The sequence below is a fragment of the Chiloscyllium punctatum genome, chromosome 2 (genome assembly GCF_047496795.1).
Source record: "Chiloscyllium punctatum isolate Juve2018m chromosome 2, sChiPun1.3, whole genome shotgun sequence".
Taxonomy (NCBI): Eukaryota; Metazoa; Chordata; class Chondrichthyes; order Orectolobiformes; family Hemiscylliidae; genus Chiloscyllium; species Chiloscyllium punctatum.
The window spans coordinates 96,805,468-96,949,646 of NC_092740.1; the positions used below are offsets into that span (position 1 = coordinate 96,805,468).

Consider the following 144,179-nt stretch of genomic DNA (forward strand, 5'->3'; position numbering starts at 1 on the left):
GTCAAATGGTTCCTTACAGTTTAAGTAGTCAACACACTGTAGAATGTTCTGAATTAAATGAAACTTTTGCTGTGCAATGTTTTTGAACAATTTTCTAAACTCTGTGTACACTGCTATTTGGACTGGATTAGAGTGGTGCTGGAAAAGCACAGCAGGTGAGGCTGCATCCAAGGAGTAGGAAAATCGACATTTCGGGCAAAAGCCTTTGCTCGAAACATTGATTTTACTGCTCCTCAGGTGCTGCCTGACCTGCTGTGCTTTTCCAGCACCACTCTAATCTTGACTCTAATCTCCAGCATTCTGCAGTACCCACTTCCGCTTGCTATTTGGACTGTTCATTCCAGAGTTAGATTATCTTTCTATTGAAAATAAGTTCAGTGCCTGACCCTTCTAAGACACCAAATTTATTGTTGCTTCCATTGCAACATGGTTTAGTAAGTTGACACAATCTATAAACTCTTCTTGGAATTAATAAAAGCAATTGAAGCATGATCTCACCAGTGTCTTATTTGTTCTTGAAGTAAAGTATTGATCAAAAACTGTTAAAAGGTTGTCAGACATAATTTGTTTCTCATGATCTCTTGTTGTCTGTGTGACTCATGATCTGATGTTCTTTCTATATAGCAGAAAAGCATACTGACTTTCGTATTTAATCCCAAAGTTATTTGAAATCTTGGGAATTGTGCTTTTCACACCTGCCAATTCATTGAGCTGTCAAATTGACTTGAAAGCTTAAATGTTTTGCAGTGGATAGATTGGTATTGGTAAATTTTGTTGCGTGGTTTGATTGTTGATAGGAAATTCAAGTAGATGAGTATTTTCTTGATTTGGAAGATCATTGTTTGGATTTTGATCTCCATGTACTGCCCTCATTTTATTAACTTGTGACATTCTTGTTGGTTAAAGCTTATAGTACTAAAACTGAAAGCTGTTAAAATTTCTGCTGTTCTAGATGCAATGTAGAGTATGGTTGTCCTTAATCGATATGGTATCTTCACCGCAATGAATGAAACTAATTCCTTTTTGAAGATGGCTGAAAGATTTCCAAAAGACTTTCTCAAAATATCTTCCCAGAATACAATTCAATGATATTTTGACTGTATCTAACTGGTATCATTATGTCATTTGCGCCAATTCTCTTTTCTGCGTGAGATTGTACATCTAATTTGAGGTGTACCAAGTTATGTGAGACATAGATAGGGTAGGAAAGGAGAAACTTTTCCTCTTAGCAGAGGGGTCAAAAATCAGGAGTCACAGTTTCAAGGTAAGGCGTCGGATGTTTGAGCAGATTTAAGGAAATATTTTTTCACCCAGACAGCAGTGGGTATTTGGAACTCACTGTCTAAAAGGGTGATAGAGGCAGGAACCCTCAAGATATTACAAAGTATTTAGATGAGCACTGGAAATGCTATATGTCTATGGGCCAAATGGTGAAAAGTGGGGTTAGGATAGATGCTTGATGTCCAGTGCAGATATGATAAATCAAAGAGTCATTTTCAATGCTGTGTAAACTCTGTGGCTCAATTTTAATGACCCTTGGGAATGCCATTGTATTCCTCCATTTTGAGAAAAACAAAAATGATGATTATTTCCTTTTTTTGAATTGACAGTGCCTCAGTTTTATTTCAGTTATTTCATGTGCCTCAGTTTTATTAACTATCTGTTTATGTAGCGCATTATCAAAGACATTATTTAAATCATGAAGAGAACTCAAAGTTAACATTTTGGGGCCGGTGAACCTTCCTCAATTCTTAGGAAGGATCACTGGCTCTGAATCGTTAACTCTGATTTTTCTTTACAGATGCTGTCAGACCTGCTGAGCTTTTCCAGCAACTTCTGTTTTTGTTTCTGATCTACAGCTCCACAGTTCTTTCGGTTTTTACATTATTTAAATCCATGTGGGTAACATCCATTGCATTCCCTTCAACAACCTCCTTTCTAAGTCACCAAAACATTCGATTAGATATGTCTAAACTGATCTGTTTTTTACAATTCAGTCTTGATTAGCACAAACTTCTTCAAGTGTCTGTTGCAATTTCATTGATAATTTCTAAAACTTTATCCACCATTGATGTTTAGCAGACCAACATGCAGTTGCTAGGACTTTTCTTATACCCTTGAATAAAGCTGTCACATTTGCCAGTGTCCAATTGTTTTGATATATTAGGGAAGATTGAAGCTAATGGCAAGTCCCTCCATTCTCACTTTGTTTAGCAACCTGGAATAAATCAAACCTGACCTGGTGACTTATCTACTTTTTGCACAGTCAGCTTTTCCAGTACATCCTGTAATAATTTTCATCCCATCCATAAGCTTTATGTCCACTTCTATGATGTTGGGTTGAAGTTTCCTCAGCTGTGCTACTGCTGGCATCTATAGTTACCTGCTGAGCCTGTGTGATTCAATGGCGGGACCCTGGGTAGGATAATGACAGCACTGGTCAATTAAGAGGCCGATACTACACTGCTACCCAATTATGGACAGTGGTCATCTCTCAGGGCTGTTGGCCTTATTAGAGGGCAGGTACACCTTTAGTCTCAGGGTCAATCAGGCAGGGTGCAGGAATCTAAGGGTAAACCCTCAGCTGGAAGCATCGCAGCTAAACAGGAAGTCATTGCTGTAATATCCCCTCGAGGGCAATGGAGTGACCCTGAAGGAAAGCTTCTCTTTCTCTGCCAGAAGCCCACTGGGAGACAGCCAGTTTAACTGGCAAGAATCTGTCTTAAGGCTGGTAAAATAGCTTAAGAATGGGGTGTGGTCATTAATGAGCTACAGATTGAGTTGGCTATTCTCCTTCAGTTGATGGTGGGCCTTGCCACTGTCATTCTCATGGTTGGGAATATCCCAAGTTCAAGTTTTGTGTAAAGATTTGTAGTTCGGTTGCAGTTGTTGTGCGTATGTTCGCTGAGGTGGGAATTTGGATATGGTGACAGCCTCAGTGTTGTGGAGCCTTTTGTGAAGCACTGCTGTACTGTGCTGGTTGAAAACCAGATTCCCAGTTCGGCAAACATATCCACAGCATATTCCATGGTGGCAGAAGACAACGCCATGTAACAAGGTTTTCCACATCCCAACCCATCCCCAAAGAACTTTGATATGACTCTGTACAAAAAGGTATGCAGAGAAAAATTACAGAGATGCCAACCGTAGAGTGGTTACAAATAGGGATGTCAACTACTCAAAAATAGACTGGAAAGGTAGTGGCATAAAGGGCAGATAGCACAAATGTTCCAAGACCAGGGTCAGGAAAATTTTCTACACCAGTATGTGTCCAGTCCAACTCTTCGATCTGATTCTTGGGAATGAGGTGCAGCAAGTAAAGTTGTGAATATTCAGGATATAGTGATTGTTGTACAATAAAAGTTTTGGATATTGATTAAAAAGGACAATAGCAACCAGAACAAGAATAATTAACTGCAGAAAAGCTGATTTCAAAAAGGCAATGGCAGAGCTGACCCACTGAGCCTGGAACAAAAGGTTGATGGGAAAAACAAAGGGCTACCTTCAATGAGATAGTTCATGTATCGTCAGGGTAAAGGTAAGGCTGCCATAATCCCAGAGGACCATAGAGCTGGTCTCTCACTAGGAAGAGATGACTGGTGGTGGTTTAACCTGAGGGTCACCATGCCTCAGGTAAGGGGCAAGGTTGAGAAATAGAGTCCTTCATGGTGACCTCAGTCCGTACAGGAATTGAAACTGTGCTGTTGGTGTCACTCTGCATTACAAATCAGCCATCCAGCCAACTGAGCTAACCTGGAAGCTTAACAATTTGGGCTATTCCATTCTAAATCATAACAAACTGACAACCCTTAAGCAAAATCTGGGTGCAACAACTCTCTGCATCCTGTTAACCAGCCAATCTTCTATCCATGACCATCTGTTGCCTCCATCACCATGACTATTTTTTCCTACAATAGTCTTGGTGTGGTAGCTTATCAAATGTCTTCTGGAATACCTTCATTAACATCTAGTGGTGAGTTTCTGAGAAATGCATAGATCTATCCCGATTATTTTTGTTATACTAATGTGCAGTAAGGTGTTCAATTACAGTCTGTTATCCATATTTAGTACATTAATCCCAAACACTGGAAATAAGTCGCACATGTATCGTAGATTATATCACTGTTCTAACAATATAAAATCTCCCTGTTTGTTCAAAAGTTAGGGAATCTTGCAGCTTTATTCTCTTTGTAATTCTCCTGAATCTCACTCTTCATCTGCATTGAAAGAAATAATACTGGTCCCTAGCCAGATTGTAACAAATTTGGGTGGCCTTCTGAGTCGATAATAGTATCTTCTTGAGCCATAACAATGGCATGATGACATTAAATTTCATCATTATATGCAATGGAATAGAAAATAATATTATGATGTTCAATGAAAAAGTTTTTTTGGTATTATAATACCTGAAGTCTGTTAATTGTGTTGAATTTGAAGTATTTTTCTAATGGGTTTTATACTTTAAACCTTCAATGTATTAATTTTATGTGGTTCAGGTAATAGTGTTGTTGTTGAGGCACAGGTTGTGTGTTCAAGTCCCACTGCAGAAACTGAATACAGAAATAAAGCCTGACATACCAGTGACAAACCTGAAGGACTGCCAGACTGCTGTACTATCGGACTGCTAACCTTCAGATTAAATAGTAAACTGAAACTCTGTCTGATCTGTCAGGTGGATGTGAAAAATTTCATGATATTCTTACAAAGAAAACCACGGAAGTTATCCCTAGCATTGCAGCTACCATTTAGAGTCATAGAAATGTACAGCATGGAAACAGACCCTTCGGTCCAATCCGTCCATGCTGACCAGATATCTCAACCCAATCTAGTCCCACCTGTCAGTACCTGGCCCATATCCCTCCAAACCCTTCCTATTCATTTACTCATCCAAATGCCTCTCAAATGTTGCAATTGTACCAGCCTCCACCACTTCCTCTGGCAGCTTATTCCATACCTGTATCACCCTCTGTGTGAAAAAGTTGCCCCTTAGGTCTCTTTTATATCTTTCCCCTCTCACCCTAAACCTATGCCCTCTAGTTCTGGACTCCCCAACCCCAGGGAAAAGATTATTTACCCTACCATCCCCCTCATAATTTTGTAAACCTCTATAAGATCACCCGTCAGCCTCCGCTGCTCCAGGGAAAACAGCCCCAAGTGTGTTCAACTTCTCCCTATAGCTCAAACTCTCCAACCCTGGTAACATCCTTGTAAACCTTTTCTGAACCCTTTCATGTTTCACAACATCTTTCCAATACGAAGGAGATCAGAATTGCATGCAATATTCCAACAGTGACCTAACCAATGTCCTTACAGCTGCAACATGATGTCTAACAATAAATGTTCTGCTTGGTAATTATCACATTACTGTCTGTGGAAGCTTACTATGTGAAAACTGATGTCCTACATGCCCTATACAACAGTATACTATCTTCACTACTCCATCTGCTGTGAAATGCTTTGGGACATCAGGTAGGAATCAATGGATCTCTTTCTTTTATGGTCTTGTTGCCACCCTTCAGTGGAAGTGATACAGTCCTTGACATTACACTGTTTCTGCTATAAAGTGGAATGTTTAATGTGAAAAGTTTAAACATGAAATACAACTGCTAAACTGCTGACCCCATCTTGAATGCCTTCCACTTTATAACAACTCGCATTTATAAAAGCAGCAGCTTCATGGGAAGTCTTTCAATGGTGACCTCAATCATTTCTGGAAGTGAATCCACACTATTGGCATCACTCTACATCTTAAATCAGACATCCAGCCAACTGAGATAACTGACCCTTTTGTAATGGTAATTGAAATGTCACTGGACGAATAATCCAGGAACTCAGGTTAATGTTCTGAGGTCATGGGTTTGAATCCCAACAAAGCAGATGGTAAAGTTTGAATTCAATGAAATCTGTAATTTTAAACTCTAGCTTAATGGTGACTATGTAACTACTGCCAGTTATTGTAAAAATCCATCTGGCTCACTAGTTATTTAGGGAATAAAATCTACATTCCCTATCTCATCTGGCCCATATGGGACTCTAGACCCGCATCAGTTTGGGTGACTCATAACTGTCCTTCAGACAATTAGGGATGGACAATAATGCTGGCCTTGTCATAGTCAGTGATGCTCATGCCCCATGTATGAATGAATAAACTGCAATAAAATATCCCAATTTGTTTTTTATGAGCATTGTGGAACAAAATTTGATACCAAGTCAAAAGAGATATTAAGCCAAATGACCAAAAGCTTGGCTACAAATATGCTTTAAGACATGTTTTAAAGGAAGAAAGGAAGCAAAGTAGGAGAAATATATGAAGGGAATTCCAAACCTCGGGGACAAGGCAGATTATACTAGAGTTGCCAATGGACGAGAGATTAAAATCAGGGATGCTTAATAGGCCAGAATTTGAGGAAGGAAAGAGATTAATGTAGAATTGATGGCTGAAGAAGATGGAAGATATGGATGAATGAGGTTGCAGAGAAATTTTAAAAGAAGGATGAAAATAGTTGTTTTGCAGCACAGAACCTGTAGCAAGAGACATGCAGTGGAAGCTGTTCATCTTGCACATCTTGTACACCATGCCAAACTTCAAAGGGAGCACCCATTTACACTGCAGGAAAAAATGGTGTTGATTGGTTAGCAAGCATGGCTTTTGCCATGGAGAAAAGACCTACAAATGTTTGTTTAATTTTTAATTTTTAAAAATGTGAGATCTATGACTTGTTCATTTTCTGCAGACACCGGTCCTCGTGATGCTGTTAAACTAGACTATCAGCCCTTTGACTGGTCGATAGCTCTCACAGGCAGGGCTTGAAGTCTTGTCCAGTACCAACTAACAACCCCATAGCTGTTAACTCACTGCATAGTAACCTAGCCAAGTAGAAACAAACTCACCAGAAACTTTTCAGCTGTATGGTCAAGGCCACTGCTTCTACATGAATTTCAAGCTGTGGATACATGAACAGCAGAATTTTGGACGATCTCTACCTTAATGGAAAACTAGCCAATGTGTGTTGAAATTGTCAGGACCAAGAAATCACAAAGGCATGAAAGATGGTTTCAGAAGCAAATCAGTTAAAGCAAAGCCAGATGATATTACAGAGGTGGAATTAAGAGTTCTTGATATGGGGTGGATATGTGATGGGAAGCTTGTTTTGGGAACAAATATGTCACCAAGGCTGTGAACAGTCTGGTGTTCATTTTTAAATGTTCATCTTTGTATCTAAATCCATCCAATGGTCTCAACCTATCACTGTAATTACCTTCCTCTTCAATAGTTTTCTAAGATACTTGCATTCATTTAGTTATGGTCTCATCAGCATCCCTAATTTTAATCATTCTACCACAGTTGTTGTGCTCTTGAATTTCCTCCTAGATCTGCTCTTGTCCTCTCACTTGTTTTCACAGAAACAAAGAAACATAGAAATTAGGATCAGAAATAGGTCATTCTGCCCTTCAAGCCTGTTCTGACATTATAGCTGATCATTCTAGTCAGTACTCTGCTCCCACATTTCCCCCATATCCTTTGACTGCTTGAGCTGGAAGTTCTATATCCAATCCCTTTGCTCAACTTAACCGATTAAATAAGTCCTGCCATCCCAGGGATCAGTCCAGTAAACCTTCATGGCACAAACCAATTGTCTCCTTATCACCAGCTGCACCGAATGCTCACCTTCAGTGACTGTTGTAGAAGGATATCCATCTCTCAATTTATAATCAGATAATTATCTGCCTTACTGCTTTTGCTACCAAAGTGAATAACCTCACATCTATCCACATTATATTTCATTTGCCGTGCATTTGGTCACTTATCTAGCTTGTCCAAATCATACTGAAGTGTCCGTGAATTCTCCTCACAGCTCACTCTCACACTCAGGTTATGTCATCTACAAATGTGGAGATATTCAATTTAGTTCTCTCAGCTAAGTCGTTAAAATATATTGTAAATAGCTGGAGTCCTAGCACTGCTCCCTGTAGTACGCCATTAGTCACTATCTGCCATTCTTCAAAAATCCTGTTTGTTCTTATACTCTTTCTTTGTTTCCTGTCTTATAACCAGTTTTTTAATTGATTTCAATACACTACCCCGATCCATGTGCTTTTATTTTACATAATAAACTCTTATGTGGGAATTTGTCAAAAGTTTTCTTAAAGTCCAAATAAACTACATCCACTAGCTACCCTTCATCAACTCTTCTAGTTATAATCCTCAAAGAATTTCAGTACATTTGTCTAGCATGATTACCTTTTTGTAAATCCATGCTGACTGACCTATCCTGCCTGTTTTCCAAATGCTCAGCTGTTAAATGTTTTATAATGGACTTCAGAAATTTCCATATTGCCTACGCCAGACTGACTGGTACATAATTACTGGTTTTACTCTGCCTCCCTTTTTAAATATAGTGGTTACATTAGATACCCTCCAATCTATTCAAACTGCTCCAGAGTCCACATAGAACCTTGGAAGATGACCACAAATGCATCCACTATTTCTAGGACCACTTCCTTTCGTACCTTGGGATATAGATTATCAGGCCCTGGGGATTTATCTGCCTTCAATCCCAATCTCTCCCAATACCATTCTCCTACTAATATTGTTTGCCTCCAGTTCATCCCTCTCACTAACTCCTGTGTTGCCCAACATTCCCGCCTCAGGCGACTGACTGTGTGGAGTTTGCACGTTCTCCCCGTGTCTGCGTGGGTTTCCTCCGGGTGCTCCGGTTTCCTCCCACAGTCCAAAAGATGTGCAGGTCAGGTAAATTGGCCATGCTAAATTGCCCGTAGTGTTAGGTAAGGGGTAGATGTAGGGGTATGGGTGGGTACGCTTCGGCGGGGCGGTGTGGACTTGTTGGGCTGAAGGGCCTGTTTCCACACTGTAAGTAATCTAATCTAATTTCTGACATGTTATTTTCTTTGTTCCCCCCATTATAAATTCTGCAGTTTCTGACTATAACAGGCCTACAATTCTCTTCACATACTTATTGAAGTTTTTGCACTCAGTTTCTATGTTCCATGCAAGCTTACTTTTATACCCTATTTACCCTTAATCAATTCCTTTGTCTTCCTTTGCTAAATTCTAAACTGTCCCCACTCTTCACTTTTTTCCTGGACAATTTGTATGAGTATTCTCTGGATCTAATACTAGCTCTAATTTCCCTTGGAAGCCATGGTTTGGTCACCTTTCCTATTTCACTTTTGTGCCAGACAAGAATGAAAAATTGTTGCATTTTACCCTTGTGCTCTTTAGAACATTTGGCAAGCCACTATCATCCGTTTGAGTAACGCTTCTCAAATTATCTGAGCGAACTCATGCCTAATACTATCATAGTTTCTGCCATTTATATTCAGGACCTTAGTCTCAAAATCAACTACATCACTCTCCATCTTGATGGGGAATTCTACCGTAAAATAGTCACTTATCCCAAGGGCATATAGCTGAAATACCAATAATTCCTTTCTCATTATACTATACACAGTAGGGGATGGCATGTTTGCGAGTTGGTTCCTCAAAGTATTGATCTAGAAAGCCATCCTGTACACACTTCAGGAATTGCTCCTCCATGATATTATGGCTGATCTGCTTTGCCCTTTTAAAATTCTACCAGCTGTCATGGTGGGATTGGAACCCATGTCACTAGAGTATGAACTTGGACAGGATTCACATGTGAACATAGGAAGTATGGTTAGTAAGTCTGCAGACAACACCAAAACTAGTGATGTATTGGACAGCAAAGAATGTTTCCTCAGAGTACAATGGAACCTTGGTCAGGTGGGCAGAGAGGAGTGGCAGGCGGAGTTCAATTTTGATAAACGTGAGGTGCTGCATTTTGGTAGGGCAAATCACAGCAGGACTTATATACTTAATGTTAAGGTCCCGGAGAATGTTGTCAAACAAAGAGACTTTGGAGTACAGGTTCATAGTTTGTTGAAAGTGGAGTCACTATAAGATAGTGAAGAAGGTGTTCTTTTTGATTGCCTTGGTCGAGCACATGAATAGGAAAGACTTAGGGAAATATGGGCCAAATGGGACTAGATTGATTCAGGATATCTGGTCGGCATGGATGAGTTAGACTGAAGAGTCTATTTTGTGCCACACATCTTCATGACTCTATTTGGATTACTAGTCCAGTGACATCAAAACTTCACCATCACCTTCCCTAAGATCTTAAAACATCTTGAACAACACTTTTCGTCATCTGAGTTATTATTTCAATTTCTGTTTTGGTGTTGTATTTTGACTTATAATGCTCCTATGATGCATTTTTTGTCTGTTTTATTACATTAACACTCAATATAAGCTGTTGTTGATTTAGCATGAGACAATTCCCAAAGAAAGATAGAGTCATTTGTAGCTAATGTGGAAAGTTTTTGGCAGGTTATAATGTTTCAGTAACAAATAAAGAACAATAGAACCTCCAACCTTTAAATTCTGAAGTCAGATCAGACTCAAAATATTCATTCTGATTTCTTACCACAGATGCTGCCAGACTTTGGGTGCCACAATGGTTAGCACTGCTGCCTCAGAGCACCAGAGACCCAGGTTCAATTCCCACCTCAGGCGACTGACTGTGGACTTTGCACATTCTCCCCCTGTCTGTGTGGGTTTCCTGCGGGTGCTTGGGTTTCCTCCCACAGTCCAAAAATGTGTGGGTTAGGTGAATTGGCCGTGTTAAATTGCCCGTGGTGTTACGGGAATGGGTCTGGGTGGGTTGCACTTCGGTGGGTTGGTGTGAACTTGTTGGGCTGAAGGGCCTGTTTCCACATAGTAAGTTACCTAATCACTTGCTGGGTTTTTCTAGAATTTTGTATTTGTTTCAGATTTTCTGCATCCATAGCATTTTGCTTTTGTTCTGAAAGTTTCAGTCTTCCCATATTTAACTGGAAGGAATTTCTCAACATTAAAAGATGCAAAAGTGAATATAATATCATAGGGGTAGGAGAAGTGTTTCAAAACCAGTCAGACTTTGATGGCAGGTTAGGCAAAAAGGACCAGTTCTCCTGCTCCTAATTGATAATGTTAGTACCCAGTACTGGGTATTGCGCAGTGGGCAGTGTAAAGCGGCAAGGTTGAGCTGGGTTTCTTAAGTGTACATAAAGAAGGGGGGGGGGGGGGGGAGCTGTTGTGGTGCAGTGGTATCGTCCCTACCTTTGGACCAGAAGGCCTATTCTCAAGTCCCACTTACTTCAAGGCATGTCGTAAATGACATCGTTGCCATGGGCTGATTAAAAGAAAAAACTCAGAAAAGAAGCTTGTTGAGAGAATAACTCATCTTTCAGACTGCTCCTACCTCCCGCCTCGGAAACGTCACGAGACAGTTAACCGCACCTCCTCGGAGGCAGCCGTTACTGGGACAGGCAGCGCCCGTCACATGATCATGTCATTGTCGAAACCACTTCCGGGTGGAAGGTGACTGGGAGGCGGTTGGAGCTGTTGGTAGGTGTGTGTGTGTGTGTGTGTGTGTGGGAGACGGGGATGGGGTTAATGTGGCTGTGATACCGATAACCGCTGGTGAGTGAAGTGCCCTCCGTTCCCTTCTGGGGGTGTTGTCAGTGATCGGATAGAAAATCGATGGGGCAAAGCCTTAACACTGTCTTATTCATTGGTCCTTATGTCCTGTTAGTTTACACCCCCCCCCCCCAGGGGTAGTCAGTAATCTAAACCACTGTGTGCAAGATTGCGTTCAATAAATTAGTGAAGGAGGGGGGAAAGAGTTGTTGGAGTGCGTTCAGTGATCTTGGCCCGTTCTGTAACTCAAGCTTTGACAGTAAGATAAAGAGGAGTTGAAGTAATGATTTAATTTCCCAGATACGGTGTTCACAGGATTCGGGATGCAGTGTAAAAGAAGGATAAAATAACTAAGGAGGTGTGGAGATGCACTGGGGAAAGAATAAGGGCGAAGATTGGAAGTTAAGGAGGGAAAGGAATAATGAGAGGCTGGTTAGAACGTGTGAAAGATTTGCTTTTCACAACCACAGGATGTTTTAAAAAGTGCTTGAAAGCTGATGAAAGAAGCAAAGCTGTGCATAACAAACACCCATAAACAGTACAGATTTGAATTTGATTTATTGCTGTCATGTACTGAGATATAGGGTAGCAGAACAGAGTGCAGAATATATGGCTGCAGAGAAGGTGCAGAGAGAGAGATCAAAATTAACATTTGAGGGGTTTGGTCTAAAGTCTGATAACTGGGTAAGAAGCTGTTCTTGAATCTATTCATACGTATATTCCAACTTTTATATATTCAGCCTGATGGAAGAGAGTATAACTTCGGTGGGGTAGAGTCTTTGATTATGTTGGTTGCTTTCCCAAGGTAGCGGGAAGTAGAGATGCAGTCAGTGGATGGAAGGCTGATTTGTGTGATGGATTGGAAGGTGTACACAACACTATGTAGTTTCTTGTGGTTTTAGGAAGAGCAGTTGCCATACAATGCTATGGTACATCTATAAAAGTTGGTAAAAGTCTTTATGCACTTTCTGTTTCCTGAAGAAGGGCTTATGCCCGAAACGTTGATTCTCCTGCTCCTTTGATGCTGCCTGACCTGCGCTTTTCCAGCAACACATTTTTAAGCTCTGATCTCCAGCATCTGCAGTCCTCACTTTTTCCAAGAGTCTTTATGTATTTGCTGAATTTCCTTAGCCTCCTGAGGAAGTAGGGGTGTTTTTGTGCTTTCTTAACTGTCTCGTTTATGTGGGTGAATGAAGACAGATTGCTGATCATCACTCCCAGAAACTTGACGCTCTCTACCATCTCCACTTTAGCACAAGGAGTGTGGCCTTCATTCCACTTACTGACGTCAGTGACCAGTTTCACTGTTTTGCTGACCTTGATGCAGAGATTGTTGTTGTCGTTACACTGTGCCACTAAGCACTCAGATTGTTTCTTATATTCTGTCACATTGTTGTTTGAGATCTGACCTACAAAGTTGGGATGGCAGTTGGCCATATAGGTGTGAATATAAAAGGAATATAGCAGGGGGCTGAGTGTGCAGCCTTGCATGGCACTGGTGTTGAAGATTATAGTGGAGGGGGTGTTGCCTATTCATACTGACTGTGGTATATGGCTTGGGAAGGCGAGGAACAGGTTAGAGTGGCGGGACCGAGATCTAGATTTGTTAATGTTAACTTGTGTCTGATTAACTTGATTTAATTATTTAACAAAAAGAGTTGATCAGTGTAGTGCAATAGTTGTTAACATATTTGAACTCCTATGGCAGTTTGTCAAATATTTGTTGAAGGTGGCTGATTAAGAAGATGGAAGTCTATACATTTAAGGATAGTATGGCCATGTGGATACCAAATTGATCAGAGACAGAAAGCAAGGTGGTAATGAATGGATTATTGTGATCTAGTTTACAGTGGTGTTCCCAAATTGTCAGTTTTGAGTCCGTTTATTCTTAGATCTAATTTGAATTGCCTATACTTGGTTGTGAGGAGCATTCAGTGAATTTGCAGATTATGCGACAGTTGGCAAAGTAGTAGATCATGATGAGGATAGGGAATAGAATGACATGGACAGAATGGTGTTATGGCCAGAAGGAGTTCATTGCACAGAAATTTGAAATGTACTTTGGGAGCACAGTCTTGTTATCTATACAGTATGCATAAATGCCTAATAGTGGCAGAGTAAAATAATACATTAGTCAAAAAGGTATATAGCTTTCCTGAGTGGTCAGCAACTAGAGGTCACAGATCCTAAATTATTGGGATAAGAATCTAAAGGAGAGAGGAATGGGAATATTTTCACTTGGGTTCTTCTCAAGATTTAGAATGTGCCACCTTAGAAAGATGGGAGCAATTTTATTAATCATTTTGAAAAGAAGTTGAACTTGAGAAACTTAGAGGCAGAAAGTGTGGAGATACAGTACTAAACATGACTGCTGTTTCTGAAGTGTTAGTACAGCTACGATTAGCAGAATGATCTTCAAGCGCTTTAGGTTTCTATGATTTTATGATTCTAAAAGGATCTTAAAGTCTGATGTTTTGAGTTGTTTTGGTCTTAATATTGAATGTTTGTTTATAAAACATGATGCTGGTTGTTGGCTCTCTTTCTATATTTCCATGTATATTTAGATGAATAGTTGAAACCCCATTGCATACAAAGCTATAATCTAAGTACTGGAAAATGGGATTAGAGTGGGTTTAATCTAGCTCAGCAGGGGGATGGGAACCTGAGGTGTAGCTCCAGTGGGCAGGAGGATGAGAGTTAGAAGGGCATGGACAGGATTTCACGGTCACAGGAATGTGCTGGCAAACAGCAAGCTGATTTGAAGTGTGTCTATTTCTAGTATCTGAAATAAGGTAGGTGAGCTTGCAGCATGGATAGGTACCTGGGACTTCGATGTTGTGGCCATTTTAGAGACATGGATAGAGTAGGGTCAACAATGGATGTTGCAGGTAAAAACAATGACTGCAGATGCTGGAAACCAGATTCTGGATTAGTGGTGCTGGAAGAGCACAGCAGTTCAGGCAGCATCCAAGTAGCTTCCATTTTCAACTGCTCTACGTAGCCAACAAAGAGACAGGCATAGCTGGGGCCCATACGTGTGCCCATGGCTACCCCTTTGGTCTGGAGGAAGTGGGAGGATTCAAAGGAGAAATTGTTCAGGGTGAGGACCAGTTCGGCCAAACGAATGAGAGTGTCGGTGGAATGGTACTGTTGGGGACATCTGGAGAGGAAAAAACGGAGGGATTGGAGGCCCTGGGCATGGCGGATGGAGGTGGGATATCCATGGTGAAGATGAGGCATTGGGGGCCTGGGAAACGGAAGTCTTGGAGGAGGTGGAGGGCGTGGGTGGTGTCTCGAACATATGTGGGGAGGTCCTGGACTAGGGGGGATAGGACAGTGTCAAGGTAGGTAGAGATGAGTTCAGTGGGGCAGGAGCATGCTGAGACAATGGGTCGGCCAGGGTGGTCAGGCTTGTGGATCTTGGGAAGGAGGTAGAACCGGGCAGTGCGGGGTTCCCGCACTATGAGGTTGAAAGCTGTGGGTGGGAGATCTCCTGAGGTGATGAGGTTCTGTATGGTCTGGGAGATGATGGTTTGGTGATGGGGGGGTGGGGTCATGGTCGAGGGGACATTAGGAAGAGGTGTCCTCGAGTTGACGTTTGGCTTCAGCGGTGTAGAGGTCAGTGCGCCAGACTACCACTGCGCCCCCTTTATCCGCTGGCTTGATGGTGAGGTTGGGATTGGAGCAGAGGGATTGGAGGGCTGCGCGTTGTGAGGGTGAGAGGTTGGAGTGGGGGAGGGAGGTAGACAGGTTGAGGCGGTTAATGTCCCGGCGGCAGTTGAAAATGAAGAGGTCGAGGGCAGGTAATAGGCCAGCGCGGGGTGTCCAGGTGGATGCAGTGTGTTGGAGGTGGGCAATGGGGTCCTCGGAAGGTGGGCGGGAGTCCTGATTGTGAAAGTAAGCTCAGAGGCGGAGGCAACGGAAGAATTGTTCGACATCACGGCGTGTATTAAATTCATTGATGCGTGGACGGAGGGGGATGAAGGTGAGTCCTTTGCTGAGGACTGATCGTTCATCCTCAGTGAGGGGGAGGTCTGGGAGGGATGGTGAAAACTCGGCAGGGCTGGGAGCTGGGATCTGGTGTGGGTGTGGAGCTGGGAGTGGGGGTGGAACCTGTAACTGGAGTGGGTGTGATGGTGGGGGGGAATGGGGGTGGAGGCATGAGCAGGGGTAGTGTTCCCCTTGGGGTTCTGGGGGGTGGGGATAGTGACAGTGGATTCTGTGGGGGGCATGTCAGCAGAATGCAGGTGAGTGGCGCTGGTGGGGGTGGAAGTGGTGGTGACCACAGCAGTAGGGGTGGCGGAAGTCACTGAGCATGTGGCATCAGCGATGATGTGAAGGGCAGAAGTGATGCCAGGTGTGATGCATGAGGAATTGTGAGGGGTGGAAGTGGTTGTGGGAGTGGACATGATGGGGGCAGAAGTGACATCATCAATCAGCGTGGGGGTGGTAGCTGCATCAGCCGCATGGCTAATGGTGGAATAGGTTCCAAGGCCAGGGGAATCTTCTGGAATGTTTGAGGAGCGCTGGTTATGGAGGTGGGTGGATAAAAGTTTGTTGTACTTACAGTTTTTGATGTTTGAGGTGGAATTGAAATACTGTTTGTTGAGAGTATGAATTCTCCTGAGGATGTAGTACAGAGTGGGTCCTTTGCAATTCTGAGAGAGTGTGGCCCTCAGCTGAGGCAGGGCTGACTGGACAGAGGTTAGGTGCTGGCGCATTGCTGCAAGCGTGGAGCGGAGGATCTTTAAGGAGAACTGTTGCTGGTGTTTTTGAATCTGTAGTCTGTACTGTTTGTCCTGTTCGGGTCCAAACTCTGCTGGTTTAAAGGTGGTCCGGAGTCCGTGTGGGATGAGTTGGTTACGGAGGCAGGCACTGAGGAAGCAAATGTGGCTGTGGTAGCGAGTTTGTTTCACGACATGGTTGAAGAGCTACTTGGATGCCGCCTGAACTGCTGTGCTCTTCCAGCACCACTAATCCAGAATCTGGTTCCCAGCATCTGCAGTCATTGTTTTTACCTCGTTGATTTTAACCCTACTGCAAATCTTCTTGCAAGGATGCCTGCCTTGAAGAAGTTTTCCTCCTCTCTCTACAAGAATCTCAGGGAGTCCCTCTCCCACTGCAACTCCCAGGTCATTTCCTCTGCTCTGAAGCTCTTCAACCATGTTGTGAAACAAACCTGCCCTCGACCTCTTCATTTCCAACTGCTGCCGGGACATTAACCTCCTCAACCTGTCTACCTCCCTCCCCCACTCCAACCACTCACCCTCACAACGCGCAGCCCTCCAATCCCTCTGCTCCAATCCCAACCTCACCATCAAGCCAGCGGATAAAGGGGGCGCAGTGGTAGTCTGGCGCACTGACCTCTACACCGCTGAAGCCAAATGTCAACTCGAGGACACCTCTTCCTAATGTCCCCTCGACCATGACCCCACCCCCCCCCCCCATCACCAAACCATCATCTCCCAGACCATACAGAACCTCATCCCCTCAGGAGATCTCCCACCCACAGCTTCCAACCTCATAGTCCGGGAACCCCGCACTGCCCAGTTCTACCTCCTTCCCAAGATCCACAAGCCTGACCACCCTGGCCGACCCATTGTCTCAGCATGCTCCTGCCCCACTGAACTCATCTCTACCTATCTCGACACTGTCCTATCCCCCCCCCAGTCCAGGAACTCCCCACATACATTCGAGACACCACCCATGCCCTCCACCTCCTCCAAGACTTCCATTTCCCAGGCCCCCAATGCCTCATCTTCACCGTGGATATCCAATCCCTCTACACCTCCATCCGCCATGACTAGGGCCTCCAATCCCTCCGTTTTTTCCTCTCCAGACATTCCCAACAGTACCATTCCACCGACACTCTCATTCGTTTGGCCAAACTGGTCCTCACCCTTAACAATTTCTCCTTTGAATCCTCCCACTCCCTCCAGACCAAAGGGGTAGCCATGGGCACACGTATGGGTCCCAGCTATGCCTGTCTCTTTGTTGGCTACGTAGAGTAGTTGAAAAATGGATGTTGCAAGTTCCAGGGTTTAGATCTTTCATTAAGAACAGGGAAAGCGGTAAAAGAAGGGGAGGTGTGGCCTTGTTAGTCAAGGATAATTGTGGCTGAAAGAACCTTTGACAAGGACCTTTCTACTAAAATAGTATGGACTCAGAGTAGAGACAGGAGAGGAGAGGTCACACTGCTGGGAGTTTTTGATAGGTCTCCGCAGAGTTCCAGGGATGTGGAGGAGAGGATCGGCAAAACAATTCCAGATAAGAATGTCAAAAATAGGGTGGTCATTATGGGGGTTTTTAAGTTCCCCAACATTGACTGGAAATGCTATAACTCTAGTACATTGGACAAAAATTGATCCATCCAATATGTGACACAGTATGCCGAAGGGCCGACAAGGGGGGAGGCCACACTGGATGTGGTACTTGGTAATGAACAGGCCAGGGTGTTTGATTTAGTGGTAGGTGAGTATTTTGGAGAGAGTGACCATAATTCAGTTACGTTTAGTTTAGCGATGGAAAGGGATAGGTACATGCAAGGTAAAAACAATGACTGCAGATGCTGGAAACCAGATTCTGGATTAGTGATGCTGGAAGAGCACAGCAGTTCAGGCAGATCCTGATTTCGAAGCTCATAGATACATGCAAGGCAAGAGTTATCAATGGGGCAAGGGCAATTATAATGCGATTAGACAAGGCTTAAGATGCATAGAATGGGGTAGCAAAATGCAGGGGATAGGGATAGTCAAAATGTGGAGCTGGTTTAAGGAACGGATATTGCGTGTCCTTAATAGGTATGTCCCTGTCAGGCAGGGAGGAAGCGATAAGGTAAGGGAACCGTGGTTTACTATAAAAATTGCATCTCTTGTTAAGCAGAAGCAGGTGTCTTATGTGATGGTGAGGTGAGATGGTTCAGATGAGTCGATGGAGAATTACAGATTAGCTAGGAAGGATTTAAAGAGAGAGTTAAGAAGAGCAAGGAGAGGACATGAGCAGTCTTTAGCAGGGAGAATTAAGGAGAATCCTAAAGCTTTCTATAGGTATGTGAGGAATAGGGCCAGTCAAGGACAGAAGTGGGAAGTTGAGTGGGGACCCTGTGGAGATCGCTGAGGTGCTAAACGAATATTTCTCATCTGTTTTCACTTGGAAAAAAGAGAATATTGTAGAGGAGAAAAATGAGAAACGAGTTAGACTAGAAAGGATTGAGGTTAATAAGGAACAAGTGTTATCAATTCTAGAAAGAGTGAAGGTAGACACTTCCCCTGCACTAGATGGAATTTATCCGAGGATTCTCTGGGATGCTGGGGAGGAGGTGTTGGAGCCTTTGGCTTTGATCTTTGAGTCGTCAATGTCTATAGGTTTCATACCAGAGGATGGAGGATTGCAAATGTTGTGCCCTTGGTCAAGAAGGGCCGTAGAGATGACCCAGGTAATTATAGCACAGTGAGCCTTATGTCTATTGTAAGAAACGTTTTGGAAAGAATTATAAGAGATAGGATTTATAATCATCTAGCAAGCAACAATTTGATGCAGATAGTCAACATGGTTTCGTCAAGGGCAGGTCATGTTTCACAAACCTCATTGAATTTTTTGAGAAGGTGACTAAGCATGTGGATGAGGGTAGGGCAGTTGATGTGGTGTACATGGATTTCAGTAAAACCTTTGATAAGATTCCACATGGTAGGCTGATGGAGAAAATGCAGAGGCATGGCACTGAGAGTGATTTAGAGGTTTGGATTGGAAACTGGCTTTCTGCAAGAAGGCAGCGAGTGGTGGTTTATGGAAAATATTCAGTCTTGAGTCCAGTTACTAGTGGTGTGCCACAAGCATCTGTTTAGGGACCACTGCTGTTTGTCATTTTTATAAATGACTTGGACGCAGGCAGAGATGGGTGGGTCAGTAAGTTTGCAGATGACACTGAAGTGTGGAAGAATGTTGCAGGGGGATTTGGAGAAACTGCAGAATAGGGCAGGGAGGTGGCAGATGGAGTTCAATGCAGATATGTATGGTGATTCGCTTTATTAAGAATAACTGGAAGGCAGAGTACTGGGTCAGTGGAAAGATTCTTGGTAGTGTGGATGTGCAGAGGGATCTTGGAGTCCATGTACATAGATCCCTAAAATTTGCCACCCAAGTTGATAGCGCTGTTAAAAAGGCATACACTGTGTTTGTTTGGTTTTACTGGTAGAGGGATTAAGTTCCGGAGTCGTAGTGTCCTGCTGCAACTATACAAAACGCTAGTGTGGCTGCACTTGAAATTTGCGTACAGTTCTGGTTGCTCCATTATAGGAAGGATGTGGAAGCACTGGAAAAGATGCAGAGCAGCTTTACCAGGATGTTGCCTGGTCTGGAGGGAAGGTCTTATGAAGAAAGGCTGAGAGACTTGTGTCTGTTCTCATCGGAGAGAAGAAGGCGAAGAGGAGATTTGATAGAGACATACAAGATGATCAGAGGATTAGATAGGGTAGAGAGTGAAAGTCTTTTTCCTAGGAGGATGACGTCAGATTGTACGATGGGGCATAGCTACAAATTGAGGGGTGATAGATTTAAGACAGATGTCAGAGGCAGGCTCTTTACTCAGAGTGGTAAGGACGTGGAATGCCCTACCTGCCAATGTAGTTAACTCAGCCACATTAGGGAGATTTAAACAATCCTTGGATACGCATGTGGATGATGATGGGATAGTGTAGGGGATGGGCTTAGACTAGTTCACAGATCAGCGCAACATCAAGGGCTGAAGGGCCAGTTCTGTGCTGTTACGTTCTATGAATAAGTAGATGCTCGATGTTCAGCCTTGACGTGATTGGCTGAAAGGCCTCTTTTCATGCTGTAAAAACTTTGACTCAATGTTCTGATTCAACTTTGAACAAATAAGATTTGTTTTTAGGTTTCGAATGCATCAAGAGGTATAGGGAGGAAGTGGGAATATAGTATTGAGATAAAGGATTAGCCGTGATATTTTGAATGGCATAAGAAGCACACAGGCCCTTCTACTCCTCGTTTATATGCAAAGAGACCTGAGGAACCAGTGTTCTGTGTGCTGCTGTAGTAGTATACATAAATGACCATTCCCATTCCAAACCTCCTAATTGTGCAGATGATAGCTGATAAAGAAGGGCTGCACACAAAAACAAAATGGAATTCTTAAAATTATAAAGCTTCCATACAGTGGGGGTTGGACAGGCCATGAATTTGAGGGAACTGGTGTCATGGGTTAGTGAGATCATTGGCAGAGTGTGTGGTAACAGCAGAGAGAAAAGGATTTTATTCGACATAAGTCAAATTTTATGAAATTCAAGGTTTTGGCTATTTTTATTTTTCTCAGATTTGAAACACATTGAAAGATCCTTTCACAAATGGAGCTAAGTGCCTCAACTTCTGAATCAAATATTGGTACAGGAGCAGGTATGCATGACAACCCTTAAATAGTTGAAAAACAATTTTGTTTGCAATTTGCTTCTGATTGCGCTGGCTACAATTTCTGACATTTTGCTCTCATTTGCTTATGTTGTGGATTACTTTGTTTTCAGAAAACTGGTTCGTTGGTGATCGGGTTTTTGCCCCTTTTTCTGGAGATGATAAGCTACATGAGGCTACGATAAAATCAATATCCACAAATGAAGATGGCAAAACTATGGCAGTTGTAAGATTTTCCAACTTTAATGAAGCTACTGATACTGTGGCACTGAACACACTAAAAAGGAAAAGCAACCGTGAATGTTGGAAAGGTTTTATATTTGATGATGATGACCTGGAGAAGCCCTTCTTTCGTGACAAAAAGGCACCAGGCCCCAAGATCTCTTTGAAATTGTCTGAAGACAGTATATGTGTGCCATATACTATAAATAGATACTTGCGAGATTATCAAAGAGATGGAGTAAAGTTCATTTTTAGGCATTATTCATGTGGCAGAGGATGTATCCTTGGTGATGACATGGGGCTTGGAAAAACTGTTCAGGTAATCTTATGAATATGACTTGCCAGCTTTGTGCTTAGTCTTCAGCTCATCACAGTATAGCTCAAAGTCAAATTGTTTTATTATCTTGTTTGCATTGTTAAAGCTTTTCTGGAACAAAAGCAAACTGTGACAGCATTACCTTTTCTGAGAATTTCAGTTTTGTCAACACTAGAAGACAACTCCTTTGATTATTTCTGCATGAAAAATTTATTTCATGGTGGGAAAAATTGGACAGAACAAGGAAAAGTGAGCAGACTCTGATAACAAAGGAGTAAAATCAGTGTTGAGACATTGTTAAATCAAAAAATAACTAATGAAATATTATGGAGTATGTAACTTTTGAAATTATGAAACAGGTAATAGGGAAGGCAAATAGAATATTGGTCTTATTTTGAAGGGAATGGAATGTAAATATAAGGAGGCCTTGCTAAAAATATACAGGGCACTTGTTAGTCCATAGCTGGACTACTGTGAACAGTTTTGGTCCCCTTATCTAAACAAAGATGTACCAGCATTGGAGGCAATCCAGGGTTTGAAGGGACTGTTTTATGTTGAAAGGTTGAGTAGGTTGGCCTATACTTGCCATAGTTGAGAAGAATGAAGGTTAACCTTATTGAAACAATAATGATTCTTAGGGGTAGATGCGGAGAGGCTGTTTCCTCTTTTAGGAGTGGAAAACTAGAGGGAACATCTCAGTATAAGAAGTCACTCTCAAAGGTTGATGAATCTGTGGAATTCTTTACTGCAAAGGGCTGTCAAAGCTGTGTCATTAAGAATACTCAAAGAGAGAGACAGATTTTTATTCCATAAGTGAATCAATGGTTATGGCGAAAAAGCAGGAAAGTCTTAACTGAGGATTATCAGATGAGCCATGACTTTATTGAATGACGGAGCAGACACAATGGGACAAACAAATTACTTCTTCTCCTATGTCTTTTGGTCTTGTGTAACATTAAATTGATTGTGGATAGTTTGCCTTAGGCTAGTTACGTGGAGCATAAGGGTGTAGCACAAGTGCAGCAAAGAAAGTAAGTTCTGGGCCTTCAGGATGCATTTTACTATTTGATATTCTCAACAGCACAATTGCTTTGCTAGAGCAAACATTTGACACTTCCTTGAGGATTCTACAATTGAAATAGTTTGACTTCCCTGAAATGTTGTGCAGGATATATTTAATCAGTCATTGAGCTGTATAGCATGAAAACAGACCCTTCTGTCCAACTCGTCCATGCAGAACAGAGCCTAAATAAATCTAGTCCCATTTGCCAGCATTTGGCTCATACCCCTTTAAACCCTTCCTATTCGTATATCCATCCAGATGCCTTTTAAATGTTATACTTGTGCCAGCCTCCTCCACTTCTGACAGCTCATTCTGTATAAGCAACTACCTAACCCCCCCCCCCCCCCCCCCCAACATGAAAAAGTGGCCCTTTTGTCTCTTTTAAACCTTTCCCCTCTCACATTAAACCAATGTCCTCTAGTTTTGGCCTCTCCCAGCCTGGGGGAAAATCCTTGTCTTTTCACACTATCCATATCCCTCATGATTTTATAAACCTCTATAACATCACCCCTCAGCCACTGATGCTCCAGAAAAAATAGCTCAGTCTGTTCAGCCTCTCCCTATAGCTCAACCCATCCAATCCTCATTCAGGAGGGTGAGGCAGATGAGAGCTGTTGAGTGGAAATGATGCATGCAATCATGAGCGTTCTCGTATATGAGTCTTATTGCAATGTGTGCCCAGGTTTGTTTGGACTAATAATGTAGTCTCCTGTATCAGTCAGCTGGAAAAAGGACTGGCCTTTTCACCATCTGCCTTGTCCACAATGCAGGGTGTAGGTTTTCTTTTGTTTTTGTTCTGAATCTAAGATAGGCAAACAGGAGGCTGGAAGAGCACAGCAAGCCAGGCATCATCAGGAAGTGGAGAAGTCAACATTTTGGGTGTAACCCTTCTTCAGGGCTGAATGTAGACACTTAAAACAACTGTGTGAGAGGTTGTTCCTGGCTTGCAGTGGTGTGTAGAATGGCTTTACATATGGTGTTAACGGTATGGCTTTACATATGGTGTTTCCAGCAACTGAAAGCACTTAGACTATAAGACCATTATACAGAGTGATGCAGAAATTATGCAGAAGCTGTCAACTTTCAAGTTAGTACAAAGTGATTTAGTGCAAAGAAAGTGAGTTCAGAGCCATAAGATGTATGAGGTGCTCATTTGTCTTGTGAATAAAGTGTCTTGGCCATTATTTGAGCTGGATTTAATTGAGAAACACAAAAATGAAACTTTGCAGAGATGAGCTTAATGAATACCGAAGAGGAAATGTGAGGAAGCTATGAAACAAACTAATCTGTTAATGATGCTTTTCACAGGTTATTTCCTTTCTAGCAGCTGTACTTCATAAAACAGGAACCAGCGAGGATATTGAGAATAACATGCCTAAGTTTGTCCTGAAGACCATGAGAAAGGAATTGAAAAGACATGATGACAAAGTAATCCTTTTTGGCCTGTATCTTTTTGCAAATCTTCCTTTACCAGAAATGTGATGTTTTGTTTTAATGCTGGAAAATTGTTCATTGAACCTTAAAATAACTTACCATTAACAATATTTATTCACTATTAATATTAGCTAGCAGGTCTTGTGATGCAGTGGTGACAGCTCTATCTCGGGGCCAGAAGCTCCAGGTTCATAGCAAGATCAGTTTTTTTTAAATAATTAATGATTGGCTTTCAAATATTGTACATTCTTTTAAGGGAGCGATACCTGACAGGAAAGGTAAGGAAGCCATGGTTAATAAGAGAAAACAAAAATAGTATTAGATTAAAGAAAAAGGCTTTATAAAGTTGTCAGAAGAGTTGCAAGCCTTCGAATTCTGCAAAGGAGTACCATGAAGTTGATAGAGAAATATAATTTGAATGTAAAATGGAAAGAAAAAATTGGATTGCAAAAGCTTCTTAACTTATCTTTTTAATTTTAATAAAGGTAAAGACAAATGTAGCTCCATTGTGGGCAGAGATATGAGAATTTATGATAAGAAATGGAAAAATGGCAGAGAAGCCAAATAAGAAATTTTTGTGTCATCACACTAGAAGGCAAAGACCGCCTGAGATAGAGAAGATGCAAGAGTCTCATGACAGTGTGGCATGGAAAGAAATTAGTTTAAAAAGTAGTATTCAAGAAATTAACAGGACTGAAAGTTGACAGATCCCATGGACTCAATGATCTTCATCCTATAGAGAGGGAGCTTCAGGATGCATTAGTGATCAGCTTTCAAAATTCTGTATTAATTTTGCAGCTATGCCAGCAGTTGAAAGGATGTCAATGTAACCCCACTATTTAAGAAATAAAAAAGGGAGAAACCAGATAACGTCAAACATGTTAGCCTGACATAATACTAGAATCTGTTATGCAGGATCTGGCTAATGAATCTTTAGATAAGAATTCTCAAGAAAAAGTCAAGGGGAAGTCAAGGATTTGTCAAGGGGAAGTGTCTTTTACAAACCTGTTAAGAGTTTGAGGTTGTTACCAGTAGAGTCAGTTAAGGGGAATTGGCGTATGTGGTATATTTGGATTTTCATAAAGCTTTTGATAAAGTCCGACACAGGAGTTTAGTAAACAAAGCTAAATTATAAGAAATTAGGTGTAATATGAGCATGGATTGAGAATAGGTTAACTGGCAGAAACAGCATAGGAATAATTGGCTCATTGTCGTGACTAATAGGGTACCATAATGATCTGTGCTTGGACCTTATCTGTTCAAAGTCCATTTCCTGGGAAGTGGAAGTGTGCTTTCCTCCAGACCACTAGGTTTCTCAACATTGCTCTGTACTTGTGGGATCAGACCTACCTGACCCTACAATCTGTTCTATGCACTGCATTTGACTAAACCAAGCCTGTCAAGCTAACTAAGTTCAAGATTGAGAATCCATTTGTTAAGACTAAATGTTGTACAGAGAAATTCGGTCTCTAGATTTACCATCTGAAACTTCCCTGTCTCATCCCCTCAACGCTGTCCACCTAACCGTTCGCACCCCTGGCAGTACAGCCAAAATTTACGTAATCTCTCAACATACCTTGTATCTTTTCTTATGCAAGTCATCTTTTCTTTGTTATCCTAGCCAGTCATCACTGGACTTTCTCCAAAACCAGTATATCCTTCCAAAGATTGATTCAAAAGATGTCCTATCTGAACACTAAATTCCAAATTCCATCTAGTTAAAAATTTGATTGCTGTTCTTTTATATGGCATGATAACTGGCGGTATCAGCAATCTATTAGTTCTGATGAAGAGTCACTGAACTCCACGTTAATGCTGCTTTCTTCTCACATTTGCTGCCAGATGTGCTGAGTTTCGCCAGCAATTTCTGTTTTGCTTTCAGATCTTCGGCATCCACAATTCGTCGTTATATATCTACCTGTAATTTAATTTATCAATATTTTCTCTTCATAATTTACCAAAACTAGTAACGTAACATAATCTGAAAACCTGTGTTCCCCTCATTTTGCCAAGTCCAGCTCATTTTAATGTAGAATGAAAAGAAGAGGCTCCAGCACTGATCTCTGAAGATGTCAGTTGTCGCTGTCAAGCTACAAAGGTCACTTTTATCCAAAGTTGTTCTGTTTACTAACCAGGGTGCTACCCATGCTGTAATATTGTCTCTGAATTTGCATGCATTATCCTATACTTTGTAAGTAGTCAGTATATATGTTATATACTTTGAATATCCTCTGTTCATCAAGTTGGTGAGTCTGTTGAAAAAAACTCTTAACGTCAGATTAGTTAGATAAAACTTACTTTCCATGATATACAATGACTCTCCTTAATCAGCCTATTGTTTACTAAGTGTCAACTTGTCAACATTGGACCTAAAAGCAGTCTTCTTGCTTCTTTTGAAGATTTTTCTCATCATTGCTCCTCTGTCTGTGCTGTACAACTGGAAGGATGAATTGGAAACCTGGGGTTATTTTAGAGTTTATATTTTGCATGGTAACCAAAAAGACCATACACTCAGTTGTATTCGACGCAAGAAGTGCGAGATTGCTCTCACAACCTATGAAACAGTCCGCCTGTGTTTGGATGATATCAATTGGTAATTAGATTGCATTATAATGTATTAAGGTTGAATTGCATTGAAAGATGTTACTTATGGTATTTAGTTGTTAGTTTTGGACATATTAAATGTAGAGTGCTTTGAAAGATCCCATCTACTTCCAGAACTTGATGCAGAGGCTGATCCACACAAGGTCCAATTCATGCATGTACAGACCACCTTTTCCTTAGTAGTCCAGTGGAATTAAAACTTTAATAACTGCAAGTTATTGTTTTGTTAAGAAAATACTTTAACTCCAATGTAAAAGCAGTGTTGTAGAATGCAGTGCCGTCTGAGTGATATGAGGATGCATTGTAATTCCTAGTCCCTACCTGATGATGAATACTGCAATAGGTATTGCCTGTACTTGTATTTGCCAGCTCTTTGTAATCAATTCTATCATGAAATATTAAAATGAATTTAGATCAGCATTGTAAAATGTGAGATTAAAAATAGAAAATGCTAGAAGTATTCAGCCAGTCAGCCAACACCTATGGAGAGGAAATTGATTAATATTCATGTCAAAGACCTTTGAGAAAAAAATAGGAATTTGATAGTTTGTAAGCAAATTAGAGAAGGGGTAGGAGAATGATGAATAGCTGGTAGTCCATGTTTTAAACAATTCGTTGACAAATTTGAGTTACTGCAAGTGTCCTGGAGTATTATCACTTACTTACTAAAAGACTGAAAAATGCCTTTCCAGTTAAGGTAATCTAGCTTTAAATCTTGGTGTCATTGCACACTTTTTTGAGGAACTAATTATCCTGAGTAGATGCCATCTTCAAATTAAGACAAAGCTGATGATTCATGGCAATCTATATATAAACATTTGGTAATTTATTGAAATGAACAATAACAGAAGAAGTGATTTTAAAATCTCTTGGCCACAGGTATAGTGAGAAAAGAAGTGGAGGAAGACAGAAACTGTGTCCCACAGAGCAATTTGTTATTGTTAAGCAAACACAATGTGCATATATATGTGTTTTATTTGGGAAAAGTTGGCCCCTTAGCATGTCTTAGTGTCCTGAAAGAAAGCAAAATATTGAACATTTCATTAGATCTGACTTCAGTAGCAGAAGTATTTACTGCAGCAACAATGCACAACTATATTGTTATTGTTCTGAAATTTCTTACTTACAGGTTATCAATACTGCTGTCAAAGAGACCAAGTAAACCTTGAGAATTACAATATAATGTGTGCTTAATTTTTCATTTCTTAAACAGCATTGAGTGGTCTGCTGTGTTTGTGGATGAAGCTCATAAGATAAAGAATCCTAAAGCTCAGATTACACAGGCTTTAAAGGCATTGAAGTGCAAGATTAGAATTGGCCTAACTGGAACCATTTTACAGAACAACATGTATGAACTTTGGTGTGTCATGGACTGGTAAGCTGTAATTATACTTCTTTCAGAGGTAGCTAATTATTTCAGATGATGAAATATCTAAGCATAAGTAGATGCAAGGAATATGTCAGTTTGTCATTAACAATGTGGTTGACTAGTCTGCTTGCATTACTTTTCATCCTAGTGTCAATAGGTCAGACCAAAAGACAACTGTTAGGAGGATAAACGACTCCAGAGTTTGACCTTGGTCGTTGCCTGGTGCAGAGAAACATGTGAGAAAGTTTGTGTTGGCATTTTCAGCGTTAAAACTGTGAGCCACCTGTTCCCATTTTGTTTGCCAGTAGTTGTAAGTAATTTCCCATGGCCTACAGACTGCCCGAATAACCCTGCGTTAACAAGCAATAGTGGAACTTCTTACAAGAGACAGAATTCCAAGAGATTTTGTCACTTGAATTTGTGCCTGCACTTTTGAACTAATGTCGAATATTATGCTGCACCTGCAGTAGCTCCAGATTAACTGGCTGCTGATCTCATTACGATGCTGGTCAGCACCTATCTCTCAGGCAAATGGTCATCCTGTTATATGCTGGTGCTCTCTTAAGTATGGTATAAAGGAATAATTGAGTAGTGTGAGAAAAAGGCATGGAGGTGGATGATCAGCCATGATCAGATTGAATGACAGAGCAAGCTTGATGAGCTGATTGGCCTACTCCTACTGCTGTGTTCTATGGGTTTCTTCTTGCCCATCAAAGATAAAAACATCTGTCCTCCACCAAGACTTCGGGTGTAGAGTTAGAAAATTTTGAAACATATACACCCACAGCTTTTGCGGTTGGTCAAAATCTTGCTGAGGTGTACAGCACGGAAACAGACCCTTTGGTCCAACTTGTCAATTCCTATCAATATCCTAAATTAATCTAGTCCCGTTTGCCAGCATTTGGCCCATATTCCTCTAAATCCTTCCTATTCCTGTACCCATCCAGATTGAAAGAAATGTTGAAATGATCTTCACTTCTTTGTACTTATAGGGCAATACCAGGTTGCCTTGGCAGCAGAGATCATTTTAAGGAAGAGTTCTGCAATCCAATTGAATTTGGTCAGAGACACACAGCAACCAAAAGAGAACTGGCTGTTGGGCGAAAGGCTATGAGACAGTTGGCAAAACGGTTGTCATTTTGGTTTCTGAGGCGTACTAAGGCTCTCATCAGCGATCAGCTACCAAAGAAAAACGATCGGGTAATAAAATGCTGTCTGGCAGTGTTTCTGTATTCCTGGCTGAAAATACAAGACCAACAAACCTTTCATACTCAGAATTGTAGCAAATTAAGTTATATCAGTTCCACAAACGTTCATTGTGAACTAGACTTAGCTCAAGATCCTAAACTCTACTTTGTGATGATTCCCTGCTGACCATTCATAGTGTGCTTCTGGCTCTGGTATAGAAATATTCCAACAAAATACCAGTTGTGCCATGTGAATTCAGCTGTCATATTGCTAAAAGAAACTGGACAGGCGGCTACTTTAACTCTCCCTTCATTCAGTGACATATTTCAACTGTTATATGGGTTTGGTAGAAACCTAATCAAGTACACCCCCTTTCCTAATACAGGAATTTTAATTGAAATTTGCTATCACTGTAATTGATCTTGGCTTTTCATATCCCATGTTTCAGTTGATTCTGAGAGGCAATAACATAGGCTGTCCTCTTATAATTTACTGACTTCATTGTTTGTTTACTAAAGCTGGCTATTGGTAGCTTGACTGGTCATCAGTAAATGGAAAGAAAGCTTTGAATTCCTTACTTTAAAATATATTGTTATTTTCAGGTGATATACTGTTCTTTGACTGAGTTTCAGAAGGCAATATATAAGGCAGTACTGGAGACAGAGGATTTAAAACTGGTACTGCGTGGCTGGGATGCTTGCGATTGCAACAGTGGCCGAAAAAGAAAAAGCTGCTGTTACAAGGTAAGTTGCATCACAGCACATGTAGAGGCTCTTCTTGGGGAAAAATTCAAAGGCTAGAACGTTGTGTTCAGTAAACATGAGTTACATCTTATTAAGATGGCAGCAGAGAAAAATTCTCCAGCCAGAGCTCCTCTGCTCGCCAGCTCCTTTTTTCCTTTATTTTTCCCTCCTACCTGGAGGGAATGGAGAGCAGAGCCAGAGACCTGCCCAGCACTAGAGATGACTTGCAGCAGAGGGTGTGTGGCTTGAGTTCCAGTAGCGAGTCGCAGCTGGAGCAGAATGAACGCAGGCCGAGTCCCAGAAACACATTGTGGCTGGAGCCTGGAGTGGCAGCCAAATGAGCACGAGATGAGTCCTGGAAGTGATTTGTGGCTGGAGCGGCAGTGGAGTGAGCGGGGGCTGAGCTGGGACACAAGTCTTGGACAGATGCCAGCGCATGGAGGCAGCATGTCCTTGTGTTCTGAAGCTCATGGGCATGAACCTAATGGAAAAGGGCTATAACTTGAGTACTTTAAAGATGCTCTTTATTCTCATTCTGGACTTTTTAAACTCTATTACCGATATTTTTAAACTCTGCTAGTTTTTTTTTAACTATTTCAATTCTGCAACAACTTAAAAGTATCTGTACCTAGGTACCCTGTACCTAAGATGGCGCCAAGAGGTGACATTATAAACTTTTCATTGCACTCATTTGAGCGCATGTGACAATAAAGACTATCCTATTCAGTAAAATGAGTCAGAAATTTTTTTAAAATTAAATTTACATTTTCCATTTTATTTCTGTGTTTAATCTGTATGTTCACATGGCATTTATTTTGAAAAGGGAAACTTATGGCTGATTTTAATCTGTTCGAAATCTAGCCACAGTGTTAAAACCAGACCTTTTTTGTCTGAAACTAGCTTGCTCTGTAAACACAATGTTAAGACAAGTGCTCTCACTTATTGTATACTTCACTTGAGAGGTGATGAGTGCTACAGTTGTAACAATGAATAAAAGTAATTAGGAACAGTAGCACATATTCTGTTCAGAGTTCAGTGTACTGTGTTGAATTGTGAACTGTTCATTTGTTTCTTTAGGACATTAAAAGTAGTGAATGTATCAGAAGGTGACCGCTTCGTGGCAATTGCTTAAAATTCTGACCTTGCTGCTTTTTGTTTAAGTAGATAAATACTGCTGGTTTTGATATGTATATTTTTGGCTGAGCTTTTCTACTTATCAAGGCAAGGGGTGTCAATGCTACTGAATGGAACACTTTTTAACTTTTGACAGCCAGTGAGAGAATTAACTCTGGTTTGTGAATAGCACATACTTATTTCAGAGTAAAACGTCATCCTGTTAAACTCCGATGCAGTTTAACCCTATACTAGTGCCTTATGAACTTTCATTTCTTACCTATTTTGTGATTTCTGCAATTTTAGTACATAGTTGTGAGCTGTTTGGTGTTGTGACCAGGGCCTGACAGAGATATGATTGAGATTGTCCAGACCCATTTTATGTGGGAGCCTTAAAACTGACAGAGAAAATACTTCAATCTGGCTGGATTCAGACTCCATATAGGTGAAAGGGCAGCATATTAACTCAATGAATTCTACATGAAAAATATCAGTAAAGATCAGTTTTAATTGCAGTCATTTTGAGTTTGAGGCATTTACTTCACACTCAACCCAGGAACTGAGCATGTTGCTAGTCAGACACTCCTATACTGATGGAATGCTCTTTGAAAGTAGCATATTTTTGATGAGGTAATGAGCTGTTTGCCTGTCTTTGCAAAGGTGGACAATTAATAATCTCATGACTTTATTCAAGTTCTGGTGACCTAGCCAAAGTTCTTCCCTCAAATAATGCCATCAAAAGAGATTTGTTGACTCTTGAGTTATGGGACTGTTCACTGCCAAAATCCACTGCTCCGTTATATTATATCACCACGTTTCCAAGTAGTTTCCTTTCGTGCAAAATGTCCAGAAATGTGATCGACATGATTAAGTCTTTTTCTTAATTGTGGGAGCGTGTCAGTTTTGAAAGATGTTGCATTATGTTAATTGGAAGAGCAGAGATGGGCAAATGTAAAATGAAAGTGCAGAAAGGAATACAATTTTCATCTCTTTTAGAGAACAGCAGCCACGTATGTGCAAAATTGTTTTTAAAAATAAATTCAAAATATGTATTTGCAGGAGTGGAAGTCTCCAAGATAAAGTTTAAGTTTGAAAATGCGATTACAATATTGAGGTCCCAAATTATGTTAAATCTAGAACTGGAATCATTCAGTCTACTTACTTTTAGATGTATTGAATTTTTAAAAATGCTTTTACTTTTCAGCAAAATCAGGACGGGACTACTGTACGGCAAATTTATTTTAGTTATTTGGCCATCCTCCGTAAAGTATCCAATCATGTTGCACTCCTACAGCCTGATGAAAGCACAAGCAAGATGCAGGTAATTCTATGAACTTATTGTATTGAGAAATTAATGTTATTTTAGATTCATTCACTAGCACACTTGCTTCTTCAGTCAGAACTTTGTCGGCTAAATCCCCACATCAGAAATTTGAACACAATTGATGTTGACATTTCTGTGCAATGCCAATGGAGTTGCAGTCTTTCAATGAGGTGTTAAACCAAAGTTGCATCTGTCATCTTGAATAAATGTAAAATGTCCATAGCATAATCAAAGGAATGTTAGGGTATCTTGAACAATATTTGTTCTACAATCAAGGCTTTATTTATTATTCTTTCTTGGATTTTCCTGTACATATATAGGTTGGTTTTCTTTTTTTTTCCTCCTACATTACAAGGGTGACTACACTTTCAATGTACTTATTTGATTGGAAACCTCCTTGGGTCATATATCATGAAAGGTGCTATGTAAATGCAAGTTCTTGTAAGGCTTCCCTGATAGCAAGCTTATAGCTCTCTCAGTTGGACCCTTATCCACAATGGCATTCATCTTTTCACATACTGTTAAAGTATTACTTGCAAGAAGGGCGGCACGGTGGCACAGTGGTTAGCACTGCTGCCTCACAGCGCCGGAGACCCGGGTTCAATTCCCGCCTCAAGTGACTGACTGTGTGGAGTTTGCACGTTCTCCCCGTGTCTGCATGGGTTTCCTCCGGGTGCTCCGGTTTCCTCCCACAGTCCAAAGATGTGCAGATCAGGTGAATTGGCCATGCTAAATTGCCCGTAGTGTTAGGGTAAGGGGTAGATGTAGATGTAGGGGTATGGGTGAGTTACGCTTCGGCGGGGCAGTGTGGACTTGTTGGGCCGAAGGGCCTGTTTCCACACTAAGTAATCTAATCTAAGGTTTGCATAACCATTCAGTTATTTAAGCCAATTATGGTATTCTTCTGTTATAAGGGATTTCACTTAATCTCGTGTTGTCTCTCCTTGAACTAAAGGCTGGTCTTATGGTTCGCTTTGAATCCAGAAAGCTAGTGATCTAAAACATTAATTCAAATATTCTCTGTCTCCTGTTTAGAAAATATATAAATTGAATTAAAGGCAAGATGTCCATTTATAAAGGTGTTAGCAGTCACTTGCCATGAGGTATGGGTCTGAAAAAGATTGCTCTTAAAGCATACACAAGGGAGGACATTCAAAAGATCAGAAAGCAGCAGTTTGACTGAGAACTTTCAAATAGCAAGCCATCGGGTACACATCCAAATGCAGAAAAGTTTCATAAAGAAAAACAAATGAACTGATTAGGAATAGTGTGAGGAGACTAGCAGTGTTTTTAACCTTGCAGAAATTTTGAATGACTGTAGTATGTCTCAAATACCCAATTAATTATTTTCATTGCTCCATGTATAAAGGTAGAATCGTGGTAGAATCGTGCTCCAGTCCGGGCTCATTTGAGTTCTGACTTATTCTAGCTACATCACTTTCCCTTTCTTCCTCATTTTCCTCCTTTTTAAGGTCCCCTTCAAACTGATCTCCTTGATCAGCATTTTAGACCTAATATCTCCTTATGTGCTCCTTTAACATATTCCTTTTTATAGATCTAAAACTGGTTTGGAACATGATTGAATTGTATGAGAATAAAAATAAGTACTTTTTCCATGCCGTGACAACTACTCTACTCTTGAGCTGTGTAAGCTGTGTTTAAAAACTCATTATTTTGAATTGTTGTACTGCCCATAGTTAAATATGATAAAATGGCAATAAGGGGTTTTCATTTTACCTGACACAATTGAAGGAAATTGTAGTTGATGTAGTATTTCATACAGCTCAAATCATGGCCTTCACAGACTGACAACAAAATGCCTATAGTTCTTAGTAAGATGGGGCTAGAATGCAAACAGTAATACTCTGCTACTCAGATGAAAGTTATCTGATTTGAGATTTCCTGTTTTTATATGAAATAGTAAGGGAAAACTTGACCTACTCGGGATCAGGCTTTTTAAATAATTATAATTACATACGAGAGTAGACACATTACCTAACATCTAATAAATTTAAACAATTAAGTTTCTGAAGGCACTTATCACGCAGAGGCACCCTGAAAGAAACTTTTTCCGCTATCAGCAAGAAGATTAGAACAACAAAAAGGTAAAAATTAGATAACCTTGCATGAGTACTTAGAGACAAATATCATAAGGGGGTCAGAAACAGTTTTGAGACAGGGTCATTTATGACCTTGAGAAAATAACTGCCATTTTGCTAGTTTGATAAGAGGGAAACTATTCCCAAAATTGTTAGCTTTGTCACAGAATCATAGTGTTAGGTTTAACTATATATAACTTTATATTAGAGCTTCAAATATTATAACAGTAGGTAGAAATTAGCATCCTTATTAATTTTCAGTACTAAGGTCAGCAAGGGATATGTTTTGCATAGCTGAATTTGATCTATGTGGACTTCAGTAAGGCATTCGACAAGATTCGTCATGGTAGACTGGTTAGCAAGGTTAGATCACAGAATACAGGGAGAACTAGCCATTTGAATACAGAACTGGCTCAAAGGTAGAAGAAAATCACAGCACCAGGTTATAGTCCAACAAGTTTATTTGGAAGTACTAGCTTTCAGAGCGATGCTGTTCATCAGTTGAGCTACCTGATGAAGGAGCAGTGTTCTGAAAGCTAGTACATCCAAATAAACCTGTTGGTCTTTAACCTTGTGTTGTGATTTTTAACGTTGTCCAGCCCAGTCCAAAACCAGCATCTCCACATCAAAGGTAGAAGACCGATGGTGGTGGAGGGTAGCTTTTCAGGTGGGAGACCTATGGGTGATGCTTGGTCCATTGCTTTCCATCATTTATATATGATTTGGATGTGAACACGGGTATGATTGTAAGTTTGCAGATGACACCCAAAATTGATGGTATAGTTGTTGTGGTTCTGTTCGCCGAGCTGGGAATTTGTGTTGCAAATGTTTCGTCCCCTGTCTAGGTGACATCCTCAGTGCTTGGGAGCCTCCTGTGAAGCGCTTCTGTGATGTTTCCTCCGGCATTTATAGTGGCTTGTCTCTGCCGCTTCTGGTTGTCAGTTCCAGCTGTCCGCTGCAGTGGCCGGTATATTGGGTCCAGGTCGATGTGTTTGTTGATAGAATCTGTGTATGAGTGCCATGCCTCTAGGAATTCCCTGGCTGTTCTCTGTTTGGCTTGCCCTATAATAGTAGTGTTGTCTCAGTCAAATTCATGTTGCTTGTCATCTGCGTGTGGCTACTAAGGATTGCTGGTCGTGTCGTTTCGTGGCTAGTTGGTGTTCATGGATGCGGATCGTTAGCTGTCTTCCTGTTTGTCCTATGTAGTGTTTTATGCAGTCCTTACATGGGATTTTGGTACACTACATTGGTTTTGCTCATGCTGGGTATCAGGTCCTTCGTTCTGGTGAGTTGTCGGAGAGTGGCTGTTGGTTTGTGTGCTGTTATGAGTCCTAGTGGTCATATTAGTCTGGCTGTCAGTTTGGAAATGCTCTTGATGTATGGTAGTGTGGCTTGTTCTTTGGGTTGCGGCATTTCCTCGTTCCGTTGTCTTTCCCATAGGCATCTGTTGATGAAATTGCGCAGGTATCCGTTTTTGGCGAATACATTGTATAGGTGTTCTTTCTCTTTTTCTGCAGTTCTGGTGTGCTGCAGTGTGTTGTGGCCCCTTTTGAATAGTGTCTTGATGCAACTTTGTTTGTGTGTGTTGGGGTGGTTGCTTTCATAGTTCAGGACTTGGTCTGTGTGTGTGGCTTTCCTGTATACAAAATCATGAGGGGCATGGATAGGGTAAATAGAAAAGGTATTTTCCCTTGGGTGGGGGAGTCCAAAATTAGAGGGCACCGGTTTAAGATGAGAGGGGCAAGATTTAAAAGGGACCTAAGGGGCAACATTTTCATGCAGAAGGTGGTGCGTGTTTGGAATGAGCTGCCAGAGAAAGTGGTGGAAGCTGGTACAGTTACAACATTTAAAAGGAATCAGGATCGTTGTATGAATAGGAAGGGTTGAGAGGGATATGGGCTGAATGCTGGCAAATGGGACTAGGTTTGAGGATATCTGGATGAATTGGACTGAAGGGTCTATTCCCATGCTGTGCAGCTCTATGACTCTATTTGAAAAGCCATTAATAATAGCACGCACATGATGCAGCTGGAAAATATCTAGGAAGGATACAACAATCGGTGTTGAAATGTAGACGACAATCATAAGAGCCAAGGGCAGGTGATAAGTGGTCTAGCAAATGTCATGCAATGATGAGAGGACATAAAGTGGACTATGAAGTTGTCCATCATCGGTGCATTTACAGCATTGGCTGTATAGATTAGAGGGAATATGGCAAACACTGATGTCAATGTTGCATATAATCATTGTAATGCGGTATGTATAAATATTCTGCAATTTAAGGGGAAATGTCGAGTGTCACTGACCTCCAATCTGAGCTGTAATTAAGAGGGCAACTGGGCCCCAGCTGAAAGCCAGATCCGGAGTGGTTTCTTGCCCCTTCTTACAAATGTGGTAAAGGTGTTCCAAAAAAAAGAAGAATCGATTGGTGCTACTGAATGTGGCACTGAGACTCCTCTTTAAAATCCCTTTCCACCATGAATATTTTTTGTTAAAAATTTACATTCATGTCTGGGAATTTCATTTGCATGTTCTCTGAAGTCCGGAATGAGTTTACATATTCTACCTTGGGAGACTTTTCTGTGACCTATAACCATCTCCGGGAGCTTAAAATAGGAGTCAGCTTTATGGAACATGTTCCTTCTCATATTCTATACTTGAATTAATGCTGTGTGATGTTTAATAGTATTTTAATCTCAGTTTAATTAAAGTTTTTGATAATTGTCTTTGAGGCATCCACTGTCAGAAGAATCTGTGAGCGTGTATTTTGCAAGTTTCCAGAGTTTTTACAACAGAGCAAAGAGGAAGCTTTTATCACCATTTCTGATCCTAAATACAGTGGGAAAATGAAGGTAAGACTTGGGGTAAATATTCCTTGAGTAGATCCAATGATGTAATATTTGTTGAGCTGAAATATAAACATTCCTAATAATCTTCAGTTGTAACACCAAATTAGACTTGTGACACCTTTTAAATATGGGTGCTTCATAGAGACAATACAGTCAGAAATTAGGACATTGATCGTTACTTTAAAACCCTCTTCCTCCAAAGACATAGCTCTTTTAGGTGGCTTTTGAAGGACAGCGATAGCAAAGTAGAGAGTCTTAAGGCAGATATAGAATTGAAAACCTTGGAGGCTGTGGAACAAAAAGTGGATTGAGGAGACGGGAATAGAAGTTGAATAGAAGGCAAAGTGTAAAGAAACATTAGAGCTGAATCGGGCTACAGGAAAGTTGGACTAAGGAGTAATCAAAAATATCTTGAAACTGTGACATGAGAATAGGGAACCAGCAAAGATTGATCAAAGAGATAGTAAGAGAATGTGGTTTAACGTGAGTGTGATTGGACATATTTTGGGTAAATTAGTCTCTCCTTTACAATGTCAATGAGACTGGCCCAAGTGCTAATGACTCCCATGACTTGGTTCTCTCCTTTACAGTGGCAATCTTTGTGCTATTTCTGCATCTAGTGCAAACAAATACTGTCCAATAGGTTAAATTCCCTCTCCGGCAACTGTCTATGTAGAGTTTGCACATTTGTAGGGTTTCCTCTGGGTGCTCTGGTTTCCTCCCATAGAACAAAAATGTGCAGGTTAGGTGAATTGGCCATGCTAAATTGCCCGTAGTGGTAGAGGAATGGGTCTGGGTGGTTTGCTCTTCGGAGGGTCGGTGTGGACTTGTTGGGCCAAAGGGCCTGTTTCCACACTGTAAGAAATCTAATCTAATCTAAATTACTTTGTTATAGTCAAGCCTCTTTCCTCAATGCTCATTCGCATTTCCATTATACTCACTAATTGTATTTTACATGATTCCTCTGTTCCCAGAAGCATGGGAGGAAATAGAGAGAGACAGTGTGCAAACTATTAGGTGAGAGGAAAGTAAATAACAGAAAAAAGATGCTTCTGTTATTCAAAAACCCAGGGAGGAGCTGTCTTGGAGGAACTGGAATAAAGATTCTTTCTCTGTCTTCAATTACAGGTGCATTGTTGCTTTACCCTGTGTCTTCCTTTATGTAGCATTCTGGCATTGCACTTTGGATAACTTGACTGCACGAATCATAGGGTTAATTCTTCCGTGCATTTCACTCTGCATGTAAGAAGTGGGGAATAACTTCTTTTGCACAAAATTGCCAATGGGCTTGAATCAGACCATTAATGGCTTATTACCTTTTTGCAAGGCCCAAAGGCACACTCCGGTCTCTAAATTACATGGATATTCCCAGTGGCCATAGTGCCAAGCACACAAAGGTAAATAATAGAGTGGGGTTTGCTGGGTGGGGTGCATGCAAGAGGTAACAAGGTGGGAGGGACAAATTGCAAGACTCAAATGGGGAGCTTGACTGTTTTTTCTACCTCTGTGTCGTTATTCTTTGGCAATTGCACCTGAGGCTACTGTATGTCTTAAAACAATTCTGAGTAGAGAAGGCTTGACTTTTTCTTTATACATTGCAATATTCTAAACTGGTCCTAAACCCGTCCTTAAACCCCTTCATGGCCAACACACCTAACCTACGCATCCCTGAACACTATGGATCTTTTAGCATGGCCAATCCACCTAACTTGCACATCTTTGGATTGTGGGAGGAAACCGGAGCACCCAGTAGAAGCCCACACAGACACTGGGAGAACGTGTAAACTGCACAGTCCCCTGAGGGTGGGATTGAACCTGGGTCCCTGGCATTGTGAGGCAGCAGTGCTAACTACTGAGTCATTGTGCACACAGTCCCCATGGCAAGACCTGTAGGTTGCAAGGCCTTGCAGAATTATTTCACAATCACTGCTGACCTGCTGCTAAGCTTCCCCTTGATCTTCTATTGTAGTCCAGACTGGACTACTTGTACTGAGGCAACAAACTAATACAGCTTTAGAGTCCAATTTGGATTTTGTTTGAGTTGTATCGCTCAGGATCACGTCAAATGTTGCATTTTCTAATTGAGCCACTACTGGAGACCCTGAGTTGACTATCACTAGACAAAATGGTTTCTGCAACCTTTTACCTGCCAGTCTCCAAATGAACATCTGTGGATGACTGAAGGATGGGCTGAAGATATATCACTAAACAAATATTTTCAAGTGCTTTATATCAAATACATAATCTGTGTTTCTATTATAGTAGACTCTAATTTATTTGGATGTTAAGTTAGTGACAGCGTGTATTTTATTGCTTGTTCTGCTTGTTTAAATGCACACAGCTTTTAAAGCAGTAAATTTGAATGTGCAGCTAAGTTGATTGTCCGCTGATTTTGAAAAGCTTTCTAAATATTGAAATGCATATCAGTAGTTGTAATATTTTATTACTGAATGAATGAAAGCAGTGGACACGGTGCAAAAAATTCCTCATTTCCCTTTGGTGCATTTCATCTTCTGTATAGTCCATTCAGTCTGTCACTGCCAGACATAGACATGCTTCCCTTGAAAATAACAGTCTGGCCATTGTACACAAGGCATTAGTTATTTGCTTCCCCAAACCACGGAACATCTTGCGAGTCAGATTATCAGCAGGTCCACATCTGTACACACTCTGGGTTAGGCCTGGCCTGTAAACAGAGCAACATAGGAGCACCCCTGGGCATCTGACTGATTATTTAGAGAAGAGAGTTCCAACAAGATATTGAGTAAAGTCTATGGTTTAGAAATATTCAGATAGACGATCTCAATGCAGACCAATTCCAACAAGCATTTATTGATTTTTTTATTTCAATGAATGATTTTATTGAATTCCCTAAGTCCAGATAGAAATATGTTGTGTGAGCTCACAGTTAAGTTTTTATTAATACATTAGGTTGTCCATCTTTCAAGAATGTGCTTCTATGCATTTGTTAAATGCATAAAGTTTGAGTAAACCAAGATGGTTGTTCCCTGCTTTTGTTTTTTTTAATGAATTCAATTTTCCTACAGGTTAAAAGGAGATAGGTAAATATGTAGATTCAATCCTGAAAATGAATTGTGTACACAAAATGGTCAATTATTGTATAAGAATTGCAAATTTTAATCAAATATCAATGTATTACAAGCATTTAGAGTTAAAAGACTCATTATAAAAATAGATGTGCTACTGCTCTGCATAAACCTAGGTGGTAAATTGGGACAAATATATTTCAAATTACAAAATACTGAGGGGGAGAAGTGGGCAGGATAGCTGGACTTGGCCTTTACTTCTCAAATACATTAATGTCTTGCACATTTACTTTCAAAGTTGATAAATAAATACAAACTCCAAGGTAAGCCCTACAGGTTCGTACAGCCCTGAATACCATCATTCTCTTCTCAAAAGCTGGGTTTTAAGAAAAATAAAAAGGATCAGGATATCTTGTTCAGCATGGTTCTTTAATGCTATCTCATGCTACACTAAATTTGAGGTATAAATCTGTTTTTCTATCCAGTGAGGTTTTTATAAAACAAAACTGTTGCACCACTTCACAAATCCTAAGATGTTGCAGCAGTATGAGCCTATTCTATTGTTCACCAAGATTATGTCCATCATCTTATGCTTTTAATTTCACTTGCCTGCCAAACCCTCCTGTCTACAACCCATAATTCCCTTCCTTCTATTTTAGATTAGATTAGATTACATGATTAGATTAGATTACATGACAGTGTGGAAACAGGCCCTTCGGCCCAACAAGTCCACACCGACCCACCGAAGCGCAACCCACCATACCCCTTACCGAACACTACGGGCAATTTAGCATGGCCAATTCACCTGACTTGCACATCTTTGGACTGTGGGAGGAAACCGGAGCACCCGGAGGAAACCCACGCAGACACGAGGAGAACGTGCAAACTCCACACAGTCAGTCGCCTGAGGCGGGAATTGAACCTGGGTCTCCGGTGCTGTGAGGCAGCAGTGCTAACCACTGTGCCACCGTGCCGCCCAATTTAAAAAAATTGTTTAAATCAGTCTTGAGTGCATTAATGGCTCAGCCTGTGCTGCTCAAAGAAGAGAATTCCAAAGATTAACAAGCTTATCAGAAAGGAAATTTTACCTATGTTTCTGTTTTAAATCTGTTATTCTTAAACTGCACTGTCCAGATCTAGATCACCTTTTGAAGGAATGTACACTCTCAGCATCTTCACTATCTAGCTCCTTCAGAATCTTGTATGTTTCATTAAGATCATCTCTCATTCTTCTAAATTTCAATGAGCTATGCCCAACCAACTTAGCCTTTCATATCTTTATTCAAAGAATCAGCTCCTGAGCCTTGACCCGCTTCTAATACAAATGTGTCCCTTAAATAGGACACTAAAACTCATCCCTATATGTAGTGTCACCAATGTCCTATTTAGTTGTAGCAGGAATTACTGTCCTTTACACTCTATCCTCTTCATTAAATGCCAATATTCTGTTTACCTCTTTTTACCTTGATGTCTAACTTCTCGTCATTCAGGATTGACTGATATGAAAACATATAACTAAGTTTGGAAGTTAGGATGTTGTATCTCAGGTGGGAATACATTGGACTAATCAAACTTAAAGATAACAAAGGAATGAACGAGAGTTTCAGCAAGAGTTGAGCTGAGATAGTGAGAGGTTGGGTGATATTAAAAGTGAAAATTGATGACTTTAGTGATGTGATAAATTCGAGATTGGAAGCTAATCTTGTAGTAACACTATGGGTTGATTTTTCCCTTTTGTAAAGTGTGGGGCTGAGTGTATATAGCTGGTAACTAACATGCCACCCCACAGGTGAGAGAACCCACTCAATCACCTACAAATCTCTGTCACTGTCACTGGACTAGTATCCAGACTCCTAGATTAATGTCTTCATGACATGTGTTTGAATGCCATCATGACAGGTAGTGAAATTTGAATTCAGTAAAAAGTCTGGGGCAGAAAGATGGTCTAATGGAAATAATTTAACCACTGTTGATTGTTATAAAAACTCTTCCGGTTGGTTGATGATCTTTTAGGTGAGGAAATTGGCCATCCTTACTTAGTGTGGCCTATGTGTGGTTGATTCTTAATTGTCCTCTGAGTAGTTAGGGATGATGTGCAGGTGCCAGTGTTGGACTGGGTTGCACAAAGTTTAAAAATCACACAACATCAGGTAATAGTCAAACAGGTTTATTTGAAAGCACTAGCTTTCAGAGTACTGCTCCTTCATCAGTTGGCTGTGAAACAGAATCATAAAACACAGAATTTATAGTAAAAGGTTACAGTGTTGTGCAACTGAAATGATATATTAAGCAAACCGAGATTACTGTTAAGTCTTTAATCTTTTAGAATGGGTTGCAGGTTTCAGTTCATTAATATGTAAATCCTAGAACTATTTTTAAGTCACGTTCTTGAGATAACTTAAGGTTTTATAAAATAAAAAGTGACATCTCCGCTCAGACAATGCATTAAAAGTGTGAGGTTAGAGTCTATCTGTATCCGAATCTTGAGTCAGACTGGTTCTATTTCCAAGGTAGGAGTTTATAAAATATTACACGCATTGATAGCCTGCAGGTTGTTTTTTTTTGAGCAAACCACAATGTATCTGCAAATATAATAATGCAAATTCACCCCATAGACTTATGTTTGTGTGTGTGTGTGTGTGTGTGTGTGTGTGTGTGTGCACATGCTTGGTAAAGTGTTTGTGTGTGTGATGGCGTATAAACCTGTGAGAGTGTGTGTGTGTGTGTGTATGACAGAGGGTCTGCGTGTGGTGTGTGTGTGTATGAAAGAGTGTATAGTGTGGAGTCATGTGAAGTGTGACATGAACCCAAGGTCCCGGTTGAGGCCATCCTCATGGGTACCAAGTTTGACTATCAGCCTTTGTTCGGCCACACTGTGTTATTGTGTATCCCAAAGTCCACTTGTAGGATGGTCACCCAATGACCTGAGGCCGAATGTCCCTGACTGCTGAAGTGTTCCCCGACAGGGAGGGAACACACCTGTCTGGTGATTGTTGCGCGGTGTCGATTCATCGTTGTCATAGTACCTGCTTGGTCTCGCCAGTGCCTTAGGGCATCCTTGCCTGCAGCATATATGAGATAGATAATGTTGGCTGAGTCACATGAGTATCTGCCGCGTACATAGTGGGTGGTGTCTCCACATGTAATGGTGGTATCCATGTCAACACTCTGACACGTCCTGCAGTGGTTGCCGTGACAGGGTTGTATGGTGTTGTGGTCCATATCCTGAAATCTGGGCAGTTTTCTGCAAGCAACGGTCTGTTTAAGACTTAGTGGTTGTTTAAAGGTGAAAAGTGGAGGCATAGGGAAGGTCTTGGCGAGATGCTCATCTTCATCAGTACTGAACTTCCTACATCTCTTCCACTTGAAATCTAAAATTGATTTGAGCTAAGAGATTCCAATTTTGAATCTGCCTCTGTTTTTTTTCTTTGAAGTTCCTGTTTCCCATTTGTAGGTAATTGCAATGATTTTGCAATGCAAACCTGTCTTGGCAATCTGTCATATTAAAGTAAGCAAGGATTAACTTGTCAAAAGGAAAGTAAACACTGAAGAACTATCTGCTTAATTTCCTAGGACGTTTGGACAAAAAACGTTCTAATCTCATGTATCAGTAGAACCATTTTGTTAAAGCAACAATGTATTCTAAATCAGAACTAAAAGCTATATCACCTTAAGCCAAGGACTGACCAGGGACAGGTTGTGGAGCTGGAATTCATAGACACAGATACACACATACAGACATACACATTCCGTTTAAAAAGCTTTTGGAAATGCCTTACTGGGGCTGGTCTCAGTGTTTGGGGTAGGTCAGGGTGCATAGAACAGTGGGTGTGGCAGAGGAGAAATGTGAAGGGCCAAAGGCCTTGCAAAAGTGGGGGGGAATGCAGTATATGCTCGGGGAGCCTGTTAAAAGGCCAGTACCCTTTGCCTGCCTCTATCCCATGTAGTGAAAGCTGTTGAGTTAAATACTTTGTTAAATCCCAGCATAAATTGGATGAAGTCCTCAGATGGCCATTAGTTGGTCACACAAAAACTTCACTTTGAGGGACTGCCCACCACCTCCATCATTGCTGGTAAAATTGTGGCAAGGTGGGTGCAGGTGAGTAGGTAGCAGATTATGCCCATGGTGCTCAGTGTTACCAAGGCGTTGTTTGCCAACATATCGGAAGGGAGTGTAAAATCGACCCTGTGATGTGAGACAAATTTTGTTACATTTTTATGATGACACTTCTAACTTAAACTCCCTATCTAACTACTTACAATTGAAATTTCTCATTAAAACATTTTCCTGTGATTGTGACTGCAGGTATCTCAACATTGGTGCTTCAGCACATGCTCATTTGCATCTTCCCACACTGACCCACTCCAATCCTTTGTTCACTCAGTGGTTAGTAGGATATATGTCTTTTCACCAGAAATGATTTCTTACAATCCTTAGAATTTCCTCCTTGATGCAGTAAAGAGGTTCATTCATCTGTCATAATCCATTGGCACGATAGGGCAGGAATTGGAACAAAAGCTCTTCCATCAGATTTTGTGCCATGTTTGTTGTGGAGTCGCCTTAAGCAATTTAAACATGCTCCATGATGATGGTGATGCACAAAGTCTGGTATTAAATCTCTCCTGTACATTTATCAGTTGTTTGTACAGCTAATTTCAAGATGTTAAGATTTTTGTCCAGTGTAATTGACTTTACAATATCAGGTTGTAATCCAACAGGTTTAATTAGAAGCACTAGCTTTCAAACCGCTGCTCCTTCAAGTGGTTGTCCTGATGACTACCTGATGAAGGAGCAGCGCTCTGAAAGCTAGTGCTTCCAATTAAACCTGTTGGATTATAACCTGGTGTTGTGTGATTTTTAACTTTGTACACCCCAGTCCATCACAGGCATCTCCAAATCATGAATTTACAATCGGATAGTTTCTGAAGTATTAAGCTAGGGATCAGATGAAAATGATGCATTGTTAAGACACCAAGTTTTGAAGGTAACATTTAGGGGAGTACAAGTAACATGAATTCTTGATACGTGATTTAGAATAAAGTACTAAGTTGAAGTGAAAGAAATAGATTAAAAGGTGATATAAACAAAATTAAATAATACCTTATTAAGTTAGAATTTCACACTATTGAAACCATTTTGACAATGATATAGTTGCTCCATAAATAATACTTTTTCAAACAAATGAATGGCAGAGAACATTTCAGCAGCACTTCTCAAGGAACCATTGTTTTTAGGATCTTTCCACCAAAGTATGACAAACTTACTTAATAGGATTGGCTATGATGTTCAGAGATACTTCAATAGGTGGGCAATAATAGTTCTACTAAAGATGCATGCAATTTGACTATATGGTTGCATCTTTTAGTGTCTTAAGTGAAGATATCTATTTCCTGAAACTTTATGCCAAGTTTTGAAGTTCCAGTATCCTAAATTAATATAGATATGTTAGAAATCTTATTTTATATAGCTTTGGGAGCACAGTTTTAATATCAAGCACCTTAAAGTCCAATTTGCTGGTGGAGAGCAATTTTGGAATGTCACCTTAAATCTGAATTAGGAGCTAGATGTTCTTATGTACCCCAACAGTTTGGTCAGGATTTCTGCAGTCCGAGCCAGGTAAGGTTTTATTTTGCTTCTTTTATATCAAGTGACCATATCAGCCATGTCCAGTCCTTATTCCTTTGAGGCTTGTCCATATGTTCTGGGAAAGATTGAAACTTGTTTAAGATGTTGGGTTGGAGATAGTTTGTTTATTTGGGAGGATATTTTCTTTCCAAGATTTTCTCCCGATTTTGAGTTTTGTAGAGTTGGAGATGTTTGATTCATTCCCAGAAAGCGTTTCATAGACCGTAACACCATACTAAGAAATAAGATTAAACGATTAGGTGCACGGAGCCTGCTCTACCACACAATAGGAATGTGGCTGATCTGACATTGCTCAATTCCCTTTTCCCCAAAACCCTTCATTCACCTCTTGGTCAAGAATGTCTTTCTCAACTTAAATATACGCAAGAACTCTGCCTCCACAGCTCTCTGCGACAAGTCGTTTGAGACTCCCAAGACTCTGAGAGAAGAAATTCCTTTTTATCTCAAACTTAAATTGGCAGCCTATTATTCTGAGATTATGCTGTCTGGTCATAGATGCTCCCATGAGGGGAAGCATCCTCTTAACATTTACCCTGTCAAGCCCTTGAGAGGAATCCTTTTTTGTTTCAATGAGATCACTCCTCATTCTTCTAAAGTCTAGACAATCTATCCATACCAGGGATCATCCTAGTGAATCTCTCTGTGCTGCTTCCAATGAAACAATAGCTTTCCTTAAATAAGAGGACCAAACCTGCTGTCACTACTCCAGACATGGTGACAGCATTCCAGATGTGGTCTCAGCAACACCTTGTATAGTTGCAGTAAGACTTCCCTACTCTTTTACTCCAACTCTCTTGATATAAGGACCACCATTCCGTTAGCCTTCCTGATTACCTGCTGCATATGTGTTTTGTGCACTAGATGCTCAAGTCCCTTTGAGTTGCAGCCTTCTGCAATTTTTCTCAATTTAAATAGTGTTCTTTTGATCTCTGTTCCAGAATGAACAACTTCGCTTCTTCCTACATTATAATGCACTTGTTAACTTTTTGCCAACTTACTCAATCCATCAATATCATTCTATGATTTGTTTGTATCCTCTTTAGAACCTGCCTTTTCACCTATTTTTGTGCTGTCTGCACATCTGGCTACAGTATATACACTTCCTTCATTCAAGGCATTAAAATATATGGTAAACGTGAACTGCAGTGGTAAAAAGAAGCAGCTTACTGTCACCTACTCAAGGGTGACTAGGGATAGGCAATAAATTCTGGCCAGCCATGACACCCGTGTCCTAGAAGTGAATAAAAAAAAGTCATTCCAGCACTGATCTCTATGGAACTCCACTCATTCCAGGTTGCCAACCTGAAAAAGAGCCCTTTATCTCCACTTGATGTTTCCTGCCCATTAGCCAGTTCTCTATCCACACCAGTGTATTTCCTCCAACATCATGGGCTTTTAGATTAGATTAATTACGCTTCAGCCCAACAAGTCCACACCGACCCGCCGAAGCGTAACCCACCCAGACCCATTTGCCTACATTTACCCGTTCACCTAACACTACGGGCAACTTAGTATGGCTAATTCACCTAACCTGCACATTTTTGGATTGTGGGAGGAAACCGGAGCACCCGGAGGAAACCCACACAGACACTGGGAGAATGTGCAAACTCCTCACAGAGTCACCTGAGGCGGGAATTGAACCCTGGTCTCAGGCGCTGTGAAGCAGCAGTGCTAACCACTGTGCCACCGTGTCTTATGACTTAATCTTTGGTGAGGTACCTTTTTGAACACCTTTTAGCAGCTCAAATTCAACACACCTACTAGTTCCTCTCTATCCAGTCTGGTTGGGACTTCCTTGCTAAAACCCTAATAAATTAGTCAGACATGATTTCCCCTTTTATGAAACCATGCTGACTCTGCCTGATTAGAGTATGATTTTCCAAGTGGAGAGAAGAGGAGTTTTGAAATCTTTGTGAATGATGTTTTAAAAATGGTTACTGATGAGAGTTATTTCTCTGTATGTTGCACCTTTAAATGGAAAAGAGTGATATTTGAGAAGATGACTACCCCCTAAACTGGAGTTGATCTAAAGAGTTACAGAAATTATCCTAATGAGATTAGTGTGATGACTGAAGGTCTATTTGGCTGCATACTACTCGCTCATCAAGAAGACTAGAGCTGTGACAGAAATACAAATGATGGCGGTTTTTTGCAGCCCAGCTTGTTCCAGCAAGCATGCAACAGATAGGAATATCAGCATGGTGTCTTCTCTGTAGTTTGACATAAATGGCTGAGCAAGCCACTCAGGTCAGAGGATGATCTTAACAACGTGCAAGGTTATAAGAACTGGTCAGAGGCTAGGAGTTCTACAGTGAGTAACTCCTTCCTGACTCCCCAAAACCTGTCCATGATTGATAAGGTGCAAATCAGGAGTGTAATGGACATCTATGCACTTGAGTGGATGTCTGCAGCTCCAACAACACTGAATAAGCTTGATACTGTCTAGGATGAAACAGCCTTCCTGATTCGCATCCCATTCGGCATCTTTAACATTCACGTTCTTCACCACTAACTTGCAGTGGCAACTGTAAATACCATCTACAAAGTGCACTGCTGTAAGTTACCCAGCCTCCTCTGACAGAAATCTTTCAAAACTGCAGATTCTACCACGTAGAGGATCAAGAGCAGCAGACGTGTGAGAACACCACCATCCGGAAGTTCCCCTCCAAGCAACACATCATCCTGACGTTGGTAAATGCCTATTCAGTAATGCCCAAGTCCCATGAACAAGTCAACCACATTGTGTTGGGTTTGTAGTCACCTGGAAGGCATAGAGAGTAAAGACAGGAAATTCTTTCTGAACATTATTGAACTGGATGGGCATTTAGAAGAATGTAGTAATTTCACAGTCACCTGTAGAATCTTAGAATCCTTACACAGTGTGGAAGATGGTTATTTGGCCTATTAAGTCCATATAGATCCTCCGAAGAGCATCCCGCTGAGATACAGCACCTTTACTGTATCCCATAACTCCATGTCTACCCTGGCTAATCCACCTAGTCTGCACATCCATGACCACTACGGACAATTTCAGCATGGCCAATCCATCTAACCTGCATATCTTTGGACTGTGGGAGGAAACTGGATCTGACCCTGGGAGAATATGCAAATTCCATACAAACTGAGGCTGGAATTGAACCTGGGTACCTGGCTCTGTGAGGCAACATTGCTAACCACCAAAACTTTGTTTTCTTTCAGGCTTACCATTTTATTGAATTTAAATTCGACTAGCTGCTGTGGTGTGATTTGAACATTTGGCTCCAGAGCATTGGTCCCAGACTCTGGGTTACTGGCCTAATATGTTACCTCTGTGCTGTTGTCCCATTTGACTTGGAGCAATACTACATTTCCATCACTTTAGCTAGGCAAAAACCTGGAACTCCTTTGAATGTGGGTGCAATCTACATCACATAGACTGCAGCAGTTAAGAAGGAAGCTTAACACCATTTTCTCTAGGGCAGTTAGGGATGTGTCTTTGCCAGTAATGGCCACATCCATGAAAGAATTTTTTATAAGTGCCTGTTGTGACTTGTGCATCCAGTAACCAGATGTTGAAATATCAATATCTCAATCTCTGCTTTCAGGTTCTTCAGCAGCTTTTGAACCACTGCAGAAAGAGCCAGGAAAAGGTTCTGCTGTTCTCCCTCTCAACCAAGGTGGGTAACCATATTCAAATATGATGTGTAAGTCAGATAATTTTTCACAACTGTGCAGAATAAAATTTGAGACACTAATTGGAATTCATGCAGAAGTGTTCCATTTTTTAAAAAAAAGCAGAGTACTCCAGTTACTGGAAATCTGAAATAAAAATAGAAAATGATAGAAATACTCAGGGCAAGTAAAATATGTAGAGCGAGAACAAGAGTTCATGTTTCAGTTTGATGATGTTTCATGAAACCATTCTGATGAAAGGTCAACCCTTTCAAATATTAATCCCTGAGGTATCCAAAGTTTGTCCATAACGCCATCTTCAACAGTCTCTTCCTTCACTGCTGATGCACCGTGGCAGCAGGCATGCCATCCACAAGATACACGACAGTCCCTTATTAAGGTATTTTCAATAGCAGCTTCCGAACCTGCAATCTCTGCTGCTCAGATGGCAGGGGAAGCAGAAACTCCATCACCTGCAAGTTCTCCCTCAAGACTCACATCAGCCTAACTTGGAAATAAATCATTGTTTTTAACTACCACTACTTCCGGAATTGCTCTCCTAACCTACAGGGGACTGCAAAGGTTCAAGAAGCTCACCACCTCAAGGATGAACAATAAATGCTGGCATAGCCAGAAACACCTGCATCCTGTGAATAAATGTTTAAAAACATGCGTACACAATTCTGGTGCAAAACCAGATGCCATTTTCATGAAGTGGTTAAAGCACATGTGCATTGGAAAATCACTGGACATGGTGGAGGAAGATCATGATTACAATATTGTTTTAATGTCAGGTATGTGGTTTTGGAGTTCTGCTTTCTAATCAATACTTTACTCCAAAACAATGAATATTGGTTAAGCAGCATGAAGGATATTTAAAAGGATCATCTGCTACTAATAGATTTACCGTATATACTTGAGCAATAGTCAAACATTTTTGACCACTTCTTAATGTTAAATTTGTGGGATCGACTATTACATGGATACTACTTTTGAGGGGCTGAATTTCATGCCCATTAAAATTCATACCATATCATTAGCAGAAGCCCAGATGATCTCTAACCGCATAAAGGAAATATAACGAATTACAGTAATTCTGAAAACCTGGAGTGGAACACCACAGCCAGCGGACTATAAGACCAGGAATGGCATGCAGCAACTGGCAGACTGGAAAGTTGGAGTGGGATGCGACGGCTGGCACACTGACTCATAAATATTGATCTGTTACCTGTGAAGAACTAGGGTCAACTTTTGCACAAGATATATTTAGCCAAAAATGGGGAGTCGACTTTTATATGAGATCAACTGTTACTTGAGTATATATGGTGGTTATTGATTTTTTTTTTCTTCTGGCGTTTTATTGCAATTCTACATGCTTTCAATGCTTTCCACACTTGAAACAAGTTTTAAATGTCTATTGTGTAAACATGACAGTATGGCCTAGTTATTTTGTTTCAAAGATTTCAAAGCTTCACTCCCAGATAAAGGTGAACGAGAATACACTTTCCTTGAAATTGACAAATGACTGTAAATATGAACAGAGGACAAACTGCAAGAAGAGGAAGCAGAAGGAATTTGATTAGGCAGCTATATCTGTTCATGATGAACTCTTCTACCAGGAAGGAAAAATATGAGGCATCTGTGCTTCACTAAGGAGGATCATCACTGAATCTGCCCTTTGCTGCAGTCATAACCCTCAGCAGGACAAGAACAGCATTGCCAGTCATTGTAAAAGTGAAAATGGATGTGAACTTTTATACATCTTCTTCCTTCAGTCTGATACTGGAGAGATTTTTAACATCTTGCAAAAGGGCAGGCACACTGAGTCTCTAATACAAAATGCACTTTCCACAGACTTCAATGTTCCGTGGCATTTTGCAGCGAATATTGTGTTTTCAATATGTTGCAATTGCAGATCAGATGCAGCACACTCTCAAAACAATACCTCCCACCCTTGATCTGTCCAGCCCTCCCGGGGACTCAGTGGTTAGCACTGCTGCTTCACAGCATCAGGGACCCAGGTTCGATTCCAGCCTCTGACAGCTGTCTGTGTGGAGTTTGCACATTCTCGCCATGTCTGTGTAGGTTTCCTCCCACAGTCCAGAGATGTGCAGGTAAGGTGAAATGACTATGCCCATAGTGTTCAGGGATGTATAGGTTATATGCATTAGTCAGGAGTAAATATAGGATTGGGCGGAATGGATCTGGATGGGTTATTCTTGGGAGGGTTGATGTGAACTATTTGGGCCAAAGGTGTGGACTATTTGTTTCCAAATTGTAGGGATTCTTTGATTCTTTAACATGCTTCCACAGGTCCACGTTGTGCTGAAATACTTTCACTCCCAAAACCGTGACCTTGCTTGTTGATCTATCTGATATGTTGACAGCATAGTAACTTTATTTAATTGAGCCTCAGACATCAAAATGGTTTGGTGTTCTTACTGATAACACGGTGTGAACATTAGAATTGCTGTGTCCAAAACTGAGGCTTAGATTTCTTTAAAAGCAAGTTTTGGAATCCAGTTTGCATCAATTAACATATATTTCTTATGAAAATGAGTGATGCCCTACATAATTGATTGTGAATAATGGTTGTCAGCATTAAAGTGCTTTTACCCACATTTCTCTTGTGCACTGTGTCCCAGCCTGATCATACTTTATCAGGACTGCTATGTTATTTTTGTTTTCAATTTTCTGTTGGTGTCAGAGCTCCGCATATAGATAACCACTAGTAATAAGCATGCATCATGTATCCAGTCTTAGATCTAACCTGTTCATTCTGTTGCACTAGCTGTTAGCTGCATCGGGGTTATCAACCATGATTGGACCCTGGCCTACTGCAATCAGTCTCACAACTCAAAAGGTCCTTCAAATGTGAACATTCAATGGTCATTAAAATATCATTCTCCTGCCTTTGGTTGCACTTTGGAAAGTAGGTGTCTTCATTCACTTGTTCAGATCGTGAAAAATCTTGCTTTGTGTGCTGTGTAGGCAAATCATACCATACGTGATTACATCAGGGTAATAGAACAGAATGGCAGAATATAGTGTTACAGCCGCAGAGAAAGACCAACTTTAATATGAGAGGTTCGTCCAAAAGACTGAAAACAGCGAAGAAAAAGCTGTTCTTGAATCTCTTGTTGGCTATTTTCAAACTCTTGTATCTTCTGCCCGATGGCAATAAACTTGAGCATGAGGAAAAGGTTATTTACCTTCCAAAACAATCCTGAGTCTTGGACCACTTTCCTTGAGCCAAAATGCTATGGAGCACGGAGGCTAGTATCATTCGCGACCCTAATATTTAAAGCAAGATTTGTAGCTCGGGTGCTCATTTGTGGTTCTGTTCGCCAGGCTGGGAATTTGTGTTGCAGACGTTTCGTCCCCTGTCTAGGTGACATCCTCAGTGCTTGGGAGCCTCCTGTAAAGCACTTCTGTGATCTTTCCTCCAGCAGGTTTGACCTACAAAGAATGAAACCTGAAAGCAACAACACCCCCAGATTCTATGGACTTCCTAAAGTGCACAAACCAGACATCCCACTCAGACCCATAGTATCACTACCATGGACACCATCTCACAAACTGGCTGAAGAACTACAGCAGAAACTGAAACACCTGATCAGTGGATCCAGACACTTTATACAATCAACACAGGAATTCTTAGACATCATCAGAAATATACACATGGACAAGGAAGAAACCATAGTCTCATTCGATGTAACGGCACTGTTCACCTCTATCGACAAAACCCGAGCCAGAGAAACAATAGCCAACCTGTTGGACATACAGAACAGATAACAGGACGGTGAACCTATCAACAAAGATGGCATACTCAAACTACTAGACCTGTGCCTCCCAACACATTTCACATTCAACAACCAAATATATGAACAAATCAACGGCACACCCATGGGCTCACCCATCTTTGGACTCCTAGCAGAAGTGGTAACGCAAAGGTTAGAACAAACAGACTTACCACAAATTCAACCCAAACTCTGGGTCAGATATGTGGATGACACCTTTGTAATCATTAAAAACACAGAAATAGAGAACACACACCAGATCATCAACGCCACACTCACAGGAATCCGATTCACTAGAGAGGAAGAAAAGGACAACCAACTCCCATTCCTAGATGTGATGGTACAGGGAACACCGAATGGAGAATTCACCACAAAGATATACAGGAAAGCCACACACACAGACCAAGTCCTGAACTACAAAAGCAACCACCCTAACACACACAAAAGAAGTTGCATCAAGACACTATTCAAAAGAGCCACAACACACTGCAGTACACCAGAACTGCAAAAAGAGGAAGAAGAACACCAATACAATGTATTCGCCAAAAACGGATACCCGCGCAATTTCATCAACAGATGCCTAAGGGAAAGACAATGGAACGAGGACATGCCACAACCCAAAGGACTAGCCACACTACCATACATCAAGAGAATTTCCGAACTGACAGCCAACTGACAGACCACTAGAACTCATAACAGCACACAAACAGCCACTCTCAGACCACAACAGCTCACCAGAACGAAGGATCCGATACCCAGCATGAGCAAAACCAATGTAGTGTACAAAATCCCATGCAAGGACGGTACAAAACACTACATAGGACAAACAGGAAGACAGCTAACGATCCGCATCCATGAACACCAGCTAGTCACGAAACGACACGACCAGCTATCCTTAGCCACACACACAGATGACAAGCAACATGAATTCAACTGGGACAACACTACTATTATAGGACAAATCAAACAGCGAACAGACAGGGAATTCCTAGAGGCATGGCACTCATCCACAGATTCAATCAATAAGCACATCGATCTGGACCCAATATACCGGCCACTGCAGCGGACAGCCGGAACTGACAACCGGAAGCGGCAAATTCAAACCACTACAAATGCCGGAGGAAAGATCACCGAAGCGCTTCACAGGAGGCTCCCAAGCACTGAGGATGTCACCTAGACAGGGGTTGAAACGTCTGCAACACAAATTCCCAGGTCAGCATTTAAAGCAAGACCACTGCATCTGGCAACTATGTACACGTACGGTGAATTTACAATAACTTTTTCCAATTTTTCGCCCCATGAAATACATAAAAGTGTGTGCTAACAAGGTGAGTTATTTAAAAGTATTACCATTTAGGTAGGGTATATTGCCAAGATGCTGGATTTATATTATTTATTCATAGGATATAGGCATCACTGGATGGGCCAGCATTTACTGCCCATGCCTACTTGCCCTTGAGAAAATATTGGTGAGCAGTTGTCTTGATCCACTGCGGTCTATTTGCTGCCATTACACACACACTGCCATTAGGGAGGGAGTCTGAGGTTTTGACCCAGCAACATGAAAGAAACATCAATATATTTCTTAAGTCAGGATGGCAAATGACTTGGGGGGGAATCTTGCAGATGATTGAATTTCCATGTATCAGCTTCACGATGGTAGTGATTATCACTTTGGAAAGTGCTGCCTATGGACCCTTGGTGATATATACTGGTATGTAGCAAATTTGGTTAATCAAAATTGCCTTTGCTTTCCAGTATTGTGAGATCATGGTTTTGCTTCTAAAGTTAAATGGCTAAGGAGCCATTGGGGGATGGTTGGTGAGAACTCTTGTTCAGAAGGGAGACTGTTGATGGGGAGAAATGAAAATGATCCACATTAACTGACTGCTGCTCTCATTAATGTCAAGTTATTTTAAGCATGTGGTCATCCATTCACTTCAGATACTTTTAAAAACCGTCTTAGTTACACTTCTCAAATGAAATACTGTGTTTTTTAAAGAGATGTCTTATGTATTTATCAGCAACGTATGTCAGCAGACAGACCTTCATAGTCAAGCAGCAATTGGTCTGCAGATTATAGTTCCAATTTATGTAAGAGTTTATATGCATCTAATGCATACCGTCTATAAGCATAGTAGCAGGCCATTTGGTCCAGTTGGTCTATGGTAGTGCTTGTCATCCCCATAAGTCCTTCTTTGTCCCCCACTTTAATTACTCGTACCAGTCTTACCTCATTCCTTTATTCCATTCCACATCAAACGTGCATCATCAAACTTAATGTTTTGAAGTCATCCATATGCTTACTATTCATTTTGTAAAGAAATTTCTCCTAAGACCTTTATTTGAACAACTTGCATTTATGGTCCATTCTTCTAGACTGACCCACAAGTGGAAGTAATTTCTTAAAATAAAACCTGTTCCCTGTCATTAAATTTCAGCTTTTGTATCTTCAGTTACACTTGACACTGGTCCTTGCGAAGTGATACTGGTTTCAAAGGAAGCACGGTCTCCATTGACCATTTCCCAAATCAGTCTTTATGTGCTAACGTGAATTAAGCTAAATGTCTGCTTTGCCAAAATAATTTGCTCGTTTATGGCAAGCTTTAGGTACATAAGAATTTCAGAATTTTACAGCAGGCTTTTTGCTTATTCCTTTAATTTTGTGGTTGCAATTTATTTTAAGATTTTACATACTCTCTGACTCAATTTCTTTAGTCAAAAGTGTTTGGTATAGCAATGCAATCTGTACCACTATGCTTTTTTGTTTGCCATAGCCATATGATCTGTACCACAAGGCACTAACTGGGGCTGTCATCATGTAGTCAATTTCAGTAAAGTCACAGTACAAGTCTTGACTTTTGTCTTCGGTGCTTGAAACATGGTATTAAAGGTGAAGCAGAGATCAGCTGTTGAAGAGCTATGAAAAAAGCACAATCACTGACAAAGAGTTAGAAGTATTAAGAGCTGTGAAAGCTGCTACAAGAACTGAAAGAAACCAAGGGAAAAAAGCACAATGAAATACCAGCCCAGACAGTGGTTGCAATTTTTCATCACTGCTCCAGTCAAAAAGAAGGATAATATGAAACAAAATTAGCAGTTTTTATATGTGCAATGGCAAAATTAAGAAACTGCAGCAGAGCTGCTTAAGGCAGAATGTTGGGAAAATAATGTATTCCTCCTTTTAAATCTTTTGAATAACGGAAAGAATACAGATGGCAGAAATGTTTAAAAACACAACAGCATGCTTGGGTATTCAAAGTTGAGTAGTTTAGTTTGGGATTCAGGTCAGCATGGACTGTTGAACTGAAGGGTCTGTTTCTATGCTGCATGACTCTACCAGGGAGATGAAATACAGAGTGGAAGTACAATATGGGTAATTGCACAGGTAAGTGTAGCAGAAGTGCCAAGACAGTCTGGCAGGCAGGGCAGATGTAGTCAATTGAAGGCACAAGAGAGGGTGGCACAATCAGATGGCATTTATTTTAACAGAGCTTTTAAAGGAGTTTTGCGAGAAAGGCAAATGAGTTGAAGTTATTGATTTACACATGGGAATGATATCATTGAGGGACAGGCAGGACTGGAGGATTGGCAGCTCAATGTTGTCGGGTATAGAATCTTCAGGCAAGATGGAGGAGGGGTTTGAGTTTTTGGAAGAGGAGGTAGGGTTGCAGTATTGGTCACAGAATCAATTATTAAAATAAGGAGGGATGACATTTTAAAACATTCCCCTGATTAGGCAATATTGGTAGAACATAAAAACAAAGGAGCATCACATTGCTGAGAGTGTATTATCAAACTCCAAATACCATTGAAAAGTAAAGGGTGGATATTTAGGCAAAATTCTTGGAAATATAGAATATCAATGTAATAATAAGGGATTTCAACTTCCTTCATATGAACTGAGGTAGACAAAGTGTGAAAGGAGGTGGAATTCTTAAACATTTTTTTAAGCCAGCACACTGTTCCTCTCTTGAAGAATTTTCAATGGTGGATCTAATTTTAAGGACTAAAGCAAGCAAATGGTAAAAGTGTCATTGGAGGAATATTTTGTTGATAGGCACCATACTTCAGTAATGATTTGGAGATGCCGGTGTTAGACTGGGGTATACAAAGTTACAAGTCACACAACACCAGGTTATAATCCAACAGCTTTTTAATTGAAAGCACTAGCTTTCAGAGCGCCGCTCCTTCATCAGGTGGTTGTGGAGTGCACAATTGTAACACACACCATTTATAGAAAATTTATAGCAATTTTGCTATAAATTCTATGTTACAATTGTGCACTCCACAACCGCCTGACGATGGAACGGCACTCCGAAAGCTTGTGCTTCCAATTAAACCTGTTGGACTATAGCCTGGTGTTGTGTGATTTGTAACTTTATACTTCAGTAAGACTTGGTAGTTATTGAAGTGGACACGGATGATCTGAAAGTAAAGGTTCTAAATTCAGATAAGACCAAAGATAAGGCAGGATCTGGCCAAAGTTGGCTAGAAGCAGCAACTTGTAGGAAACTCAAAATCAGAAAATAGTGAGTCATTCAAAAAGGAAATAGAGTGTAGAGCCATCGTGTTCCTGTAAAGATGAAAGGGTAGCTTGAACAAACAAGTCCAAAGAACCTCTGGTGTCAAAGGATGTACAGGATTGGATAAATATACAGCAGATACTGAGACTCAAATAATGGATATCCTGGAGGAATATAGAAAATGCAGAGGATTTATTAGAACACTTCATTTAAAAAAAGTTAGAGTGAAGAAAGGGCATGAGAAAACATTAGTGAGTAAAATAAAGGAAAACCTAATAAGTATATTTGAGACAAGTGGATAAACAGGAAAAGAGTAAGCGCCCATTGGGATCTAAAGTGACAAGCTGCCTGGAGAGCTGGAAGGCATAGCTGAGGTTTTAACTGTGTACTGTTGAAGGATGACGTAGGTAAAGGGATTATGAAGGAATCTGCAACAAATTAGCATTAAGAGCTAAGAGATCTTAGTGTTTTTAGTGGGCTTAAAAGGGGATAAATCCTCAGGCCCCAATGAAATGTATCCTAAACTGCTGTCGGAGGCAGGGGATGAAATTGCCAGGATTTTAACATTAAATTTTAAATCTTCTCTGGCCACAGGAAGGGTGCTAGAGGACTGGGGGGGCAGCTAATGTGGTATCACTATTCAAGACTACAGGCCAATAAGCCTAATATGAGTAGAAGGGAAAGTATTAGAAAAAAAATTGAGGAGCAGAATTAGGTTTGAGTTGGAGAAGCAAGGATAAATGAAGAATAGTCAGCTTGGCTTTGTCAGGGGATAGGTCATGTTGAACAAATTTGAGTTTCTTGAGGTGACTAGGTGTTAAGAAGAGGGTGGTGCAATTGGTGTTGTCTACATGGATTTCAGTGCAACATTTAACAAATTATTAAGTGGGAGAGTAGATGCCAAGATGCCAAGAGCTCATGCAATCCAGAACCAATTCGGATCAAATTGGATCCAAAATTGGTCTAGTGGTAGGAAATGGTTAGCATTAATTCATTATTTTTTGTGACTGGAAGCAACCGTCCCCTGTTGTGCCAAATGGTTTGGTGCTGGGTCCCTTGCTGATTGTTATGTGCATTCATGATTTAGTTTTGAATATAGGAAGCATGATCTGTAAGTTCACAGATGACATGAATATTGTGTTGTAGTAATAGCCAGGAGGAAAGCCTTAGACTACAGGAAGATGTAGACGTGCTAACAGGTGGGCAGAACAGTGACAAATAAAGCTTAATCCTGAAAAGTTTGAGGTGATGGGTTTTTGAAGTATTTGGAAGGTAAAGAAATGCCCAATGAATGGTAGAGCCCTAAGAGTACAGTGAATCAGGTGGCCTTGGTGCACTTACCAATAGATCCTTGAAGGCAGTTGGGTGGGTAAAAAAGTGGCACGGTGGCTCGGTACTTAGCATGCTGCCTCACAGCGCCAGGGATCTGGGTTCGATTCCAGCCTCTGGCGACTGTCTGTGTGGAGTTTGCACATTCTCCCCATGTCTGCGAGGGTTTCCTTCGGGTGCTCCGGTTTCTTCCCACAGTCTATAAAGATGTGCAGATTAGGTGAATTGGCCATGCTAAATTGCCCATAGTGTTCTGGAATGTGTAGGTTAGGTGCATTAGTCAGGGAAAATGTAAAGTAATAGGATAGGAGAATGGGTCTGGGTAGGATACTTTTTGGAGGGTTGTTTCCACACTGTTGGGATTCTTTGAGCATCCATAGGATAGTTAAGAAGCCATATGGGATACTTGCCTTTATTAGTCAAGTTATTGAATATAAGAGTAAGGAGATTATGATGGAGCTATATGAAATGTTCGCTAGGCCACAGGTGGAGTACCGTATGCGTTCTGTTCGCCACTCTATACGAAGGATGCAGCTGTACTAGAGAGAGTTCAGAAGAGGTTCACTGGGCTGTTGCTTGGACTGGAGCAATTCAGGTTTGAAGAGAGGCTAGAATGGTGTCTCCCATAGAGCATAGATGGCTGAGGGGTCCCCAGATTAAGGTGTACAAAATTAACAGTGACAAAGATAGGATTTGGGGAAATCTTCCCCCTTAATAGAGGGGTCATTAGCTATGGGACATAGATTAAGGGTAAGGGACAGGAAGATAAAAGGGGATTGAGGAAATTTTTTTCATCCAGAAGGTGGAACCCTCACAACGTTTAAGTATTTAGAGGAACAATTGAAGTGCCATAGCATACAAGACTACAAGCCATGTTCTGGAAAATGGGATTAAAGTAGATAGGTGCTCAGTGACTGATGGGAACATGTTGGAGTGCTGTGAAACTCTGACTCTCTAACTACCTTCAATCAAATGGAGATGTTGATGTGGCAGTAAAGTTACCAATAGAAGCAAAAAGAAATTGAGAAAATCCTGCACAGATACATGAGAAAGCAAGGACGCTCACTTCAGTTAGAGTTTTTACTGAATGAAGGCATAGCTGATTTTTCTCTAATATCCACTCTAAATTATACTTGGCTGAAGTGGCACTATATGAGCCAACTGATACCACTCTCCCTTGTTTCCTTTTCCATTATGCCTGGGTGCAATGGAAATGCCTCTCAAATCTTTGAGAAGAACAGTATGCATACAAAATGGTCGTAACGTAGAATTTAATTCTGTCTTTGGTTTGAAGTAAAACAGTGGAGAGACACCTCAGTCTAAGTAGGAAGACAATGTATGGAATTCACTGAATTTGCTTCATCTTTGTGTAAAAATGTTTGTACTCCATCAGCTTTTGGATGTGCTGGAGAAATACTGTATGGCAACTGGACTAGATTACCAACGACTTGATGGAAAAACCAAAACAGAGGAGAGGGTCAAAATAGTGAAGGAATTCAACAGCACACGAAACATCAACATTTGCTTGGTGTCCACAATGTAAGATGTATAGAATTTGCAATTTGTGGAATGTTCTCCGTTGCTTTTCTTTAAATTGCTGTACTAGAATATACAAAATATCACTACACTACATCTTGTAATTTGGCTATATATGTGTTTTTGTTTCATCACAGTGCTGGTGGGTTAGGACTAAATTTTGTTGGAGCTAATATTGTTGTGATATTTGACCCAACATGGAATCCAGCTAATGATCTGCAAGCTATTGACAGGTATGCAATTTACTTATTTTTCCTAAGGCCACTCCTCCTAAATTACATAAAACTTCTAGTGACCACGTAGTTGTGGCACAAGCTGACTTATTCAAGTCAGTAGCAACAATTAACCATGGTGCCTTGATGATTTTTGTATGTATATTTCGTGAAGTAATCATCTTCAGTCCAGAAACAAAATTGTCTTGGATCAGTAGTTTTTCAAGTTCTTCGGTCAGGCGCCATCTACCTCCCTAATTGGTAAATATTGACATGTTCACATGAATCCAGTTTTCAAACTTAAAAGTCAGTATGAGCTATTCAAAGAAAATGTATTTCATTGGTATACATAATGTATGTATACTAATGTCGGTAATTCAATAAATGCTCAGAAATTCAGAAGTTTCACCATCCCTGGGATAGGATCAACCTCTCTGGGGTCCCCTTTTGGACCTCTGGTTGTAAGGGGACAGCAAATTGAACAAATTTCATAGGGGAAGGTTTTAATCTCCAGGCCCTACAAAATTTTAACTATACAGCTGCATAATTATATCAGAAAACATGCCACCCAGTCTGTACCCACTACTTCCTTAAATAATTTATTTGTTTAGGAGATCAAATCATCTGCTTGAGGTAGCAGTCTCATTTCTCTACATGAAAACTGGGAGTTGATAAACCATCAACTAAGCATAGCATTCATCGCAGTTGTTTCCTCAGTGAAATGTGGTTTACAGGACAAAGAGGCCTCTGCTACCCTGTCTTGAACTCCTCTAATTCATGAGATGCTGTTGAAAATCCTCCATTATTTACCAGAGCACCAGCAGGCAGGCTCCAAGCTGCCTGGTGTTTGCCACCAACAGTCAGACTGTTTCTTTTTTCTGCCTGATTCAAGCACACGAGATAGGTGAATAATGCCCTGTGCTTTTTATGTTTTGCTTCAGTTTTCCAGCATACTTTCCAAATTGTCATTTTCACAAGTTGCAGGTTTATTTTAAGTTCAGCCTGATCACTTGGATACTTGTAAATAATATTTGTGGCTTTACTCACTTGTTCTGCTTGTGGCAGAGACTAATTTTCTTTGTGATTTTTTTTCTGATATAAAGACAGGTGAAGCTCCTGTTACCTCACAATCCTATATATGTATACCCATGACTAGTTACCAGTGGTTATATTAAATTTCTATCTTCAACAGATCAATTTTTTCTACCTCTGTAGAGCATACCGTATTGGTCAGTGCAGAGATGTTAAAGTGTTCAGACTGATTTCATTGGGAACAGTTGAGGAAATCATGTATTTGCGCCAGCTTTATAAACAGGTAAGCAGTTAATACGTGCTCAGTACTTCTGGACTTGTCATCTGCTACTAACAATTCATTATTTTTGAGAATTCTCTAAACAGGCTTTATAAATTATAGATTAGGCAATTACACTTATCCCTCATATGTTCTAAGTCAAGCAAAACAATCTCTGGTAACCCTGTAAAATAATTTTTTTTTTGGTTTGATTTATTGTGATGAGTAAACTAATTTCAATGTTTAAGCATTTTTCAAGATACCATCTTTTCAAGATACCGGGTACTATGCTATTTCTCCCTCAGCGACTGTTGTGATAAATTGCTTTTCATTTTCTAAAACTGACAACAAAACCTCTTTTGAATTTAACTGAGGTTTATATTGTAATGCTTTTGCTTTTATTATTTAATGAAAAAAATGCTATTGCAACACAACTGCTGATGACAATCTTGTGTTCAGTGTTCGAGCAAACAAGGTTGCACTGTTGCTTTTGAGGACTGCAGAATCTACATGGAGGTGTACTATTTCCAGAAGCAAAACTCATTGAATCCCGACAGGGTTGAAAGAGGCCATTCAGCCCATAGAGTCAACACTGACCCTCTGGAGAGCATCCCACCCAGACACCTACCCTATAGGTAGCTCACTTAACCTGCACCTCTCTGGATACTATGGGATAATTTAGAATGGCCAATCCACATATTCCGCACATGTTTGGACTGTGGGAGGAAACCGGAATATTTTAAGGTAACCCACACAGACACTGGGAGAACGTGGAAACTCCCTGCAGACAGTCACCCAAGGCCAAAAGCGAACCTGGATCCCTGGTGCTGTGAGGCAGCAGTGCTAACCACTAGATCCAATGTCATCTCTTTTTAAAAAGTATCCTGCTTGACAGTTCTTATAACCAAAGTGAAAACCATCACATTTCCACACAGGTTGAAAAAATTAGGAGAGATATTTTGGCTGACTCTTTGCCTATTAGTAATCTCTTCCAGCTCCAGAATCTTCCAGGATATCTGTGCTGCTTTAATTATGGCTTATTGAGCACTTCTGATTTTAATCACTATACTACTGGCATTTGTGCCTTAAACTACCAAGGACCTGAGCGCTAGAATTGCCTCCCTAAAAACTTCTGTGCCTTTTATACCTTCCCTTCCTCTTTTTTTTAATTCGCTTGTGGGACATGGGCATAACAAGACTCACGATACCATATGAGAGAGTTCCAGGGTTTTGACCCAGTGACACTGAAGCAATGACAATATATTGTCAAATCAAGATGGTGAGTGGCTTGGAGGGGAACTTGCAGGTTGTGCTGTCCCCATGTGTTTGTTGCATTTGTCCTTCTAGAAGGAAGTGATTATGAGTTCGGAAGGTTCTGTCTAAGGACCTTTTTGCAAATATTTGCAGAGCATCTTGTAGATAGCACACACTGCTTCCTACTGAGCGTTGATAGTGGAAGGACTGTATGCTTGTCGATGTGATGCTGATGAAGTAGACTGTTTTGCCCTGAATGGTGTCAAGCTTCTTGTGTTGTTGGAACTGCCCCCATCCAGGCAAGTGGGGACTATTCCATCACACTCCTGGCTTATGCCTTGAAGACGCTAGACAGGCTTTGGGGTGTCAGAAGGGGAATTACTTGCTGAATATTCCTAGTCTCTGACCTGCTTTTCTAGCTACTGTTTGTATGGTGAGTTCATTTGAGTTTCTGGTCAAAGGTACATCCTAAGGATGTTGATATGGGAGGATTCAATGACAGTAATGCTATTGAATGTTTAAGGTTCAGTGGTTAGATTGTCTTTTATTGAAGATAGTTATTGCCTGGCATTTTTATATGGTCCAAATGTTACTTGCCACTTTTCTGCCCAAGCCTGGATGTTATCTAAGTTTTATTTCATTTTGACATGATCTGCTTCAGTGTCTGAAGAATTTTGAATGATGCTGAAAGTTGTGAAATTGTCAGTGAATAGCCCAACTCTGGTCATATGATGGAATGGTCATTGGTGAAGCAGTTGAAGATGGTTGGGCCTATGGCACTACCCTAAGGAACTCTGATGTCGTGGAGCTGGGATGACAGACCTCCAACACCCACAACCATCTTTCCCTGTACTAGCTGTGATTCTGATAAGTGGAGAGTCTTCCCCCGATTCCCATTGACTCCAGTTTTGTGCAGGTTCCTTGATGCCACCCTGTCAAATATAACCTTGGTTTTAAGACACTTACTAAAACTGTGACCAAGCTGTTGGTCATCTGCCCTGATAGTCCCTTGTGTGGTTCAGTGTTTTATAATTTCCCTCTGAAGAATGAAACAAAACACTGTATAAATACAACTTGTTGCAGGGTTAAAGTGGTCAAGGCTATGGTTTATTGCCTAGCACTTTCTCAAGGGGTGGATGGATATGTGTGACTGAATGATCATGGAGTAATGACTCATGTTGGTCAAAGAACCTGCTGCTGACATTCGGTTTCAAGGTTCACCTATCATTTGGGTATTGTAAAACTTGAAAGGATTCAGAAAAGATTTACATGGATATTGCCAGCTTTGGAGGGCTTGAGTTATAGGGAGAGGCTGAATAGGTTGGGGCTATTTTTCCTGGAGTGTCAGAGGCTGAGGGGTGACCTTATAGAGGTTTATAAAATCATGAGGGGCAATGATAGGGTGAACAGCCAAGGTCATTTCCCTGGGGTGGGGGTGCCCAAACTAAAGGGCTTAAGATTTCCCAAACTATAGGTTTAAGATGAGAGAGGAAAGATTTAAAAGGAACCTAAAGGGACAACGTTTTTAGGTAGAGATGGTGTGTATGGAATGAGTTGCCACCAGAAGTGGTGGAAACTGATACAATAACAACATTTAAAAGATATCTGGATGGGTTTATGAATAGGAAGGAATTAGAGTGATATGGGCCAAGTGCTGGCAAAGGGGACTCGATTAATTTAGGATATCAGGTCGGCATGGACAAGTTGGACAAGAAGGATCTGTTTCCATGCTGTGCATCTCCGACTCTCTTTAGCTCAGTTAGCTTGATGGTTTGTTTGTAATGCAGTGTTTTTCCAATAGCACAGGTTCATTCTTGCAACTGGCTGAGATCCCAGGGATCTCAGAAGTTCCCAATTTCTAAAACTTGCCTGAGGCATAGTGACCTTCAGGTTAAATTTACCACCAGTTGTCTCTTTCTAGTGAGAGAGCAGCCCCATGGTCCTCTGGAACAACTGCAGCTTTACCTTTCTTACCTTTTACATTTGCTTTCCTAACTGTTTGCTGTAGTTCCATGCTAATTTTCTTTTATATTTGTATGCATACACCTAGGTCTGTCCACAAGTTAACATTGAGAAGTCTTATATCTTTTAAAAGATGTTCTGCTTTTCTATTTGTATAACCAAATTGAAAAACCTCACTCTTCCCTACTCTAGTCTCTATCTAACATGTTGTTAGAAGTCGCACAAAACCAGGTTATAGTCCAAAGTGTTTATTTGAAATCACACGCCTTCAGAGCACTACTCCTTTGTCACATGTTGTCTTCACCTGATGAAGGAGCAGCACTCCAAAAGCTTGTGATTCCAAATAAACCTGTTGGACTAAACCTAGTGTCATGTGGCTTTTGACTTTGTCCACCCAGTCCAACACCACGGCATCACCACATTATGGTTACCATATTGACCTATCTATCTTTTTGCAGCCTCTGTTTCATTCTCACAGCTTGCATTCTCACTTAGCTTTGTCTCATCAGCAAATTTGATGTAATACTCTGGTGTTTTGTCTAAGGTGTTAATGTATTTTGTATATAGCTGAGAGTCTAACAGTGATCCTTTATGGCATTCCCAACAGTCATAGTCTACCAACATGAAAATGCGCTACCTATCTCTACACGCTGCTTTCTGTCGATTAACCAATCCTCTGTCAGTGTATATTGCCCACAAATCCACACTCCATTAACTCCATGGAATATTGTCTAATGCTGTTTTGAAGTATTCTGCATGTGTAGATCTACCCACTAGCTGCATCCTCAAAAAATCTTTAATAAATTTGTTAAATAAGATTTCCTTTTGTAAGATATTGTTGAGCTGTTTTGATTGTACGGTGCTTTTCTAATTGCAATGTTAAGACTCCTTCATAATAGATCAATACTTTCCAAAGGACTAACATCAGGCTAACTAGCTTGTAGTTCCCTATTTTCTGTCTCCTTTCTCAAATTATTCATCTGTGGGTCAAACACAGGCAAGTGGGACTGTTTTAGTCGAAGAAACCTTATCAGCAAGGATGAATTAGACTGAAGGGTCTGTTTCCATGCTGTGTAACTCTATGACTCGACTCCAAATGTGAAAATGCATGTTTTATATTTTCATGTTTATAGGGAAGCAAAAATGTAGTATGTGATTAATACACAGAATTAAAGCATTCTAAATCAACTGGAAAATTTTCTAACTATTCACTAGATCCAGGCAGGTCAACATCTAACAATGACTGCATGTATTTTCTGAAAGCCATGACACACATTACTGAATCTGGCATTCTGCTGTCTCCATTGTCTTAGCAACTACATTGTGCTGTTGTTGGAAGTGAAAATGCAAAGCGTTACTTCAATGCAGTGCAAGGATCAAAGGAGCACCATGGGGAGTTGTTTGGAGTCCAGAATCTATTTGGCCTTCGCACAGAGGGATCTTGTTTGACCAGAGATATCATTCAGGTAAAGAACTCTTCAGTGAACTTGCAGAGCATGGATTGAAGCAATTTTGGATGGAATGTGCCACATTTTATATTTTACTTTTCTAGTTCCACGTTCTCTCTCTAAATCTCACACTTCTCGCAACAGCCTTTCCCCTTTCTTCAGTCTCATACCCTCCCACATTTTCATTTTATATTACAGTGTAAATTACTGTGAATCTGCTGCTCACATGTTTCAAGCCCACACAGCCAGTAATGTCTTTTTACAGAAGTCCAGGATGCATATTTATGGAGCTTAAAGGTGCTTCCTGCATAACATTTCAAGCTTTAAAGGAGATGGTTATTTGCAGAAATATATTTTGTGTAACATTTTATTTAAGTGTTGGGGATGATGAAAACTTTCACCCATTGGATTATGCTGTGGACCACTAAATGTGGCTCAGGCACTGTCATCAGAGGTCTGTTTATTATTGCTCTTGCATGATGAAACTCTTCCAGCTTTGAGCCTCCAGCGGATTCCTGGGAAGATTAGACCGACTGTAGTTGAACTGCGTCAAACAAACATGGAAAATACTTGAGAAGATCAGTAGATGTGGCAGCATCTGTGGGAAGAGAAGCACTGTTAATGTTTCAAATCCACTGACCCTTCAAAACTGAAAGGTGTTGGAAAATGGGGTCCTTTTCATACTTTTGACAGATCAGAGGAGGAGCAAGAAGGTAGATGATATAAAGGCCCAGGGTGAAAGACAAAGGAGTTATTAATAGTGGAGAATGAAGAAAAGAGATGTAAAAGGATGTAAATTAAGATGTGAAAGGGAGAGAATTGACCCTTTCTACTAAATATATTGACAAAGTAAATAAGATGCGACAGATCTACAGGGCAGTAGAGTAAAATGTGAGAAAAGTGGATAGCAGGTGTAATGAATTCAGTTTCTGATGTTATTAAATTCATTAAATTATCTAAGTAGAAAGCAAGATTTTGTGCTTCATTGGAGCATTGCGGCAGGCCCAGGACAGAAACGTTAGCATGACAGCAAAGTGGCGATTGAAATAGCAAGTAATTGGAAGGTCAGGGCCTCCACAAAATGGTTATTCAGACTGGCAAGACTAAACACAATGTAAGGGAGATTGCATAGTGAGCAGCAAATGCAGTAGACTAGATTGAAAGAAGTACAAATAAAACATAGCTTCACCTCGAAGGTGTGTTTGTGTTCTTGGATTGTGAGGAGGGAGGAATCATGGGAAGGTGCAATGGGACAGTGAGGAAACATTAAGAGTGATGTAGGAGTGGACCAGGATGTCTCAGAGGGAATGGTCTCTGTGGAATACCGACAGTGGAGGAAGAGATATTTTTGGTGATGGCGTTGGTGGTAATAGTGGAGGATGATCCTTTAAATGCAGAGACTAATGAGGTGGAAATTAAGGTCAAGAACAACTCTTGTTCTGAGAAGGGGTGAGGGCAGAAATGCAGGAGATAGGTCAGACATGGCTGAAAACCCTGTCAACCATAGGGTTGTGGGGACAATACTTAACCCTCTAAAATAACTAGTATAATTCATTACCTGGTCACCTATCACACTCCTATTTCTGGGATCCCACAGTATGTAAATTAGTATTTGATTGGTACTGTCAGACTTTCTGAAGCTGTGAACAGTATAATATTAATACTCCATCTTTATTTTATTTTAATGTTGCTGAATACTTAATAACAATAAAGAACATTTCATTCTTTAAAGATTAAATGGCAGAAGCATGTGATGTAAATGTCAGAGAATAACTTCCGGAAATCTACTCCGTTTCCCTTGGTTCAGTTGGAAGTTAAATGTTTCGGGAGGTCATTGTAAAATAAATCAAATGGTTTAGATTGATTGTGACTCTAGATTCTTTTTTAGCATGCAAAAATTGACAAAGAGTACTTGTTAACAATTGAATATATTTCTATTTTTAACATAACTTGTATGTTTTATTGCAGAGAACCGGTCAAGTGGAAGCAGGAGTGATGACAGCTGCTACACAGTTAAGAGAAGAACCTCCAGCATCCAGACTGAAAACAGTGAGTTTTTCTTCATCTCACATAAGCATGAAATGCTACACCCTGAAATTCATGGAGAGTACAGGGAGCATTAAGAACTCCTCATCACTGATGCACTGCTTTCCCCCTCTGCTTTCTCAATCACATCCTCCCTTAGATTTCAACTGTTCAACTGAGAATCTCATAACAACAAAATATTTTAAAAGATTAAAATCAGGATTACTGCTGTATATGGTGTACTGTGTTATAATAGTGTGCCCAGGCTCATTTAAGTATCTCTGCTCTTTTTAGCTGATCAGTTAGCATTAGTCATCGGCTCCGCTTTGGATGAGTAGATTGCCCCATCCTTAATCTGCATATGAACAGCTAAGGTATAAGAAACTTTTGAATTTCCTCTTCTGTTCCTAGAGAATAAATGTTATCTTATCAATTATTGATATTTAATTTAAAAATAAGACATTTTCAAATCAAATGGTTTGGAGATGTTCTTACACATTCAAGTGGGACTTGAACCAGAAGGCCACAACACTGCATTATGAAAGCCCTGTTACTGATTCAGAAAATAGTTTTAAATATAATTCAGCTGCATAGAAGTAACATTAGAGAACATAATCTTGGAAAAAGAAAGCCTTGTGTAATACAGTCCCCTTTGGTTATTTAGGGTCACAGTCAGAACCTGTTCAAGCTACTTTTATCCCTCTCTGCTCAAATCTCACCAAATACGACTGACCTGAGAATTTAGCAATTCCTTTTCTTAATTCTTCAACCCATGTCCTAGTTCATTCCAGAATAATTCTCCATGCTGATCTTTAAAGCCAAAAATCTCTCAACACCTCCACATCAGAACTTTAAAGAGAACCAGCAGTTTGAACAGGTATCAGAGTCTGAGGCATTCAAAAATCAGCACTGATGGTAAGTTACCTTAGCACATTTCAACAAGGTTCATGGAAGCTAGCTGATGCACATACAGATTTGAATAATGTCATTTGAATAATAGCTAATAAGCAATCCATGTTCAATGAAATAAACCCCTTACTCACCTTACAATAATGTGGATCTTGGTCCCTCAATGTAAATAAGGCCTTTGTCTATCACAAATATGACAGTTCTGTTCACAATGTGGCCCGTCTATACTGGGGAGACAAAGCGCAGACTAGACGACCACTTTGCAGAGCACTTATGTTTTACTGCAAAATTGAGTCTGAGCTTCTGGATGCCTGCCATTTCAACACACCAGTGTTTCCTGGCCAGCATCTCTCTCTTTGGCTTGCTGCTGTGCTCCAGTGAAGCTCGGTGGAAGCTGGAAGAACAAGATCTCCTCATTATCTGCTTGGGAACCCTGCAACCTTCTGTATTCTGTATCGAGTTCAGTAATTTTAGAGGCTGAGCACTTTTCCCCCATTTCCTTACCCTAACCCGACACACCAGATCTTGTTATCACATGGGTTGTTATCCTTAAGAACTCATTATTAGCCACTAACAGTCCCCATTTGCAGCTATTCAGTATCCCAGGCTGATCCTTACCCATTCCTTTGTCTGCCCAACTGTATTTTTCTCGTGGTCTCTGCTCCTTCTGCACCTATCATTTACAGCTTTCCCCCTCTCCAATCTTCAGCAAATGCAGAGGAACCTCAATTATCCAGCATTTGATAATCCAAGTATCGGATTATCCGACAACATCACAAATTCCCAATGCTTGACTAAACTGTTATCCAGCATTCTATTATCTGAACAAAATATTCCCCATCTGTGTCCTTCGGATAGTATAGGTTTCTCTGTATACCAACCTTTTCCTAGCTATAATCTAGTTCTGAAGGAGGGTCACCGGCCACTAAACATTAACTCTGCTTTGTCTCCACAAATGCTGCCAAACCTGCTGAATATTTCCAACAATTTTTGACTTTCTTTCGGATTTTCAACATCTATAGTTTTTGTTTTGAAATTTTGACAAATGTACCTGTTTAAAAATCAGCAGTATCGCTGCTGGAGGTGGATTCTAGTCTTCAGTGTGAATACTCCCTTCTCAACAGCGATTCAAGCCACCATGGCAACGGTGAATTGTGAATCACCTGGTAAAAGCTGAATTTATTCTGTAGGTGGATCCTTGCAAGTATATGTGCAAGTCCATGGCTGCATGTCCTGTCCCAGACTTTCTCAGAAATAGAGATCCTCTGATAAATTGTTCTCTTGCATTTTCAGTGACATATACTGTACAAGTGAAACTTCAGGAAGACTGAAAGGGGATATAAATTATTTGGAGCAAAGTCGAAATCTTGACTTTAGATTCTGGAATGCACTACCTGAAAGTGGTAGAAGCAGGTTTCATTTGAGACATTGCAGAAGGCATTCAATTATTATTTCATTAAAAACAATAGTAATGATTATGAGAAAAAGGCAGTAGAATGGTACGGAGTCATAATGCTCATTCAGAGAGACAATGTCGATATGGTGGGACAAGTGTGCTCTTCCTGCACTGTAACAATTCTGTGAGTCTATAATTCTGTGAGGTTTAAAAAAAAACTAGACTGACAGGCAAAGCTCCTCAGCACCTTCCAAACCAATGACCACTCCCATCAAAAGGACAAGGACAGCAGATATATGGAAACACCACCGCCTTCAGGTTCCCCTGCAAGCCACTCACTATCCTGATTTAGAAATATATTGCTGTTACTTCACTGTCACTGGGTCAAAATCCTGGAATTCCCTCCCTAATGGCATTGTGGGTCAACCCACAGTAGATGGTCTGCAGTGGTTGAGAAGGTAGCTCACCGCCACCTTCTCGAGGAGGAAGTGAGGACTGCAAGTGCTGGAGATCAGAGTTTTATCGGCTTTTGCCTGAAACATAGATTCTCCTGCTCCTTGGATGCTGCCTGGCCTGCTATGCTTTTCCGGAACTACACTCATGACCCTCTTCTCAAGGGCAACTAAAGCTGGGCAATAAATGCTAGCCAGTCAATGATGCCCACATCCCACAAACGAGATTTAAAAAAAGTTTGCTTCTTGGTTTCACCTGTGCAATTTTATGACAACCCCTCCCTCCCACCCCCCCACCACCGCCATCTGCCCAGACTAGGGAATTCTTTTTTCATTATTATGTGGATCATTAACTCTGTTTCACTTTGTCAAATGCTGCATAATCTCTTTGAGCATTTTGCTAATTTTCTGTTTGGCATAGATGTCCATGTAATGTTGTCTTCAATATTTAGAACGTGGACACAGAGAAGAAAGTGGAAGAAGAGAATAAGGGCTTGTTGGAGCAATCTGCTATCGGACAAAAGCCATCTAAAAGAAACTCAGAACAATTTTTTGACTTTAGTAGTGAAAGCGAGTCAGAACCTTCTAGTATGACAAAAGTCAACAGTAGTAGAGGTAGTGCAGTACCTACCAATAATAATGCTGACAGCCACGGACAGCTCACATTAGCCCAGTATGGGTTTTCTAAATTCCTTGATAGGCAAACATGCACAAGACAAGATTGCAGTGAAGGTGACTCCGGCTCTGATGATGATATATTAGAGAATCGATGTTCCGAAGAAAGCACAAGCGGCGATTTAAGTTCCCCTGTACCCAAGGCAAATGATAGGACCATCAACCTGGTCTCAAAGGCCCGATCAAATGCTCAGTCTATAAAAAGGAATGGGCGTGTTCAGCAAGTTAGAGAAAGACTTTGTCAATACTGGAGCACTTCTAGTGAATCAGAGGGAGAGGCTGAATTAAGAAAAAAATGCAAGTATCATGGAACTTCAGTAAACGCTGCTCTTCCTATGGGAGCCAACAACAGTGCAGAAGAAAATGATGATGCCATCCCTCCTTCACAAGTGTTGGGACAAAAGAAGAAAGTACCTACTAAGAAGAAATCTAAATCTAAATTCCTGTTAAAAGATTCTGAGGAGTCAAATGACAAAAACTTCACAAATATTTCCTGTAGAGAAAAGGCATTGTTGTCCTGTAAACAATTAGGATTTCCTGGTGTTAAACCATGCATAATTGGTAATTGTCCCACTGTAACAAAGGGGAATCCCTTGAGCTATTCTGCCAAATTGAAAGAACCAGGCAACATCAGTGATGAGTCAGATGACGTTGAAATATCTGCAAGCTCACCAGAGAGAACATCCAATCAACTGGAACATCGGGGAGAAAGAGGCAAAAAAAGCCCTTGCAACAAATCTCCAATTCTTTTTAAAAAAGAGACTGAAGACGACAACATTGAGCAATTTTCATCCTCTGGAGATGATGTTCCCATCAAACAAATGCGGTACAATGTAAGCAGAGAGGTGGGCAAGAATAATATTAAGCCATTGTGCAGCGTTCAACTTGGACACAAGCATAAGCCCTTCGGAATTGATAAAGGTGAAGGTATACCAGAGAACAAGAAACAGAGCCAGAGTCATGAGGAGCAGCTTGCAACAATGGACAGATTGCTAGGTAACTGCAAATTTGCTTTTACAGTGGAATGCGAATTCAGGATGTTTGTTGTCTGTTAAAGCTTTGAAAGTGTATAAGTTAAAAATGTTATATTCCCACTTCACAAAACAACTGTTGGGACGAAAATGATATCCTCTTTGCACTAGCACTAAACCTTAATGTAAATCAAGATTAAAAGCCAAACAGACTCCAAAGTGAAATAGTACAAGCCTCTCATCCTGAGACTACGTCAACTGTATTTATACTTTGGGGCAATATATGCATAGTACTGTTTAAACGTAAAAGAAATTGAAAAGAAACCATTTAAATGAGAGAGAACCTGCACCCAGTCAACACTGAGCATAGGCTGCTAAAATCATGTAGACTACTGTTTAGGAATATCAGACTGCTACTTATTAAAGGGTCCTGAGTACCACCAGAGAGCTGACCTCCATTCACAATTCAACAGCAGCCCCTGTTGCCACATGTTGAAGAACATTTATAGAGTCCAAGAGTCATAGGGATGTACAGCATGGAAACAGACCCTTCAGTCCAACCCGTCCATGCCAACCAGATATCCCAACCCAATCTTGTCCCACCTGCCAGCACCCGGCCCATATCCCTCCAAACCCTTCCTATTCATATACCCATCCAAATGCCTCTTAAATGTTGCAATTGTACCAGCCTCCACCACTTCCTCTGGCAGCTCATTCCATACACGTACCACCCTCTGCGTGAAAGTGTTGCCCCTTAGGTCTCTTTTATATCTTTTCCCTCTCACCCTAAACCTGGGCCCTCTAGTTTTGTACTCCCCGACCCCAGGGAAAAAACTTTGTCTATTTATCCTATTCATGCCCCTCATAATTTTGTAAACCTCTATAAGGTCACCCCTCAGTCTCCGACGCTCCAGGGAAAACAGCCCCAGCCTGTTCAGCCTCTCCTCCAACCCTGGCAACATCCTTGTAAATCTTTTCTGAACCCTTTCAAGTTTCACAACATCTTTCCGATAGGAAGGAGACCAGAATTGCACGCCTAACCAATATCCTGTACAGCCGCAACATGACTTCCCAACTCCTGTACTCAATACTTTGACCAATAAAGGAATGCATACCAAACGCCGCTTTCACTATCCTATCTACCTGCGACTCCACTTTCAAGGAGCTATGAACCTGCACTCCAAGGTCTCTTTGTTCAGCAACACTCCCTAGGACCTTACCATTAAGTGTATAAGTCCTGCTAAGATTTGCTTTCCCAAAATGCAGCACCGCGCATTTATCTGAATTAAACTCCATCTGCCACTTCTCAGCCCATTGGCCCATCTGGTCCAGATCCTGTTGTAATCTGAGGTAACCCTCTTTGCTGTCCACTACACCTCCAATTTAGGTGTCATCTTCAAACTTACTAACTGTACCTCTTATGTTCGCATCCAAATCATTTATGTAAATGGAAAAAAGTTGAGGGCCCAGCACCGATCCTTGTGGCACTCCACTGGTCACAGGCCTCCAGTCTGAAAAACAACCCTCCACCACCACCCTCTGTCTTCTACCTTTGAGCCAGTTCTGTATCCAAATGGCTAGTTCTCCCTGTATTCCATGATTTCTAACCTTGCTAATCAGTTCCCCTTGCTATGGGGAACCTTGTTGAACGCCTTACTGAAGTCCATATAGATTACATCTACTGCTCTGCCCTCATCAATCTTATTTGTTACTTCTTCAAAAAAACTCAATCAAAACCATGTTGACTATCCCGAATCAGTCGTTGCCTTTCCAAATAAATGTACATCCTGTCCCTCAGGATTCCCTCCAACAACTTGCCCACCACCAAGGTCAGGCTCTTTTATAAAGTTTTCTAGAACAGTGGGAATGCCCCCACTGTTTATCCCCATTGACCTGGTGATTAATATGAAAACTGGTCTTTGCACCACCTGCAAAGTTGCCAACTCTGACTGGACATAATCCTAGAGATCTCATCATATGACCTCCTGTCTCCAACCAATCTATTCAAACATTTTGGTCAAAATTTTTATAATTAATAAAAATCTTCAAAGTAATTTATTTTCAACATTTTTTATATTTTGTCTCCAGGATTGCTCATGGCAGTGTCCAGGAGATTAATCTTTAATTCTTGGAGACTTCAGAAGTTATGTAGATAAGGACCAGTTCTAGGCTAATCTCAGTCATCTAATTTCAGGCACTTCAGTGCATTACCATCACCACAGCTGGGCCAAAATCTGTCCCTATAATTGCAAAGTCATTGTAAAGCAAACTTAATACCATTGCTGCAATGTAAATGTGCCAGAATTAAGGTCTGCAGTGTTGAATTTGTATGATGATAAAGAAACAGTTTGCTGTGCCAAAGTTTAAAACAAATTGCTTCCTTAATTTGGGTGCATGCTTCTCTTCAATTGCAGCTGATGCTAGGAACCAGTCAAGTCAGATCTGAAATAAACTATGTTAAAAGGGAAAAAGATTTAAAACAACATTTCTATCAAATGGTGGTGAACAAGCTGTACTCTTGCATAGTAATAAATAACATTTTGATTACAATTAGATTGAATAATCAAGTGAAAGATTCCTCACTGGTTGGAGTTATTCCCAAAGGAAGATGGCTGTAGTTATTGGAGGTCAATCACCTCCGCTCCTGGACACCTCTGAAGAGGTCGTCAGGGTAATGTCTTACACCAACTATCTTCAGCTGCTTTCTCAATTATTTCCCCCCCCCCCCATTATAATGTCAGAAGTGGGGATCTTCCCTGATGATTGCACAATGTTCAGCACATTTATAATTCCTCAGATACTGAAGCAGTTCATGCCAAAATACAGCAAAATCTGGACAACAATCTGGCTTGAGATGCTGAGTGGCAAGTAACTTTCACAGCATGTAAGTGCCAGGCAATGACCACCTCGTACTAGAGAATTTATGTTCAATGACATTACAATCACTGAATCCACTACTGTCAACATCCTGGCCATAACCTGTTATCAGAAACTGAATTAGACTGTGGTTACCAGAGTAGGATCGAGCTTATGAATTTTAACAACACTTAAGGTTGGCTTTATCCACGATGAAGCTGCCTACTTGATTGCAAACCCATCCACTATCTTTTGCATTCACTCCCTACACCTCTGACACACAGTAGCAGCAGTACGTACCATCTCCAAGATCCATTACAGTAACGTATGGGTCCTTCAACAACCCCTTCCAAGCTCAGGGTAGAAGGACAAAGGCAACTTTTACACAAGAAGGGCTTATGCCCGGAACGACGATTCTCCTGTTCCTTTGATGCTGCCTGACCTGCTGCGCTTTTCCAGCAACACATTTTTAAGCTCTGATCTCCAACATCTACAGTCCTCAATTTCTCCTAGGAGCTATATTGGTGAACATTTATTGTTGCTGGATCAAATTCCTGGAGCTCCTTTACTAACCACACCCAAAGAGTCATAGAGATGTACAGCATAGAAACAGACCCTTCAGTCCAACCTGTCCATGATGACCAGATATCCCAACCCAATCTAGTCCCACCTGCCAGCACCCGGCCCATATCCCTCTAAACCCTTCCTATTCATATACCCATCCAAATGCCTCTTAAATGTTGCAATTGTACCAGCCTCCGCCACATTCTCTGGCAGCTCATTCCATATACGTACCACCCTCTGACTCAAATTCAAAAACAGCAAAGGCAGTAACTGTGCAGGTTCGCTCTCTCTCTCCTGCACTGTCCTCACCATGTGCGTCCTTTGTCTGCTCTTCTCCTTTTAAAACTACTGTTGTTTTGACTTTTTTTTCCAAAGTTCCAAAACAATGCAACAGCATATAAAACAGCAATTGCTGCTCCTGGAATTCGAGGAAAATACCTCAAAAAAAAAGGAGCAGCTCTTACAGCCAGAAATTTTTCCCGTCCTCCATCTTGGATTACCCAGAATCCTTGGGGAGTGCAACTCATCAAGAATGAGCAATAAATGCCCACAAGCCCAATGAGCACATGTTTTAAAAAATTGAACAGTTTCTCAATAAATTAAAGGGTGTTAGGTATCTAGTTTAAGCATGGAAAGTAGGATTCTTCAAGTCCAGGATACATCTTGGATAATAAACAAGAACCTGCTGCCTGGGATTCTAATCCTTTAAGTCTATTCTCATTTAACTGAGGAACACCACAGTGCATTTTTGTTAATAATTGTTTTACCTGTGATAAGTGGATTTGAATTTAACCCAACTCGATGAAAAAGGTACACCAGAAAAGTTCAAAGTTGATGTGAAACTGTTGTGAATGATATGTGACTTGATCTGCTGTAACATACTTCTTTAAAATTGTTTTAAGTAGGAAAGTTGATGGTCTAGTGATGTTGTCGATAGACCATTAATCTAGTTAATGTTCTACGAATCTAGATTCAAATCCTGCCATGGCAGATGGTGGAATTGAAATTCAGTAAAAATCTAGAATTAAGAGCCCAATAACAATCATGAAACCATTGCCTATTGTTGGCAAAAATACAAGTGGTTCACTAATGTCCTTTAAGGAAACTTATCTGCCATCCTTAGTCAGTCTGGTCTACATCTGACTCTAGACCCACTACAGTGTAGTTGACCCTTAACTGTTCTCTGGGCAATTAAGGAAGGGTAGTAAATGCAAGCCTACCTAGCAACACCATGTCCTGTGAATAGATTAAGAAAGTGACAGGATTGTTGCTAATTAATATCTGATGTTTCAATTATTAGGTGATGTACAGGAAGTGGCTTTCATTCATTCAAACCAACATGTGATTGGATCCAGCAAGGCTGAAAATCAAATGAGTTATACTGCAATTCGTGATGTATTTGAACTAAAACAGTATTCCCAGATTCCTGCCAATGTAGCCATCCACACTAGTCAGGTAAAGTAGCAATCGAACAGCATTGATTCATGCATATATATAACACCATTTAAAAATTTTATTCAAAAGTTTGTAGAATCTGGTTCTCAGAATGACTCCAACTACAGTAGGGAGATAATGCTATTTCTGAGATGATTTGTTGACTTGGATTTTGCAGTCAACAGGGAAGAAAGGGCAGTCATCACTGACGTTGAAAATTTCACTGAAACGTCTACTAACATCTGGTAAGAATTTTACCTCATACACCATGTTGCAATTTGCAGCATTCTTTAATGGGTGTAAAGGTGATTTTACCAAGCTGCCCAATCTATTGAAATCATTTAGAAACTTCTTACAGTCATTCAACCAGGAAATGAAAAGTGCTGAAATCAATAACCTTATCAAAATTATATACACAGCAAAATAAGGCTTATGCATGTTATGAACTGAAGTAGAAGCTGAAGTGTCATGGAAAAATAAACTTCTTAAAGTTTTTGAAAAATCCTTATTTAAATATCTAATAATGTACTTTTGTGCTTAACAACACAAAATGATCTTTTTCAGGGCCAAATCTGTTGGAAGAGGTCAGCCATTGCTTGGTGGATGTTGAAGCTCAGTTATATATCATAGGATAAAATGTAACCTCATATTGGATTTTGAACATCAGTGTGGGGGCAGAAAAGTGAATATTCTCACAATATCAAGTGATTTCATTGATGACTCTGTGAAGGAGTGCACTTTGCACGAGGTTAATTTAGGCTCAGTTTCTTCAATCTCTCCTCAAAGGTCAATCTCACCATTCCCATAAGTCAGTTGACAAAACCTTCATTGCAGTCCCTTTATGGCAAAATTACTCTTCCTGAGAAAAACTACACCATACTAGAAGAGTGGTCTCCAGTTGCAGAAAGACACCTTTACATAGATACTGAAACCCTTTTGCCAACACAGTACTTGCCTTCCTAATTAATAAAGTTAAAAATCACGTGACACCAGGTTATAGTCCAGCAGGTTATAGTTTATTTGACAAAACAAATTTTTGGAGGGCTGCTCCTTCATCAGGTAGTAAATGGGGCAGGATACATAGGACATGGAATATATAAGAAAAAGATCAAAGTGTCATATAACTGATGCGATGTATTATACAAACCTAGATGGCTGTTAAGTCTGTAATCACTTAGAATGGCGATGCAGGTTTGATCGCTTAATGTGTAATTTACTGCCTTAAGATAACAACATTTTATCAGTATATTTTTAAAAAAGTGATCTCTCAGCTCAGACAATGCATTAAAGGTGTGAAGTTAAAGTCTCTCTTGTCCCAACCTGGAATCAGACTGCTGTTATTTCCAAAATAGGAATTTATAAAATGTCACAATGACTGGCTGCCTACATATTGTGTGCTTTTTGACCAAAATAGAATGTATCTGCAAATACAAATGTGTAAATGTAAATTCACCCCATTGACTTATATATGCTTATGTGTGAGGGAGAGGGACAGTGTGTGTGCTTGAGAGAGTGTGTGCACGAGTGTGATGAAGTATTTCCCTGTGAGAGAGAGAGAGAGCATGTATATGAGAGAGAGTCTCTGTGTGTGTGTGTGTGTGTGTGTGTGTGTGTGTGAGAGAGAGAGAGAGAGAGAATGTGTAGTGTGATGGGGTCATGTGTAGTGTGACATGAACCCAAGGTCCTGGTTCAGGCTGATAGCCAAGTTCATTACCCATTAGGATGACCTCATCCGGGAGGTTGGGTTCATGGCATAGAATCAAAGGTGTACAGCACGTAAACAACCTTCAGTCCAACTCAGCCATGCCGACCAGATATCTAACCTAACTGAGAACCATTTGCCAGGACTTGTTCTATATCCCTCTAAACCCTTCCTATTCATATACTCATCCAAATAACTTCCAAACGCTGTAATTGTACCAGCCTCCACCACTTCCACTGGCAGCTCATTTCAAACATACACCACCTTTCTATGTGAAAAAGTTGCCCCTTAGGTCATTTTTATATTTTTCCCCTCTCACCCCAACCCTATGCAGTTTAGTTCTGGACTCCCCCACCCCAGGGAAATGCCCTTCATGATTTTATAAATATCTGTAAAGTCACCCCTCCGCCTGCAATGCTCCAGGGAAACCAGTCCCAGCCTGTTCAGCCTGTCCGTATAGCTCAAACCCTCCAACCCTGGCAACATCCTTGTAAATCTTTTGTTAACCCTTTCAGGTTTCACAACATCCTTCCGAAAGGAAGAAGACCAGAATTATGTGCAGTATTCCAAAAGTGGCCTAACCAATGTCCTATACAGCCTCAACATGACCTCCCAAATCCTATAACTCGATGCTCTGACCAATAAAGGAAAGCATACTAAACACCTTCTTCACTATCCTATCTACTTGCAACTCTACTTTCAAGGAACTATGAACTTGCACTCCAAGGTCTCTTTGTTCAGCAACACTCCCTAGAACCTTACTGTTAAGTGTACAAGTCCTGCTAAGATTTGCTTTCCCAAAATGCAGTACCTCTCATTTATCTAAATTCAACTCCACCTGCCATTTCTTAGCCCCTTGGCCCATCTGATCAAGATCCCATTGTACTCTGAGGTAACCCTCTTCACTGTCCACTACACCTGCAATTTTTGGTGTCATCTGCAAATTTACTAACTATACCTCTTATGCTCACATCAAAATCATTTATATAAATGAAGAAAAGTAATGGACCCCTAGTACCGATCCTTGTGGCACACCACTGGTCACAGGCCTCCAGTCTGAAAAGCAACCCTTCACCACCACCCTCTATCTTCTACCATTGAGCCAGTTCTGTGACCTCAGGTGACCCCACCTCTCTCACTCTGTCACTCTCATATACCCTGTATACACGCTGTTTCTCTCTTTCCCATACGATCATGTGCAGACACTCTCGCAGGGAAATACTCCATCCCGCTCATTCTCCCTCTCATGCACTCACTCAATGTGACATTTGTTATTTCCAAAGCAGGATTTTAAAACACTCCAGGCTGCCCACACCTTTAATGCATTCTGTGAGTTGAGATGTCACCTTTCTTTATATACTGATAAAACCTTATCTCGGGGCAGTAAATTCTTGTATTTGCATATTAATCAATGAAAAACCTGCATCACCATCCTAAGTGATTGCAGACTTAACCGCCATCTAGGTTTGTCTAATACAGTGTATCAGTTATATGTCAATATGATTATTTTCTTATAAATTGTGTGTCTGAGTCTTGCCCTACTTGCTACCTGATGAAGGAGCAGCGATATGAAAGCTTTTATTTTCATATAAACCTATTAAAGTATAACCTGGTGCCGTCTAATTTTTAACTTTGTCCACCCCTCTCCAACACTAGTACCTCCACTTTATTCCTAATTAAAGCTACACCTGTATTTTGGTTTCATTGGTTCATCAACAAGGACACTAGATCTGTTTGGATATCAACACTTCCCAAATTCTAACCATTTAAACAACACATTGCATTTCTGTTTCTGTATCTGACAAACCCACATTTCATATTGCATTACACAACCCCAGGTTATTCCAAGGTACTTAATAGATCCAATAAATCTATACAATCTCTTATGCACAGTACAGCTCAAGTTCCCATACATAGCAACATGGTAATAACATCAAAATCTGTTTTAGAAATGTTGCAAGAAGGATATTATATGACTGGACACTGGGGCAATCAATTAGAGTCATAGAGATGTACAGCACGGAAACAGATCCTTTGGTCCAACTTGTCCATGCAGACCTGATATCCAAAATAAATCTAGTTCCATTCCATAGAATTTCTTTTCATAGAATCCCTACACTATGGAAAAAGGCCATTCGGCCCAACAAGTCCACACCGGCCCTCCAAAGAATATGATTATGATGTTATTACCATGTTGTTATGTATGGGAACTTGAGCTGTGCTATGCACAAGAGATTGTATAGATTTATTGGATCTATTGTTAAGTACCTGGATCCATTCCCCTACCCTATTACTCTACATTTACCGCTGACTAATGCACCTAACCCACACATCCCTGAACACTGTGGGTAATTTAGCATGCCAGTTCACCTAACCTGCACATCTTTGATTGTGGGAAGAAACTGGAACACCCAGAGAAAACCCATGCAGACACTGAGAATGTGCAAACTCAACACAGACAGTTGTCCAAAGTCGGAATTGAATCCAGGTCCCTGGTGCTGTGAAGCAGCAGTGCTAACCACTGAACCACCATGCCCATAACCCTTGAAACCCTCCCTATTCATCTACCCATGCAAATGCCTTTTAAATGTTATAATTGTAACAGCCTGCACACTTCCTCTGGCAACTCATTCCATACATTGCATCCCACTCTGTGTGGAAAAAGTTGCCCCTTAGGTCCATTTTAAATCTTTCCCCTCTCACCTTAAATCTATGCCCTCTAGTTTTAGACTCCCCCACAGTGGGGTAAAGACTTTGTCTATTTACCCTATTCATGATCCTCATGATTTTATAAACGTTTAAGATCACCCCTCAGCTTAAGGAGAAAATAGCTGCAGACTATTCGGCTTCCCCCTATAGCTCAAACCCTCCAACCCTGGCAACATCCTTGTAAATCTTTTCTGAACCCTTTCAAGTTTCACAACGTCCTTCCAATAACCGAGCAACCAGAATTGCATGCAGAATTCCAAAAGTGGCCTAGCCAATGTCCTGTCCAGCTGCAACATATCCTCCCAACTCCTATAGTTAATGCACTGACTAATAAAAGAAAGTATGTCAAACACCACCTTCACTATCCTATCTACCTGCAACTTCACTTTCAAGGAGCTATGAACCTGCATGCCAAGGTTTTTGTTCAGTGACATTCCCCAGGATCTTACCATTAAGTTTATAAGTCTTGCCCTGATTTTCCTATCCAAAATACAGCACCTCACATTTATCTAAATTATTTTCCATCTGCCACTCCTCAGCCCATCTGGTCACAATCCAGTTGTACTCTGAGGTAGCCTTCTTTACTGTCCACTACACCACCTATTCTGGTGTCATCTGCAAACTTACTATCCATACCTCCATGTTCACACCCAAATCATGTATATAAATAATGAAAAGCAGTGGATCCTTGTGGCACACCACTAGTCACAGGCCTCTAGTCTGAAAAGCAACCATCCACCATCACCCTCTGCCTTCTGCCTTCGAACCAGTTCTGGATGCAAATGGCTTATTATCCCTGTATTCCATGCGATCTAACTTTGCTAACCAGCCTCCCATGAGGAACCTTGTTGAATGCCTTACTGAAGTCCTGTTTGTTACTTCTTCAAAAAACTCAATTAAGTTAGTGAAACGAACAAAGCCATGTTGACTACCCCCAATCAGTCCTTGTGTTTCCAAATACATGTAATTTCTGTCCTTCAGGATTCCCTCCAACACCTTGCCCACCACCAATGTCAGGCTCACTGGTCTATAGTTCCCTGACTTTTCCTTACCATCCTTTTTAAATAGTGGCACCACGTTAGCCAACCTCACCTGTAGCTATTGATGATGTAAATATCTTGGCAAGAGCCCTTCTATGGTACACCTGATCAGGTCTTCACCATCCAGCACCACCATTTCTGTAATATGGACATGTATCATTATATCACTATTTATTTTCCCACATTCTATATCTTCCATGTCCTTCTCCATAGTAAACACTGATACAAAATACTTTATTTATATCTCTCCCATTTCCTGCAGTTCCACACATCGGTGGCCTTGCGGATCTTTAAGGAGCCCTATCCTCTCCCTAGTTATCTTTTTGTCCTTAATGTATTTGTAGAATCCCGTTGGATTCTCCTTAACCCTATTTCCGAAAGCTATTTCATATCCCCTTTTTGCCTTCCTGATTTCTGCCTTAAGTAGACTACTCCTTTCTTTATACTCTTCTAGGGATTCACTCAATCTCTGCTGTCGATACCTGACGTACGCTTCCTTCTTTTTCTTGACCAAAACCTTAATTTCTTTAGTCATCCAGCAATCCTTATACCTACTAGCCTTCCCCTTCACCCTAACAAGAACATCCTGTCTCTAGAATCTCGTTATCTCATTTTTTAATACTTCCCATTTTGCATCTGTCCCTTTGCTTGCAAACATCTGCCTCCAATCAACTTTTGAAAGTTCTTGCCTAATATCATCAAAATTGACCTTCCTCCAATTTAGAACTTTAACTTTTAGATCCAGTCTATCCTCTTCCATACTGTGTTTTTAATTTATTAGAATTATGGTTAGGTGGTACCAGTGCTTCCTCACTGACACCTCAGTCATTTGCCGTACCTTATTTTCCAGGAATATGTGAAGTTTTGCACCTTCTGTACATCCACATGCTGAAACAGAATTTTTTTCTGCACACTTAACAAATCATGTCCTTAAATGTTTTTACTTCCACCCAAGAGGGAGCCTACATTTAACCTTTCACCTGGCAATCCATTTGGTATTAATTTGATATGAAGGACAAATATCATGCACGACCACCTTAAGAAGTAAAACTTTGCAAAATTGTCAGTATTTGTATCGATAACCAGAATTAAGATGTCATTTGGCAATGCCAGTGTTCCAATATAGTAAAAAGAAAACTATATTAGTCAAGGCATCAGCTAGTATCTTCTATGATTAATCATTCATTGAGCAACTGAGTAAATAGCAGAAAATTCTAAACACGACTATAATTTTGTACAACTGCAACTACATAATGCTAAGCTTAGTGGCCTGTGTGCAGTGATCCTAAAGGCGGAGGGGTGCTGGAAAGTCAAGTATTGATTTAAAGGTAGATTGGAAGGACCTAAAGAGAAGTGTCAGTGATAAATGGTAAGTTTCTGAGGGTGGTTTCAAAGTGGAGGAGAGCATCTGGAAGTAAAACATCCAAGAGGATGTATTTGTATCCAGTGTACAGATCATTAGCGGAAACTAAATGGGTTAAATTTTATTTCAAGTATTTAATTAAGGAATTCTGTGCTATATTAGGTGAATAGGAAGGGAGTTTAGAGGTCAGTCACTATTTTACTTTGAGTTGACAGCACATTGAATGTGTATATTCTAAGACCCCATCTTTGAAAGGATTTAAATTCTGTTTTTATTTTAGATACTTCAAAAAACTGACAGCTTGCTTGGTCTTCCTCAGAAGTCCTTGCAGCAGCACCAAATAAATGAAAGCCAAGCGTTACCTCCTCTCTCACTTGTGCATCCTGTCACACAGACAATGAGGAAGGTCCACCGAGCAGGCAGAACTACTTTCCTGATTGGACAAACACCCAAAGGAATCTGTCGGTGAGTACAGAGGTCAGACGTCAAAAGGGCCCCACTTCATTGTTGTAAAGCTGGTTATACTCATTCCCTCTCTTGTTGGTTATATAATGTTTTTAACTGAAGGTGACGCTTCAGGGGCTTTTTTCTTTGTGCGAGTACCTGAAAGTAAATCAGATACACTGGTAATGTGATCATATCAGCTTAGACTATTTTCATTAAGTGTATTGATATAATGTATCTACCAAACAATGGGACAACTGTAAAATAGATGGGATACATAAATAATGGAAATGCTTAACCAAAATTCATGAGGGGCATGGATAGGTTAAGTAGACAAGATCTTTTCCATTGGGTGGGGGAGTCCAGAACTAGAGGGCATAGGTTTAGGTGAGAAAGGAAAAATTTAAAAGGGACCCACGGGTAACTTTTTCACGCGGAGGGCGGTGCGTGTATGGAATGAGCAGGCTGGTACAATCACAACATTTAAAAGGCATCTAGATTTGTATATGAATAGGAAGGAGGGATATGGCCCAAGTGCTAGCAAATGAGACTAGATTACGCGAGGATATCTGGTCAGCATGGACAAGTTGGACCGAAGGGTCTGTTTCTGTGCTATACATCTCTATGACTCTACTATTCCACTTACCATTTTGAAGGCTAAAGCCTTTTTATATGGTGGGAAACACAGCAGAGGACAAGGCCTGACAAAGATAGTTATGCCAATAGCCAGGCAAGGGAAGCAGATGGAATAGCAAGTTTGTCTATTTTGAGGAATAAACAAGAACATTTGCAGAAGCGATTATGCCTGTCTGTTGTTTCTGATTACATTGTCATACTGCGTTCTCTTTGAATGTAATTCTTTTCAGCAGCCTTGTGTGATTTGGAGCTGGATTGCTGATTCTCACAACCTTGTTATGACAGCCATCATTATAATATGATAGTTGATCAATAATGGAAGAGAAAATGTTAATTAATTATATTGTAAATGTCAATTGAACCTTTATTTGTAACCATTGAAAAGTTGAAAGGCCACGTGTGCTGTTCAGTTTTATTTCTATTCAGTGATGCTGTGCTGAAGAATGCATGCAGCCAGCACAGGTTCTGAAGGCAGGTGTGCAAATACAGCAGTCTCTACATGAAGAGTCAAGAGTGTGGTGCTAGAAAAGCACAGCAGGTCTGACAGGCAGCAACCGAGGAGCAGGAGAATTGACACTTTTGCCCAAAACGTCGATTCTCCTGGTCCTGGGATGCTGCCTGACCTGCTGCGCTTTTCCAGCATCACACTCTCGACTCTAATCTCTAGCATCTGCAGTCCTCACTTTCGCCTAGTCTCTTCATGAAACCCAGTGATGCATCTGTACAAGCATTCCCTAGCAAATAATTTTCTCACACACCATCACAGAAGGAGCGTGTAAATAGGATTACTAATGATGTGAAAATAATGCTGAAATATTAAACTGGAAGAAATTGACAAGAAAACATTCTTCCTATTTCTGTGTGGCTATTAGCAATTTAAGAGATGATAGAAGAATTTTTAAACTGCACGTTACAGATGACAGTACAGAGCACTGTATCTTACTTCTGAGTGGCAGCTGAGTCAACTGAAAAGAGGGCTTGGGAAATGGAGGGAGAGAGAAGGGGAAAGAAGGAAGTATCAATAAAAATTCAACATTTTTTGTTTTTGTGTATATATTGGTAAAGTGACTTCTTGCATCCTACTTAGACAAACATATTCTTGCTTATAAACACATTGTTTCACTTTACTATGAATTTTAGGAGAACAAAAGAATGCATAACATTTACAGCACATAGACAAGCCATTCAGTCCATCTCATCTGTGTTGGTGTTTGAGACAGCCTCCTCACACCTTGCAGCATCTAACCCTATTGGCATAATCATTGCTTTCTTTCTGCCTTATGTCGTGACCTAAAATATTCAATCTTGCCTCCGTCCTAAATTATGATGCACCTGATCATATCCTTAACTTGCACTTTATGTAAGTGGCTTGTGGAACATTTTTAATAAATATTAATCTTTTATCTTTTAGATCCAAAGGATTTGAGTAGGATTACAAATTGCAAGTTTGAACCTGGAATGTTCTCTGATTTTGTTCCTTTAAAGTACAGTCGGTTCTGCTATTAAGTATGTTTCTTCAACACAAATTGATTTTAACACAATTGAAGAATTTAGACTATTATTTGTGGAGCACGAACTTACTTTACCTGTAATGGCTATAACAAGATTCCAACCCCATTAGTTTAAATGGTGTGGCTATTGCTTGATTTTCTTAGTTCGGTTTTCGTACAATTAAGTTATATAAGAATCAACTGTATAGATCTCTTGCTGAGTTTTTGCTGTACTTTTTTTTACTTACAATATGGGTGCACAACTTGTATAATGAATGCTTAGAGGCTGCTTTGAAATGTAAAATAACTAAAAGAGACATTATCATCTTGTAATATTAATCATTCTAAATAATGAAATATTAATAGAGGACACAGAATTTACTCTATATTTGGAAACCAAAGTAGAACTGAATATTAATTAAATGGAGAAAGACTGCAGAAAGCATCAGTATGGAAGGATTTGGAAGTCTTCGGGCATAAATCACAAAAAGCTAACATCTGAGTTCAGCGTGTAAGGAGGAAGGCAAATAGAATCCTGGCTTTTATTTCAACAGGAATGAGTCATAGCGTCCTACAGCATGGAGGCAGGCGCTTGGCCCAAATTGGTCCATGCTGACCAAAATGTCCATCTGCACTAACCCCATTTCCCTAAACTTGGCCCATATCCTTCTAATCCTTTCCTATCCATATATTTGTCCTTTTAAGTGTTGTTAGTGTATCTGCCCCAACCATTTCTATTGGCAGCTCATTCGTATGTGTACCACTCTGTGTTTTTAAGAAAAAGTTGTCCCTCATGTTCCCTTTTATTCTTTTCCCTCTCACCTTAAATTAATGCCCTCTAGTCCTCGATTGCCCCAACCCTAGGAAAAAGACTGAGTCCGTTCACCCTATCCATGCCTCTCATGATCTTATACACTTCTATAAGATCCCCCCTCAGTCTTCTCCACTCTCAAGAAAACGTCCTAACTTGTCCAACCTCTCCCTATAACTTCTGGCAACATCCTTGTAAATTTCTTCTGCGCACTCTCCAGTTTAATAACATGCTTCCTGTAGCAAGCTGACTAAAACTGAACAGAATGCTCCATGTATGGCCACACCAATGTCCTGTACAATTACAACAAAACTTCCCAACTTTTAGACTTAATGCCCTGACTGATGAAGACCCGTGTGCCAAATGCCTCCTTCATTGCTCTGTGCTACGTGTGACTCCACTTTCAGAGAACTGTGAACCTGAACTCCAAGGTCCCTCTGTTCCACTACACTCCAGAAAGGCCTACCACTCACCCTGAAATTCCTGCCTTGATTTGACTTTCCAAAATGCAAGACCTCACACTTATCTACAGAGGAACCTCAATTATCCAGCAAGATTGCAAGGTACCTATGCTTGGCCAAACTTATTCGGTATTCGATTATCTGGAATTTGATTAACCGAACAAAATGTTCCCCGCCCGTGTCCTTTGGATAACCGAGGTTCTTCTGTATATTAAACTCCATTTGCCATTTCTCAGCCCACATTCCCAGCTGATCAAGATCATGCTGCAATATCTGATAAAGTTCCTCACTGCATATGTTACCACCTATTTTAGTGTCCTTTGCAAACTTACTAATCATGCCTTGTACATTCTCATCCAAATCATTGATATAGATAACAAACAGCAAGGGGCCCAGCACGAAGTGACTCCTGAGGCACTCCACTAGTCACAGGCCTGCAGTCCAACAAGCATCCTTCCACTATTACCCACTATTATTCCACTATTCCTCCCATCAAGCCCTCCAATTTGCCAGCTCACCATGCCTCACTGAAATCCATACAGACTGTCTACTGCTCTGCCCTCGTCAACCTTCCTGGTCACTTCATCAAAGAACTGTAACAAATTTGTGAGACATGATCTCCCACGCACAAAGCCACACTGACTACTCCTAATCAAACCCTGTCTTTCCAAATGCACATATATCTTATCTCTCAGAATCTTCTCAAGTAACTTACCCACCATAGATGTTAGGCTGGTCTATAGTTCCCAGGCTTTTCTTTGCAGCCCTTCTTGAATAAGGGTACAACATTCGCTACCCTCCAGTCTTCAAGGACCTCATCCCTTGCTAGCAATACTGTAAAAATATCAGCCTCTTGCAGTGTTCTTGGATATATCTGGTCAGGACCAGGAGATTTATCCAAGTTCATACATTCTAATACATCCAACACCTCCACTACTGTGATATGGACTGTCCCCAAAACATGACCACTAACTTCCCCAAGTTCCCTAGTCTCATGTCTTTCTCCATGGAGAAAGGAGAAATAGTCATTGAGGACATTGCCCATCTCCTGTGGTTCTCCACATACATGTCCACTTTGGTCCTTAAAGAGTCCTATTCTCTCTCTAGTTATTCTTTTTCCTTTAATATACTTAAAGAACCTCTTTGGATTCACCCTAATCTTCTCAGCTAAGGCTCTTTCATTCCCCTCTTCCACACTCCTGATTTCCTACTTCAGTAAACTCCTGTATCCATTGTATATCTCCATGGATTTTCTCCCCCTTTTCTGGTCAAAGCCTCAATATTTCTTGTCACCAGTGGTTCCTTATTCCTGTCAACCTTGCCCTACATCCACACAGGAACATATAGACCTTGAACTCTAGCTATCTCACTTATAATGGCATCCCACTTGACAGCAGTCCCTTTACCTGCAAACAAACAACTCCAATGGAGTATAAAAATAGAAAAGTCTTGCTAAAACTAAAGACTGAAATAATTCCATGAAGGCTGGAATTCCATCACTAAGTCTCTCTTTATTTACATATGCATAGAACATGACATTAACCCAGCTGGCACAGAGCCCCTGACATCCCTGTTTACATCTGTCAGCCAGGACCCCTGATTGGGGCTGTTAACCTGGTCCAATCATGGGATCTCATTCTGAGATCCATCTGGCTTACCTCATTCCAATCACTACATCCCTCCACCTCTGATTTTGGGGACATTAGCCCTTTTTTCTGTAGCTTTTCCTGGGGTGTTTTCACACCTGCTCCAGTACCTCTGGCTCGATGTGAGCTGTTTATACAGACCATAGCCCACCTTTTGCTTCTGGACCATCTTGGCCAAAATCTATCATTTTCAGATGATAACGGCACTGGGGCTGCAACATTTGCTGTGTCCATCTCATCCTCAGAGGTTTCTTTGGTGCTTTGTGGAGGGGAAGAACCCACGGGTTCTGACAGCATTGGCAGATTTCTGAGGGACTGATTATGTTTTGCTCCTGCCCCTTTTGCAAGATTACAGCTGTCATGTGGTCCATGTGCTTGTTCAGGACTGACTCACCTACCTGAACTTTGTACGTCATGGGACCTGGCCTCACATCGACCCATGTGGGATCATTCCCATGGTTTCGACACCAAACTTCATCCCCTGATGTAAACTGTCTTTCTTCAATGTGAAGCTGTGGGCAGCACAGCCTCATCCTCTTTGAGTAGCCCTAGCATGGGTTTGTGGTCCGTTACTTTTAGGAGAAAGTGAGGACTGCAGATGCTGGAGATCAGAGCTGGAAAAGCACAGCAGGTCTGGCAGCATCCAAGGAGCAGGAGAATCAACGTTTCGGGCATAAGCCCTTCTTCAGGAATGAGGAAAGTGTGCCAAGCAGCTAAGATAAAAGGTAGGGAGGAGGGACTTGGGGGAGGGACGTTGGAAATGCGATAGGTGGAAGGAGGTCAAGGTGAGGGTGATGCACTGGCACCACCCCCCACCTTTTCCTCCACTACATCGATGACTGTATTGGCGCTGCCTCGTGCTCCCACAAGGAGGTTGAACAGTTCATCCACTTTACTAACACCTTCCACCCTGACCTCAAATTTACCTGGACCATCTCAGACTCCTCCCTCCCCTTTCTAGACCTCTCCATTTCTATCTCGGGTGACCGACTCAACACGGACATTTACTATCAACCGACCGACCTCCCACAGCTACCTAGATTACATCTCCTTCCACCCTGCCCCCTGTAAAAACGCCATCCCATATTCAGAATTCCTTCGTCTCTGCCGCATCTGCTCCCAGGAGGACCAGTTCCAATACCGAACAACCCAGATGGCCTCTTTCTTCAAAGACCGCAATTTCCCCCCAGACGTGGTCGACGATTCTCTCCACGCATCTCCTCCACTTCCCGCTTCTCTGCCCTTGAGCTCTACTCCTCCAATCGCCACCAAGACAGAACCGCACTGGTCCTCACTTACCACCCCACCAACTTCCATATACACCGTATCATCCATCGTCATTTCCGCCGCCTCCAAACGGACCCCACCGCCAGGGATCTATTTCCCTCCCCTTCCCTGTCAGCATTCCAAAAGGACCACTCCCTCCGTGACTCCCTCGTCAGGTCCACACCCCCCACCAACCCAACCTCCACTCCCGGCACCTTCCCCTGCAACCGCAAGAAATGCAAAGTTTGCGCCCACAACTCCCCCCTTACTTCCCTCCAAGGCCCCAAGGGATCCTTTCATATCCGCCACAAATTCACCTGCACCTCCACACACAACATTTACTGCATCCGCTGCACCTGATGTGGCCTCCTCTATATTGGGGAGACAGGCCGCCTACTTGCGGAACGTTTCAGAGAACACTTCTGGGACACCCGGACCAACCAACCCAACCACCCCATGGTTCAACACTTTAACTCCCCCTCCCACTCCACCAAGGACATGCAGGTCCTTGGACTCCTCCATCGCCAGACCATAGCAACACGAAGGCTGGAGGAAGAGTGCCTCATCTTCCGCCTAGGAATCCTCCAACCACAAGGGATGAACTCAGATTTCTCTAGTTTCCTCATTTCCCCTCCCCCCACCTTGTCTCAGTCCTAACCCTCTAACTCAGCACTACCTTGCTAACATGCAATCTTCCTGACCTCTCCGCCCCCACCCCCACTCCGGCCTATCAACCTCACCTTAATCTCCTTCCACCTATCGCATTTCCAATGCCCCTCCCCCAAGTCCCTCCTCCCTACCTTTTATCTTAGCCTGCTGGGCACACTTTCCTCATTCCTGAAGAAGGGCTCATGCCCGAAACGTCGATTCTCCTGCTCCTTGGATGCTGCCTGACATGCGCTTTTCCAGCAACACATTTTCAGGTCCGTTACTTTTACCAATTTATGTCCGTAAAGGCATTGGTGAAACTTTCTCATACCAAAGATAACTGTCAAACCTTTCTTCTTTATCTGGGCATATCTTTGTTTGGCATCAGCCAAAGTCCAGGAAGCATATACGATTCGGCATTCCTGTTCATTGGGCATATTGTACAAGAAGGCATCACACATCAGCACCACATCTTCCTTGGGATCATTGTATGTCCAGCACCTTAAGATGACAATAGCTGGTAGATTGATGTCACGTGCTCTCAAAGAACTCCGGTTTCTCAATCTTCCACCCCATCCCATGTCTCCAACTGCAAACAAATGTTGATAAGCAATTTATTTCATAGAACTATTCTGTTTTGAATCTGTTTCTAATTCCCACAGCAAATGTACCTATGAGGTTAGGCAGGTGTTGATATAGTATTCCACTAGTCTCATCACTGTTTCGTTAGTACTTTCTAATGTAAAAAGGATCAAAATGTTAAATTTCAGGAATCCAACACAAACCCTCACTTATCAGTTTGCCAGACAAACATTCAGCAATCCTCAATCTGTACTGAATTGGAAATTATTTTTGGAAAAATGTCCACAAATCATAGGAATTGTGTTGATCGAGGCACATAATATTTTACACCATTGTTGACACAAACTGCATGCTACTTCAGAATCTTACTATTGTGATATCTAGTTCTGGGGTGGAAATGGGGTAAGAGAACAAAATGTGTACCCAATGATTTAGATAGTGTTGTCGCTTCAGAGATTTAAAAGAACTGGTATCTTTTCATTTTACCAGGATTAATTGTTGACTTGATAGTGTTTTTTTTCAAAATAAAGAAGAAATCTATTGTCTTTCTGTTACAGAAAACAACTATTTGATATGGCTGAGTATTTCAACATGGCCTCTGTGGAAGAATTGGCAAAACATGTTTTAAATAGCACCTCGCAGCACCGGCTGACAATGCTTCGGAAGTTTTACACATCCCAGTATCCAGAATTGAAAGACATCTTGCCAGTTGGGCCTCCAGAATCTGCACTTGACGATGAAGTCACATTGAGGAGTTCACAAGATTGTATGACCACACACTGTGCTGACAGTAGGGATAAAAATCAAATCAATTCTTCTTTGATCCAAGCAGTATCAGGTGGCAAAAAACGTTTTAAGAAAAAACATCTAAAAAAGATTGCATGTTTTAAAACACAAAATGATGTTATATCAGAAAATCGTGACTATAAATCAAGAATAACTCCTCTAAAAAATAGAGTGTTGGCAGACTCATCGTTTTCTAGTGATTCTGCTGAAGATGTTGACAGGAGCATTCGTATGGATTTTTCAAGTTCTTCAACTACTCCATTCTCAAAGAGTACACCACACAGGGATGAAACCAGTTCCAGAAGAGCTGTGAAACAGCAGCAACACGATGAAGAGATACGGCCACTGGCAGAAGGGTTAAAGTGCAAGTCAAATCAGAACCAAAAATCAGCACTGTCAAAAGCTGGCTCAATCACAGAGCTGCTTGGTGACACTTCAGTACTTGCTGCATTGTTTGAGAGGAAAAAAACCATTACTGAACAGCCAATAAAGGCTACAGGACATGTGCCAAAAGGAAAAAGCAAATCAAAGGATTTCTGGGATTTTCTCAATCTCAACAACAATGAGTATGGTAGTACACTAACTGATTTATATGTGATTGAGAAGTTGTGTGAAAGTGCACCTTTGAAGTCAAAGAACAGTGAAAAAGAACCAGATGACACCTTTTGGAAAAAAAATGAAAAGTTTTTATGGAAAAGTGATCCAAAAAGTGACTAGTGTGCCGGAACATTTTTGCCGAGTTAACTGTGAAAATCAAACTCTCGAGTGCTGGATGGGAGGAGTAACAGAAGCCTGTATAAAAATAAATAATTAATTGAACGAAGTATAATAATTATAAAACTTCTAAAGTCTGTAGAATGTAGAAGAATTTATTTGATTGTTTCTAAAACAAAAGTATCTGAATTTCAGAGGATGGCAGTATTGGGTTATGGAAAGGGGACTCTGTAATATAATTACATCGTTACCATTTGGGGCATTTTTGTAGCTGATGTTTAAGTCAGATTGACATCATGATGCAGATGTCTGCCATGGATACAGTGGCAAAACTCTCCAAAAATGAGAAGTTTAGCCTTCAATATGTATCGAAACATAGAAAATAAGAGCAAACATTGGCCATTTATGCTTCAAGTCTACTTTTACTATTCAGTAAGATAATGGCTGATGGTTTGTTTTGCAAATTCTACATTCCCATCTGCCACCAACAACGTTTGATTTTCTTATCTAACAAAAAGCTTTCCATGTCCTAAAAGTATTCACTGACCCAACTTCCACCTCTTTTCTGAAGCAGAGGTCCAAGGTTGCAAAATCCTCTGAGAGAATAAAGTTTCTTTTCATTGTGCTTCTAAAATGACAACCCCTTATTTTTAAAACACTGTCCTCGAGTTCTGGAGTTCTCCCAGAGGAGAAAACATACTTTTCACATCCACCTTGTCAAGATCATTCAGGATCTTGGACACTTCAATCTTGTACCCTTTCCTATTCTAAGCTACAATGGAAACAAGCCCAGTCCTATTCTTATCAGAGAACTGTTATGGTGCATAAGGGGGTCATTGTCGTGCTGGTTTCTACATAATCGTTATGACTTTGTGCTAATTTCTTGCCTTTTATCATACCATTGCAAATTGTTTCTCTTCAAATAGTCATCCAATGCTCTCTTGAATGTCAAGGTTAAACCTGCCTCCATATTTCCTGGCAGTGCATTCTAGATGTGAATCACCTATGGTGTGAAAATGTTTTCTCTCAAATCACACGTGCAACTTTGGCAAAATGTTTTAAAACTGTGCCGTCTTGTTCTTGATCCTTTTAAAGTGCGAACAGTTTTTTTTTCTACCTCCTCTGTCCAGACCCTCATTATTTGGATCATTCCAGGTATCAATCTTGTGTCGAGTCATTCAGGCCTAATCCCATTTGCCTGAATGTGGTCCATAGTCTACTATGCCCTGGCATTTTAATTACTTATCCAGATGCTTCTTAAATGTTACACAAATACCTGCTGCTACTACTACCCTGTCAAGCAGTATATTCTATATTTCTATCTTCCCCTGGGTGAAAACCCATTTCCTCTGATCTCTTCTAAATCACTTACTCTTCATCTTAAACTGTGCTGTCAGATTTTACACACGTGGGCGGCACGGTGGCACAGTGGTTAGCACTGCTGCCTCACAGTGCCAGAGACCCGGGTTCAATTCCCGCCTCAGGCGACTGACTGTGTGGAGTTTGCACGTTCTCCCCGTGTCTGCGTGGGTTTCCTCCGGGTGCTCCGGTTTCCTCCCAAGTCCAAAGATGTGCTGGTCAGGTGAATTGGCCAAGCTAAATTGCCCGTAGTGTTAGGTAAGGGGTAGATGTAGATGTAGGGGTATGGGTGGGTTACGCTTCGGCGGGGCGGTGTGGACTTGTTGGGCTGAAGGGCCTGGTTCCACACTGTAAGTAATCTAATCTAATCTAGTCTATGCCTTTCATAATGTTTGTGTACCTCATTCTAATCCCTTCTCAGCCTCCTCTGCTCCAAAGAAACAAAGCCAGCCCATCCAGTATCTCCTTAGACTGAGACATTTCATCTCTGGCAACATCCTGATGAATTTCCTCTGAGCCTTCTCGACTGAAATGACATCTTTCTGATAGATGGAATGTTGCATGCACTCCTGACCGCCACACTGTGGCCTAAGCAATGCTTTATAAAGCTGTTACAAGTTGATCCTTGCTGCTGTATTCTACACCCATCCAGTAAGGGAAAGTATCCATATGCTTCTTTACCATCTTCTCTACATTTGCTGACATCTTCAGGGATCTCTGCGGGTGGTATGGTGGCAGAATGATTAACACTACTGACTCACATTGTCACAGACCTGAGTTGGATTCCAGCCTTGGGTGACTGTTTGTTTGAGTGGAGTTTCATGTTCTCCTGTGTATTTGTAGGTTTCTTCTGGGTGCTCTGGTTTCGTCCCACGGTTCAAAGATATGCAGGTCAGGTGGATTGGTCATGCTGATTCTTCCCAGTTACCTTGAGATTTTGTGGATGTGTAACTATAACCCTTTTAATGATCAATTCTAACACCCTCTATATAACTGATATTAAACTAACTGTCCTATAGTTTTCCTTTTTTTTTGCTTCTCTTGAATAAATGGGTTTTATTTGCTACTTTCCAGTCTGATGGTGAAGATCCTTACTTGAATCTAGGGAATTTTGGAAAATTAACATTAATGATCAGCAATCTCATTAGTCATTACTTTTAAGACCTTCTGAGGAAGTCCATCAGATTCCTTGTCAGCCTGCAGCTGCCATCAGCTTGCTCAGTACCTACTGCTTGTAATTTCACTCAGATCCTCTCTCCACTCCTTGTCCTGATTTACACCAATTTATGGAATGATTATTGCATCCTCTTACAGAGAAAACAGAACAAAATACTTGTTAATGTCAACTGCTATTTTCTTTTCTACTATTAACTCCCCATTCTCACTCCATGGGTATAGAGTAAAAGGTGACAAGTGAGACGACATTAAGTTGGCATTTGAGCATTAAGTTGGAATTGGGACTTCTAAGTGCCTTGAGAATCAATAGATTCATGTCTTGGCATGGGGTTTGGGAACCTTGAGCATGAATACAGGGGCATATGGTGATATGGAGCTTTTGATATGGAGCAATTGGGATTTTTTTCTTATTCATGGGACGAGGGTACTGCTATCTAGGCCAGCATTTATTGCCCATCCCTAATTGGTCAGAGGACAGTTGAATCAGTGAAATTGCTCTGAATAAGGAGTCATATGTAAGGTAGATCAGATAAGGATATCAAATTTCGGTCCCTGAAGGGTATTGGTGAACCACATGGGTTTTTGCAACAGTTGACAATGCTTACATAGTCATCGGGTGAATTGTTAAAAAATTTCAGATTTTTATTGAATTCACATTTCACCAGCTGCATTAGTGGGATTGGAATCTGTGTTCCCAGAGCATTAACCTGAAGTTCTGGAAAATAGCCCAGTGACATTACCACTGTCTCCCCCCTGCCCCCCCCCCCCCCCCCCCCAAAAGGTATGAGGGGAAAAGGAGTGCTGTGCATAGGTGCATTGTGTGGCATGGAGAATGTAAGAGGTTCTGAGTATGGAAACAGAGCCACAGGCAGCATGCAAGATGTGGAGGTTACCATGGATGGGACATGGTACAAAATGTATGAGGAGTGAGGTGTTTTTTTTAGTTATTTTTTATTTATTAAATATGTAACTTCCAGGATTACTTAGAAAGGTATTGACTGTACTCAACTATTCTATCATTTGCTCAGTAATTCTGTGTGTATGAATAATTGTACTAACACCCTACTTAGCATTGTCAATTAGGCTGATGGTGTAGTGTACTTGCATGTATTAATTATCTATGATTCTAATAGGCAAGGCCCTGTTCTTTGCAGACAGAAAGAATATGTATCATCATTGCACCTGATTCAATGCAACAGAGTAGATGACGGCCATTGTTTTGCTTCATTTATCAACATAATGCCTCAACCAGACTCAGCATTTCTCGGTTAAAATGTAAACAAAGTTTGGCAATTAATTAAATCATCATTAACTGGTCCATTCTCCATGGCAACATCTCAATCATTCAGAGTCCACTTGTTAATTACTAAGTTCTTATACAGTCTAAATGTTGTTTTCCTTTTACTTTGGTATTTCTTATGAATTGTCCTGAAGGGTACAAAATGAAAAGTTTCAACAAACCATCATCTTCAGCGATACTCAAATTCTGTACAATCAAATAACTAGTTTTATAATTGCCACAGTTTTCATTGTTGGAAAATAATGCAACATCACCATCTTCTAATCGCTATTTAAATCAAGCTTCAAATAATAATAAACCGTTGTTTTTATTTTTGTTGGCTGCTTACTGCTCTGCCTTTGCATTTGGGTCATTTTTTGCATCATGGCTTTCTCTACAGAACGTATCAGTTGTGCCTTGCTTTAGGCCCTTGAAATACAAGGAGATTGTAGTGATCCAGAAACTTGACATTTTTTTTCTCTTGATTCTGACCATAACCAAAGCTCATCCAATATATACACAAATATAAGTAGGAGACAGCACTGAGATTCATCCAGTTAAGAATAAAGCTATTTGACCTGTAGCATTTTTAACAATGAAGATTAGTGCAAGCTGTTTAATACTTTTATTTATTGTACATTCCCATATTGATGTCCCACTTGTAGAAACTCCAGAGAAAAGCTAAATACTTTCCCTCCAACTGAACAAGGTATTTGTGAGTAAGGCACATTCACCATGTAGCAGCTGAATGAAGAATACACTGGAAAAACCTTGGAAGAAAGTCATTTACCCACTCTTTTGTTTGGGAATGATGTGTGACAAGTTATCTAAAGACGAATAAATTCTGTGTTAGCTTGTGGAGATTGTTCCAAAAAACATTCTATACACGCCAAATAAAAAAAAGTTCCTGTCATTTTCGATTACATTGGAAGAGAATTGCATGAGAACTACTTTAATGAATTTTCTTGGCCTCATCTATCTTATTAGAGGTCACACCCATATGTAAGCGCTCATTGTGAAAACTGATCCAACAAATCCCCATGCCATTTTTTTGACATTACTAGGCTCAAACGTTGTAAGGCAGAGTTAATTTAATTTTTCTTCCTAAGCATCAGGTTTTATCTGTGGAGCCCCAAAACTCTCCAGCGTTTAACAGAAGTCATCTTTAAACACTTAGCTTTTCCTATTGAACCCTCCAATGGAATATATAAAATGTGAAAAACCAAATACAATTAATGACTTGCCTGTCCATGTGCTTTCACTGTGCTCTTACCATAATTTTTTGCTTACAATTTCCTGGAAACTTTTTAATTGGATGAAGAAAATAAGGCCAAATTCATCTTATTTCCAATCTGAAGCCTGCCAGTCCCACTCATATAATTAAGAATCAGGTTTGCAGCACAGTGTTTTTTCTGGCAATCAAAAACTGGACAATTCCTATCAAAAAAAGTCACAGTCAGCTGTGTACATTAATACCCTATGTATGGAATAATATTGCCCAATCTTCAGCAAAAACTAGACCTCCCACGACGATGAGCATTTTTCTTTGTAAAACATAAGCTGCACAGGTCAGCACAAACATTCATTCTTTTCTGTATTGAGTTCTATAAGAAGACTATATCATGCTTGAACATGTTAACAAAACAAAGCAAAATGGATGGCTTCAGTGTTTTTAGGGCTTAGCTTGTTTATCAAACAACCATGCAGAAACCTGTCAGTTGATGAGCGAATAATCCATGCCTCCTTGAACTGTAGAACAACATTTTTTTTTTCATTCACTTGTTTACGTTTCTCTAAAACATATTAGGGAAAGTTCTGCAATCAGCTTTATTCATAATGTATTTTTTTAGCTGCAGATAATATGTTTTTGTCTGTTTCCACCACCCCCACCTTGCGGTAGATGCAAAAAAAGGACATGATTATAAATAGTATTTAGGAATAAGCATACTGCAGCTGAATTTGTTGAAAAATAACTGAACATTTATGCACTGATAATAATGAACTATGGGTGGCACGGTGGCACAGTGGTTAGCACTGCTGCCTCACAGCACCAGAGACCTGGGTTCAATTCCCGCCTCACTGACTGTGTGGAGTTTGCACATTCTCCCTGTGTCTGCGTGGATTTCCTCTGGGTGCTCTGGTTTCCTCCCAGAGTCCAAAGATGTGCAGGTCAGGTGAATTGGCCATGCTAAATTGCCCATAGTGTTAGGTAAGGGGTAAATGCAGGGGTATGGGTAGGTTGTGCTTCAGCGGGTCAGTGTGGACTTGTTGGGCCGAAGGGCCTGTTTCCACACTGTAAGTAATCTAATCTAATCTAATTTGAGGGTTGGAATGAACTCTGAATTGGCACATGTTGCTGGATGAGTTGCACCACTCTGATGTTAGTTTCATTAAGTTGGCTTCCCATCCTTAATCTCCCTGTGATTTTCATGAAGTTGCTGCATTTGTACATTAATTATGCAGGAAACATAACATTTTCATTGTTGTACTTCCTTCATTACCATTCGCTTTGGCTTTGCATTACTAACCCTTTTGTCATTTAATCTCTCATGCCTTCCACCATATCTCCAGCTTCCCTCTTTCATTTGTATAAAATGTGTCACACTTTTACCAAACCTGGTAATTATCAACTTCAACTATTGAGATGAATTTTCCTGGGAAAGCTGAAATTCCTCAGCTGGTGCTGAAAACGGGACTGACTGCAATCCAACAGGTGGTGGGATACTGACGAATAATTGAAGATGACAGCCTGCCCACTAGAACTGCTTAATCCCATCGGACCACAACCATGATCATTGAGAAGGACCAGAACAGCAGATGTATGGAAGCACCATTATCTAAAATTCTCCTGCAAGCCACGCACTAACCTGATTTGGAATTAAGGCTAGGAATTGTGTAATGAGAAAGAATAATTGGCAATCTAGCTGTGTGAGACCCTTGGGGAAGAGTGACCATAATATGTTAGAACTTTTCATTTAGATGAAGAATAAAATAGTTGATTCTGAGACTTGGATCCTTAATCTAAATACAGGAATCTTCAATGGTATTAGGCAAAAGATGGCTATGACAACTCAGAAATGTGATTTAAAACAAGAATGGGGGATAAGCAATGGCAAATATTTAAATATACAAAGGAACTGCAAGGGTTGTTCAATTCCATCAGGCACAAAAATAAACTACAAAAAGTGAGCATTGTTAATAAGGGGAATTAGAGATAGTATTAGATCCAAAGAAGGGACATATACAATTGGCCAAGTAAAGCATCAGACCTGAGGATTAGAAGCAAAGAGGACAAAGAGACTGATTAAGAGGGGGCGAAAGGAATATGAAATTGCAGAGAAGATGCAAACCAATTGCAAAAGCTTCAATAGGTATGTGCAGATTAAAAAGAAGACAGGTCAGAAACAGGGTAAGTTAATGGAGAACAAAGACATGACAGACAATTTAAATGGTTAATTTGGTTCTGTCATCACAAAAGAGGACACAATGTGCCAAAAACATTGGGGAACACGGTCAAGTAAGAGGAAGAAATTGAAGAAAATCAATTTTTCATATGAAAATGGTGTGGAGAAATTGATGGGATTAAAGGCCAATAAATCCTGAAAGCACACAATAATCTATACCCCAGAGTTCTTAAAGAAGTAGTCCAAGAAGTACTGGATGCATTGGTGGTCAACTTTCACGAACGTGCAGACTCCAAAGTAGTTTTAATGGATTGGAGGGTAGCAAATGCAAATCCCACTATTCAAAGAGGTAGAGAGCAACAGGGAGTTATAGACTGGTTAGCCTGACATTAGAAGTGGGGAACATTCTAGAGTCCAGTATGTAATAGCATAGCACTTAGAGTCATACAGATGTACAGCACAGAAACAGACCCTTTGATCCAACTCATCCATGCCGACTAGATATTGTAATTTAATTTAGTCCTGTTTGCCATCACTTGGCCTATATCCCTCTAAATCCTTCCTATTCATATACACATCGAGATGCCTTTTAACTGTTGTAATTATAACAGCCTCTACCACTTCCTTTGGCAGCTCATTCCATACACGGAACCCACTCTACATGAAAAAGTTGCCACTTAGATCCCTTTAAAATTTTTCCCCTCTCACACTCTAGTTCTGGACTCCCCTACTCCAGGGAAAAGACCTTGCCTATTTACCCTATCCAATCCCCTCATGATCTTATAAACCTCTAAAAGGTCACCCCTCAGCCTTGAACGCTCCAGGGAAAACAGCCCCAGCCTGTTCAGCCTCTTCCTCAACCGCAAATGCTCCAACCCTGATAACATCTTTGTAAATCTTTTCTGAACCCTTTCAAGTTTCACAACATCCTTCCAATGAGAGGTAGACTAGAATTGCACGCAATATTCCAAAAGTGACCTAACAAATGCCCTGTACAGCTGCAGCATGACCTCCCAACTCCTGTACTCAATGCTCTGACCAATAAAGGAAAGCATACCAAACATCTCCACTTTCAAGGAGCTATGAACCTGCACTCCAAGGTGTCTTTGTTCAGCAACACCCCCTAGGACCTTCCCATTATGTATATAAGTCCTGCCTGATTTGCTTTTACAAAATGCAGCACTTCACATTTATCAAAATTAAACTCCATCTACCACTTCTCAGCCCATTCTCCCATCTGATCAAGATCCCATTGTACTCTGAGGTAACCTTTCTCGCTGTCCAATTTTGGTGTCATCTGAAAACTTACGTTCCTACTATCTCCTACGTTCATATCAAAATCATCCATTTAGATGACAAAAGGCAGTGGACCCAGCACCAATCCTTGTGGCACTCCACTGGTCACAGGCATCCAGTCTGAAAAGCAACCGTCTATAACCACCCTTTATCTTCTACCTCTGAGCCAGCTCTGATTCCAAATAGCTATTTCTCCCTGTATTCCATGAGATCTAACTTTGCTAACCAGTCTACCATAATGAACCTTGTCAAACGCCTTACTGAAGTCCAAATATATCGCATGTACTACTCTGCCCTCATCAATCCTCTTTGTTACTTCTTCAAAAAACTCAATCAAGTTCATGAGACATGATTTCCCATGCATAAAGCCATGCTGACTATCCCTAATCAGTCCATGCCTTTCCAAATACATGTAAATCCTCAGCCCCAGCCTATTCAGCCTCTTCCTCAACCACAAATCCTCCAACCCTGATAACATCCTTGTAAATCTTTTCTGAACCCTTTCAAGTTTCACAACATCCTTCCAATGAGAGGTAGACTAGAATTGCACGCAATATTCCAAAAGTGACCTAACCAATGCCCTGCACAGCTGCAGCATGACCTCCCAACTCCTGTACTCAATGCTCTGACCAATAGCCTCAGGATTCCCTCCAAAAACTTGCCCACCACCAAGGTCAGGCTCACCGGTCTATAGTTCCCTGACTTTTTCCTACCACTTTTCTTAAATATTGGCACCACATTAGCCAAACTCCAGTCTTCTGGCACCTCACCTGTGACTATTGACGATACAAATATCTCAGCAAGGGGCCCAGCAATCACTTCCCTAGCATCCCACAGAGTTCCAGGGTACACCTAATCAGGTCCTGGGGATTTATCCACTTTTCTGCATTTAAAAGCATCCAGTACTCTGTAATATGGATATTTTTCAAGATGTCACCATCTATTTCCCCACATTCTATATCTACCATTCTACATCTCCATAGTAAAACTGATGTTAAATACTCATTTAGCACCTCCCCCAAATTGGCTCAGTGGTTAGCACTGCTGCCTCACAACATCAGGATCCAAGGTTCAATTCCAGCCTCGGGTAACTGTCTGTGTGGAATTTGCCCATTATCCCCGTGTCTGCGTGGGTTTCCTCCAGGTGCTCTGGTTTCTTTCCACAGTTCAAAGATGTGCAAGTTAGGTGAATTGGCCAAGCTAAATTGCCCACAATGTTAGGTACATTAGTCAGAGGGAAATGGGTCTGGATGGTATCCTCTTCAGAAGGTTGGTGTAGACTTGTTGGGCTGAAGGGCCTGTTTCTGTGCTGTGGGGAATCTAATCTAATCTCATCATCTTCTGCAGTTCCACACATAGGTTACCTTGCTGATCTTTGAGGGGCCCTATTCTCTTCCTAGTCACCCTTTTGTTCTTATTGTATTCGTAAAAACCCTTTGGAGTCTCCTTAACCCTATTTGCCAAAGATACCTCATATCCCCTTTTTGCCCTCCTGATTTCCCTCTTAAGTATGCTCCTACTGCCTTTATACTCTTCTAGGGATTCACTTGATCTCTCCTCTCTATACCTAACAAATGTTTCCTTCTTATTTTTGACCAAAACTTCAATTTCTCTCATCCTCCAGCATTCCACACACCTACCAGACTTGCCCTTCACCCTAACAGGAACATCTGCTGCACAAGGTCAAGAGCTGAGCCTCCTCTATTGCTATGTTCAGGATCCCTTTACTGCCTCACTTGTTGTCACACCCTCCTCCACAGGCCAAATTTGAAATATTTAAGCTACAGGGTGTGACTGCCAGGAACGTAGTGTCAAGATAACTCTCCCCATCCTGGATGTGCTGCTGTGTCTGAAATTCGGATTCCAGCTCATTACCTTTGAGGTAAAGTTGCTCGAGTTGCAGGTGCTTATTGCAGATGTGGTCACTGTGGCTTGCAATGGAATCCATCAGCTCCCGCATCATGCAGAACAATACTTGTACTGCAATTTCTAATTTAGTTAATTAGGTTTTATTTACTGTGAAAAAAAATTCTCAGAAAGCCCCTAAAATATTATACTCCTTTTTTTAATCAACTATTATTTGAGGCTTCTATATGATTCACTTTCAGCTCCTGTTTCCCCACTCAAGCTAGTCTGGACACATTCTGTACTTCTTCCCAGACTGCTTCACTGTGATGCCAACTAGAATGAACTGCCAAAGGAAGTGGTAGATGCAGGTATAGTTACAACATGTAAAAGACATTTGGATAGGTACATGAATAGGAAATGTTTAGAGGAATGTGGGCCAAATGCAGGTAATTAGGACTAGTTTAGTCCAGGAAATTTGATCAGAATGGACAGATTGGACCAAAAGGTCTACTGCAGTGCATCTCACAGATGGCACTCTCTGCAGCTTTTGTTCATCCATGGTGAACTATCACCATGATTTGGGCTTTTCCTCCAATGGGTAATTTATACTTCATCTGGTAACACTTATTCTAGCTCCTGTGACTTAAAACTACATATGTGTGAAATGGCATTGAAATATTCAACAGAATCTTAATAAAGATCTTGAAATATACAAATAAAACAATCACAGACATTCCAGTGTTATATTAATATTAAGATATTCAGTTACAAATAGTAGCTTTAAGTGTCATGCTTCAAGTGGCCCCAGTTAAGATGGAGTCTGAAACCTTTACACAGTCAGATCACATGCCATGATGCAGTAATGAAATAATGAATGTGCCTCTTAAAGGTATACTGTGTGCTAACTGTGAGACATCTCTATGACTCTACATACCATAACAGGTGATGAAGGGTTCCTTAAAATGTACAATGGGATTGGTGAGTGTAAGGAGAGTCACTCTTACAATTCTTTATCCTGCAATTAATTATTATGTAGTTCTCAGGGCTCTTTTAGTCCAACAGCAGTTTTATCCCACTAATTAAAATCAGCTTTCTCTCTGATCTACTAATAACCAATACTGCTTATAACTACTGCGAGTCTTCTAATGTAATTTGACAGAATTCTCAGAGTTAGCAAAAGGGTTACAGTGAGATTCGTGAACAAAAAGACTGAAAAGGAACACAATCAAATTTAACCCACATAACAAAGTCCATTTTTAGGAATACTTTTTTTTAAGAAAGGCGAGCTTTTAAAACCAAAATATCCATGACCTGCTTCAATGAACAAAACTTGACAGGGTCTTATTTATACTTAAGATGATGTTCCAGCAACTTGGGTGGCCTAAATCAGTAAGCGTAGTAACCAGCAAAGCTTCACGGTAATTAGAAGAAGTACAAATAATATGATGTTAGCATTTGTATTTCGTTCTCTTTTAAAGGGTGAAGTCACAGTCATGCTTTTTTTGCTTACATCAGTGAAAGAGAATCCAACTTCTTTTTCATCTTGCTTGCTTTGTAATTCATTGAGAGCTAATTTAATTGTTGAATTTTAGGTAGTGTAGACCATTCAATAATAAGCAAGGTCTTTACCAAAACTATGACTTCTGGCTCAGCTGCCACCTATTGTGGAATTGATCCACACAGACCAGGCGAGTTTCATTGAGACAGCTAATGGACTGCAGGATTGGCCTCAAGTTTTCCCTTGACTGATACTGAGTCCCTTTTGCTGGTGAGAAACTTGAATTTGAAATTGCAGGTATGCACACTAAGGCAGGCCAAGATCAGATTTAGCTCTGGTGCTTTATGATCAAGTAACTGATGAAAATAACTACCTAAGCACATAACTGAAGGTCACTGGAACAAGACAAACAGGGAGGATACCAAATCCATTTCCCAGAAATGGGTAGAATTTAGTAGAGTCAAAGCGGAAGGCATTGTTTTAAGGATTCTTATTCTAATCATATCTGCAAAAAGTGGTTCTACATTTACAGATTTAACAATTTCAGATGGGCGATCGAATTGTGTGTGACATTGTTGATATTAGCTTTCCTCCAGATTTGCTGAATCCAAAGTGAGGTCCATAAATGCTGCCATTTAATTCTGACCACGCAACCAAAAGCCACATGCCAAACAAAGCATGCCAGATTATGATAAGAAACATGCAGTTTTCCCTTTTCCCTTTGACCAGTTCAATATTTCAGTGACCTAATTTTGCAAGATGCTTGACCTTCTTGTTAGTATACAGCTCGAAACTTGATCACATCCCACCTTCCTTCAATGTGTGCAGCTCTCTGTCAGGTAGAAAACATTGTTGTCTCTGCTAATGTTTCTGAAAATCAAAGAAACAAATTGTTGTGCTTAAAAAGGTTTAGCCTGTCATTCATAACCAGTTTGGTTTTAAGAAAGTGACACAAATCAAGCAATGAAAAAGCTCTGTGTGTGGCCCAGTGACTTCATTCGCTTTTTGGAATACACCCACCTGAGCACTGTCCAAACTAGATCTATGCTTGGATTAAGGGGAACAGAAGCTGTTATGCAAACAGAGAGGCAGTTGCATAATGTTTAATGGATTTTAAATGTCCTGTAGTCACCCTTTATGTTCTATTATCTGCAATCTAAACAAGCTAAGTTCGTTCAACCAGCCAGACCTACAAGAGCAAGAATGTATTGAAAAGAAAATAACAGTACCAGGAAACAAACTGCAAGCATTAAAATATGCATTGCCATTCAGTTCTGCGAGTCTGGAAATGCTTTACCCATTCATTCATTTCAATGAGTCAACAGACCCACATTTTTGACTCTCTACTGGCCTCTAGAGGAAATATAAAAGAAATGTTAGTCATTGAGATGTAATATAACTACAACCAGGTGTACTCTACAACCACCTGATAAAGGAGCAGCGAAAGATAGAAAGCTAGTGCTTCCAATTAAACCTGTTGGACTATAACCTGGTGTTGTGTGATTTTTAACTTGGTACACCCCAGTCCAACACCGACATCTCCAAATCAAGATAAATAGAAACAGACAAAGAAACAGTTTTTTTTAATACGTATAACATCATAAAGAGTATTAATGTGTGCCTTTAGAGTTTTGATCACATATCTCACATTACTGTTAGATTCATATTGTTATGCTAGAAAGCAGATAGATGGATCAGAATAAAGGCCAGTATTAAATAGGGACAATAGTAACAACTGGAACAGTGGTGATGATGAGAAAGTGACAGTGATTTAATTAATTTCGAGTGTTGTTGATGAAATTTGTGACCATTTTTTGGTATCTGCATTTAAACACAAAACTGAAAGGTAAATTATGACAGTGCTTTTTGTTGCACAGTTTTGAAGCACAAAATATGCCTTCAGCTTACTTGGTTGTGATTATGTTTCTCACATCCTCCTTCCACCTTATTTTAGCTTTATACCTCTCAGAAGCCTTATGACTGCCAATTTTTTTATTATTTAATCCTGTAAGAAGTCTTTTAATTGCTGCTATATCTTAGCTTCTGTGTTGGGAAGCAGGCTGATATTTGGTTTCATCTCAATAGCAGGACAGGGCTTATATCTTACTAAGTCGTGAATTTTAAGTAAAAATATCATAAGTCTACCTCCAGGCTATTTAAATTGCAGATATGAACTCACATAATTTTTTTGCTTTTGGTCTTCTGAATCTTTGTGATCCAGGATTAAGAACACAAGAAATAGGAGCAGCAGTAGGCCATTTGGCCCCTCAAGCCTGTCCCATTATTCAACAAGATCATGGTCAAAATTCCATTTACCGTCTTAATTACTTTCTGCATCTCCTTGCTAATTCTTTGTGTTTCATGGAGAAAAACCCACAGATCGTTCTGTGCTGCACTTTTTTTTAGAGTGTCTCTCTAATTAAATAGCAGTCTGCCTTTTAATTCTTCCAAATTGCATGGTCACACTTTCCTAATGAAACTGCATCTTCTAAGTTATTGCCCATTCACTCAGCCTATCTATATCTCTTTTCAGATTTCTTATGCCCTCATCGCAGCAGGCCCTCACACCCAATTTTGTTTCATTAGCAAATTCTTCCCTATCTCCAAGTCATTACTATAGATTACAATTAAGGACTGTGCAATCTTGAAGCTTCACTGGAACAATACAAGCTACTGGGAGCATCAAATCAGACTTGTGGACAGAATGGAGTATTCTGTAAAGCTGTCACTCAATCTACACTGTCAACAAATACAGAAGACTAGATTGAAAGAAGTATATGTAAATTGCTGTTTTACCAGAAAAGAGTTTTTGGGGCCTTGGAGGGTGAAGTGAGAGAAGGCAGAAGCAGTGGTGTAATTGCCCCTGCATTTCAATGCAAAGGGGATGGGTGTTTGAGGTGACTAAGGAGAGAATTAAGATATCGCTAAGTTAACTGTCCCTGTGGCATGCTTAAAATGAAGGGGAAAATGTGGTGACATCATTTGGTGGAATTAGCAGAAAATAAGCTATTGAATACATCAAAACCAAATGCCTCAATTGCTCTTTGTGGTAGCAAAGTTCAAATCTGTGCTTAAGAGAAAACTTTGGATGTCTAATGTTTTCTAATTTTCAAACGTTTATTAGAAATTGGAGGATTGGTAAGTCAGAGGGAATAACTTTGGACTACAGGATTGATTAGGTATTGAGCATTCACTAGAATTTAGAGGGTTAAGATGTGATTTGATTGAAGTCTTCAAGACATTAACAGGAAAAGACAGGGTGGATAGAAGCAATCTATTTGCACTGGATGGGGATTCTAGAACTAGGGCGCATAGTCCAAAAATTAGGGGCTGATGTTAAGAAGCTCTTCGATAAACAAAGAGATATTTGGAACTCTCTTCCATGAAGAGCAGTGAATGCTGGATCAGTTGTTAATTTTCAATCTGAGATATATAAATTATTATTGAGTAAATGTATTAAGTGATACAGGCCAAAGGCAGGTTTATGGAGTTACATCACAGATCAGCCATGATCTCATTGAATGGTGAAACAGGCTTGAGGGGTTGAATGGTCTACTCCTGTACCTATGTTCCAATTGTGCCTACATAGCATGTCAAATCATTATGGTGTAATACAAATTTAAAATAATGAATGAATCCCCACTATCAACATTTTGACGGTTATAATTGACTAGAAGCTGAAATGGACTATCCATATATGTGCAGCGGCTACAAGAGCAGGCCAGACGCTAGGAATATTACAGTTAATAACTCCCCTCCTGACTCCTCAGAGCTTGTTCACCATCTACAAGGCATAATCCCTGCTTGCCAAGATGATGACTGATCCAGTAACATGCAAGAAGCTTTACACCATCCAGGACAATCCTGCTTGACTGACACGATATCAAAGAATGACCACCCCCTCCACCACCAATACTTGGTCACAGCAGTGTGTACCATCTACAAGATACACTGCAGAAAAACAACAAAAGTCCTTACACACCAGCTTCCAAAGTCATCACCATTTCCCTTTGAAGGACCAGGCAGTAAATGGGAACACCAACATATGCAACTTCCCCTCCAAGACACTCACCATCCTGAATTTGGAAATGTATCACTGTTTTCTTCAGCATCTCTGGTTCAAAATCCTGAATATCCCTCCCTAACATGAATTTATGTCCAAGTACAGCAATATCAAGAAGGCAGCACACCAACACTACCTTCTGAAGGGAAACTAAGAACATAAAACAGTACAGCACAGTACAGGCTCTTTGACTATCGATGTTGTGCTGACCTTTTATCCTACTCTAAGATTAACCTAACCTACACATCCTACATTTTACTATCATCCATGTGCCTATCCAAGAGTCACTTAAATGTCCCTAATGCCTCTGACACTATTACCACTGCTGGCAGTGCATTCCATGCACCCACAACTCTGTGTAAAGAATCTTCCTCTGACATCTCCCCTAAACCTTCCTCCAATCACTTCAAAATTATGCCCCCTCGTTATAACCATTTCTGCCGTGGGAAAAGTTCTCTAGCTATCCACTCTATCTATGCCTCTCGTCATCTTGTACACCTTGATCAAGTCACCTCTCATCCTGCAGCATAACCTCACAGCTCTTAAACTCAATCCCCCTGTTAATGAAAGCCGAAAAACCACATGCCTTCTGAACAACCCTATCAACTTGGGTGGCAACTTTGAGGAATCAATAAACATGGACCCCAAGATCCCTCTGTTTCTTCATACTGCCAAGAATCTTGCCTTTAACCCTGTAATCTGCATTCAAGTTCATCCTTCCCAAATGAATCATTTCACACTTTTCACACATGACTGACTCTTACTGCTCACTCAAGGGCAATAAAAGAAGAGCAACAAATGCTGGCCCAGGCAGAGATGCCCATTCCTGGGATATATCAACCGAAACAAAACTGGGATATACCAACCGAAAGGTTCCAGTTGTAAATCTGACCAGCGCTGACTCAACAGTTAGAAACAACATCATAATAGAGTTCTAAACTCTTCTTTCAAGGCCCTGAAATAAGAAAGGAACAAATAGCCATTAGCTTTTACTCAAAGGTACAAGGCCAGACAAGGGTATAATTGAGCTCAGCTCTGTTTCTTTCTTCATCTGAGTACTTTGTCATCTGTCCTGTTAAGTTTCACACATGAATGATGGCAATGTGGATAAAGTTTCAGTGGACTAGTGACACCTGGAGAGTAATGCCTCAATAAGGACATAGCACCTTCAACAGAGAATATCGAGTCAGTGAAAGGGTGTCTGTAAGTTAATTATCACTGTGACAGTGAAGAGAAAAGTCTGGAGTACTCTGTTTTTGGATCTTAAAATGCATTGCCTCAGAATGTGGTTGAGAGATGGATCATCATACCTTTAGTGGTAAATCAACATACTTCTGATGAAAAGAAAAATGCAAATCTGTGAGAACAAGAAACTAAAACTAATTTTCATTGGCTGTAAAAAAAGAACTAGTACAGCCATAATGAGTATAACGGGGCTTATTCTCTTCTGTGAGGTGTAGAAAACAGTGAAGAAAAACAAATTATATATTAATATAATTCACATTTTGTTATTGCAGTAAAGCCTTCCATTACATAATGAGATTTTTAAAAAGAGCAGTTGTAGACCATTTAGTCCCTTGAGCTAGGTCTACCATTCAGTAAGATGTCCGTCCTTTGAGGTGAAGGTGACCATGCTCATTGTCTGGTGTGTTTGGTCGGGTTCCACTGGGAATTTAGGTAACTGCTATGGCCAGTCTGCACTTAGTATGTTCTGTTGCAAATTGGATAGTATACCATAAGTGAATGAGTGCTTTTTCAATTTACTGGTGTGGGATTTTCTCTCCTTTTTTGTCTCGCTGCCTCTGTTGTATGCTTGCATTTGAAAGTACAGCATCATTTTATATTTAGTTAGAAAGGTGATTAGCCAGATGCAGTCCTCCTGGGTGATTTTCTCCCAGGAATTAAAATTGATACCTGAACTCCTCAGTGAAGTCATCAGTGTCCTTGGAGCGGTTCCATTGATTGCCAACTGCATGAGTCCCATCAACAGAAGATTTACTTTGGTTACTGAATGTCATGTGGTCTGAGTTTACGCCAAGCCCAACTCAGTTGTTACTGTCGCAATGTGGTGTAGACGTTTTGCATATTGGCTCAGCTAAACACGTTAATAGCTGATATTTTGCCCTGTCAGCAAAGTCAACTGGTCTATTGCTCCAAAGACTCTCAGTTTGTTGGAACAGCTGTTCCTCTTCATTCTGAGACTGATTTTCAAAGTTTGCCAAAAGCTACACTTGATTTGTTAATTATTGGATGTGCCTGATCATCAATATAGACGGATCAATAAATTATGCCACTGAGATGGGTGAGCTGAACTACTGCTGACAGTTCTGGCCATGGACTGAAACCTTGGGCTCAAGATGGGGCTTTCTTGGCACAGGCAGGGACACTACTTCTGTTTTCTTCATGCGAATCATAAGGCTGAAGTTGTCACATACATTACATAGTATATACAGCATCATGTGCCCTGCTCTGAACTGAGAGTTAGTGCATCATCATTAGCAAACACAAAATCATACAATGTGGCCTTGGAAACCTTTGTTTTTTCACAGATCTGTCTTAGATCGTACACCTTCCCATCCATTCACTATTTGATGTTGGCGCCAGGATCACCATCATTGAAGGCATCAGAGACCATAACAGCGAAAACCATGCTGAGGAGAGTTAACACCAGCACAAAGCAATGTTCAACTGCATTAGTGACTGGGAAGTTATCAGCAAAATCACCATCTTCTTGGACACTCGCAAAAATGTTGGAACTATCAAACCACTGTTGTGGATTTCCCAGGACAATCAAATTTCTTCATTATCCTCCAAATGGCTTCACAGCTGACAGTGTCAAAGATTTTTGTCAGGTCAATAAATGTGCTGTAGACGTCCATGTTCTATCCTTGGCAGTTATCCTAGAGCTGTCTAAGTGTAGATGTTATTTCAATGGTTTCTCCACCTTTTCCAAAACCACACTGACTGTAGCTCCTTATTGAGATGCTGCACTAAATTGACCAGTAGGATCAATCTCCTCATAACTGCCTCAAGATTGATGATTTCCTTTCCCTTGTTAAAATGAACAATAGAGACATCTTTGTATCTTTTCAGGTGGCTCCTTGCTTGTACATAGGGACTCAAAAGGTTCATTGAGTTTCTTGATCAGGTTGACCTCCAGTTTCAATGGCCTCAGCTGAGATAGCATCAACTTCTGATGCTTTGATACTATGCAGGAGTTTGATTGTGTTTGTTCTTTCTAACAGCTTGGAAGGTCATTGAGAGATTAGCTGATGGCAAACTATGGCAGTCAATCAATTGTTTCTTCATCAATGGATGAAGACCAATTGAGAATGTGATTAAAGTTCTCTGCTCATCAGGTTGGAATTTGGCTTTTTCTGAGGGCAATATTGACCTGTCAGCATCAAGGATTGCTGCCGCATTCATCGACTGCAGCCTGCAGATGTATTTCAGAGTACAATAGAATCTCTTCTGGTCTTTGTGGTGACTGATGATGCATGACTGATGTTTTAAGAATAAACTTCTTTTTATTATTAGCGGATGCAATTCTTCACTGTTGCAAATGTACTTTGACTTGCACCATCATCTGTAAAATTGATGCAAAATTTGTATTGAAAATCTTTGACATACCTTCTTCTTCATATGCAAACTCACATGTTCACTTGTCAGCTATCATGCCCTCTCTTTTAAATATCTTGTGATTTTTAACTGCTTATAAAGTATTTCCTACTTACATTAATTGCTGTATCTATAAGTTTTCTAATCTTTATTTTCAGCTGGCTACTCCATTTTCCAAATTCCTCCTTACTTGTTACGAGCTTTGCTAGTCCTAACCTCAAACACCTCAAAAGTTATAGGTGAGTTTCTAAACTCCTTTTGTGAAACCTCAATCTGCTGCAGTGCTTCAGCAAGGTTCTTCAGCAGACTGGAGAAATAGCACCTCCTTCTCTGCTTGGGACATTACAGCCTGCAAGACTTAAGATCAAGCTGAATAATTTTAGAACATGGACGCTTTCCATTTCTATTACCCATCCCCTCGTGCCAGGTTCTGCCATGAAATGGGGCGCTTTCAACATAGCTGACCCATTTTCAACTACAATTAGTCCCCACTATCACCTATCTAATTTCTCTTCTTCCTTGGCTTTTTGTTAACAATCCCTTTGTCAGAATACTTTTCTCTCTGTCTCCCTTTGTCTCTCTCCGTTTTCTCTTTGTCTTCTCTCTCTCTTTGGGCTCCTACTTCACCTATTCACTCACTCCTTTCCCACTCACCCCTTGTCATCAGCATTAACACTACCTTTTCTGGCTGCTATTACTTCTGAAGAGTCATTGAACGCAAAACATTAAATCTGTTTTCTCTACACAGATGCTGCCAGATCTGTTAAGTCTCTCCAGCAGTTTTTGTTTTTTGCTTGTCTGAATCATCGTTTTATGTTTTTGATATTAGTGCAAATATGCTGCCGGTGAATGCTCTAAGGAATATGGTTAGTTTATGAGAGAATGTGCAGAAAGCCATAATCAGGGGAAAAACGAGGGTGGAGTAAAACCTGAAAGAGAAGGTATATGTGTATCTATGTACGCATTGAAGGTTTCCGCTGCATCTAACTTAACCATGCAGGCACTGTTAGCCTGAAATCCAAACCTGTGCCAAATTGAAATAATCACTTTACAAATCTGCAAAGCTTAGTCAAAAATAGGTCAGAATATTTATCAGATATTAAGAGGCAGCAAAGAATGACCAAAACAAAACTGAAGAGGGAGAAATTAGAGTATGATGGAAAGCTAGCTAGTGTTGCAAAAAAGAGTAAGAGTTTCTGGAAGTATCTAAGTAGAAGAGTAACTAAAGCAAGTCTTAGTCCATAGAGAGTGGAACTGGAGAATTGAGCATGGAAAACAAAAAAAAGGTAGAGGCATAGCTACCTTGGTCAGTCTTCTTTATAAAAGACCTACAAACCTTCTCAAAAATACTTGAAAATAAGGAGATTAAAAGGAGGGAGGAACAATTGCCATCACCAAGAAAAATGTACTCAAAAAACTATTAGATCTTAAGGCTGACAAGTCCCTAGAACCAGATAACCTACATCTTAGGGTCTTAAAATGAATGGTTGTAGATATTGTGGAAGTTTTGGTTAAATTGCTTAGATTCAGGAAAGGGCCCCAGTGGACTGGAAAAAATTGAATTCAACATCTTTCTTCAATAAAAGGTGACAGAATGCAGAAAACTATGGACCAGTTCGCCTATGGTCATAGAAAAATTCCTGGAAATGTTATTAAGGATGCTCTAGCAGGATCTTTGGTAAACGTAGACATGATCAGTTGGAGTCAAAATGGGTTTGCAAAGGGGAAGTTTTTGCAAAAAGGGTTTTTTTTGAGGGAGTAATACGCAGGGTGGATAAAGACTATGGGTATGGTGTATGTGTTTTTACAAAAGGCCTTTCCTGAGTTGCCACCATAAAAATCACTGCACAAGACATGATCACTTGGTAGAAGATAACTGAAATAACCTAATGGAAGCCAGTCACCCTTTATTTACTAGTGCACAGCTGTGGCTAGCCAGCCAGCTCAGAGTCAGTCCTCAACTGAGGAGATTATAATTCTCCTGGTTATATATTTTTTCTTTTTTTAAAATTTTTTTTCTCTAAATGTGGTCGTCCTTATATTTTCCCTAGCACCCATGTTGTGTGTGTGTAGGTGTGAGACACAGTGAAAGACACCAGGAGTACAAACTTTTATTCAATTTCCACCACCAGGAAGAAAGTAAATACCAGAGTGGCCAGTGACAAGCAGTGCGCTTCTCAAAGGGCAATGCTGTGTGATCAAAAATGTGAAGGGGAGGGCAGGGATTAAACCAAAAGAGTTGGAGGGGGAAATAATGCACTCCACTCCCTGTGGTGCTCACCTTTCCCTGAAAATCTCAAAAACATTGGTGGACACCGCATGCTCCCTCTCCAGAGACACCCAGGCTCTAACGTAACTGCAGAAGAGGGGCAGGCAGTTGGCCCTAATGACCCCCTCCACAGCCTGCTACCTGGACCTGTTTATGGCCAGTTGGGTCAGGTCCAGGAACAGACCATTTCCTGGTTTTTATTCACAGAAAAAGATGTTTGAGACTCCAATTCTTCTTTTTTTCCTTACCCCTACACTACCTCCTAACTGTAGTAGTGCTTATTTTTCCCCCGCACCCATGTTGTATGTGTGCAATTGTGAGACACAGTGAAAGACACAAGGTGCACTAATCTTTATTGTATTTCCACCACCAGGGAGAAAGGAAACACCCAAGTGGCCTGTGACAAGCAGTGCCCTTCACATCAAAGGGCAATGCTGTGTGATCAAACAGTGAAGGGGAGGGCAGGGATTAAACCAAAAGAGTTGGAGGGGGAAATAATGCACTCCACTCCCTGCGGCACCCACCTCTCCCTGAACAGCTCCAGGGTGTTGGTGGACACCACGTGCTCCTTTGCTAGAGACACCAGGGCTCTAACATAACTGCGGAAGACGGGCAGGCAGTCAGCCCTAACAACCCCCTCCACCACCCACTGCCTGGACCTATTTATAGCCAGTTTGGCCAGGCCCAGGAGCAGACCATCTCCTAGTTATAACGGCTGTTTCCCTCCACAAACTAGGCAGAAAGAAAACACCCAACTAGCCAGTGACAAACAGTGTGCTGTGTGATCAAACAGTGAAGGGGAGGGCAGGGATTAAATCAAAATAGAGTTGGAGGGGGAAATAATACACTCCATGCCCTGCAGTGCCCACCTTTCCCTGAAAATCTCAAGGGCATTGGTGGACACCGCATGCTCCTTCTCTAGAGTCATGCAGGCTCTAATGTAACTGCAGAAGAGGGGTAGGCAATCGGCCATAACAACCCCCTCCATGGCCTAATGCTGGGACCTGTTTATGGCCGGTTTGGCCAGGCCCAGGAGCAGAGCATCTTCTGGCTATATTGGTCAGCCCTGTTAACAATCCCAATCAAGAACCTCAGAGTTAACAAGGTCTACCTGATTCCAATCACTACCTCCCTCTCGCCCCAGGTCCAGAGATGTAGGCCTGCTCTGTCACTTGTGGCTTCTCTTGCACACGGGTTCGGTTCCTCCAAATCTGACACCTATACAGATGACATATACTGCATCATGGCACATGTCTTGTATCTGGACCATCTCAGCAGAGCCTCCACCTCCTCTTCTGGCAGCAATGGTATTGAGGCTGCATCCATTTCAGACTCTGGAGGTTTGCTCAACACTAGATGGATAGGGAGCACCTATGGTTTCAGTTGGGCTTTCTGGCTGTTCTGGGGGTCCAGATATGTTTTGCCCCTGCCCCATTTGCAAGGTAATGGCTTTCAACTGATCTGCGTGTTTGTTCCGGGCTGTATCACCAACGCTAAATTTGTAAGTCACGGGACCTGATCTCATGTTAACCTTGCCTTGTACAGGGCCATTTCTATGGTTCTGGCCCCAAACTTCATCCCTCAAATTAAACTATATCTCTAGCTTTGAGGAAGAAGTATTTGGCAGGCATTGGCGTTCCTGCTGCTGATTCACATTTCCAGACTTCAGGGGAAGGATCAGGGAGTCTTCTCTCCATCATCAACTCTGCTGGAGCTATCCCTGTTGTCGGGTGCAAGGCGGTCCTATAATCAAACAGGAACAGGGACAGTTTAGTATCAAGTGATGCATAGGCTGCTTCTATAAGTCTGCCCTTTCTGCTAGATCATTGAACGACGACTGATTTAGAGTTGTTCTTATGTGCTGAATGGCATTGGACTTTAAGAAATATTTGAATTCCCTGCTAGTAAATGACATCCCATTGTCTTTAACCAACACCTGTAAGCAGTCTGTGTATCATGAATGATGCTCTCAGCTTCTCAATCTTCATCCCCAAGTTTGGAAATGAATAAAGCTCATTCAGCAATTACTTTGAATGAGCTTTCACAATGACCAGGAACACCAAGCCAATGAAAAGACCAGTATCGTTGACAGGCAACTGAGTCTGGGGTTTATCCAGCTAGTCCCATAAATGTGGGGTTGCTGCTGGTGGCAGTTTGTTTTCCTCCTTGTTGGCACTGCCTCATCAATGCAGCTATGTTGACATCCAACCCTGGCCTCCAGACATATCTTCTTGCCAGCATCATCAGCTTGGAAATCGCTGGATGATCTTGATTTTCAGTCAGTATCTGGTGGTAACCCTTAGTCTTTGCTTCTCCACAGTAATATACTGGGTCTGAAAAGGTTACAATCCTGGTTGTGGTGGTCCTTCTCTTTCTCCCATTAGCACCAACTGTTTCAGTTTCACTTGGACAGGATCCTTTTGTATCCACATTTGGATATTGTTTGCAGTAACTGGAAGGATGTCCAGGAATTTTAAAATCAAAACAGATTCTTCCAGGGAAGGTGGAGCATCTGCCTGTGGGGGGCGGCTCAAGGGGCGGCATTAGCTACTTGGCTTCCTGGACAGTGTTCTAACTTGTACTTGCATGCACTGAGAATAAGTGCTCAAAGCTGAATTCTACCAGAATCTATGGGTGGTACCACCTTGTCCTCCTTCAGTTGCCCGAGCAGGGCTTTGTAATCTTCTACTATGACAAATTCCCATCTGTAAAAGGTGCTGGTGAAACTTGCTCACGTCAAAGAGGACTGCCAAACCTTCCTTTTCTATCTGGACATACTTGCATTTGGCATCAGCCAAAATCTGGGAAGTATACATGATCAGGCGTTCCTCTCTTTTGATCCACCGGTGAGCTGACACTACCCCGATACCATGCAGGGAAGCATGGCGTGTCAGCACTGCTTCTCACTTCGCATCATAGTGGGTCAACACCTTTGGTGATGATAGCTACTTTTTCACTTCCCTGAGGCTACTTCTTGGCTTTGGAAACATTTCCAATAGCAGATGTAAGGATGCCAAAATAGAGGCAAAGTTATATATGAATTTTCTGTAACAATTCACTGACCCAAGGAAAGACCTAAGCTCCAGTACAGATGTGGGGGCTGGGGCTCCTTTGATCTCCCTCACTTTCTCTTCCAATGGGTGTAGCCCTGTTTTGTCAGCTCTGTAACCCAAGTACATCACTGAAACACACATTTTCCCATCGAAGGTGTATGGCACCTGAGAGAAATGTTAATGCACCAAAGTCCAAATTGTCCATGTTATTAGTCTTCCCTATTATTAGTACATCATCCTGTGTACTAATACACAGATAAACACCAACCTGTGGTAGCCCTTGTAAGTGTTCTCTATGATCCACTGGAAAAGAATGCAGGCTTATGATTCACCAAATGGTAATCTTGTATATTGATATAAACCCTTATGGATATAACTTGTGGCATACTTCTGGGACTCCTAATCCAGTCGCAATTGTAGGTAGGTGTGGCTTGTGTCCAGCTTCATAAAAGACAGACCCCTTGTCAACTTTGGATACAAGTCCTCTATGCAAGGGGTTGGGTATTTATCCACCTGTGAGAAGCAGTTTACCATTTGGTTAAAAATCCCTGCAAAGGCAAACCGAACCATCAGCTTTCACAAACATACAACCAGTGCTGCGGTATCTGCAAACTGCACTGGTATGGTCCCACTGGTTGTGGGTGGCACGGTGGCACAGTGGTTAGCACTGCTGCCTCACAGCGGCAGAGACCTGGGTTCAATTCCTGCCTCAGGCGACTGGCTGTGTGGAGTTTGCACGTTCTCCCCGTTGTCGGCGTGGGTTTCCTCCGGGTTCTCCGGTTTCCTCCCACAGTCCAAAGATGTGCAGGTGAATTGGCCATGCTAAATTGCCCGTAGTGTTAGGTAAGGGATAAATGTAGGGGTATGGGTGGGTGTGGACTTCGGCGGGTCGGTGTGGACTTGTTGGGCCGAAGGGCCTGTTTCCACACTGTAATGTAATGTAATCTAATCAGTACTGGATCTGGTGCTTCGTAACAAATCAGGCCAAGTGTTTGATTTAGTGGTAGGTGAGCACTTTGAATTATGGTCAGTCTCTCCAGTTTCATTTAGTTTAGTGATGGAAAGGGATAGGTACATGCCAGGGCAAGAGTTCTAGATGGGGGAAGGGCAATTATAATGCGATTAGGCAAGACTTAGGATGCATAGAATGGGGACAATTGAAATGTGGAATTAGTTTAAGGAACAGATATTGCGTGTCCTTGATAGGTACGTCCCTGTAAGGCAGGGAGGAAGTGATAAGGTAAGGGAACTGTGGTTTAATAAAGAAATTGCACCACTTGTTAAGCAGGAGGCTGTTTATTTGATGTTGATACAAGATGGTTCAGATGAGGCGATGGAGTTACAGATTAGCTAGGAAGGATTTAAAGAGAGAGTTAAGAAGAGCAAGGAGAGGACATGAGCAGTCTTTAGCAAGGAGAATAAAGGAGAACCCTAAAGCTTTCTATAGGTATGTGAGGAATAAAAGGATGACGAGGGTAGGAATAGGGCCAGATAAAGACAGAAGTGGCAAGTTGTGTGTGTACCCTGTGGAGATCACAGAGGTGCTAAACAAATATTTCTCATCAGTTTTCACTCAAGAAAAGGAGAACTTTGTAGAGGAGAGGAATGAGATACAGGATATTAGACTTGAAAGAATCAAGGTTAGTAAGGAAGAGGTGAAATCAATTTTAGAAAATAAACAAGTCCCTTGGGCCAGCTGGGATTTATCAGAGGATTCTCTAGGAAGTTAGGGAGGTGGTGTTGGAGCCTTTGGCCTTGATCTTTTAGTTGTCATTGTCTACAGGTTTAGAGCCAGAGGAATGAAGGATTGCATGTTTATAGATCCCAGAAAGTTGCCACCCATGTTGATAATGCTGTTAAAAAGGCATACAGTGTGTTAGGCTTTATTGGTAGAGGGATGGAGTTCTGGAGCCGTAATGTCATGCTGCAACTATACAAACTGCTAGTGTAGCCACACTTGGAATATTGTGCGCAGTTCTGGTTGCCCCATTATAGGAAGGATGTGGAAGCATTGGAAAAAAGTGCACAGGAGATTTACCAGGATGGTGCCTGTTCTGGAGGGAAGGTCTTATGAGGAAAGGCTGAAAGACTTGGGTCTGTTCTCATTGGAGAGAAGAACATTAAGAGGGGATTTAATAGAGACATACAAGATTATCAGAGGATTAGATAGGTTAGACAGTGAAAGTCTTTTTCCTAGGATGACGATGTCAGCTTTTATGAGGGTACATAGCTACAAATTGAGGGATGATAGATTTAAGACAGAGGTCAGAGGTAGGTTCTTTACTCAGAGTGGTAAGAGTATGGAATGCCTTGCCTGCCCGTGTAGTTAACTCAGACAATGACGAGTAGGGGATGGGCTTAGATTAGTTCACAGGTTGGAACAACATCGAGGGCGAAAGTGCCTGTTCTGCACTGTTTTGTTCTATGTTTGATGATCCCTTCGCTCTCCAGCCCTCCTGATGTCTACATCTCCTTTTGCCCGCAAGTCAAACACATTGAGTGGGCCTAGCAAAATCTCAGACTTGCATCTTGGTCAACATGTAAATTGGCTTTGGTCCCTTTGATAGTCCCAAGCCCTTCTTGAAAAACCCCTGGGTATTTCATTGAGATAGCCATTTTCCAATTGAAAAATGTAGAGCCAATCAAGGTGAATATTTCTTCACAAAGTATGCCTCAATAGGCTTGGGCCCAAGCCATTCACTACCATCATTGGTAACTGCACCAACTGCTTCTCTTAGGAGTCCAAAACCAAAGTCATCGTAGAATTTCTACAGTGTGAAAACAGGCCATTTGGCCCAACAAGTCCATACCAACCCTGCAAAGAATATCCCATCCAAACCCATTTCCCTACACTATTACTCTACATTTCCTATGGCGAATGCACCTAACCTACACATCCCTGAACATTATGGGCAATTTAGCATGGCCAAGTCACCTAATCTGCATATCTTTGATCTGTGGGAGAAAACTAGACCACAGAGAGGAAACCCACACAGACACGGGGAGAACGTCTGTGTGAAGTTTGCACAGTCGCCTGAGGCTGGAATCAAACCCAGGTCACTGGTGTTGTGAGGCAACCACTGAGCCACCGTGCTGCCTTGTGCAGATTAAGTCATACCCTTAATCTGCAATGGTTCCCCTGTGTATGTTCTCAGTCTGGTAGAGGTCATGAGCAGTCAAAGATTGGAATCGCAGTGAATCTTGTAAGAGACAGATTCTGCAACCACAGATGTAGCTGCATTGGTATCGACCTCTATGGGAATTGGGTGACCATTTAACTAAACAATTTTAAATTGGCTCCAATATGGGTGTTACTAATCAATTTAATTGTTCCAACTAACACATAATGAAACTTTTCAGGTTGTACGCTCTCCTGGGTTCCAGCCTACAAATTTTGAGTCTCTAAGTCAGGCCTTGCAGGATTCCTTTGCTGTCTCGAGTCTGTATGGCAGCAGTAACTATAATGGCCCAGATCCTGAGAAACTATCTAGCGACATGGCTGAGACTTGGTTTTAGTCTGGGGCTCTGCTGTTGGTTGCCTTAAGATCCCTCTGCTCAGGACATTGCCTTGTGTGAGGCGCTACGATTGCTTATTCTTGAGTGATGTTTCCCCAAGCTCTGTTGCACAGGTGAGGGTGTCTACTTCCATTGGGATGTCCTGTAGTTTCCATGGTCCACTTGCAGCATTTTCTAATGACAGAGCCAGCTTCAGCATGGGTTTTAAGTTGGGTTTCAGCTAGTAGGCACTTCTGCATGGTTACATCGTTAATTCCACACATCAAATGGTCCCTCAGCATCTCATTCAGTGGTAATGCAAAAATCACATGCCTCTGCCAGTTGTTGTATCCTCACCAAGAATCCAGTTACAGATTCCCCCTGTTCTCTCACAGCTGAATAGAACCGATAGCATCGCAGGATTAGAGAAGGTTTGGGATCATAATGTTCCTTAACTAACTGTCAACGCTTGGAAGGTTTTACTGTCTGGTGCCTCTGGGAAAGTTAAACCCCTTACAACCAAAAATGCTGCAGGTCCACACAGTCAGAAGGATTACTTGTTACTTTTCATCTGCCCCAATGTCATTTGCCCAGAAATAATATCACATTCCTTTACACTTACTGGGCCCAGTCTTTGCCTGCAGGGCCAAATGAATCTCACTTCCCAAAAAGAGGCATGATGCCAGAAATACTTACCCCCAACTCCAAGATGGCAGTTGCGAGTGATAGTTCTTCAGGCACATCCTGCTTTCCCCCCATCACCACTGAAATAACTGCACAGAGGCCTGTGTTCCATCACCAAATCACCCTTCATTTGTGCACAGTACACTAGCTGTGGCCAGCCAGCTCGAAGTCAGTTTTCAACGGAGGGGATTCTAATCTCCGGGTTATATTTCTTTTTCTGCAACCCAGGAGAGAGCGTACAACCTGAAGAGTTTCATTACATGTTGGTTAGAACAATTAAGTTGCTCAGTGACACCCAAATTGGAGCCAATTAAGATTAATGTTTGGTTAAATGGTCACCCAGTTCCCATAAAAGGTCAATACCAATGCAGCCACGTCTGTGGTAATATTATGTTTTATTAAACTGTACAAAATACAAAACAGTCCAAGACAACAGGTAACAAGTAGACAACAATTCACAGGGAAATGGGATGGCGCAACCAGACCCAAAACCCCAACGTTCAAGCAATTTACAGAGAACTGCAGACGATAATTGAACCCCAAATCCCAGCATAACTCACCCAATAGAAAAAAAAATATAAAAAAAGACAAATTCAAACAAACAGCAAAAGAGGCTGGGTCCATTCCCAACACAAAGCCAGCACCCGAACGCAGTAAATACACACCGAGGCACACATTCAGATGCTCAGTCACCACAGACGCCTGGCCCGCTAATGGGAGACACAGTCCACACACAAAGGTGCAGCTGACTCACAAAACGCTCCATCCAAACACAGAAAGGTGAAAATGCATGCAAAAATGAAGTGCAAACGCTAAAACCATAGTGCAAAGGCTCAGCCCTGCCACAAAGTCATCGTAATCATTATTTCAAAAAAAAAAGAATACACAGGCTGCAACCAGCTAGCTGAATTAAAAACAATTCCCAAATGAGAACCAAATCTAGTTGTATGCATAGATTCTGGCTAGCCAGCTTGGAGCCAGTCCTCAACTCAGAGGATTTTTGTTTTGGTCTTGTGTTTTTTTTCTTTCCAAACACCAAAGAAGTGGAAACACATTCAAAAAAAGAAAACCAGAATGCTAGAGATAAGTCCTACCATGAAATCAGTAATCTTTTTCCCCAAAGTAAAAGGAAAAAGTAATACACAGGCTGTCACCAGCCAGTGAAACAACAGTTCCCTAATTAAAACTGAATTACACCTGAAACACATTGACTGTGTAGATCAGGCAGTTTAGAAATCAGTCCTCAGTAAAGGAGGAATACCAGATAACAAATTAGCGAGATAATTCAGCTAGTTCAGGAATCAGGTATCACCCCCCCAAAAAAAACCAACAGCAGCAATACACACTGGCTATGTAGCCAGCCAGCTCAGAAATCAATTCTCAAAGAAAAAACATAGCAGTACTCACTGACTATGACTAGCCAGCTTGGAATCAGTCCTCAGCTGAGGAGATTTTAATCTCCTTGTTATATTGGTCAGCCAGGGCTGTCGTAGATGGTGCAGGTTAACACCCCCAATCAAGAACATCGTAGTTAATGAGATCTAATCACTACAGTACCCATGGGTAAAAGATTGGTTAGCTAAAGGAAGCAGGATAAGGATAAATGCATCTTTCTTTGGTTGACAAACGTAACTAGTCAATTTCATAGATATCAGTGCTGGCCTCAACTATTTACAATCTATATCAATGGTTTCAATGAAAGGATCAAATGAATAGTTGCTAAATTTGTACATAGGGTCATAGAGATGTACAGCATGGAAACAGACCCTTCGGTCCAACCTGTCCATGCCAACCAGATATCCCAATCCAATCTAGTCCCACCTGCCAGCATCTGGCCCATATCCCTCCAAACCCTTCCTATTCATATACCCATCCAAATGCCTCTTAAATGTTGCAATTGTACCAGCCTCCACCACATCCTCTGGCAGCTCATTCCATACACATACCACCCTCTGAGTGAAAAAGTTATATTTCTTTCCCCTCTCACCCCAAACCTATGCCCTCTAGTTCTGGACTCCCCGACCCCAGGGAAAAGACTTTATATATTTATCCTATCCATGCCCCTCATAATTTTGTAAACCTCTATAATGTCACCCCTCGACGCTCCAGGGAAAACAGCCCCAGCCTGTTCAGCCTCTCCCTGGAGCTCAAATCCTCCAACCCTGGCAACATCCTTGTAAATCTTTTCTGAACCCTTTCAAGTTTCACAACATCTTTCCAATAGGAAGGAGACCAGAATTGCATGCAATATTCCAACAGTGGCCTAACCAATGTCCTGTACAGCCGCAACATGACCTCCCAACCCCTGTACTCAATATTCTGACCAATAAGGGAAAGCATACCAAACGCCTTCTTCACTGTCCTATCTACCTGCGACTCCACTTTCAAGGAGCTATGAACCTGCACTCCAAGGTCTCTTTGTTCAGCAACACTCCCTAGGACCTTACCATTAAGTATATAAGTCCTGCTAAGATCTGCTTTCCCAAAATGCAGCACCTCACATTTATCAGAATTAAATTCCATCTGCCACTTCTCAGCCCATTGGCCCATCTGGTCCAGATCCTGTTGTAATCTGAGGTAACCCTCTTTGCTGTCCACTACACCTTCAATTTTGGTGTCATCTACAAACTTACTAACTGTACCTCTTATGCTCACATCCAAATCATTTATGTAAATGACAAAAAGTAGAGGACCCAGCACCGATCCTTGTGGCACTCCACTGGTCACAGGCCTCAAGTCTGAAAAACAACCCTCCACCACCACCCTCTGTCTTCTACCTTTGAGCCAGTTCTGTATCCAAATGGCTAGTTCTCCCTGTATTCCATGAGATCTAACCTTGCCAATCAGTCTCCCATGGGGAACCTTGTCAAACGCCTTACTGAAGTCCATATAGATCACAACTACTGCTCTGCCCTCATCAATCTTCTTTATTACTTCTTCAAAAAACTCAATCAAGTTTGTGAGATATGGTTTTCCACGCAAAAAGCCATGTTGACTATCCCTAATCAGTCCTTGCCTTTCCAAATACATGTACATCCTGTCCCTCAGGATTCCCTCCAACAACTTGCCCACCACTGAGGTCAGGCTCACTGGTCTATAGTTCCCTGGTTTGTCTTTACTGCCCTTCTTAAATAATGGCACCACGTTAGCCAACCTCCAGTCTTCTGGCACCTCACCTGTGACTATCGATGATACAAATATCTCAGCAAGAGGCCCAGCCATCACTTCTCTAGCTTCCCACAGAGTTCTCGGGCACACCTGATCAGGTCCTGGGGATTTATCCACCTTGCCAAGGTAGGTAGGAAAGTAAGTTTTTAAGAGAAAATGAAGCATTTGGAAAAGGATGTAGACAGGTTAAGAGAGTGGGCAACAATTTGCAGATAGAATATTTGCAGATGTAATAAAATATGAACTTGTCCACTTTGGTTCAAAACAAATGGAAAAGCAGATGTACAATGCCTTAATAAAACTATATCTGGAGGATTGTGTTCAATTTTGGTCTCGTCATTTGAAAAATATACACTTGCATGAGAACAAGTTTAAAAGATGTTCACTTGATTGATTTCAGAGATGAAAATCTTATCATGTGAAGAAAGCGTGAATAAATTGGACCTCTATCATTGGAATTTGGAAGCATGAGAGATGATTGTATACAATCCTGAGGCAATTGGAGAGCGTGTATACTGGAAGGATGTTTCCTCTTGCAGCAGAGACCAGAACGAGAGGATACAGCTTAAGAATAAGAGGTTTCCTCTTTTAAGATGGAGATGAGAATAGTTATTTCATTTCTCTCAGGGGATTTTTGGTCTGTAGCTTTCTCTTACCTAGAAAGCTGTGGAGGCTGGGTCATTGAATTTATTCAAAGCAGGGTTAGACAGATATTTTATAGATGAACGATGTTAATGGTTATGGGGTGGAGTGTAGTGAGAGATAGGCAGGAAAGCACACCTCAACTAAATCAGGATCAAAGGGCTGAATGGTCTACTCGTACTCTGAAATCCTTTGTTTCTAACAGTCTCCAAGAATTAATTATGAATCTTCTGGAAACTTCTACAGGTGCTCCATTAAAAAAAAACATAACATATTTCTTTTTTCATTTGCATTGAATTATTTAATTCGCTTTAAAATATTGGAGATGGGAGAATAGCTGTTTGACTATGCATAGGAGGTTGGAAGCTCCAGGGTGTCATTGCTCGTGTTGGCAGGCATAAATGGACTGTCTGACCTGCTTAGCACCGAGCCCCAGCTGCTCCTTTTCCAAATTCCTGTCTAAATAGGGCTGATCCATTTTTTCATAAAATTAAAATGATTTCTCAACATCTCAAATGAAGAAAAACTGCTTTAAACTCTTGTATAATTGGGTATTACAACAGCTAGATTGAAATATCATAACAAGCAATATGACAGTTGATTTATGTAGAGGAGCTTCCCAGGTCAACTCTTTCAAGGGAGGAAAGAGTTGATTACTGATGCTAATAAATCTCCAAGATAAAAATGAGACTGACTGATCTTAGAACATACCTTACAAAAATCAGTTGAAGGCTGAAAGAAGAGCAACAGCAAGTAAGGTTAGCTCTATTTGTGTGAAGCTGTTCCATCTGTAATTGCAAGATTTATATTTTATTTGCAATTATTATTTAAACTTCATTAGTTTCCTAGTTACTGTATAAATTAAGAGGAAGTTAACTGGAATCAATATAGACTTATAATAATTTTGGGTTTTGGCTCCAGAAAACTCTTATTTCATTGACTACTAAACCTTCTGGAAACTTCTAGGATAATGTATAACAAATTATATTTTTCGACTTCGTGAAGTGATTTTGATGAATATTATACTGTAGGTTTTCAACCTCAAGACTTGCCTTTTGATGCATTACATTACGACTGGGCTGTAACCAGAGTTTAACAACTCTATTTATTCTCTTATTCAGTCTAAAGCATGTCTGTCTTCATTTTTCTCTTGCCTAGAACTAATCTCAGAAAGCTGAACACAGACGAGATTGACAGGAATCAGTTGAGTGTAGGATTTCTATATATTCTCAATGTAGTATCTTTGCTGAGCTGAATCTTGTGAAAAGGTACTGCTCAAATTAGCCACACATAAGCAGATGCTGGCATGCTTGAAGTAGTAAATAAAAACTGAATACTGCAAGAAAGACATACAAGTTAAAGCAGCCATAGTTTTATTGAAATCAGGTTACATTGCTTACTTATAAAAAAAAAGCCCAACCAAATGCTGAAAATATGAAGCAAAAATGGACAATAGTAGAAATGCACCATGGGCAGAACTGGAGATGGCCGGAGATTTAATCACGTATGTACTGGGGACCCAGGAACCTTCCCACCTCAGCCCTGATTAAATTCAGGATGGACAGGCTTCCTGTACCAATTCCAACTGAGATCATAAAGTGAACGATTAACGTTTCATGCTGTCACACTGGTATTGACCAGTGGCAGATGTAGCAGTCACCGTGGTGGAAGCCAAACAAGCAAACCATGTGTTGTTTTGCTTGAAGACTCCTGATGGAACCTCTTATTGTCAAGCACCTAGCTCCTGATTAAGGAGCCCCACTTTGAGAATTGTTGTCCATTGACAGCTAGTATCTACCCTTTATTTCAACCCCGCATGCACTGTACCTCAGCATCTGCTGGTAAAAACAGATTATAAATCTCAAAATCTTAATCCAAGTTTAGTCATAAAATGTTGAGGTATACTCCTGAAACTCAGTGTCACTTAGTAGGACAGAATGGAGGTCAATTGGAATCTGAGGCAGCTGCTTATAGGAGAGCTACTATTGAGTAAAAGAAAACAATGTTAGCCTGCAATGTTAGCTACAAAGACTTGCTTAAGAGAAACTAGAGGTTGCGTGATATTAAGTCTAAGAAGCTGGATGAATCCACAGAAGGAGGAATCCACAGGAAAGGTCTAGCCTGTAGATATTTTGTCACATTTGAAAATTATTAATGTCAACATGTTATTGCTGATCATAAACAATAATCTAGAATAGCATCTGTCAACATCACAGCATATGGAGATTCAATGCTGCTTCCAATTCTCAAAGTTCAGCCTGGGGCTACATAATCATCTCTTTATTCAATATCAATGAATCTGTACATTCAACTACTTCTTCAAATGCAAAGAACAACCATCATCCCTTTGAGACTCCTTATGACCACTTCAGAACTTACTTTCTGACCTATCTTTGTAGGATCACTTAAGAAAGCAATCATTCTTAGTTTCTTCATTCAAGTCATTGATACTGATTGTAATGAAGTGAGGCACCAACATTGTTCGCTGTGATATACCACTCATTACATCCATCAAACATGAAAACAATCCATTTATGTCTACCCTCTGCTACCTATTAGCAAACCAATCTTCTATGCTTGCTAATATGTTTCCCTACATACCACAAACATTTTGGTGCAGTACCCTTCTCAAAAGCCTCCTGGAAATTCAGTTTATCCACTATTTCCCCTTTATCTACATTGTTTATTACTCCAAAGATTTCTAATGAATTACTCAAACATGATTTCCCTTCCACAAACCATATAGCTCTGTCTAATTGCATTAAGATTGTCTAAGTGCCCTGCTATAACCTCCTCAATGATGAATTCCAGCACTTTCCAGTTCAGTCAGTAATATCCATATCCCACTTTTGCCTAGTGCATCCCTACTGACCTACCCTTTAATCTAATCGGGAGAAAGTGAGGACTGCAGATACTGGAGATCAAAGTCGAAGAGTGTGATGCTGGAAAAATACAGCCATACAGGCAGCATCTGAGGAGTTGGAGAGTCGATGTTTCCAGCATAAGCTCTTCATCAGGAATGAATAATTCTTGATAAAGAGCTTATGCTCAAAATGTCAACTCTCCAGGTCTGTGCTTTTCCAGCACCACACCCTTTAACCTGATCTCCCAGTTCATTTTTGTCAGCTCAGTCTTCATGGCCCCATAATGTTCTTGCTTATGTTTAAAACGTTACTGTTTATTTTACTTTATTCTCCCTCAGACTGATGATGAAATTCATTGATATTATGATCACTGTTACTAAGAGGTCATTAATTAATTCTACCTCATTGCACTTTGTTAAAAATCACACGACACCAGGTTATTGTCCATTAAGTTTATTTGGAAGCACTAGCTTACGGGGTGCTGCTCCTTCATCAAGTGGTTGATGAAACAGCAGTGCTCCAAAAGTTGGTGGACAACTACCTGATGAAGGAGCAGTGCTCTGAAAGCTAGTGCTTCCAAATAAACCTGTTGGACTATAACCTAATGTTGTGTAATTTTTAACTTTGCCCACCCTAATCCAATACAGGCTCCTCCACATCATTGCATATTACCAGATCTAGAACCTAAAATCCCGACAGTGTGGAAACAGAGCATTAGGCCCAACAAGTAATTTGTCATTTACGTACATGATTTGGATGCAAGCTTAAGAGGTACAGTTAGTAAGTTTGCAGATGACACCAAAATTGGAGTTGTAGTGGACAGCGAAGAGGGTTACCTCAGATTGCAACAGGATCTGGACGAGATGGGCCAATGGGCTGATAAGTGGCAGATGGAGTTTAATTCAGATAAATGCGAGCTTCTGCATTTTGGGAAAGCAAATCTTAGTGGGACTTATACACTTAATGGTAAGGTCCTAGGGAGTGTTGTTGAACAAAGAGACCTTGGAGTGCAGGTTCATAGCTCCTTGAAAGTGGAGTTGCAGGTAGATAGGATAGTGAAGAAGGCATTTGGTATGCTTTCCTTTATTGGTCAGAGTATTGAGTACAAGAGTTGGGAGGTCATGTTGCGGCTGTACAGGACATTGGTTAGGCCACTGCTGGAATATTGCGTGCAATTCTGGTCTCCTTCCTGTTGGAAAGATGTTGTGAAACTTAAAAGGGTTCAGAAAAGATTTACAAGGATGTTGCCAGGGTTGGAGGATCTGAGCTACAGGGAGAGGCTGAACAGGCTGGGGCTGTTTTCCCTGGAGCGTCGGAGGCTGAGGGGTGACTTTATAGAGGTTTATAAAATTATGAGGGGCATGGATAGGATAAATAGACAAAGTCTTTTCCCTGGGGTCGGGGAGTCCAGAACTAGAGGGCATAGGTTTAGGTTGAGAGGGGAAAGATATAAAAGAGACCTAAGGGCAACTTTTTTATGCAGAGGGTGGTACGTGTATGGAATGAGCTGCCAGAGGATGTGGTGGAGGCTGGTACAATTGCAAAATTTAAGAGGCATTTGGATGGGTATATGAATAAGAAGGGTTTGGAGGGATATGGGCCGGGTGCTGGCAGGTGGGACTTGATTGGGTTGGGATATCTGGTCGGCATGGATGGGTTGGCCCAAAAGGTCTGTTTCCATGCTGTACAACTCTATGACTCTAGGTCCACACTGACCCTCAGAAGAGTAACCCACCCAGACCCATTCCCCCTTATTTACTCTTGACTAATGTAACCAACCTATACATCCCTGAACACTATGGGTAATTTAGCACAGCCAATTCACCTAACCTGCTCATCTTTGGACTGTGGGAGGAAACCCACGCAGACACGCGGCGAATGTGCAAACTCCACACAGACAGTCACCCAAGGCTGGAATCGAACCCAGGGCCCTGGCACTGTGAGGCTGCAGTACTAACCACTAAGCCACTGTGCCACCCCAAATTTAAGATTCTTATTGAATTCCACTTTTAATCATCGAGCACAGTGGATTTGAACACATGTCACCAGAATATTAACCTAGAGTTCCAGAGCACTAGCCCAGTCACATTTCCACTACACCCCATCTCCCTTTAATAAATCTAATATAACCTGTTGCACGGATGGTTATAGAATGTTCTGCTCTAAGAAACTGTCCCAAAACATTCTATGAACTCATCATCCAAGCTATCCTTGCCAAGCCTATTTATGCAATCTATATGTGATTGAAATCATTCAAGATTGTTATACCTTTCTCATTTGAAATAAAAGTTTGCATCTATATAGCATACATCCCAGAGATTAGATGTCCCAGAGAGCTTTACAGCAAATAAATGTATTTTTAAATTTAGTACATGCTGCCACCCATAATTTCTCAGTATGTGGGTTCTTTAGGTGCTTATATGATCTTGCGGTTTTCTGGACTAATGAGAAAAAGTTTGTACAGTTAACAAGATGTTATTTATTGCATCTCTGTAACTGTTTACAGGTTATAAGAATACACAGTACATTAGAACAAAGACTGTTGAGAGAAACTAGCCTTGAGTCTGTTTCTCACTAGATCCTATTTTATTCACTGAACAAGTCCTCACGACATCACCATAATGGGTGGTGCTTCTGGCATTCAATCAAGCATCATCCCTCTCAGACTCACATACAACAGTCAACTCATTGTATTCTGCCCCACAAGGTGTTTCAATCCTTTAGGAAGATGGATCTCACTGTGCCACTTTTTATACTTCTTTGTAATCTCTCCAAGTGAAGTTACCAATTGAGTGTCAATTTAGTGGTAACATGATGAGGGGGCCACAGCCATGAGAAATGAAGTTAAGATTGATCAAATCCAGGTACATAAGTGTAAGTAATGACTGCCCAGTAATGTTTGCCTATCAATGTTTTCATTCTGGGATTGAAATAATTAAAAATTGTTTACAAATAAGGAAATTACTTTACTTTGAATTTTTAGGTATGGTTCTTTCAACATGGTAGACCTCTGCGAGCCCATAAGCAATCCATACAGCACTTCATCTTGTATTTTCTCACAGGAGAGCCTCTTGTCTGCTGCAGGATTAATATCAGTAATTAGGCTTTTAAGTGCCACAGTGGACGATGGGAAAGAAGGCCATCCTGAGCCTTTGTACCACTGGCTGGAGACAGGAAGATGACAGGGTCCCTAACATGTCATCTCTTGCCTCATGATTTGTCCCTCATTGGCTCAAGATTCAGCCCCTTGATCTTCACAAGTTAGAATTCCGATGTTTGAACGAAACATGGCAAATCTTGCAAAAAACCTTATTATCCTCTTTCTTGAGTGTGATCTTTATAATACTGCACCTCACCCACTAGTTTATGGTATAATTTAACACAGTTCAACACAAAAATGTTGGTACAGATAGTATTAAAATTGACCTCAGAGCATTAATAAAAGCACTAACCATTTAGAATAGTACTATTGAAACACATTGGTTGTCATGCTGTGAGTGGAGCTTTAGCATGAAAGACCCCACATGCAAACAGTGCATCAAGAGTCTGTGTCAGCTTTGCCTGCACAGTGTGAAACCATTATAGCACTATATGGACCTCACTTAGTCTTGGCTCTGATCCAGTCCGTAAATTAATCTGTTTGGCTTTTGTTTCCAAACCACTAAAGATAATACATTTTGTTTTGCAGAGCTTGAGTTTGCAAATGTTATTAGTGCTTTATTTTGATAGTTTTGATATTTTAATTTGTTCCCATAGTATAAGTTCATACAAGTCTATTTTGCTGTCTTAACGTTGGTGAATTTATGCTGTACTCATGAATTTAAATGAATGTAAAACAACCTCCTGGAGGGAATTCTGCATCTTAGAGTTTTAGTGAATTTGGTATTAGGCTTCTGATTTTCTTGCTAGTTTTGAAATTATATGCAACCTAAACTTTATTGCGCTGATGTAAGAGGGTAGTAAAAATGTTGTATTAGTTTATTATATATGATTTGAATTTAACTCTGCTTTCAAATATATAAACACATACAAAGTTTGTAGCATTTTTTTATTCATAATATTGTGGTATCCTTAAAAAGGATCAAAAACACTTAATTTGTGGGCTAATGTGTATCAAGAGATCATACTGCGTCCACTGGATTTTAGTCGGCTCAAGTTAATAGAGTCAATGTGTATTCTAAATTCTTATGAGAATTCTGATTCATAAAACATAATAGCCGAATTTTCCATGTTGAATAGGTGGGAATTCTGCTTGTCTCATTGGTCAATCTGATTCTGACTGATACATGTGATTGTTCCGAATAGGAAATCTGGTTCTGTCAGGGACCCTACCTCAAGGGATAATTACTGTTCAGCTGCCTCACTGAAGAAGAATGCAACAATGTTTTGAGAAAAGTATATTTGATGTGACTGTTGCATTGAATTAATTAGACTATTTTGCTGAGGAGCATGTGATGGGAAGTACTTGGTGTTTAGCATTTGCTGCCAAAATAATGATGAGCTTAAACAATCTCGTTGTTCTTAATATGTAACTCATCCAGAATAGAGATGCCCTGTAAATTGCAAAATGTCCCAAGTTGCTGGATTTCCATAGTTCCACCATTAGCTCGATAGGCACATAATTCAGTATCGCCCTCCTGTGAGTTTCAAAATGGCCATTTTTGTACATTAATTACCCACTAAACTCCATATAAAACATTAGTCCTTGAACTTAACAATTTAAGTAACTGTCAGTGAGAGTCATGTCACTGCAATGATCATGAACTTCTCCAGTCCAGAAAAGGAACATTGTGCAGTCTCGTTCCTGAAAATAGTGTGTCAGATCTTCCTTTAATTAAAAACGTTCACACTTCTTAGATCTTTTTCTGGCTTGTCTTTTCTACAACTTCCTCTCTCTGACTTAACTTAATGTTTCTTTTGCTTTCTTCTACTTGATTTGACTCTAACTCAATCTCTTTCTCCATCATTTTTACCTTAATTCTTAATTAAGCTTGTTGGTTATTAAGAATGTATGAAATAGGGGTAGGTGGGTCACTTAGCTCCTTAGGCCCTCTCTGGCATTAAATAAGATCATGGCAAAGTTCTACATCAACTCCAATTTCCCGACCATATCCCTTAATTCCAAAAAGGTATCAATCATTGCCTCAAATATACTCATTACCTGAGTGCTCACAGTCCTTTAAGGACAGTTATGGAGATAAACTTGTCTGTCCTGTTGTTCACTGCAGTTCCAGATGTCCTATTACAATGCAAAAGCATTTTGAAGGGTAAATGCTGGGCTAGTGCATCTGGCTGTGGAGTTAAAAAGCAGCATGTTACCAAACTTAAAATGACAAGAAATCACATTCCCATCACTTGCACTCCTTCCATACCTGGTAGGTATATTCTACATTCCGGTCATTTCTGAGGGAACCGGAGAAGAGCCAGTGGAAAGCGATTGGAGCATCTTGTGAAGAATTTTCAATGTGGGTTCAGATTCTGTGAACAGCAAACTGGAAATCTGAAACGGGAACAAGAAATGCTGGAAATAAACAGCAGACAGTCAGATTGTGATTTAGAAAATGTAAGTGAATAAATCAGGCAGAATCCTTCACTGTCCCATTCCAGCATTATTTCTTTGTTATAAACACTTTCCAGTGGTACATGGATGTGAAGACAAAATAGAATAAATACCTGCACACTGTAGCAAAGTATGATTAGCAATAATGTATTAGTATACATGAAGAAAAGACTGAAATTCACATTAAAGTAATATAGAGTTTTCATTTAAACAGTAAAATAATCCAGAAAAGCAATTTGAATATGTGCAGAACAAAAAAAAAGCAGTTGGATATGTAAGTAATGGACTAAAAAGTATTGAAACTTGAAAGGAAGGAGGCACTGAAGATGAGTAAAAATCACTCATTGAAGTCGCTTTTATGGTCTAAAGTTTAGTTTTTCAAAATTCCTAATAATATAACAATTTTACAATGTGTTCAGACTAATAAAGAACAGGATAAGGAAAATATATAAACATCAATTGCTTATCATTCCAAATGGTTCATTATCTTGCCATAATGAATTATGTTGATGTTCATGGATTGTTGCTATAGGCATATAACACACAGCAAAATCCCACAAACAGCAATGAGATGAATAGTTAATTCATTCTTTTTATGATGGTGTTTGAGACCACCAGGTGAGCTTACTTTTTTATACTCAGTGTACTGTTATCTTTAATCTTCTGCTGAACAGGGAAATGGTTTCAACTTAACATCTAAGAAACAGATATAACAATTTATATTTCTGTTTCACGTTTAAAATTAAATAGAAGTTGTGTTGCATTTCACTGTGACATCATTAGTGAAGAGGAAGCTGAGCTAAGGAGAGGTATGAAGAAAGAAACAAGAACACTTTGCTGCAGAGATGGAGTTAAAAGAGGACAAGAAAAAGGAAAGGAAATTTAAAAAGTAAACAAATTTAATGTTGAAATTTCAGATCCCAAATAATGATGGCACCTTGAAAAACAGCACATTCTCTCAATAACACTGTTAGCATGCCCTCTAATATGTGGATTGAATTGTAATTTTTAGATTTCATAGAATCATGGAATCCCTACAGTGTGAGAGTAGGCCGTTTGGCCCAGAGTCCACACCAATTCTCTGAAGAGCAGCCCACCCCACCTGTAACTCTATATTCCTCATGGCTCATCCACTGAGCCTGCACATCTCTGGAAATTATGGGGCAATTTACCAGGGTTAATCCACCGAACCTGCACATCTTTGGACTGTGGAAGGAAACCAGAGCACCCAGAGGAAATCCACACAGATGTGGGGAGAATGTACAAACTCCACATAGGCAGTTGCCCAAGGCTGGAATCAAACCCATGTCCCTGGCGCTGTGAGGCAGTAGTGCTAACCACTAAAAGTAAAAGCACTATCAAAACAATGCTAAGGAAACTGATAGGCCTGAATTTTGTATCAATTTTATTGACATTGTCTGGCAGCGTTTATTGAGAGACAAATAGAGTTAATGTTAACTCTGTTTTTTCTCCATTGATGCTCCTGGACCTGCTGAATTTCTTCAGCACTCTTTGTGTTTGTTTCAGATTTCCAGCACCTGCAGTATTTTACCCTTGTAAAATATTAACTGTATTTCTGTGATGTTTATTTACTATTATTAGAGATTAAGCATTTGAGATGTAAGAGGTTTTAGTGGACTTGCATGAATGGATGTTCTTTTTTGAATCAAGTCTGTGTAATGAAATCTGAATTATATATTTAGAATTTCAATTTATTTTGTTTTATCTCCTCTGCTCCTGAGGCCTGCCTACTAGACGAATTGGTTTGAGTTAGTATGGGACTGTAAAGCCAGGGGAGTGTTGGCTGGGAGATGAGTTTGCTTGTGGGCTATGAATAGACATTGGGCTGGGTGATGCATGAGTTGAAATGGACGTTTAAGCACACTGGCAATTTTATTCACATCTGTTTATTTTTACCCAATGGAGGTCAGATTCCAAAACATGAACAAACAATGATAATTTGTATTTATATAGTACCTTTAGCATCGATAAACATTCCATTCTGCTTCACAGGAGCATCATAAAACAACATGCGTCACAAAACACATATTTCTAGGCACATGACCAAAAACATTGGTCAAAGAGGGCAGTTTTTAAAGGAGAAAAGAGAGTTAGCAAGGTGGAGAGGTTTAGTGTGGGAATTCCAGAGCTTAAAATGTTGACAGCTGAAGTCTGGGAAAGTGTTTAGAATTGTGACAAAGAGAAGTCAGAATTAGAGAAACACAGACTTTTCAGAAACATGGGATTAGTTGAATTTCCAGGTGGCAATGGTAAAAGTCTTGAGGGGATTTGAAAATAAAAAGTAATTTTAAAATTGAAGGATTGCTTCATAAAATGGTTGTGTGAGGAGAAATTAATCTTACAGCAAATATGATATCACGGTTGGCAACAGCCTAGTTCAGCCTCAGGTATTTGCCATTTTCCAATGATTAAATCAATGCTTAAGAAACAGATTGCAGCAGGGACCAAAGACAATGGCTTTGGGTATTCCCAAATTTCTGATCATCCAGGACTAGCTGTTGGATAGGTAGTCTGACAAACTAGGGCAAGTAGAGGTGCTGAGAGAGGCGGTGCTAGATATCATCATTTGATTTTGTGGATAACATTACAGAAGGGAAACATGTAAAAGTGGCAGGGAAACCAAGGATATATCCTTGGAGGAACCCAGAGGTAATGACACAAGAGCAAAAAGAGGAGACATTGCAGTGATTCTTTGGTTATGATTAAGTTGGTAAGAAAGAAATTGGACAAGAGCATTTCCACTGAAATAGCTGATTGCGGTGAGGCATTGGAGGGTGAAGATGTTATTAACTATATTAAAGGCAGCAGACATCTCAAGAAAGATGTGGAGGGATATGTTATCTTCATTACATAGGATGTGATTAATTACACTGTCATGAAGGATGAGGGCAGCAGACTTATGGTGACACCACCACCTGCAAGTTGCCCTCCAAAGTACTCACCATTCTGACTTGGAAATATATCCTCACTCTTTCACCGTCAGTTGTTCAAAATCTGTAATTTCCTCTCTAACAGCACTGTCGTTGTCTCTACACTACATGGTCTGCAGCAGTTCAAGGAGACAGCTCACTACCACCTTTTAGGAACTGGCAACAAATGCTGACCTATCCAATTCCATATCCTGTGAAAGAAAAATAAATAAATCCTGAATAAGATAGATGTGAATTTGAGAGACAATAATACATTCATGGTTTTAATAAAGAAAAAGTGAGATTTGGAAAAGGGACAATAATTTGCTAGCAGGCTGAGATAATTGATATGTTCCTTGAAGAGAGAAGTGATGAAGTAGAAATGAAAGAAGGGAGAAATAGGAGCCCATTGCTGGGAAATTGGTGGGAAGGATTAAAGGTAAAAAGAGAGGTGAAGAAACACGATAGGGTTTCCTTGGCATGATAAGTGGAGAGAAGGCCTGAGGGGGTGATGGGATAAAATAGTGATAAAAGAGCTAGCTCCAGGAGACAGCAGGAGGAACCTTTAAAGGAAGTTTGGCTCAGCGGGCTAGGAGTGTGAAGGGAAATGAGAGGGTAGCAGATTTAATGGTGTCAATCTGAGTGACAATCAAACCTACAGAGCATTTTATAGTATTCAGCAGAGGTGATGGCAGAAGAGATGGGGAGAAGAATAGAAAGTCCAAGTGCTGTTTTTACATTCATGGATGATCCTTGAATTGTGGACAGTTTTCGCAAGCAAAGAGTGATAGTGGAGGATTTTTTTTTTGTAATTGGAAACCTGTGACCAATGGTGTACCGTAGGGTTTGGTGCTGGGGCCCTTGCATTTGGTATTTATATGAACAACTTGGATGTGAATGTAGAAGATATTACTAGTAAGTTTGCAGATGACGTTGAATATTGATGGTGTTGTTGATACTGAGGAGGCAGATCTCAGGTTGGAGTCTAATATTGATCAGCACTAAATGGGGAAGGGCAATGGCAGATGGAATTTAAGTCTAATAAGAGTGAGGTAATGCATTTTGGAGGTCTAATATGGGAACGACATACATAATGAATGGTAGGTCCAAAGGGAGTAATAAAGAATGAAGAGACCTCAGTGTAAAAAGTCATAGATCCCTGATGGTGTCAACATAAGTGGAAAGGGTAGTGAACAAGAAATGCAGGATGTTTATCTTCATTAGCCAGGGTGTAGCATATAGAATCAAGGAAATCTTGTTACAACTTTATAAAGGGGAGGCTCAGTGTCTCAATGGTTAGCACTGATGCCTCACAGCACCAGGGACACAGGTTCGATTCCAACCTTAGACAACTACCTGTGTGGTGTTTGCACATTCTCCTGTGTCTTGTGGGTTTCCTCTGGGTGCTCTGATTTCCTCCCACAATCCAAAGATGTGCAGGTTAGGTGAATTGGCCATGCTGAATTGCCCATAGAATTCAGGGATGTGTAGGTTAGGTGCATTAGTCAGGGGTAAATGTAGAGTAATAGGGTAAGGGGAATAGGTTTGGATGGGTTACTCTTCAGAAGGTCATTGTGGACTTGTTGCGCCAAAGGACCTGTTTCCACACTGTAGGGATTCTAACTCTAAAAAAGAATTGGTTAAGCTGTGGTTGGAATTCTATAGGAGAAAGTGAGGACTGCAGATGCTGGAGATCAGAGCTGAAAATGTGTTGCTGGAAAAGCGCAGCAGGTCAGGCAGCATCCAAGGAGCAGGAGAATCGATGTTTCAGGCATGAGCCCTTCTTCAGGAATCTACATACAGTTGGAATTCTATATACAGTTCTGGTCACCACATTATCACAAGGATATGATTGCACTGGACATCCCTTAAACACATCCTTGCAAAAAGGTAAATTTAAACACAGATTTTTACAGGCAGGAGGGAACAACATCCCAAGAGATTTCAGAAGAAGGTCAGAGGAATTCTTTATTGAAGCTTGCAACTCCCCTGGACTCTCACATCTTGTGCCTGGGACAGCAAAAACAAGCTAGAGAAAACCTGAACTGGGAGAATTGACCACTTCCCTTCCATTGTTAAATCTGCCTTTATGACCTCTTTGCAAAAAAAAGGACAAAATAAACTTCTTAAAGTGAAAGCATCATCACAATTCGTACAGTTTTGGATTACTTGTTACTTTGGTTAGATCCTCAGCATCAACTTTAATAGCTATCATGTCATTCCAGTCATTTAGTTTGTCTCCAGCACCACCTTATTTTTATTTTTTGTAATTATCTCTCAGCTGAATTAATCAGATAGAAGGTTATCCCTTCACATGCTATTCAGCTGGTAGCCCTTTACTCACATTGTCCGACTCTTTGAATCGCCTGCAGAGACTTGCTATTGGGTCTGTTGATGCTCCATTCACAGCGTTTGTATGATCTTTTGAACTCCCTGCCTATAAATGCTGTGCCTGTCGGCTTTTCTTTACTTCACCTGATAAAAAAAGCAGCGCTCCGGGAGCTTGTGATTTCAAATAAACCTGTTAGACTATAACTTGGTGTCACATGACTTCTGACCTTGTCCACTCCAGTCAAATACTGGCATCATTCATAATTATGAGTGGTATAGACAGAGCAGATCATGAGAACCTCTTCCCCTTGGCAGACACATCTAAGACCAGAGAATATAAGTTTAAGATGAGGTACAAATGGATCAGAGGAGATCTGAGAAAGATTTTGTTCCTCTTGAATGTGGTAGAAACATGAGAGGATAGTAGAGGCAGGTATTCTTGCAATATTTAAGAAGCAGCTGGGTGAGTACTTAAAATGCCAGAGCATAGTAGGCTATGGACCAAGTATAGATAAATGGGATTAGTGTAACTTTGTATTTCTGGTCAGCATATACATGGTGGGCCGAAGAGCCTATTTCTATGCTGCATGCCTCCATGAGTGCTGGAGCCAATTGTGCTTTATGCTATCCAGTCAGATCCAGGGATGTAAGTGGCTCAACCAATTGTTCATCATATTCATCAAGTCTGTGTTCCTTGGGAGTGGAAATGAGAGACATACCAGGAAAAATAGCCAGTTGAAAGCAAGTCATGATTTAAAGGAGAACTAAGGCATCAAAAGTGGAAATAAAGCGTGGTTAACCAGATGCTGTAGTGATTCTAAAATGAAGGCAGTAAAAGACAGGATTTTGAGTGATAAGGAGTTTCCTCACAGCTAAACAGGTGCATGGTGTTTAGCAGTCCAGACATTACAGAGCACTGTAATTGAAGGATTCCACACAGGTCCCCAGTGGATCCTTGGAAGCATTAAGATTTTAAACTGTACTGCCTGCCAATCCATATGACATTTTAGATGCTAGTGCTTATGTCACTCTTCAATATTAACCCTATTAAAACCATTAGCAATCCCTCATTAAGCCAACAGTTGTCAAATGCCCCCTCATGCAGTGACTGCCAACCCCTTCCCAATCATTGATTGCATCGATCAACCGCCATCATGATCTCCAACTGCTAAACCCTTCCCCTAAATAAACCACACTGATGTTTCAGATTGCTAAAATTCCATTTTATTTCTAAGCCCTTCTCATCTCAAAGTGCCAACACTCTTCAATCTCTTACACCTTTACCCCTGCCATCTCCAACTGCTAAAACCTCCCTGCAAACAATGACAGCTTATTTAGCCATGATTCCTGATTCCCCACACCTCCCTCTGTCTCCAACCATTCAGCTCTGATCTCTGATTCCTCCTACCACTGCCATGACATCCAAGTTGGAACTGACACTCACTCCACCATCTTTGTACACCTCTAATAGACTGGTGTTTAGTCCATTGCTTCTTACATCACCAGCAGGGAGTTTCCCTGTCAACCTTCTGGTCAAATAGCCTTTGAAGAATTATTAAAGGATGTCTTGAAGTTAGATTCACTAGAACATGAGGTAAACCCACACTTCCGGGCTTCCCATCCAGGTCTAAGAAAATATAAAGTTGGATAAATCTCTGGAACCTGATCTAGTGTATCCTAGGACTTGGTGAGAAGTTAGGGAGGAAATCATATGGCCCTTTGAAGAAATATTTATTTCATCTATAAATATGGGTGAGGTGCCGAATGACGAGCGAGAGGCGAATGTTGAGCCTTTGTTACAGAAAGGATGTAAGTAGAAGCCTAGGAATACAGACCTGTGACTTTGATGGTGGGTAAGTTGTTGGAAGTGATTCTGAAAGATAGAATTTATATGCATTTGGAGAGACAAGGAATGATTTGAGATAGCATAGTTTTGTGCAAAGGAAATCGTATCTCACAAACTTGATTACGTTTTTTGAAGAAATAGCTAAAATGATTAATGAGGACAGAGGTAGACATTATTTACTTGGACTTTTGTAAAGCCTTTGATAAGGTTCCACATGCTAGACTAATTAGCAAAGTTAGATCACATGGGATTCAGGGTGAGATTGCCAAAATTGGTGGATGGGAAATGTTCATCCTGGAGTTCAGTTATTAGTGGTGTACCGCAAGGATCTTTTTTGGGTCCACTGCGGTTTGTCATTTTTATAAATGACCTAAATGAGGATATAGAAAGATGGCTTAGTACATTTGTGGCTGACACTAAGGTCAGTGGAGGTGTGTATAGTGCTGAAGGATGCTGCAGGTTGCAGAGGGCATAGATACGCTGCAGAGTTAGGCTGAGAGCTGGCAAATGGAGTTTAATGCAGAAAAGTGTGAGGTGATTCACTTTGGAAGGAGTAACAGGAATAAAGAGTACTGGGCTAATGGTAAGATTCTTGGTAGTGTAGGTGAGCAGAGAGATCTCGGTGTCCATGTACACAGAACCCTGAAAGTTGCCACCCAGATTGATCAGGTTGTTAAGAAGGCATACGGTGTGTTAGCTTTTATCGATAGAGGGATTGAGTTTCAGAGTCATGAGGTCATGCTGCAGCTGTACAAAACTCTGGTGCAACCGCACTTAGAGTATTGCGTACAGTTCTGGTCACCACATTATAGGAAGGATGGGAAAGCTTTGGAAAGGGTTCAGAGGAGATTTACTGGGATGTTGCCTGGTATGGAGGGAAGGTCTTATGAGGAAAGGCTGAGGCACTTGAGGCTGTTTTCATTAGAGAGAAGGTTGAGAGGTGACTTAATTGAGACATATAAGATATTCAGAGGGTTAGATAGGGTGGAGAGTGAGAGCCTTTTTCCTCAGATGTTGATGGCTAGCACAAGGGGACATAGCTTTAAATTGAAGGGTGATAGATATAGGACAAATGTCAGAGGTAGTTTCTTTCCTCAGAGAGTAGTATGGGCATGGAACACACTGCCTGCATCAGTAGTAGACTCTCCAAGTTTAAGGGCATTGAAATGGTCATCGGATAAACATATAAATGAAAATGGAATAGTGTAGGATAGAGAGGTTTCACATTGTTTCCACAAGTCGGTGCAACGTCGCTGTAATTTT

At 40.8% G+C, this 144,179-nt stretch overlaps 1 protein-coding gene across 6 annotated transcripts; it reads left to right on the forward strand.

The window, feature by feature from the left end:
* The first annotated feature begins 11,326 nt into the window (after window positions 1-11,326).
* On the forward strand, window positions 11,327-98,683 carry ercc6l2 (excision repair cross-complementation group 6-like 2). Of its 6 annotated transcripts, none has more exons than XM_072586055.1 (20): window positions 11,327-11,431; window positions 20,835-20,914; window positions 21,040-21,467; window positions 23,836-23,972; window positions 26,309-26,554; window positions 27,779-27,940; window positions 28,927-29,134; window positions 29,725-29,865; window positions 32,183-32,299; window positions 37,134-37,253; window positions 49,529-49,600; window positions 60,644-60,789; window positions 60,924-61,019; window positions 62,214-62,313; window positions 66,819-66,971; window positions 68,922-69,002; window positions 72,188-73,406; window positions 78,102-78,256; window positions 85,330-85,514; window positions 93,591-98,683. In XM_072586055.1, exons 2-20 carry the CDS (start codon window positions 20,866-20,868, stop codon window positions 94,534-94,536), a joined length of 4,761 nt encoding a protein of 1,586 aa, XP_072442156.1. In that variant the 5' UTR covers window positions 11,327-11,431; window positions 20,835-20,865; the 3' UTR covers window positions 94,537-98,683. The 6 variants fall into 6 exon arrangements, with proteins under 6 accessions (XP_072442156.1, XP_072442189.1, XP_072442200.1 ...); XM_072586088.1 differs by having other exon boundaries at window positions 85,369-85,514; XM_072586099.1 differs by having other exon boundaries at window positions 23,836-23,955; window positions 26,361-26,554.
* The last annotated feature ends 45,496 nt before the right edge of the window (window positions 98,684-144,179 follow it).

Excerpts from the sequence above, each read along its gene's own strand:
- ercc6l2 (XM_072586055.1), top strand. The coding sequence starts at position 20,866 with ATGGAGCTAAGTGCCTCAACTTCTGAATCAAATATTGGTACAGGAGCA. Across the intron at positions 23,973-26,308 it reads AAAGTAATCCTTTTTGGCCT|TGTCAACTTGTCAACATTGG; the intron begins GTATCTTTTTGC and ends TTGTTTACTAAG. Across the intron at positions 49,601-60,643 it reads TGTTCTCCCTCTCAACCAAG|CTTTTGGATGTGCTGGAGAA; the intron begins GTGGGTAACCAT and ends GTACTCCATCAG.